At 55.6% G+C, this 139,319-nt stretch overlaps 4 protein-coding genes and 1 long non-coding RNA gene across 5 annotated transcripts in view; 3 read left to right on the top strand and 2 right to left on the bottom strand.

Annotated features, from left to right (window-relative positions):
* Positions 1-5,682, top strand: part of LEMD2 (LEM domain nuclear envelope protein 2) — a 16,964-nt gene extending 11,282 nt beyond the window's left edge. The window contains exons 6-9 of the mRNA XM_087817341.1: positions 479-624; positions 1,572-1,673; positions 1,750-1,852; positions 4,193-5,682. Of these exons, the coding sequence (XP_087673467.1) occupies positions 479-624; positions 1,572-1,673; positions 1,750-1,852; positions 4,193-4,343 (502 nt within the window). The 3' untranslated portion in view covers positions 4,344-5,682. The remainder of the gene's footprint in view (positions 1-478; positions 625-1,571; positions 1,674-1,749; positions 1,853-4,192) is intronic.
* A 26,535-nt stretch (positions 5,683-32,217) lies between these two features.
* Positions 32,218-44,723, top strand: IP6K3 (inositol hexakisphosphate kinase 3). The gene is made up of 5 exons (XM_016218709.2): positions 32,218-32,416; positions 38,434-38,647; positions 39,716-39,891; positions 40,911-41,086; positions 43,480-44,723. Exons 1-5 carry the CDS (start codon positions 32,218-32,220, stop codon positions 43,945-43,947), a joined length of 1,233 nt encoding a protein of 410 aa, XP_016074195.1. The 3' UTR covers positions 43,948-44,723.
* On the bottom strand, positions 43,353-52,718 carry LOC107541591 (uncharacterized). The gene is made up of 3 exons (XR_001603621.2): positions 52,632-52,718; positions 44,423-44,564; positions 43,353-43,865 (listed from the first exon to the last, which is right to left on the bottom strand). It is a non-coding gene; the product is annotated as an uncharacterized LOC107541591 (long non-coding RNA).
* UQCC2 (ubiquinol-cytochrome c reductase complex assembly factor 2) lies at positions 52,542-69,351 on the top strand. Its single transcript, XM_016218710.2, has 4 exons — positions 52,542-52,679; positions 65,447-65,521; positions 66,502-66,571; positions 69,177-69,351. Exons 1-4 carry the CDS (start codon positions 52,542-52,544, stop codon positions 69,254-69,256), a joined length of 363 nt encoding a protein of 120 aa, XP_016074196.2. The 3' UTR covers positions 69,257-69,351.
* An 850-nt stretch (positions 69,352-70,201) lies between these two features.
* Positions 70,202-133,506, bottom strand: ITPR3 (inositol 1,4,5-trisphosphate receptor type 3). Its single transcript, XM_016218707.2, has 58 exons — positions 133,392-133,506; positions 118,938-119,008; positions 108,125-108,246; positions 106,417-106,503; positions 105,739-105,897; positions 105,452-105,550; positions 105,087-105,170; positions 102,715-102,861; positions 102,352-102,447; positions 101,713-101,763; positions 101,406-101,557; positions 100,430-100,529; positions 100,176-100,336; positions 99,206-99,347; positions 97,924-98,085; positions 97,223-97,395; positions 96,657-96,776; positions 96,048-96,230; positions 94,912-95,163; positions 94,683-94,827; positions 93,848-93,989; positions 92,930-93,129; positions 91,663-91,792; positions 91,096-91,153; positions 89,653-89,818; positions 88,600-88,764; positions 88,448-88,522; positions 87,924-88,049; positions 87,160-87,282; positions 86,858-87,058; positions 85,645-85,896; positions 85,288-85,413; positions 85,044-85,169; positions 83,849-83,969; positions 83,193-83,383; positions 82,539-82,687; positions 82,270-82,378; positions 82,096-82,186; positions 81,810-81,979; positions 80,574-80,748; positions 80,205-80,389; positions 79,813-80,013; positions 79,560-79,670; positions 79,004-79,099; positions 78,781-78,882; positions 78,610-78,696; positions 78,021-78,131; positions 77,731-77,923; positions 77,396-77,521; positions 76,827-76,999; positions 76,060-76,224; positions 75,225-75,417; positions 74,670-74,774; positions 74,454-74,581; positions 73,504-73,669; positions 72,685-72,845; positions 71,552-71,713; positions 70,202-71,036 (listed from the first exon to the last, which is right to left on the bottom strand). The coding sequence occupies exons 1-58, from the start codon at positions 133,478-133,480 to the stop codon at positions 70,968-70,970; spliced, it is 8,025 nt and encodes a 2,674-aa protein (XP_016074193.2). The 5' UTR covers positions 133,481-133,506; the 3' UTR covers positions 70,202-70,967.
* Positions 133,507-139,319: the final 5,813 nt, after the last annotated feature.

Below are 139,319 nucleotides of genomic sequence, written 5' to 3'. Positions count from 1 at the left end.
CCCATTTTCATGCCCTGTGCCTCGAGGCACCTCCTGATCTCTTCCCTTAAACAGCTTGTGTGCCTCCTCATCACCGAGGGAGAGCACTCTCCCAGACTCTTTCAGTTCTTACCATGCAGTGCAAAGACAGCTATTCGGTAAACATTTCCATTTCTCTATGCTGGGAGGTAGGAATCCAATTTATAGTTTAATCTTCTGCACGCTGAGAGGGGCTGTCAAAGACCCAACAAGGGGGACATCCCTTTAGCTGTAGGCGCTCAAGCCTGCTGCTCTTTAGAGCTTTATTCTTTCTAAGTAGCCAACGTGGGAAATTTCTGGGAAGAGTGCAGCCAGGATATCAAGTCTATTTCATAAGTAAGGAAAGGCCTCGAAGCCCTCCTCCTCTTCTCCTCCTCCTCCTGCTTCTGCTTAAAGTGGGGCTTAGACTGCAGCTCCTCATAGCTTTTGGATGTGTTTACGACCCTGTGTCCTGTTTCAGTTTGAAAGGGGAAGACCCATCTGAACTGGTGACAGCTGTGGACAAGGTGGTCTGCTTGGAATCTGCCCGCCCCCGCATGGGTGTGGGCTGCCGCCTGAGCCGTGCCCTGCTCACCGCGGTTACCCACGTGCTCATCTTCTTCTGGTGTAAGTCCTCACGCACAGCACCTCCCGGGAGCCCAGCTCAGACCGTCCTGGGCGTGAGTGATGACTTAGAGAAAGCCGCCTTTGAGTGTTCGTTTGTGCCTAATCAAACAGAGAACATGAACAGGTCGGCCTCTGCCCTGGCTCACCAGGTGTATGTGGTTAACTAGAAAATGTCCTTGACTCAGGGAAGCGGACCGTCCATGTCCCTGAGGGGGAGGCTGCCTGGGCTGGAGGTGGGCATTATCCTTTCCAGGACCCCAGAGTGCAGGCCCCTGAGAGAGGGACACAGCAGGAGCTTGGCCTAATTTTATTCCCTGAACAATGTAAACACCTTCTGGGGAGCTACAGATACCTGATGAAAGCAGGAAGGACCCAGGGTGCTGAGCTGAGAAGCAGAGTTTAGGCTGTGTCTCCCAACAGCAAGGCTTCCTTTGAGCAGAGGCCTTGGGGAGTCTCTTAAGGAGAAAGACTGAGCCACAGCACCCGCTGGCTCTGCCTACGTAGCCCAGTTACAAATCCCAGGCATCCCGGCATGCACACAGCTCCCTCACCCCACTGTCAGCTACAGACATCGTTATCGGCGGCAGCGTCTCGGAATACAAAGGGCCTGGCATGTATATCTGTGTGAAACCCTGGTTTCCGGTTCCCAAGGGAGGAGATGAAAGCTCCGGAATGAGGTTGGGAGGAGCCGAGTTCTGGGCAGCTGGAGGTGCCTCTGTGGTGACAGCTGGCGGGGAGGAAGATGCTCACGTACTAGCCTGTCCTCCCTTTGCATTTCTGTGTCCTTTGTTTCCTGCATGCTAACCCTGGGCCCAACCCATAGTAGATACTCAGAGCACATTAGCCCACCCACAGCCTCCACACAGCGACCAGCCCATAGGGAGACCCAGGGAGCGTCTGAGCAGCCGGAAGCAATGTGTTTTTATCAGTGCTTTGTTTCTACACAGGCTTGGCCTTTTTGTGGGGACTCCTGATCTTCCTGAAGTATCGGTGGCGCAAGTTGGAAGAGGAGGAGCAGGCCATGTATGAGATGGTGAAGAAGATTATAGGTGTGTGGCCCTGGGGAAAGGGCTGCCAGCCTCTACCCTGAAGTCCTGGCCCTAAACTGTGCCCTCTGTCCTGCAGATGTAGTCCAGGACCACTATGTGGACTGGGAGCAGGACATGGAGCGTTACCCGTACGTGGGCATCCTGCACGTGCGCGACACGCTCATCCCTCCGCAGAGTCGGTGAGTCCTGGGTCTGACCCCACCCAGTGTGGCCTTTGTATCAGGCAGCCCTGATCACATCCCCGCCCCCACCAATGCTGGGCATTTTATGGCAGAATACACAGGACAGTATAGAAGCAGGTGCCACCCCTGTAGAGAGGGGAGCACCGTTAGTGTTGGTGGGTTGGGTGCTTTGGGCACCAAGTGCTAGGACCGCCCTCCTTCTCCTAGGGCTCAGGCAGGGAAGGACCTGATTGGTTTCCATGACTGGAAGTCCAGAGTCATGTGGGCTCGGGGCACAGAATAGTCAGATTCTTATGGTCCTGTCCTCTGTGGATGCTGTCAACTGGCTGGAGTTCCTCCTGGTCACAAGATAGCGGCCAGGGGCAGTGTCTGCCTTGCCACAGCCAGCAGGGGGAGGTGGGCTTCCTGTACTCACGAGCAAAAGAACACCTTTCTGGAAGCTGCCAGTGACTACTCCTTGAGGCTCCGCTGGCCAGAATTGGTTACTTATCTATTCTTGAGACAGTCACTAGCAAGGAGTAGGAGCCTGGTTTTCAAACAGTTTTAACTATGATCCGCAGTCAGAAACACTCATTGCCTAAAATGTGATGGTCCAGTTCCCGTACACATGCACACACAATGCATGCAGTTGAAAGCAAAGTTTCACAGCAGCAAATGGAGTGCCCCCCCCCCCCCGGCACACGCTGCATGGGAAGGGCCACCTTCCACATAAGACAGAGATAATACCACTACCTTGCAGGCCTGTGGTGAAGAGAGGCTGGCATTCATTCACTCAGCAAGTACTTATTGGCACCTGCTGCCTGCCGCACTGCCCTGGGTCGTGGGGAGCAGGAGAAGCCTGCTGGAGCCGTGGTTCTAAGGAGAGGACACAGGGAAAGATGTGTATGGAGAATGTGTGCTGTTGGATAGTGACAAGTCCCAGGAAAAGGGGAGCAGGGTGTCAGGAGGTAGCCTCATGCTCAGGAGGTCACTGACTAGCACTGGAGCACTCATCAGAGGGCAGCTGGTACTGCTTGGGCTTTAACTGTATACAAGACGCACGTTCATTTAAAGGAGAGCTGGAAGTGGCATTGCAGCTTGTCACAAGGCTAAGCCATCATGCCCCAGCTCCTGTGTATGAGCAGAGGCCGCAGGCAGCCACTACAGGGTCTGAGTGACCAGAGGCTCAGGCCCTGCCACTCTTAGCCTCTTGATTCCTCTCTGAGCTGCCCAGTCCGTGCCGCTGAGCTCTGGACTCATGGACACACAAGCTCCTGCCAGCCCTGTGTGGGCACAGGCGGGCATTGTGGGTGAGAGCCTGCTCCTGAAAGATTGGGGAGATATGAGGAGCGTGTAGTGAGGAAAGCAGGGAGCTGAGGAGAGGAGCTGCTGGGCTGCCTGTTTGTTACCTATTAATAGGCAGCCTGGGGAGGACGACTCCCACAGACCTGGCCCCCTCGGGGGCTCAGTCCCTGGGTGTGTGTGACCTCAACCAGACCAGCCAGATGGGGGCTGCCAAACAGCTGTGTGGTTTGGTTGGTGGCAGGCCCCACCCCTAGGAAACCAGCCTCCACAGCCCCTGCCTCCTCAGGAGCTTACCCCTTGTCCTCCCCCAGAGTGAGACTTCCCGTTCTCACTCGTACGCACACTCCCCACATGTGAGTTTGTGGGGAGGTAGTCTGCAGTACTGACAAAAGGCAGGGGCTCGTCATATGGTAGGTGTCCAAGCAACCCTCCCCAACCGCCCTGGAGCCTTCCCACCTGGCCTGGAGAGGGGACTCCCCGAGGGGATACAGGACCTCTGGCTACTGGCCTTGGCCAGCCGGCCTGGGAGGGGCCCTGCCTGGTAGCTCTGGTTCCAGAAGCGGCTCCAGCTTTCCACCTCCCCAGCTGGATGCCTAGCTCATCCCCATCCCCTGAAGTGCTGTGGAGTTTAGACTCGGCAGCCCAGCGGCCACACTTTAATTAGCCCACATGAGGCATTAGGATGTAGGCAGGACTGGTTGGGGCCGCCTGGCCAGGCTTGCTGCAGTAACAGGCCCAGTGAGCATAGCCCCTTCCCACGTGGACACCCAGGGCTGCTTCAGACACCACTGGCCCCTTTCAGCTCTTTAATTGAATGCTTTTGGAGCAGAAAAAGTCAAGGAGTCATTTGTACGGGGCCCAAGAAATGTCCCTCTGCAGGAGTCCTGTTGGAACGTGACAGCTTCTCCTCATGTAGATAAACTCTGCATGGGACATGGAGCTTTGCCCCCTTCATACAAAGGGCGTCATCCACAGACCAGCTGGCCTCCCTGGGCAGAGCAGCCCGAGCTGCCAAGCCCAGCGTGCCTTCTGAGCCTGGCCATCTCTTCACAGGAGGCGCATGAAGCGGGTGTGGGACCGGGCTGTGGAGTTCCTGGCCTCCAACGAATCCCGCATCCAGACGGAGTCCCACCGCGTGGCTGGAGAAGATATGCTGGTGTGGAGATGGACTAAGCCCTCTTTCTTCTCCGACTCTGAGCGATAAACCTCGGCCAGGCCTGTCCCCAGTCAGCCTGTCCCGGCCAGCCCCCTCAGGGGCTCTAGAGGGCCACCAGACCTGCTGGTGCTGAATTCACACTTGCCTTGACGTTCACCTCCTCCTGACCCTGGTTCCACAGTTCTCTCTGAAAGACTCTTCAGAGATTCACTTAGTAGGAAAGCTGAGCTTCCTTGGAGGGTGGAGGAGAGAGGCCAGAGGCAGGTGGGTGGCTTGTCCTCTGCATTGGCCCATCCTCTGCCAGCAGAAAGTGGAGAAAGGTCTTTTTCATGAATAGAAAAGAAGAGCAGCAGCTGTGAGGCCCTGCAGAGCAAGCATGAGGTTGTGTGTAGATGCTGGCAGGGACATGGGTGGGATGGTGGGCTGGGGCAGCAGGGGTCGGGGAACAGCTTGTCCATGTGCCTTCAGGGGGTGTTACCTGGGAGCTCTAGCTGGATGGGGCCTCTTATCCTGAAGGAGCAAGGTGCTAGAAATTAGAATCAGTACTGTAGGAGAATTACCTAAGAATGCCTGGCCCTGGCACACTGGCCTAATGTCAGGTGAGCTGCTGGTGTGGCCTTCTGGGAGGAACCTGGAGTAGTCACAGGGCCCGAGAGCAGAGAGGAGTGTCTGGGCTGCCACCAGCCACCATCTCCGTGGCCTGCCTGAAGCAGCCTCCCAGGGTGGACCTCTCAGTGGTGCCTCTCACAGGAGATGAGGTTTTATAGACCAGACCTGCAACCAGGACGCCGCATCCGGCTGAGTGTGTGATTCCACCACCCAGGACAGCGGGAACCTCGCTCTTCCAGTGTGGGAAGATCACCTTGTTTACAACGACCACAGCCTCCCCACCGGGCTCCTTAACCAGAACCGTCAGCATACAGTGGCTTCTGTGCTCAGGCAAGGCGTGGCTGCCGCACCACTGCCCCCTGCTGGCCACAAGAGAGCCTGCCTATGGCTCCTCGGACCCTCATGCCTGCCAGCTCAGCAGCCAGCCTGGTCAGGGGGTGGTCTCCAGAAACAGGCCTGCAGGAGCCTTATTAAGTGTAGGAGCCTCTCCAGTATGTTCACATCTGCAGCAGGCAGGCGAGGGGGCAAGCCGGGAGACACAGCAGCTGCCTCCAAAAGGCATTAACCACCCTTACTGGTCTTACTGGTATTTTTTGTTTTCTTACTAAAGCTCCAGTCTTCCCTCATTCGAGCAACACCCTCATTTTCTCTTATGTCTGGATGATCGGTGGGCCCCATGGCAAAGAAACTCTCTCATAATCAGGCTCCAGCCAGAGTAAGAAACACAACAGCCTCACTATCAGGGTTGAAACAGATAAATAAACAATTTATTAAAAATGGATGTGCTTCTCGCCTCGCCGCTTTCCCTTTCCCCTGGAGCAGTGTATGAGGAATGGTGGTGTGTGGAGTTATTAGCACTGGCTCCGGGAGAGGTCACCTGGAGGAGGCACCACCGTGTGCCTGGGCCTTTTACCGCTGGGCTCAGCCTCCCAGCACAGGGTCCTCCTGCAAACCGCAGGACTTCACAGAGCCCCAGTTTTCACATGTAAACTCAGAGTGACAACCCCTGCAGGGCAGACCTGCAAGATGCCTGCCTGAGCCTCTTCCCTGGGGCCTTACTTCCTCCTCCCCTCAAGGCCCCAGGTGCTCAGACCAGGCCTGGGAGACAGGAAAGAGCAGTGTGAGGTTGGATGGGGTCTTCAGCAGCTAACGGTGTCCCCTGAGGAGGTGGGCTGGTGCTGACAGCGATGGTGTCTCCTTGGGGGCCCACCACTGGGGAGAGCACCGCACCTGCAGGGGTGCCACTGCAGGACAGAGGTTTGCCTAGTGTGCTTGGGGCCTATGGCTCTCCACCGGCACCACCCCTACCCAGGGCGCAGCAGGTGCGGGGTGAAAGCTGCAGGCATTCGGGGTTGGCACCACAATCCAGAGGGGCCTTCTTCTCGGGCAGCGTGGGAAGAAGGCAGCCTCTGAGCTGTCCCCAGACCCATCTGTGGGTGGTGACTGGTGCTTGAGCATCGCCCTTCTGTCTTGTCAGCTGGAAACTTGGTGGGGAAATTGACAAAGGACCTAGAAACACACCCAGAAGAAAATGAGCCCATCTTCCCCTTTTCTGTTTTCCAGTGAAGGGTTTTCCCTCCACCCTGTTTGTCTTAAGCTGGGAAGAGAGCTAATGCTGGGCTCTATTTCTGTGAAGCTGTTTGGAGAGCAGGAATGAGACCAAAATAAATGAAATAAAGCCCCCACCAGCCTGTCCTTTATAGTCCACAGAGTGCTGGGCACAAAGGCCCCAGGTGCATCCTCAGATGGCAGATGGGCTCTGCAGCCAGCTGGGCTTTGAAGGGCCGCAGGACAGTGCAGGGTGCTGGGATCCGCCCGAGGCAGGGTCCTGGGGCCTTCGGGTGGGAGCCCTTGAGAGGTTTCCGTCCCTCCACCCAGTACCTTCCAAGCACTCTCCGGGCCACAGACCTGTCTTTCCTCAGTGTCAAACAGCCTCTCTGTGTGGTGGGCGCCAATGAGGCTTGGGGTGGGGGGGCTAGGTGGTACCCAGAAATCTTGGCCTGGACGTCCACACAGGAGCTCCAGGCTACCTTCCAGAGTCTCAGCTCAGGAAAAGGTAAACATGGCCATTTGTCACTGACTTATCATAGGAACTGCAGCAGCAGCTGTTCCCCTTAATTAAAGCACCATTGACTTTGAGCCTCAAAAAAAATCCCTTTGTTGAGGCAGGTGTGTGGACTCAAATCCATTATCCTGTCGGCCTCCCCCAGAGGGAAGGGGCAGGGAGTGGTGGTGCCCCGAGTCGACCCAGCTCTTTGGAAACAGCCAACCCAGCTCCACCCTGTCGCCAGACAAAGCTCTGGAGACAAGGCGAGGATCCGGCCAGAGGGTCCCACGATGCGCCAGGGAACAGGCAGAAGGGCTGGGTGGGGGCATTGCCGCCTGGCGCTGCCAGGTTTCCCAGGGTGGGGCTGCACTGGGGCAGCGTACGGTTGGGGACTCAGCATCCTCAGGACCAGCTCTGTCCTTTACTGGCTGGGACCTTGGGCTAATCACTTTATCCTGACAGCAGGGGAAGTTATTAGGAAATATTTTAAATTAGCCAACGCAGGATAGCATTAGGGCACACTCATAGTAAGCTATAGCACACTGAATCCTCACAACCACCCATGCGTAGGTGTGTTGTTATCCCCTTTATAGGGGGGAAACTGAGGCACGGGGAGGTCAGTAGGTGGTGAAGCCAGGGGTTGAATTCAGCCCAGCTCCAGCACCCATGTCCTTCCCCTGCTCTCTTCCTTTCTCCAAAGAACAGAAGGGGGAGCCACGCGCAGTTCTGCTGTGGCTTTGCCGGAACAGAATGAAACCGCCTTGGGCCAGAGGAAGAGGCTCGGGAGGCTCCTCTTGCCGGCGCTTCTGGTGTCCCCACTCTGCTCAGGCCCCGCCTTGCTTCCTCACACCACCGGCCCACCGCTGCTCTGAGCTCTGCGCCCGCCGCTCCACCCGCTCTCTGCGCCATCTCCCGCCTCTCCTTCAGGCCACACACCTGTGGCGCTGCAGCTGCCCCGACCCTCGCAGCCTCCGGGCCCAGCCCTCCTTTGCTTCTCCCCTAACACCGCGCGGGCTACACTTTTCATTCCTTACTTGTACTGCCCCCTGCAGGCTGCCAGCCTGCTACCTGTCTCCTGGGGTGGTCCACGCCCCCCTGCCCAGGGAAACGCTGGCCTCACAGGGAATCGGGCTGGACTGCCTGAGACGGGGCAGGGCTCACGGGCAGAGAGGCAGAGAGGGAACCAGCCTTCCCAGGCTGGGGAGGGGGGTCGCTGGGTTTCCTCACACGGGACACTGGACGGCCTGCCAGCCACCGTGGTGACAGCAGGCCCCCTCCTCTCGGCCAGGCACCAAACCAGGCAGGCCCCAGGCATCGTGCTGGCCGCTGGTTGGGAGCCCTCTGTCTGAAATGTGCCTTCTCTGTAGCCCGGGTCGGGGAGGGAGGGCTCAGAGCAGATGTCACACGAAAGGGACGGGGGTTTCTTCCTGCCAAAAGTGGGGACCAGTCAGGCCATGGCGGAGGTCTCCATGAATTCACGGCTGATCCCTTCAACCTCGCAGGGACGTGGTGAGACTCCAGCAAACCCCGGGAGCACTGCCCGCCTCGCGGCCAGCACTGGGGTCGCCGGCCAGGCGGATGAGTGAGAAGAGCCTGGAGCAGCCTCGGGAGCGGGGAAGAGCTGCACAGGCTCAGAGAAGGAAGGGGAGAGGTCTCACTGGGGATTACAGCCCGGTTTCTAAGCCGCTTCTGTTTAGTGAGGAGACAGGGTAAAGTACAGTAATTTTCTTCAATGAAAACAGAATTCCCTTTGCCTCGTTCCCCTTGCAATTAAGCCCTTCTCTGCAAATGAAGTAATGCGGATTTCCGAGGGACTAATTTAAGAACACTGGAAGGGCCGCTGAACTTTCTGATTGCAAACACCGGCGTGCAAAACACAACCCCACGCGGCAAAGCCGGGCTGGGAGCTGCGCCCTGCCTGGGGCGGCTCCCGTAGGTGAGCCGGAAGAGTCCCGGGTGCAAGTCCAGCTCTGCCCTGAAGTCCGTGTGTGGACTCTCCGTGTGGCCAACGCCCTTCCCCTGCGAGCTGCCGCCCTCACCTCCCGCGTGTGGAGGTGGGACGGGACCGGGGGCAGGTTCAGAAGCCTCTGACAATGTCTGCCCCTCCTGTCATCAAGAGCTGAAGTCTGAATCTGGGCCTGCCCTGTGACCGCTCCAACCAGTGGAATGTGGCCAGAGGTATACGGGCTAATCCTGAACCAAGGTCTGGGAGGTTGTCACTTCGGCCCCCACCCCTTGGGCCCGGAGCCACCCAGTAAAGAGGAGACAGTTGCCCTGCTGGAGAGACCTTGTGGAGAGACGGACGCCACCAGCCCCCAGCTGTGACAGGCGTGAGTAAAGCCACTGTGCCAGCCCTGTGTGGACAGGTAAGCTGTCCCCCCCAACCCTGCCCAAATGGCAAAATCATGAGTAACATAACACGTGGTTGTGGTAAGCCATTAAGTTCATATTGTCATTATAACTTTTATTTGAAATAGTTTACAACTCACAGAAGATGCAAAGACAATAGAGATTTCTCCTGCCTTCACCCAGCTCCCCGCAGTGACGACACCCCTCGTAGCGCAGCATAGTCTCAGCCGGGAAGTGGACCCTGATGCAACGTTGCTAACTCGGGCACAGACCTATTTAGGCCTTACTGAGTCTACATGCGCTTCACAGTGTGTGTGTGTGTGTGTGTGTGTGTGTGTGTGTGTAGCTCTATAAAATTTTATCACACAAAGCCACCAAGTATTGGGTGGTCTGATGACTGATACAAGTATGGATGAGGTCCCTAGAGTGTGTATTACTCAGCATTTCTCAGTTGAAAGTGACAGAAACACAGTCCAGACAAACTTCAGCACCAGGTGACCGCATTGGCTCACATAAGTCAATGAACTGAGAGGCAGGGGCGCAGGCCCGAGCAGCCCATCCAGGGGCAGGGGAGGTGCCAGGGCCTGGATGCCAGCCAGCTGTTCTCAGAGGGCTCCTGCATCTGGCTACCACCAGGCTGACATCCAAGGGAAGGGAGAGAAAGGAAAGGGGCCCACCTGCAGGCCAGTCACTGGGGATAGAGCAGGGTGGTCGGCACCGAACCTGGGCCTCCCCATCCTGAAGGTGGGAGGTGGGGGGAGCACCTCTCAAGGGAGAGGTTGAGCTCTGAGGCTGAGAAGAGAGGAAGGCCGAGCACTGCAGGCAAAATGGGTAAGAGGCCAGAGCCAAGCCCCAGGCACTGGCCCCAGGGGGGGAAGTGGAGGAACATTCCGCACCCAAGTGGTGAGCGTCTGAGTGGTGTGGTGGGAACTTGGTGGCCTGAGGGACAGGGACAGCTCATATGCAGAGTAGCCACTGAGACCATTTGCCAAAATTCCTGGCACTGGAAAAGGTTAGACGTCCCTGCTTCTTTGAAACTAGGCATGGCCTTGTGCCCGGCTTTAGCCAATGAAATGTGAATGGGAGCGACAAGTGGCACTTGGAGGCAGAAGGGAGGAGCTGGGCACCCCTGCCTCTTCCTCTGCCTGGTGTGACGCTGCAGCGGAGCGGCCCAGCCTGGGTCCTGGAGCAACGGCGGCTGGGACCAGCACCCCCAGCTGACCCACAGTGCTGCAGTGTGAGCAAGAAAGCCACGTGTGTTGGCACAAGCCACCAGGAACCTGGGTGTTTGTTACCGGCATCAGCTGACTGGCACAGGTCACCAGCTTTTGCTGCCTTCCTCGCGGAAGACCCAGCAGCTCGCACGGGGCGGTGCAGGAACATGCCTGAGTCCCAGCATCAGCCCTGGGGCCCGGGAATGCGCTAGGTGGCTCTGGAAGGCCTGCCCAGGCCCTGGGATCTTGGTGTTGTGCTAAGGCTGCGTCCCGTGGGCCCCAGCCGTAGTGAGCGTCTGGGTCTTCCCCAGCATGCAGTCACTGCAAATACAAGGCCTGGGGTCCCCTGACGAGAAGAATCAGAGCAACAGAGGCAGCAGGCCCCTGAGCAAGGAGCCCTCCCCGTGCGGCCTTGCTGGGCCCACCCCGGGAGCCGCGCCACACCCAGCAGGAGGCATCTGCTATGGCCACACAGCTGTCCAGGCCCCCCCAAGCCAGCTGGCTTGCCTGGACTCGGGCGTGGTGGAGGCCTGTCGGGCACAGCTAGGTCAGAGGCTGTGTCCCCGCAGTGTCCCATCCCTCACAGGGACACATGTGCACAACGAGTGGCTGCTGAGCCCCAGGTCCTCTTTGGGGCACAGGGTCCCAGGATCACCACCAGGATCTTGCAGGAGACTGAACAAGGTTGCTGAGCTGGCCAGAGAGAGGGAAGTGTGTGTGTGTGTGTGTGTGTGTGTGTGTGTGTGTGTGTGTGTGTGTGTGCGCGCGCGCGCGCGCGTGCGCGCGTGTGTGTGCGTGTGTATGTGAGTGCGTGTGTGTGTACACGCGACTGCGCACACCTGTGCTCCAGCCACCCAGGGCAGGAGGGGTCTTCCTCTGAGACAAACATGCTCCATGTACTTTATCAAATTTGCAGATGCCACACAGCTGGGGGACGGTGGCAAATATGCCAGATGACAAAGCTGAGATCTAAAGAGAAGTTGACAGTCTGGAGCGATGGGGTGGATCTAATGAGATGAAACTTAACAGGGACAAACGTGTGTATTTCGTTTTATTTATTTGTACCCTGCCTCGATGCCTGGAGAGATGGCGGAGGAACAGCGGCTCACGGGAGGAGGGAAGTGAAACGCTGCCCTCGGGGCCGGATCTGAGTGTGCAGACCTGGGAGCGGGGAGGGCATAGTGGGGCACAGCCCAGCGTGGGGGCTGAGGGATGGTGGCCGGCCTCTGAGCAGCATGGGAGGTGGGTCTGTGGATGCATGGGTAAGGTGCAGCTCCAGGGTGAGGAGGGGCCTGGGGCCTGGGGAGTCAGAGCACTGGAGCCTGAGGCCCTGTGCAGGCTCTCCAGTGGGGCAGGGGACCTTCAGGCACTCAAGCCCAGCCCCCTGCGTGGTCCACCCGGGAATGGCCAGGGTAAGACCGGGCGGCCTCTCATTTTAAACATATCCCAGCAAGAGTCAGGCCTGGGCTTCCAAGGCCCCCACAAAGTGGCGGGGGACACCTAGGTCGGTTCTGCCAAGAACTCTCCCTCCACTCTCCACCCAAGCTGACAGGGCTGGGCTCAGAGTTTCAGCAGCTCAGCTGGGGGTTGGGAGTGAGCCTCGCTCCCTCTGACAGGCACCTCCCCGTTTCTCTGAGGGTTACTCACTGGCCCCTCTCTTGGCCTTGGCTGGGGAGGAGATTCAGCAGGAAGATGGTCATCCTGCTGCGAACATAAGGAAAAGGACTGTGCTGGTTCTGAGGAGCCCTGAGGGGCACGGTTGGGTCTTGTGAACAAAGCCTGAGGGAGACAACCCTCAGCTCTGCAGGAGAAGGAAGGCCCTCACTATTTTGAGTCTTGGGCTGCCTCGAGAGCTAATGAGCCTCCCATCACTGGAAGTATGTAAGCAGGGACTGCTTGGGCACCCAGCACAGATGCCCACGGAATGGATGAATAGAGCCAGATGAGCCTAGAAGTCTTGCCTTACACCAGAATGGTGCAACACCAGGCAAGATTTTGGTTGAAGTTTGGCAGAGCTTTCCACACATGGGAACCCAGACTGTGGGGCCTCTCACTGGGGTCTCAATAGTTAGACTGGGAAATGGAAGGAGCTTGAGGGGGCAGCCAGGGCTGAGGGTGCCTGAGCGTGTCCAAGGGCACTGTGGCCGTGGAATGTGACCAGGGTCATCAAAGGACAGGGAAGTCCAGACGCCTGGTAACCAGAGTGTGCTGTGTCCCACCCCTCACACCCCCACACGGCTCCTCGCCCTGCGTGTGACCTGGTGCTCCAGGGGAAGCCTGGGACCCAGGAAGCCTCTCCATGCCTGTCGGGCTCCTTGCCCTTGAGAGACAATCAAGTCTGCATGCCCAGCCTTACCCTCTCAGCACTGCTGAGACACCAACGGAACCTGCAAGAGGATGTCACCTCCACCACCATCCTGCTGACAGCCAGTATGAGAGCAGGTCCAGACTGGCCTCTCAAATGCCGACTCCTGGGGCCCTGCCAGGCAAGTGGGGGCATCAGGTCCTTGGCAAAAAGCCTGGTCTGGAAGGGACAGGAGCAGCAGGAACCTCCCCACTATGTCCCCACAGACACCCACATCACAGACATGGCACCATCATCCCCTCCCCTCCTTTCCTCTCCCTGTTAGAAGGAAGGCCTCCTATCTACCCCTTGGCTGTCCCCGAGGGCTTCCTGGAGGAGACATTAATTTCCTGCAGGGTCAGGGGAAGAAGGTGTGTGTTTATGTGGGGTTGCAGGGCCTGGCAGAGAGGTAAAAACAAGATAGAGAAGAGCCAAGTGGGGGGGGAGGCACATCCCCAGCTGGCAAGGGTATGGGCTCTGGATTTGAATTCCAGGTTGTGCCTATGTGACACACTTAGGTGACACTCTTCCTCTGGACCTTCGGTTTCCCTTCTATATAATGGGGATGACACAGGTATCAACCTCACAGGTGTTGAAAGGATTGAACAACATAATATACTGTGCCTGGTACATAGACTGACGATGATGATGATGATGATGTGTGACTCCAGAGGGCATGACCATGAGTAAATAGGTGGATGTAACTAGCATTCAGACTTTGGCTAATTTCAAAGAACTTTTCTAAGAGGAAGAAGCATCTCTGCCGCAAGCAGGCCACCATGAGGTGGTGAGCCCCCTGTCCCCAGAAGCATTCAAGCACCAGGGCCCTGCGGAGAGATGCCTGTGCAGGGAGGGTAAGGCTAAGGGTGTGTGAGGATGGCCAGCAGGGGTCAGCTGCACAGCAGGAGAGAAGGGAGCCAGCTAACTCCCCACCAGCTCTGGAGACTAGTGACTCTGGGCCAGGCTGCCTTGCTTCAGGGCAGAGAGGATCCCCGGCCACAGGTTCTGGCCCAGGCTGAGGCATGTCGTGCAGGGTCAGACCAGAGTCCTGACACCCCAAGGTCTGGGCCGGGTGATAGGAAAAGGAGGGCTCGGAGGCTTTAAGTGAGGAACCCCAACACTGAGCACGCGGTTGGTCTGAGGAGGCTCTGCCTGGACAGGGAGGCCAGGGAGCAGAGCTGGCATCCCAGGAGACAAAGGTACAGGCCCTCGGGTGGCCAGAGATGGCTGAGGGCAAGGAGACTGGATCCAGAGAGGTCCAGGGCCTCAGCTGTGTCCCAGGCTCGCATCCCAGCTGGCAGAGGCAAACAGAGCTCTGAAGATGGAGCTCTTCTCTCTCCCCCCTCCAGGACGGAAGAGCCTGGGGCTGCTGGGGGCGGGGGTGCAGACGGGGTGTGGTGGGGCAGGGAGTGGAGCACACAGGGGAGAGCTTGATATGTCCCCTGATATGTCCACTGCAGCCTGACCTGGGACACAAAGCCCCACCCCACCATGGCTGGCTGTTGGGGGCACCCACCTGGGTGTGGGTGAGGGGTTCAATCCTCCACTCAGAGAGAGCAGCTGCGGCCCCAGACTAAGGTGGGGGAGCTGACATGTGACACTCCTGTCAAAGCAGACTCGGATGTGGCCCAGGTGTCCTCTGCCCAGCCCCAGCCTGCAGGAGGGGGTGCAGCTCACTCCTGGCCCCAGAGTGCCCCGCTTCCCTCTCAGAAGAGTGTGCCAGGACAGGCAGGGCAGCAGGGACAGAGAGTGGAGCCTCCCGGTCTAGGGCCCACTTTGGAGCCAAAGGGAGCTGATGACTCCATCCCTGCCCCAGGAAATACTCTGGAAACCGCTGGGGAGAGCGACCTGGCCAACAGTGTCCAGGAGGGAGCCTGGGCCAGGGGGGCTGCTGGGATATAGGGAAGCTTCCCTGAAAAAACCAAACCAGAGCCAAACAAATAAAACCACTGCTAGGAGAAAGAGGCCTGAAATTTCACCATTAAAGATTCGTTCCTTTAGCTTAACCCTTTACCCTTTCTAAAAATGCAAACCTATCAAAGCCACGCCCAGGAGTAGACTTGTCAGAAGAAGGACAAGAGAGAATGCATAGCACCCTTGTGAAGAAAACTGTGAGGAGGCCGAGTTGGGGGGTGGGGAGATCTCCCAGGACTTACTTTGCTGTGGGGTGGGGAGGGCTCCCAGGATTTACTTTGCTGGCTACACAGCTTTGGCCAAGGACCAGCTCTAAAGACAGCTGGCGGGAAGCCATTCCTGTGTGCAGGGAGCAAAACTGGCCAGGACAGACTCACCCCCCTCTACCCTAAGACAACATTCACATGTGTGCATGCCCCACATGTGTGTAAACATGTGCACACATGCATGTATGAGAAACTACACAAGCAACCATCACCCACCACCACCACTCTCATCCTCCAGGTGCTGCTCATGACATGGAACCCAGGAAACAAGACTCTGGGCCCAGGTGGCACCCTGAGGGGAAGGCGGGGAGCTGCCTCCACCGCCCCTCCCTGCACCATGCTAGTGGTAGCCCTGAGCTGCACCCCACCAGGACGTGCTTTCTGACTTAGGGCCAGTGCTTCCGCCGGCCAACATTTATGGCGAGTCTGTAGGAAGCTGTGGAAGCGCCCTGTAAGGTCTGAGAAGGGGAGAGATTAACCCATTATCCAGGATTAGTTTCTCTAACATCTGCCTCTGACCTCCAGCAGCGTCCTCAGCCCAGCCCACCTGCAGGGACGCACCTGCAGGTGCACCTGCACAGTTCTTTCTCTGTGGGCCGCAGCTGGGCCAGGCCTTCTCCTTGGTGCTTCTGCCCGCAAGCTTGGGGCCCCTCCCCTCCCCTCCCCTCCCCTCCCTTCCCCTCCCCTTCCTTTCCCTTCCCTTTGTAAATTGTGGTAAAATCTCCTCCCCTCCTTTTTAGGTAAGTTTCATTTTTATAAAAGTAACACATGGAGATAATTCTATGAGGAAAGAGCAGCTGGCCCCACCCCGGGCCTGCTCTCCCCGCCACGGCCATTTTCTGCTCGAGTCTGGTTCGTGCATCTGCTACAAATTCCTGATGTCCTGTTCTAGGTTTTACCTACTGACTTACTGTAGAAGCTTAGAATGTTACGTCCCATTAAGATTCAACTGCCCAGTGCCCACGTCCCCTCCCCCACCCTGCCTCTATGCTTACGACTTTTATTAAATCACATTTACATTAATGTAAATCCCATGTTTACATTACTGCTCCAACATGCAAATATTATTCCAGAGGATCATACAGTGTCCCAGCATTACATTTATTTCCCGTAAAACTTTCTTTTTGTTGAAGTTAATCAGTTTGCCTTTTGGTGCTTGTCTGTTTCCTGAGATTTCTATGTATGGCATCAACCGGCCCCAGACCCTGACCAGACTGTACACCTTCGCTGGAGCCCGTCACCCTGGTGACCCGGCCAGGCCTGAGAGCTCTCCGGGCCTGAAGGACCTTGAGGTCCTGGGCCATCCCCGACACGGGAGTCCCCGCTTGCCACCGGCCTGTCACTCTCTTCCTTGGTTTCTGTCCTCATTTTGGCGGAGGTTACCCTTTGGGAGCTTTCTGACTCAGGCTGCCTGGGAATTAGATCTTTTTTTTTTTTAGGTAAGTCTGTGCTTTTAGTAGCAACTTGAGAGGGATGAAGCGGAGGGGTGGCGGCTCCCATGGCAGGTCCCGGCCTTGCCCGGCTTGTGGGCGATGGAGAAGTCGCCCAGGTGGTGGCCAGTCATCTCAGGCTTGGTTTCCACGGGCTGAAGGTCTTGCCATTTCCACACCCACCAGGCTGCCCCCGTCGCCGGCAGGATGATCAGGTCCCGTCTCAGGGGCGCGGGCACCGCCTGGGCATCAGCAGCCACTGCGGCCCCCGGGCCCTGCTCGGCGCCATCGCTGGGCGCGGCACAGCTGCTGATACAACGCATCAAGCAGCTGGTGGAGGGCCACACCTCGGGGGCGAGCTTGAAGGAGGTCTGCTTCTTCGGCTCCACCTTGCCATGTGTCGGTTCTTCGGAAAGGGCCCAATTAGATCTTTTGACACCTTTGTGATGGACAGCTGGCGGCCACCAAAATCCACCCCTTCCCCGTGCTGGAGTGGCTGCCTAGCTCGGCTGTAACTCCCACCTTCGGCAACAGTTAACAGTGGCCTGGAACAAGAGCCTGTCACACAAGTGAAAGCGATGACTGCCCCTTCCGGACTTGGCCTCTGCCCCCCCCTTCCGTGTGCGGGAATCTGGACTTCTGAGCCAGCCTTGACCCTGCGGCAGCGGCCTATCTATCTACTGCCCAGATGCAGAAACAGCCTGGTGCCAGCCCGGAGCCAGGCTGGGGAGGGATGTGGGCTCCCCCCTCCTCAGAGATGAGCTGCTCGGTGGGGGACACCGGCCCCCTCTCCTGGAATCCCTGGCTGCAGGCCCTCCCCAAAGCGGAGGAAGCTGGGTGTCAGTCGGTTACCGCTGTGCATCTCCCCGTCTCCCAAAGCTGAGTGTCTTGCCCGCAGTCCCCTCCTCGCTCGTCCCCTCTGTCCTGTGGACACACACCTTTGACCCAAGGCAAAGTGCCCACTCCACCATGTGCATTAAATGGAAGCACATCTCTGATTTGTTTTTATAAATCACATAAGATCCAGCCCAGTGCCTGGTACATGGCAGGAGCCGCATGGATAAATGGGTGAAGGAAAGACAAGGAGACAGGATCCTCTCCCCTCAGGAGGGCTGCACAGACTATCCGGGCGGTGCAGGGGGGAGCTGCACCCTGCCTGTGGGGTTCCAGGTGGGGGCGTAAGGAGGGCTGTGCCTTAGGAAGGCCAGGTGCACAGAGGCGGTGGGGTGCCCTCCATGTGAGAGGGGGGCTGTGGAGGGGCAGCCCAGCACGGGATGAGGTAGTGCTCAGAGGGGCCTGGCAGCTGGTGGGAGCAGTGCAGTTAAAACCAGAACAGAGAAGTTAGGAGGGGAGGCCTGCAGTGGGGTTCAGATCTGACAGCTCCGGACACCAGTGTCCCCCATGCTGGGGCAGTGCAGCCAGCAAGAGTCCACAGCACCCTGCGGTGGGCTGTGGGGCTGGAGGCCAAGACTGTGCCAAGCAGAGCAGAGGACCTGCCTTTTACCGGGCTCTCATCCTGAGTTGGCCACTTACTGGCTGTATAGTCTTGGGCTAGTTACTTATAGTTTCTAAGGCTTAGTTTCCCAACCTATAAAATGGGAATAACTTGGCCACATCTCTCCACCTCTATTATCTGCACCCCTGTCACCTCCAGCCTGACAACTACAAAGCCTCCTTGCTAGCCCCCTGCTCCCACCTTTGACCCCAGAGCCGACTCATGGCTGCACAGCCTGAGCAGCCGGTGGCACAGGGTCCCACGCCCAGAAGGACCCTGCACCTGGTTTAATGCTCTGCTGTCACCATCTTGAAATTCTTCATAATTTTAGAACAAGGGTCCCACTGTTTCATTTTGCACTGAGCTCTGCAAATTACATAACCAGTTCTGTCCCCAGCAGTCAGTTACCCTCTCAGTAACAAGAGCAATCTTGTTAAAATTGAGGTCAGACCACATCCCTCCTGGGATTAGGATTGGCTTCTGTCCACCCAAAGTAGAAGCCAGAGTCTCTCAATCTCCCCCTCTCTCTTTCCTCTCCCTCTCCGTCTAGGTCTCTCTCTCTCTCTCTCTCTCTCTCTCTCACACACACACACACACACACACACACTTAGACCCCGTTTCCTAGCACTCTCCCCTCCCCCTCTGCCCGGCCTCCTCCCCCCTGCCCCCGGGCCTTTGCACTTGCCCTGCCCCTCCAGGACATCGTCTTCCCTGGTTTCCATGGGCTACAATCTTACCTCAAGTCTCTGCTCAAAAGACAAGTCCTCTGTGAGGCCTTCCCTAACCTCCTTGTTTAAAATGGGAATTCCCAAAGCCCCCAGCCCCTCCCCGCTGTTTTTTCTCTACCCTCTCACGACCATCTACCCTCTACTTGATTTACTTATTTTAACTCTGTCACCCAGGTCACATGAGGGATTCTTGCTGGTTGTGTTCCCTGCTGAGCCCCAGCGCCCAGATCTGTGCAGGGCACAAGGGAGCTCAGTGAACTTACGTGGCCTGAACAGCTGATTGAGCAAGCACCCCATCTGCTCCCTGTGAGCCTCTGATGGGGTGAGCGCACAGTAGGTGCTCAGGAAGGAGGAGCCCCTCTTGGCTCTGCAGCTCCTCACTGGGGGACGGGGGGTGGGGGGGCTCCCAGTGAGTGTGGCAGGGAGCATTCACATCCTGTGTGACAGGCACAAAAGAGAGGCCCAGGGCCGCAGGCAGGACGTCCAGGGAAGTGCCTGAGCTCACCTGCAGTTTGGGTCTGGATCCAGCCCCACCACTGCTGCTCGGCCCCTCCTGCCAGCTGGGCTGCCCTTCCTGGCATTGCCCTGGGGCCACCATGGCTGCTCAGCCTGGGAGAGTGAACTGACTCCTCAGGTTCCAGGCCTAATTTAACTGCCTCCTCAGAGGGCTGGAAAGGGCACCAGAGGAGCCAAGGCCAGGAGGCCCGAGCTCTGGAAACTGAGGTGGCCAGGCCTGGAGGGCCTCCCCTTGCCTCTGAACTTAGGCCCCAGGCTCCTGCCTGGTCTTGCCTGGAGGGGCAGGTGGTGGTGGCCAACGAGGCTGAAATAGAACAAGAGGACTCAGCGCGAGCTAGCAGGCCCTGCAGGGGCCTCATGGCCAGGTCCTAACTGTGTCTCACTGCTGCAGCTCCCACGGAGCCCCCAGAACCTTGGCCTCCCCAGGGCTTCTCAGTCCAGTGTGAGGAGTCAGGAGCCATGCCTCAGTTTCTCTGTCTGTGAGTCTGGGGATAATAATAGCACTTCCTCCCAGGGTGCCTGGAGGACTCGCTGAGCTGACACAGTCCACAGCTGGGACAGTGCCTGGCTTTGCATGTCTTTCCTGCTCCAGAAGTTAGGCCCGGGCACCCCTGCCCTTCAGGCTCCTCCTAGTGCCCTCACTGTGTGCTGCAGGCCCTGGCCTCCCTAGGGCAGAGAAGGGGGCTTAGGGAGTGAGCTCTAGGGAACAAACTCCCTGACCACCAACCTCCCCAGGCCCTGCCGGCATGGGAAGGCTCTCTGGGGACAGGGTGGGGCGGGCCAAGGATGGATGGCCACTCCAGTCCCGCTGACCCAGCTCAGCAGAAACCAGCCGGCGGTAATGGGCTGGCAGCCCCCAGCTGCAACCAACTTCATTTTCTGCCACAATTAAATGATCGCCTGCATTTGCTCACACTCACTTATTCAATTACCTTCTTGGCCCTGAAGGACTCGCCGAGAAACAGGCATAAATAAGAGGCATCAGCAGCCCGCAGGCTGTCAGCCCTGCCCATCACTCTCTCAGGCACAGTCTAGACCTTCCTGCACGCGCAGGACGGCCGCCTGTGTATCCCAGTTCCCCGAGTAAACCCTCCCTGGCTCCCACACCCACCTCTAACAGTCAGGTCTGGGTCCCCAGCTGGCTCTACCTCTTGGGCCAGGGGTCTCTGGGGAGCTGCCCCTCTGCAGGTTTCAGGTTCGGCATCTGTGAAAGGACAGGAAAGGTCTGTGTGAGCCGGCAAGAGCTGGGGTCCTAGCTCTAGGCCACAACGTGAGCTTTCCTGCGAGGGAGGAGAGATGAGGGTCCCCTCTCCACCTGCCCCATCCACCCCCCTGCGGCCACCTGAGCGGTTCCAGAAATGCCGTGTTCTCCTACATCTCCCTGCCATCCGGATGCTGTTCCCTCCGTTCGCTTCTCTGCCTGGGGACTCCTATGCACCTTCAAGGCCCACCCTGGAAGCCCAGCCTCCACCAGGCAGATTAACTTCCGTCCCATGCCCCCACCACACCTTCTATGTGCCTCTGTGGTACCTGAGGGTCCTGCATTGAGGTGGGGGGAGACAGTCCCCGGCTCAAATATTGTGGGCCACTCACTGTCCCTATAACACGTGAGGGCCTGAGTCTGAATTCAGGGTTGGAAATCGTAGCCACTGTGGCCCCTCGCTGACTGAGGCCATCACCGAAGGCCTTGCTATCCATTTGTAATATAACAACAAAGGCCAGTATTTTGAAGGCCTGTGTCAGACACTGTGCATGTTTCTTACTTACATGTTTCTTACTTGCCTTATGTCATTGAAATGCATTAGGTCACAGTAGCCCTAAGAAAATGATCCCTGCTTTATAGATGAGGAAACTGAGGCTCAGTGAGGTTAACATGCTTGTCCAAAGTCACATCACCAGGAAGTGGCAGGGCTGGGACTCGAACCCAGGTGTGTCTGCATCCACAGTCTGGTCGATGCTCTGCAGCAGCCCTCCCTTCTGTGCAGCAAAGACTGGCAGTCGCAGGACTTGGGTTCAAGTGTGGCTCTTCCACAGGCAGCCACGCAACTCTGAGTAGGTCCTTTCCTCTCTTTGCAGCCTCACTGGGTCTCTCCTCTCCTGTCAAATGAAAAGATTGTAGCAGGTGGCCTCTGAGGGACGTCCTGCTCAGACGTGCCAGGATTTCATTTTACTGTAGAGTACAGCTCCAACCCCTAGAACTGACAAAGCTAAAGACTAAAGACAGGAGTGGTGGGTTCAGGGTCAGGGCCCTCTCCCAGTGCCCAACCCGCCTGCCAAGTGGCAGTCTTTTGTCTCAAGGAGTGTGGGGTGGCCACGTTCTCTGGGCACTTGCAGGCAGGCAGGCCCCACCTCTGATGGCCTTTAACATCAGCCACAGGGGAAGCTACATACACGTTACACACCGATTATTGCACACAGAGACCCTCTCTGCACTACTGATGTGGAACTGGGGTCTCGGTGCCACACGCGGCTCTTCCTCCGATTAACAGCCACAAGAGCCCGCCCTCCTGGGAGCTGCCTTGGGGTGGCGTCCTATGTGAACATCAGCCAGATGTGAGCTGGGGGGGTGGTCAGAACCTAGCATTGCTGGGAAAACCAGCCCCTGCCCAGTCCCCTGCCTGTGTCCATGTGTGGGGACCTGCCAACACCTCCCTCCTGCCCTCTGCCCCCCGGCCCTGGCACTCCCTCAGTGCCGCCCCCATCCCTGGCCCTGAGCCAGCATCCCTTATTCCCACCTGGCCAGCGTGCCAGGTGCTTCTGACAGTGCTCCCAGGTCTGGTTGATGACATCCCGCAGCTTCCCAGTCAAGGAAGCCCCCTGACTTTCAGAGGACTTAACACCTGCCCCTGGCACAGTTTCCTCAGATTCTGGGGCAGATGGGAGCTGAGGAGTAGGAAATGGTTTCCGTGGACTGGAACCCCTTCTTCCCCAGGGGGAGCCCAGTCAGACCCTGGACAGGATCCAGGCTAGAAGTTCCCAGGTGGGGTCAGGAACTGGGGCCTGGGCCAGGCTGGCACAGCCACAAAGCTGGGGAGCTGCCAGCCTCCTCTGACTGTGAGGGGCTGGACAGTGACCTCCCTCAGCTTACACTCCATCCTGGCTTTCTAGGGAAGGGGTGGCAGCTGATGGAGGAGGCGGCCGACCTCCGGACGGCCTAGGGCACTGCCATCCGGGGAGGCTCTGGGCCACTCAGGGAGAGCTGGGGAGGCAGGTGAGTGAGGTCAATTCATCACGCATTTCTGGAAACTTGCTGTGGGAGTCACTTTGGGGCACCCAGGGCTTGTGTGAGGTCCCTCAGTGCCCAAGCTCTAGGCCAGAGGTGGGGAACGTCTGGCCTGCGGGCCTTCTACTGCCAGTAAAATCATCTCATCTGGCCCTGCCAAGGCAACTGCGGCAGGATTTGAAACTCAATAAATCTAGGAGCTTTTTTCATAGCTAATTTTTAAATTGATAATTTTGTATGGCCCACGAATGATGTTTTAAGTATCATTCGCCCTTGGCAGAAAAAAGGTTCCGCACCCCTGCTCTAGGCAGAGCCCCATACCCTGCCCTCCCCAGAACCCCAGATCCTGAAGAGCCACTAATTAGGACACACCTGTTCAGCCCAATGTGCTCCCCTGGGTCGAAGCACTCACACCCACACTTGAGTGCACACTCACGCTTGTGCACACATGCACACTCACGCTCGTGCACACATGCACACTCACCCTGCGCTCACACATGGCTGGACACAGCAGAATGAGAACAGGAAGCATCAGCAAAAACAGAAACAGTAACAAGAGAACATGAGAGAGAAAAGAAAACCCAGAGACAGAAAAAGCCAAGACAGCAGGGGAAATAAGGAGCAGGCAGGAAAAGGAGGGCGACGGGGAAACGTGGGTATCACAGGACTGGGTGCGCTTCTCCTCGGCCTGCCCACCCAGGGGCGGGGTGGTGGGGAGGCCACCTTCAGGCTGGCCTTGGAGGCCCTTTCAGAGCCTGGGGTGCTGGGAGAGGGGCCCAGATGAGGGAGGAGGGCTTTTGCTGGGAGCTGGGCAGGTTGGCAGCATCGTGGCAGCCACGCTGTTTGCACCAAGGGAAGGGAGTGACATGTCCTGGAACGTGGAAGGTTGCTGTTGTCTCTAGAGTGGAAAACTAGGTTATGACGGCAGCTGCAGGAGGGGGCGCTGCTAAGAAGGGTTTCAAAGGGCCATGGCAGCTAGGCCAAGCATTTCCTGGTGGAGGGACTGGGGCCAGGTGCAGGGTGGGCCAGGAGTTGTCACGGGGCAGAGGTGAGCCCAAGATATGGCTGTGGAAAGAGGCTTAGCAGCAAGCCTCTTGCAGACGAAGCTGAGCTTCGGGAAATGACCATGGAGGGAACTTGGCTCCAGCCGGGAAACAGAAATAAAGTGGCCTGTTTGATTGCATAACAGGAAACACTAGATCACAGGCTGGCTTCGTGGCAGCGGGGCCTATGTGTTTTACTTACTGCATATGTCTTGGATCACATATTAGGGGCCCAAAACTGATGTCAAATAAGTGGATGAATAAGAAGTCAGTGTGGAATCTTGCTCTTTACAACAGCAGAACAAAAACAGAAACCAGGTCCTGGCATGTGGACTGACCTTCCGAGGCCCTGGTCCCCCAGGCTCAGCCAGAGCCCCCTCCCCTCTGTGCCCCTGAAGGCCTCCCTGCTCAGCACAGTGGTGGTTCTAGGGCTCCCAGGACACTCCCAGCCAGGTGGGTGAGGGGAGGTGGGTAAGGGCTGGGGGAAAGGAGGTCACTCCTTCTTTTCCAGGGCCAGGTAACCGGAGCTTAGCACAGGGCGAGGCAGTGCGAGGGACCAAGCAGGCAGGAGGCGCCCAGGGCAGCCTGGCATCTGCCTTCCCTGGAGAAATGTGATCCTCTGCCCTGGGCTGGGGAGTGAGGGGTGGGGGGTGCATGGGAGCTTCCACCCAATTTAAACCAGGCGTCAGGACACCCAGGAACCCCTCACATGCCTGCAGGCTCTTCCCTGTCAGGGTGTGGGGAGGACTCGAGGCAGGGAGACACAGGATGCCTGCCACAGGAAGGGCAGCTGGGCTAGCAGGCGGGCAGCCCCCAGACTTGCTATGGCCATCCCAGGACACCTTGTACTTTGCTGCTAAGATATCTGTTGAGCAGCTTTGCTATGCCAGGCCCGGAGAGGGCACAGGGCACGCTAAGTGTACAGTGTCTGAGAGGACCTCTAGGACAAGGGCCAAGGGACCTGGGTGCTCATCCTGCACTTGAAACCCGGGCTCCTCTGCTCCGTGGTGAGCAGTGAGGGGTCGGCTGCCTGTGGAATGAGTTCTCTGTGGACTTGTGGAAAGCCCAGAGGGGTAGGTGGAAATGTCAGCATGTTTGGTGATGGAGCAACGTGTCTGGTGACCCTGCAAGAACCAGCAGATGGAGAAAGCAAGGGCACGGGTGTGACTCAGAGTCAGGGGCTGCATCAGACCAGGGGTCAAAAGGAGGTTGAGCCCCAAGGTTGCTGCTGAGCCTCTGAGGGCCGAGTGCCCACACAGAAGCAGGAGGGGACAACTGGGCCCCAAGCAAGTGGGGCACTCGGTGCCCATGGGACCTGCAGCCACAAGTCCAGGGTAGCTTGAGTTTCCTGAAGGGCAGACTTCAGACCTTCTAGTACTTGGTCCAGGCTCACGCCGACCTGAAGCTGTCCCTTGACAAATCCCCATCCTTTGCCTCTGCTCCCTCTGTCCCTGTCCACATGGCACCAGACCTAATCAAGGCTGACTCCTCAACATGCCCCTTCCACCCACTGCCCTCTTCCCCCTCAGACTACAGCCAGCTGGAGGTCAGCATCTGGGTCTCAGGGCCTGCCTGCCCACTTTGACCCGCGCCTCCAGGGTCTGCTCTCCTCAAAGCAGAGAGAGCTCTGGACAGGAGCCTGGGGCTCTGGACAGGAGCCTGAGCCTGGCCCTTCCTGCCCAGAAGCCCTTAGTTCCTCCCAGGCAGCTGACGAGGGTTCCAGGAGGCCCCCCTCCCTGTCTGCTGGCATGCTCTGAGTGCCTCTGCCCCATCACTTACCTAGACCACTCTTCTCCCCTCCCGCACACCCTGCTGCTCCCCGCTAAGTAGGTGAGGGGCCTCCCCCAGCCCAGGGTGGAATGGGGCTTTGACTTCCTGAACACCCTCCCCCAACCCCACCCAGCACTGCAGTCCCCCAAGTAGGCACTGGCCTGGCAGGTTCCCGACCAGCTGTCTTCACGCTGATTGACTGCCGACTGGCTGACTGTCCTGCTGCACAACTGGCCACTTCTTGGGGGAACTGACAGTGAAGCGGTGGGGAATGGGTGGGGGCATGGAGACTGGGGGAAGGGGGAATATGACCCCCGACCCTAGCCTTACCCCATGAACTAGGGATCAAAAAATAAGCAGGGGCCTTGGGCATCTGGCCCTTGGCTGCCTGGACCTGACATCTATCCAGGAGCAGAACTCTTCCCTCTCGGCCCACCCCTCCTCTTCCTCCTCTCCCTTCCCCTCCCAGCCCGGGGCAGCAAATATGAGCTGATAGGTGGGCATGCCAACGCCTACCAGCCCAGGGTCAGGTGACCTCCCTCCCCAGGCCACTATAGCCTGGCCCTCTGGGCAGACCTCTCCGCCAGTGCTATAGGGGACGGTGACTCCTCCACACTGGGAGCCTGGGGAGGCCTTAGCCCCGCGCCTGCTGTCAGTCAGTCACGGAGAGATTATTCACTGGACCCTCCCCACCACACTCTCCCCAGAAGGAGGCCCTGGTGAGTGCTGCCCCGGGGGACAGGCATGGGGACGGGTCTGAGGGAGTGGACTTCGCCTCCATCCAGGGCTGATTAAGGATCTGCTCCATGGAGCGGGCCAGTGTGTCTGTGTGTCTGTCTGTGTACGTACGGGGGCAAGTTCCAGCAGTTCAGCAACATAGAAATTCTGTCATTTGCTTCTCTCCCATCTCTCTCCCCTCCCCTAGAGTCATTCCAACCCTCTCCTTCCTGTGGCCTTTGCAGGAAGGCCAGGTGCAGGGGGTGCTGAGCTGAGCTGGGATGACAGGCGACAGGCAAAGCTGTAGGGGCAGGGGCAGGGGCTGGAGCCAATGATTCACACTCCACCCTGGGTTTAACCCTTAACAGGGGCAGCTGTCCCAGGAGAAGTGGGCACCACTCCCTGGGCCCAGGAATGTCCTGTCCCAGCATGTCCTGTCCCAGCAGCCTCACCCTTCTACTGGGTGAGACCACAGGGCTGGGATGACGTCAGTGCCTGTGGGCGGTGGCCTAGGGACTGGGTTCAGGGCGCCTCCATGGAGCAGGGCCATGGGCATCAGAGATGTGTCACCGCCTGAACCTGAGTCTGCCATGGTCCTCAGGATCTCTGGGGACCTAAAAACACCCACACCAAGTCCCTTCCCCAGAGATTGGACCCCAGGGGCAAGAGCCAGGCTTCTACAGCTTTTAAAAGCTACCAGCTTATTTTTAACGGTTTTACTACGACAAACTTTAAGCCTACAGGAAAAAGTAGTGGGAATGCTGTAACGAGCACTTGCATATCCCGCATCTGGATTTAAATAGTAGTTTGAGTATTACTGTATTTGCTCCATCAGCTACGCTAAGGCTAAAGTGTTTTGAAGTAATTTATAGACAGCCCAGCATCCCCCACCCCAGGTAGGTTCTTACATAACCCTAATGCCATTATTCCGCTAGCAAATTAACAACTCCGGAGAAGGGCTACGTCCAGTCCACATTCCAATTTCCCTGATCGCCCTCTAAGCGTTTCTAACGCTTTGTTTAGACCAGGATCCAATCAAGGCACATCTGGTGAGTTTGCCTTCTAAGCCTCTTGATCTGGAAAGATGCCTGCCAACACCCCCACCCGATTTCCCCACCACACTGACTTGCTGAATTGAGGGGCCAATTGTCCCACAGGAGGGTAAGAACATGGCTAAGTCAGACAGCTCTCAGCATAGATAGGGAAACTGAGGCCCAGAGAGGAAATAACAGTGAGTTTGGGGCAGAACCAGGCCTCCTGGTTCCCCCCGCCCCCACCGTGCTCCCCCGGAGCCCACTCCTCAGGGATCTGGGAAACTCCTGCAATGGGCCTTCGGCCCCTGGGGCCCTCCCTGTCTTCCTCCCAGAGCCTTGTGGGGGTGGCAGTCCAGGCCGAGCCCACTTGGCAGCCAGCAGCTACCCCCTGCTTTCCCCTGCTCTGAGCAGGTCACATGAATAAGTCCTTCCCAGGCAGAATCGGGATGGTTGCTGCCTTGTTGACCAGCAGCCACAGGGACGGCAGTCAGCTTCACAGCATTGAGCGCCGACCACAGGGCTGTCCCGGGCAGTGGCTGGAGGGGGCGGGCAGGAGGGGGAGGGAGGGGCCCGCACACAGTGGCAGCCCCTTACTTTATGAGAGTTACTCTTCCTCTTCCAGTCAGGGGCCCGCCTGCCCCAGGAGGGACCTGCTGGGTGGAGGTGCTGCCCACCATGGTCCACTCTGCTCAGATGTGTCTCCAGCACCCTCACCCGACCTCCTCCTTCCCCTGTCCCTGGTTTTGGGGTCCCTCCCCCATGAATCGAGCGAGGCACCCCACTTCTCAGGATGTGCCTCACCCAAGGCAGGAAGTTCTCGCTGTCATTTTTAGAAAAATCAGAGGGTGCCCTGGCCAGGTGGCTCAGCTGGTTGGAGCATCATCCCATGCACCAAAAGGGGGCGACTTTGATTTCGGGTCAGGGCACATACCCAGGTTGCAGGTTCAAGCCCTGGTTGGGGCATTTACAGGAGGCTGATAGATGTTTCTCTCTCACATCGATGTTTCTCTCCTCTCTCCCTTCCTCTCTCTAAAATCAAAAAAACATATTCTCTGGTGAGGATTGAAAACGAACAAAAATAAAGAACACTTTAAAAAAAAGAAAAAGCAAGGGGATTGCAAGAAGAGAACATGGGGTGATCAATCTTGATGATAATCTCTGAGCTAAAAACAGTTGTCTGGGCTGAGGACAGGCCTGGCAAGCCCTGGAGGTTCAGGAATGTATCCCCTGGCGGCCAGGCCAGGAGGTGCTTGCTGGCTGCAGGTTTGGCCAACTCCCTCTCTGGGCGGCTGTGCCCGGCTGTTGCTGCCCTCTGCTGGCAAAGGGCTTGCTTGCGCACTCCCCTTCCCCCAAATAGGCTAGCTCTTCAGTTGGCCAGTTCAGCTCTGTGGCCTGGAGGACCACGACCACACAGTCACACACAAGCACTCACACACACCACACTTGCTCCGTCCCATGGTTGTGTTTTGACTTTAAAAAGCTGTTTCTTCTTGCAGCCATAAAGTTGCCATACTAACCATGGGCCAGACCTTCTACCTCTGGTTCATAAGTCTCTTCTGCGAGGCAGGTGGCTGGTCAGGTTCCTCAGATCCTTAGAGAAGTGGGAGGTGTGGGGCAGGGTGTCCGAGGTTGGGAAATGTGCAGGTCTAGGTTCAGCAATATCCAAGATCCTGGGTGCAGCTTCAAGGGGGTGTGCCTCGGAGGGGCTGGTGGACGGGTTCCTGGCCTTGCCCAGCGTGCCCGAGGACCCAGGGGGCTGTCTAAGGCCCTGGGGTGGGGGGAGAAGCCTCCCAGCCTCTGCCTCCCCCAGAGCGGCCCTTCTGCGGCTTGGCTTCTCGAGTCATCCTTGCCCCATGCGTCTCCCGCCCTGACAGCAGGCTCAGAACATTGCTGAGGACATTTGTCAGCCGCTGAAGGGCTTCTAAACTAATAATTGCTGTATTAAAATCACATTTGGTCCTCAAGCTGGAGGAACATTGGGAGATTTTAAATGTTAAGAGAAAAGGAGAGAAAAAAATCTTCTCTCAAAGGATAAAATCAGCCTCGAAATAAGTTGCTGCAACTGAGGACTATGATGTATTGCTCTGCGACTCCAGAGCCCGAGCCTCCCCGGGAAACGGACACTCCACGCCTCGTCTCGGCCATGCTGGGGCTGGTGTGTGAAGTCCCCCGGCCTTCAGTATTGATTCCACCAGCCAGGGGCCGTGCAGGCGGAGGACACATGGGTCTAGAGCCCTTGAGTCATTTTTAGAATGGATTTTACATGTGATTTTTTTCTCCAGAAAATAACCTTGTGCTTTCCTGCCTGGATGGCCTCAGATGGCCACAACCCACCACCTCAGGAGAAACATCAAAATTCTGCCCATTACCACCCAAGTGGCTTTAAATGGTTTTCAGGTCCTCTCGTCTCTAGATTAAAAAGTGCTCTCTTGGGCATCGCAAAGACATTGATGGTACTTGTATCACCTCCTGGCTCCGAGGGGCTTGCAAGTGGATGGCAGAGCTTCAGAGGAGAAGGCAGGCCAGCAGCCACCCTGCTTTTGAACCTGCAGCCTGCAGTCTTCTGTCCTACAAGCTGTTTCTTAACTGTCTCCCCCCCAGACTGCCTCCTCCTCTGGACTTATTGGGAGGTGGTCCCCAAGGCTTCTACACTGGCAGTCTCAGGCAACTCCCTCCTCCCTGCAGGTGCCTCTGATGGGCATGGCCGGGTGCCCTCTCTGTCCCCTCCATGATGCCCCAGCACAGTGTGGGGGGCATGAAACTGGACCAGCCTTCGCAGCACCCTGCCTCTCCCCAAGCAGTCCTCCCTCTTCCCTGTGGCTCCCTGCACACACATTCCCCAAAAGGCCTTCCTCACCCGGCCCAAGCCAACACCCCTCCCCCTCAGGCCCCACCACCACCACCTCCACCACCGCCATCTCAGCGACAGCAGTCTCTCTCCTAACCTTTCAAACTAGGACCCATTCTCAACATAACTTCCCCCTACGAGTCCCCCTGTGACACTCATTATACTTTTAGAATCTGATGATTGAGAAAATAGGTGATGATAAAACCTACTGAGAAAGCAACAATGCCTTTAAATGAATTTCTGTGTCAGTAATCACCAAAGCGTTTGCATACACTTGAGAACTGATCGTGCTCTGTGGGCGCTGGAGTCTGCAGAGAATGCTGGTGGTGGTGTGGCTCTGGATAAGGTCACCCGGGGCACTGATAGCCCACCTGCCCAGTGCCTGGCTGAGCCATCGATGCTGCCCCTGGCTGTGGCATCCTCTCAGCCCAGCCGGTCAAGTTCCTGGAAGGTTCCCATTTCTGACTTAGCCACCGAGGTACACCGTGTGGAGAGGGCCTCAGGCAGGACTCCGGCCTGAGAGCCTGACTTGGGTCTCAGGACCCAGAGGAAGACTGTACCATGAGGCAGACCAGGCAGGAGCCTGAGGAAGTCCCAGCCCCAGTGCTCAGGAGCTCCGGACCCTGGGGAAGCCCTGCCCTCTCTTAGGAAGCAGACAGGTGATTGTAAAGCCAGTGGTCCACAGGAGAGGCTCAGACGGATCGGCTATTATTAGGTAGATTTCTTTCTGCCATGAAATGTCTGAGTGTCTGACTCAAGTGAGGTGGCCTTCAACTTAAGGAGCCGGTGCTGGGCATCTCGTGGTGAGCTGGTGGCAGACCAGGCTGTGCTGCAGAGCAGCCAGCCCCATCTCAGAGCCTGACATGAACAGTGTATTTCTCTGTCCTGCTGCATGTGCAACATCGGCAGCCGCTCAAGAAGCTGCGCTTCCCCGTGGCTATGGCCAGGGAAGCAGTCATGGGAACTGCCTGCTGCGAGCGCTCCTGCCCGAAGTGACCTGCCACTGCCACCCACGCTGGCTCAGGTGGAGCGAGGCATGTGGCCACACTTACCTTCAAAGAGTGAGGGTGTGCAATCCACCATGTTCCCGCGGGGTCGCCAGGACATCCGTGAGCAGCCCTCCGGTGACAGCAGCCAGCCGCCTGGTTCTGGAGCTGACGCTTTGATAAGATGCAGTCCATGACTAAGTTAGCCCAGGTGTAAACCCTGACGAGTTTGATTTGTGGTTTCGCCTGCCACCGTCCCTAAAGCGGGGGTGGCGAGTTTGAGGCAGACACAAAACCTTCAGCGATGTCTAATGAGCTCGGGTTTGGCATGTGGGTGGGGGTTATGCACACACAGGCTCTCAGGAAGTGCAGCGCGCCGGCCGGTAGTGACAAACGCGACACACTTACCCCCTCAGCATGAGGGTGGCGTCGGTCCTTGTGTCATCCCTGCCATTGTCATCCGTGCCCACTCTGGCAGCAAACACAACCACAGGCCCTGCAGCCCAGGACCCTCCGTTCAGACAAGGGAGGGCCTTGCAGCCCAGTGCAGGCCGGCGGCCACTCAGGCCTGCGCTCTGCTGGCAGACAGCCCAGGGCCTCAGCGGCTGGGCCCCACCAAAGAAATTAGCCCTTGAATGTCCTGGAGTCAGGCCCCAACAGCAGGGACTCTGCTCTCCTCTTGAGCCTGGGGTCAGTGTTCCCCAAGACAGGCAGGCAACATGAGGCGAGAAATTAAGACCACCTCTGCACTCTGGATGCCCACAGTTGTGTGTATTGTTTGATTTTTTTTTTAATGTTTGAATATTTAGCCTGGCCGGTGTTGCTCAGTGGTTGAGCGTTGAACCATGAACCAGGAGGTCACGGGTCGATTCCCAGTCAGGGCACATGCCTGAGTTTTAGGCTCGATCCCCAGCAGGGAACGTGCAGGAGGCAGCCGATCGATGGTTCTCATCGTTGATGTTTCTATCTCTCTCTCGCTCTCCCTTCCTCTCTCTGAAATCAATAAAAACATTTTTTTAAAGTGTTTGAATATTTAAATGCAAAAGGTACAAAAGTGTATTTAGAGAAGCCTCCCTCTCAGCCCTGCTCCCCAGAGGCAACCACTATTAGTAGTTTCTTATAACAGATTATTCCAGAAGTAATCGATGACTGTTTACGGCCTTGTTTCACTCCCGGTAGGTGGCAGCCGGGGACAGGGGGCCTTCCAAGCGTTGCCCCCAGCACTGTCTCGCTCGCATCAGTTCCACCCTCCTCTGCTTTCCAGGAGCCCCACCGAATCCATAGCTGGGAAGAAAACTATGTTATGACAACGGCAAAGGCCCAGGAGAAAGTTCGGGACCTCTGACAGTCCTGCCTTCTGTCCTGGAGCTGCTACTCCTACCTCAGGACATGGTTGTGCAGGACAGTGCGGACGCCGAGGATGCCAGGGTGGGCGTGCTCCTGGAGCCCTTCCTGCACCAGGTTGGGGGACACCTGAGTGTGATGAAGTATGACGAGGACACCGTGTGCAAGCCCCTCGTCTCCCAGGAGCAGAGGTTCTACGAATCCCTGCCACTGGCGATGAAGCGGTTCACCCCCCAGTACAAAGGTGAGTGTCGGGATGGCAGATGCGGCTCCGGCCACCACCCTGGGCCAGGCCAGCCTGCTCGCACCCACTGCTTCCCCGAGCACTTGGCGTGTGTGACGGTTGCCATGGAGACGTGCCCCTCTCCTACAGCCTGGTTCACTGTCCTAGTTTCTCTGAACTCTTCACGTCTCCAGGTCTGGAGTATAATAGCACTTGGAGTCCTTCCAAATTAGCTCAAGCCACCGGCTTCGAGGAATTAAGAATGGAATAAAGTGGGGCATGCTGGCCTGTGCTTTGGGAACACGTGGCTGGGTCCTGTGACCATGGCTGGTAAACACAGGACAGGGGGGCGCCTCCTTCACCTCCCTCTGGAGACCCAGGTGGGTAGCAGGAGCCTGGGGCCTAGGACAGGACATGGAGGAGCTGGGACACCTCAGGTTTAGGAAACTATAATTCCTGCCCTCATCCAGGGGCAAAGCCAGGGGCATGGCTTCCTCCCAGGTGGACCTGGGAAATCCAGCACAGAGCGCTTGTTTGGATCTGAGCACAAGGTGGGTTCTGGTGGGGAAGGCTGACTACTTCGGGCTTCCAGGCGGGACCTCCGGGCAGAGCCTCTGGGCAGGGCCTCCAGGCAGGACCTCCTCTATTTGGTCCACACCCAGCCTTCTGTAAATGTGGTTCCCTGGGCTCAGGGCACAACTCTGACAGCCTCAAGCCCACAATGGCATGAGTGCCCAGATAAAAGACCTCTTTTAAAGGATTCAGATGTTGTGACAGCAAGCTTCTGCCCTCTTTGTCCGAGTGTCCCTCGTGAAGGCAACAACAACATCCAAAGAAGTCAGCAGTCAACACTCATTTGCATGGCAATGACTCAGAGACTGGGCCTATCTGCGTAGGCATTTCCCAGTGCAATCTGAGATCAACTAACTGTACCAGAGTCACTGGGGGTGGAGAGAGAGAGAGAGAGAGAGAGAGAGAGACATATATACAGTCTTATAATCTTTTTTTTTTTTTTTTAAATATATCTTTATTGATTTCAGAGAGAGGAAAGGAGAAGGAGAGAGATAGAAACATCAATGATGAGAGAGTCATTGATCGGCTGCCTCCTGCACACCCCCGACTGTGGATCAAGCCCACACCCCGGGAATGTGCCCTGACCAGGAATCAAACCCTGATCGCCTGGATCCTAGGTCGATGCTCAACCATTGAGCCACGCCCGGCCGGGAGACATATATATATATGCAGGTCCCTGGGCCTGGGAATCAGAATCCCTGGGGTTAGCACCCAGGGATCTATATTCAGCATGCTCCAAATTGAGACCCACTAGTAGGAGGCCAAGGCCCGAGCCCTAGGCATAGCTTCAGTCCCGGCTGCCAGGCCCTCCTGAGAGTCTGAGACAGGACAGGTGGGTATCAGACACTGAGGGATGGAGCATGGCTTGCGTGCAGCCTGGCAGGCCTCCCCTGGAGCCTTCTGGGGCTCCAAGGGTCACTACCCATCTTGTCAGAGCACCCACTGGAATGTATGTCTGTCCTTTCGAACTGAACTCAGCCCAGCAAAGGAGTGACAGGTCCTCGCGTGGGATGGCCTCTGCTAATGGCATTTCACGCTTCTTCGACACAGTTCTGGAGCTGAGACAGACTGCCAGGGCAGGCACGGGGAAGCGGGAGAGTAAGAGAGGTTGCTGCCCTGGCACCTCGTCAGCACAGGCCCATTCCTTCGGGGGTGGAACTGCGCCACCCTTGGGCACCCTCGGGCACTAGTCTACTGTCCAGCCCCCTCCTCTGCCCTGCTTCCCCCTTGCAGTTGGGCCCATCCCCAGATCCAGATGCCTCGGGGCTCTGCTAAGGTGACAGGTTCATTTGAGCCAAGGCTCATAGCTACACACATCACCGGCCACGGGGGATGCTTCAGTCTCTGCTTTGGGCTTCACTCAAGGGATGGTATTTCCAAACATCTACATCAGGGAACCGCAGATGGCCCCTAGGTGAGACCACACAGCCCTGCTGAGGGTGAGGGTGAGGCAGAGCCCCTGGGCTGGGGCAACACCCACATGAGGTTCCAATGACACAGAAACCCTGACCCACTCACTAGCCACAATCCAGGCCCCACGTAAGGAAACACATGTCTGCAGGCACTAGAATAGGCCCAGAAGGGGACCCCCACTCTCAGACGCCTGGGGCAGGGAGCTGGGGCCAGGTTTTAGTGGGAAAGGGATCTTCAAAGGGCTCTTGGGCTGTGCAGGTGTCTTGTTTCACATGGTAAGCAAAGTCCCATCAGCTAACCCTTACTGTTCCCTCAGAGCCCCAGCCAACCACCTGTAAGTAGTTTGCAGGTCCGAATTCAATCCTCTCAGCAACCCTCTGAGGGGGAACTATTAGAATCCCCATTTCATGGGTGAGGAAACTGAGGCACAGAGAGGTAATCTGACTTGCCTCAGGGCACACAGCCAGTGAGAGGCAGAGCCAGGATTCAAAGCCTTGAGGTCTGACTCCCAAGTGTGGCTTTGGCTCCACCAGCTACTTTTACTGAAGAGATGGACTCCCCAGATGCCAGTGCTCAGGGGGTCATCTAGCCCACTGAGGAAGGGGACATGACCTGCCCAGGGACACTGAGCTAGTGACCTAGGGTCAGGGGCACATGAGTGCCCACAAGGCTACCACAGGGGTCTCTCTTCTTCTAAAGAGCACCAGAGTGAGGGGCTGTTTCCGCAGTGGCCACTGCACACCGCGGTGCACCCTCGCGGTCACTGCCGCACTGCAATGGCCTCAGGGGCGCTGGGCAGGAACGTCATTCCCAAGCGCAGCCTCCAGGAGCCAGGAGCTCACCCTGGACTTTTTGCTGGGCTCCTCGGGTACGACAGATCGGGGGCTGCGTCCCTCTGCCTCCCAGCCTGCCTGCCAGCTTTGGGTGAGCGAGGACATGCTCCCAGGTCCAGCTGGTTAACGGGTGAGCCAGATTCATATCACAGACAGTGGCGAATAAGTGTTCTCGTGAGCTGAAAAATAAATACGTGACAGAATATTCAGAAGCTAAGGAAGCTGCTCGGCCAAACTGAAACTGCTGAGCTGCTCTGGCAGCCGGGGGTGGCAGTGAGCACTGGTCTGCCCAGTTGGCATGGCCGCGGCAGGTCCAGGTCGAGGTGCGTGGGGAGGGCTCCCGAGCAGGCAGCCGGGGCTCTCGCTGGGTCCCCCACTCTCCAGGCTGGGGCAGCATTCTGGGGCCCGTGGGCCTTTGAGGCCTAGTCCCCATGGACACACAGGGCAAGCTGGAGGCCAGGCCAGGGCAACACGGCTCTTGACGGAAAAAGCGATCCAAGTCCCTAGCAGTCAGGATTCCACCGACACGCTGCTCCTGTGGAGGAGGCAACTCGAGACTGTTTGCAAGGCCCTGTCTGCCCTGGGTCCCATGCTTCAGAGGGAAGGGTTGGGCTGAGCCGGAGAGGGAGGGAGAGGGAGGGAGAGAGAGGAAGGGGGAGGGGGGAGAGAGAGGGGAAAGCAGGGCATCAGAGGAGCATGGAAGATGGAGCGGGGAGGCAGGGACACCGAGCCTGGCTGCACAGCCCTGACAACGTGAGAAATAGAAATGACTTGGATTTCATTGGTTTGGGGTTATTTGCGCCTCTGCTCGCCTCCATTTACTTAGACACTCAGAACAGATAAGATCAGGCAAGAGCTGGAGCCTGGAGAAGTAGGTGAGGGTCACATGTCTTGTCCCTGGGGCCCAGGCTCCCCAAGACCGTGGTTTCTGGCAAGGTCATCACCACAGCCTCATGAGTGTGAAAGACCTGGGGGCTGCCGGATGGTAACTTGAACTTTACAAGATCCGGAAGGGTCTTGCCCTTGGCCACACACCTTCCTGGGCTCCCCAGGCAGCCAGGAGGCTCTGAGCATCCCAAGGACCATCACGGAGGCCAGCAAGCTCTCCCCCTTCTCACACAAGGAGGGTGGGCTCTGGGGTCTGGCGATAGTTTCCAGGTCAGTGCCCCTCCTTAGAACAAGCACGGTGACCCCCCACCCAAGGACACAGGGCTGGCAATATAAACCCCTGTCCATGGGCTTACTGGTGCTCCCAGCTGCACCAATGACCCTCTCACAGGACAGTGGGGTCACAGCTTCTCTGTTTACTCCATGGAACAGAATGACCAGAACAAACAAGACCACAGACACAGCAGGGTGTCCTCAGACACACATGAGTGAGCAGTTGACAACACACGTCTCCCCTTAAAGCCCTCAGCTCCATGAGACAGCTGTTCCCTCTTCCACATCCAGGTCTGGTGTGGCTTCTCAGAGCACCACACCTGTACAACCTTGGGCAAGTTATTCAGTCTTTCTGAGCCCCCGTGAGCACGGTCAGCTTGCTATAGCACAGCAATAACGGATGAAAAGAGACAATGCCAGCGCACAGTAGGTGTGAAAGTCATGGCGGTGATGTCACTGTCGCAGTCACTTCCCGGCCTGCAGTCAGCCCTGCTCTCGTGAGCAGGCTGGCTCTGGGGGGCTTGGTCTAAGGCTGCATGCCGTCTCCAGGTGAGCACAGCTGTCAGGTCCAGGCACGGTGTCACCATTAGTGTCATCACTGCCTTACAGGACACAGGCCTGGGGTGAGCTGAGGAAAAGCAGAGTTTTTTTAGGAGCTGGAGGAAACTGAATGTCACTGTCAGGCTGTAAAACAAGGGCACCGGGAACCTGAGATGACAGGACTGACCCGCAGAGAGCGCTGAGCTAGGCGCAGATGGCTCTGGAGAGCCTGCTGCGTTAGAAGCAGCCCCCAAAGAAGCGTGAGCACCTACGGACCAGGCCCAGAGGGGGAGGGCCGGCAGACGTGGGCAGGAACTCCGCCGCCCCCAGAGCTTGTTCAGCAGAAATTACCACTTATGCTGACAAGGTGACCAAGTGGCCCAGCAGGAAATAGATATCTTAGAGGACAGGTCACATGCAGCCCACCCTGTCAGTCAGGGTCCTGGCAGAGAATGAGAGGTCCATGCAAACGGGTTCAAAGGAAGAGCACTTTTTAAAGGAATCTTTAGCAAAGGGCTAAGGGAACTGGGGGTGGCGAGGCCCAGGGGCCAGCAGCACTGGAACACTGTCACTCCCAGGCCTGGCAAAGTGAGGGTGGCAGAACTGACCTGGCAGGAGAGAGGCCACAGCACTGAGACCTGGTTCTCACAAAACTACATGTGTGGCGGTCTCCTGCGCCATTACCAGGAGCACCGTTCCCTCTTCACCGGCACCCGCTGGCTGCCCAGCCCCAGGGACGGAGGCCTGGGCTCTGTCACCTGAGTGAGGGGCCCAAAGGGGGTGCAGAGCCGTGAACGTGTGACCAGGAGGAAGGGGTCCTGCCTTGACCACAAACACCAACGGTCAGGAGTCCTGGAAGCTGGGGGATCTCACAAGTCCAAAGAACCACATTCCACCAATAACCTTCATGTGCTGTGCATCTGACCTCAGGACAGTGGGCATCCCTGTCAAAGCCAGAGACGGAGGGCAGGGGAGGGCGTGAGCCCCGCAGGCTGCTGAGGAGGCTCAGAAGCTGGTCGGATACAAATGGAGGGGAGAGAAAGGGCTGCAGAGGAGGCAAAGACAAGGGGAGGAATGAGTGGGCCCCACCTCCTTCACTGCCACTCTGGGCGGGGCCCCTTTTTGCAGAGGACCAGCTCTGACTCCCCAAGGTTGGGCCCAGTGGGGTCAGCTGTGGTCTGACTGGGAAGGTGACTGTGCGCAGAACTGGAATGCGAGGACAAAGCGCACAGGCTGGCCTTGTGCAACGCAAGAAGGGGCAGACCAGCGCGCAGAGCGGAGGCTGTGCCAAGACCAGCCCCAGGCTGTCTTCCGGGGACCCCGCGGCCCTGGGCTCATTCTGGAGCAGGCTGGGTTCAGGCTAAACCAGGCCTGTCCCCATTGCTCTCTCTTGAGAAAGGAGTTGGGGAAAGGGACGGTTGACCATTGCCATTAAACTGTACTTCAGCAGAATGCCACCCTTCAGCGCATCCGCTCAGGTAAATTCCATCTGGTCCGCCCCCCCCATGTGCTCCGCAGGCACCATCACGGTTCACCTACAGAAAGACAGCCTCGGACACCTCGGCCTGGTTGCCAACCCCCTGGAGGAGAAGGGGGAGTCCTTCCAGGTCTCCACAGGGCCTGCAGCGGTGGCGATGTGGCAGGAGCTTCAGCAGACCGCCAGTGGCAGTGGTGGCGCAGGGCCCCTCTCCCAGTGGCAGCAGGCCCAGCTGGTACGCTCTCTCGAGGAAAGGTGAGGACCACTTGGCAGATGACAGAAGCAGGGAGCTCATCCCTAGCAGGGACCAGCACTGCTCCCACCTGTGCAAGGCCAAGGGCTCCCCGTGAAGGCCAGAGCGGAGAAAATGAGAGCTCCAGATAAAGGCTCTGCCCAGAATGACTAATGCGACAGGGAAAGGAATGCCTCTTCCTGCCTCTTCTAGAGGGAGGACTGTGAGGCATTCATCCCAGGCGCTGATGAACAGGCAGAGCCCCATACAGAGCAGGCCTTCGGCACATATTTAATTAAATACCTGTTTCACTGAGACCATAACGTGTCTCTGGGGGGAGATGTGCAGAGCAGAAACCCCAGAATAGTTGACATGAAGGAAAAGTGTGGCCAATGTATCTCAGAAACCATCTTTCCTTAGCAGCCGAGACTGGATGGGGAGAGGCCAACCCAACACTCAGGGGCCCCAAGGTCCCTGGGGAGGTCTCCAAAACCTCCAATAATGATAATGTCAGCTGACCTTTCTCAGATGAGAAGGAACCCTGGGGGTTTTAAGCATTTATGGGAAAACAAAGGAGCTAATACAGTGAAAGTGCCTCCCTTCCCTAAGGAGCGGGTCTAATTAAGCCTCTTGGCTCAGCGTCAGGAAGCTGGGGCCCATTATCTCCATTTCACAGATGGGGAAGCCGAGATGCTGAGGGTAGGAGAGAGGGGGTACCAAGGGTAACGGCCGAAAGCCCCAGCCCTCTGATTCCCTGCGGGGTTGCTGCCCCCACAGTGTGTTGCCTCAATGGTGAGATAATCCAGATCACAGACAAGGGACTTCACACCACCTTAGTCCTCTGAGGGATGACCTGCTCTAATGAGTTAACCTGAGTGTGGTGAGCCCCTGGGAGGGTGCCATGCGGCCAGACCTGGTGCTGGGGATTGATGGGCAGGAAGGGCACTCCGAGGCCCACTGTGCCCTGGAGAGTGGCCAGGGGCAGTCTGTGTCCAAGTCCAGCCCAGGAGAACACAGTCGGCCACAGGGAAGGCCCTTTCTCCAGACCTCTGCCCCCCACCCTAACTGTCCTGTGCTCCCCTTACCTGCAGCCCTGCCACGGCGCTCCTGAGGTCCGAGTTACACTTCAGCACCCAAGTCTCCTGGCTCGTGAAAGATGCTAATGGGAACCAGGCCAAGAGGGGGAGCTTTAACCCATGGGGTCTGCACTGCCACCAGGCCCACCTGACCCGCCTCTGCACCGAGTACCCGGAGAACAAGGGGCACCATATCCTTGCCAATGTCCCTGCTGCACAGTCCGGAAGCAGGAAGGTGCGCCTATAAAGGGGGAAGGGGAGGGCGATGGCCAAGTGAGGGAGGAGAGAGGGAGAGTGGGAGGCAGGAGCCCTCAAACCTAGGACCTAGAAAAAAATCAGTTCTTTCCAAAAGAAAAATCAGAGATTATGTGCGAGCCAGACCTGGAATTAAGAGGAACACAGTGCCCCTGGCAGGCCATGCTGTGTCTCTGCCACCTGCAACAGGGGCAGGGGGCCTCTGCGGACAGATAGGAATGATGACTGCCACACTGGGTGAGGGTGGTAGAGCCTCAGAGGGCTGGGTGGGTCCCCTGCACCTCAGCCTCCTTTCTATAACTCCAAGTTCTCCTCCACAGGGGTCTTCCCACAGAGCTGATGGGGAGAAGAGGGTGTGGCTCCCCCTGAGAGAAGTGCCCACCTTGTGGGCCTTAGGGGAGGCACTCCCCACCCCCACCCCAGGCCACCATGTTCTCAATGAGCAAATTTAGGCTTGAAATGCCCCTTTGTCGCCACCGGGCCCCTTCCTGCAAGCGGGCAGCTGGTTTCACAGTACTTACTAAGACACATCTGCGGCCCTAATACCTAAGAAGCTTCTGCAGGATAATTACTCCACTGAAATTAATACTCCTGCAACTTGTCTCCGAAGCTAACATCAACCCACTTCCCCCAGAAGGGACTGGCCCATTCGATGGCAGAGGTTTTAGCCTTATGATTCTCTGCCATAAAACGTAAAGTGGGCAAGCCTGCCAGGGATCTCAGACCTCAGGGCAAAAAGGAAGAAAGCACGCATGCTCATAAATGCCCCTAATAAGTGGACTTCCTAAGCAGCCTGCAGAGCGACCACCTGGATTTCTCACTAGTGGCCTGGCTAGTCCGGAGTGAAGGAGCAGCACCCGGCAGGCCCTGCGCCTGCTTCCCAGGTGTGCTGCCTGCCGGCGGGGGGGCAGCGGCCTCAGCCACCTCGGGAGCTTCCTTAACCTAGCATGACCAGGGTTCCTGCTGCTGGAAAACGTGGTGTCACAGTACAAGCACCCCTGTGTCCTGGACCTGAAGATGGGGACCCGGCAGCATGGGGACGACGCATCCGAGGAGAAGAAGGTCCGCCACATGACCAAGTGTGCGCAGAGCACCTCGGCCTGCCTGGGCGTGCGCATCTGCGGCATGCAGGTGGGTGGCAGAGGGCCCGCCACAGGGCTGGGCACCCGCACATCCACTGTGGGGCAGGATGCCTCCCACCCTGACACCACTGCCCTTGCCGAGCTCCTCGCTTTGGGGGAGCCTCAGAGGAAGGAGCCAGGTGCCCCACTTCCCCCAGGGAAATGCACATCCTGGCCTATGACAAGTTGGGTCTTTTCTTTTTTTAAAATATATCTTTATTGATTTCAGAGAGGGGAAGGGAGAGGGAAAGAGAGAGAGAGAGAAATAGCAATGATGAGAGAGTCATCACTGATCAGCTGCCTCCTGCACACCTCCAACCGGGGATGGAGCCCACAACCCAGGCATGTGCCCTGACCAGGAATCGAACCATGATCTCCTGGATCCTAGGCTGATGCTCAACTGCTCAGCCACGCCCAGCCGGGCAACATGCTGGGTCTTTTAGAGAGCACCTTTCAGGATAGTGTCAAAGCCCCACCATTTTTAACTTGGACTCAGGGTCTTTGGCAATTGATACTTTCCACAGTGGCCATGTGGCCCTGCTCCCCCCCCCCACCATGGAGAGAAAAGCTTTGAAGACAGTGTGTGAGCAGCGACTGGGGAAGAACCAAGAGCAGGAGCTTCTCTGTGCCCCGACCGTTCCTCACTCTCTGAGCGATAAAGCTGACCTCCTCCGATGCTGAAAGGCAGTCTGTCTCCCAGGTTTTACTAGACGGTCTCTCTTCTTATGCCACCTTTTCTGCTTCTTGCTACCTGTTCTGGTTAACAAAATGGTAAAGTTACAGCCTGCTAAGCCCAGGCCAAGGAATGGTTAATGTTTTATTGCCCAGATTCCACACTTTATTTTTGCTGCTCTGATGCAGCTTATGGCAGAGGCTGCAGAACAGGAGGAAATAAACTTTCTCTATTGGTTCACTCTTAGAGTCTATCTACTCAAAGCAAAACCAGACACCGATTTGACGTTAAACGTTATAGCTTTCCTTAATTGAAACTGCCACCCCTTGAAGCTGAAAGTTGAGTCTATAAATTTGTTGCACAGATGTCCCCTGAAAGGCTTGGAATGCAGTCCTCAAGAGAATGGAGGTAATGATTTGTGGTGTAAATGGAATCTCTCTGGACCTCGAACCTTCTGAAAGTGATGTGATTTATTTAGAAAGTGACGCCTGTTGTGTATTTACGATGGCTAATTTAGCAGCTGATCTCAAACCCTCCAAAGGCAATACCAAGTCTATCATGTCTTTCTGATTTTTTTTGACACTGGTTTTCCATAAACATATCATGTAATCTGAAGGCGGAAAAGGCCTGAGAAACTGTCTTGGCCAGATACTTGCAGCCCTCCCCAGGTGTGCCAGGCACAGGCACGCCAGTCACTCTCTGGCCATGCCAGCTGCTGGCCTCAGTCCAGCCCCTGCCGCTGCTGTGCCATCTGAATGAAGTGAGGGCCGCTGCCACTGTCCCCCATCAGCATCTTTCATCCATCTGCTCCCCTCTGGTGGCCAAGATATGACAGGGGAGGGGAGAGGAACTGTGCCATGGAGAAGAGCCACCAGCCCCACAGAGCTGCTGTGAACCTCCCTCTGCTACCCAGGCTCCTCTTAGCTGCATGGGCTGTCCCCAAAACTCCACTGACACCTGATCTAGCCAGTCTTTTCTCTTCAAAATATTCACCTCACTCTACCCTGAGCCAGTGTTGTTTCCTTAGAATCTGCAGAGAAAGGACTTTATAAACTTTGTTGGGAAAATTTAATCTAGTTGGCCTTCCAAGGCCATTGGCTGTGATTTCAGATTCCTGCTAAAGCTTTCTAGCTTGGGTTTGCTAATATTTGAGGAGGGCCGGAAGCCAGGGTTTAAATCATGGTTTGGAGGTTGACATTAGAAATTCACAAGAAAGGAGATCCAGCCCTTTTCCTCATGGGTGGAGGGTCACCTCTGTAGCAGTAAGGATCTTTAGAGACCTTGGATTCCTAGTTGAGGCTTGCACAGAGCATTTTATTTTATTTTATTTTTTAATGTTTTTATTGATATCAGAGAGAGGAAGGGAGAGAAAGAGAGATAGAAACATCAATGATGAGAGAATCATTGATCGGCTGCCTCCTGCACGCCCCCTGCTGGGGATTGAGCCCACAACCTGGGCATGTGCCCTGACTGGGAATCAAACCCTGACCTCCTGGTTCATAGGTCAACGCTCAACCACTGAGCCATGCCAGCCGGGCTGCACGGAGCATTTTAGATGTAAACTAAGGGTGCATGGAGGAAGCTCAGCGTTTTGCTCGTTCCAGCCATGCCTGCCCAGCATCCCCTGGAACTGTTTGTATGTCTGGTTAGCCTGTGATGCCACAGCTGTGGCAGGTGCAATTTTTCGTTTGTGATTCTTCGCATTTTCTCTTTCTTCTCCTTAACATAAGGTTTATCAAAGTGATAAGAAGCACTTTCTCTGCAAAGACAAGTACTATGGAAGAAAACTCTCCGTCGAGGGGTTCAGACAAGCCCTCTATCAGTTTCTGCACGACGGAACCCGCCTCCGGACAGAGTTGCTGGGCCCCATCCAGCGCCAGCTCCAGGCCCTTCTCTCGGTCATCAAGAGCCAGAGTTCATACCGCTTCTACTCCAGCTCTCTCCTTGTCATCTACGATGGGCAGGAGCCGCTGGAAAGAGCCCCGGGCAGCCTGCACCCTCAGGAGGCTCCGCAGACGGCACCCCGCAGCTGTCCCGGAGGTCTCCCCAAAGTTGACATCCGGATGATCGACTTCGCTCACACGACATACAAGGGCTCCTGGAATGAGCACAGCACCTACAACGGACCAGACCCAGGCTACATTTTCGGCCTGGAAAACCTTATCCACGTCCTGCAGGACATCCAGGAGGGACAGTGAGACTTGTCATGAGACATGTCGGCTACTCAGAGTTTTCTGGAGTATAGATCTCAGAAGGAACCTATTGGTAGCGAGGGTAATTTAGATACCCCTTAGATGTCTTTGTAATAGTCATATCTATGTTCAAAAGCCATCACTATCAATGGCAGGCTATGCCAAGAGCTGCTAGAGAAATCAGCTCTGCAGATAACTCATGGCTGGCGTCTCGTGCTAATCTGGCACCGCAGCCTGGCCATTGGGGTGAAATGGCGGCACCTTGGGGTAGACTGTGGGGTGCATGAGTTAGAGGCAGCATTACAGGGAGACCCTGCAGTGTTTGCATTAAAAATGCTTTCTTGTCACTCTGCAATCCTTGCAAGCTATGAGGCAAAAACTTATTTAAAGAACTCTTGAAGAGCAAGTCCACGAGTTCACGGGTTCTGCCTGCATGTGCAGCTGCTCAGGGCAGGGCAGACAAAAGTAGCAACGCCCTTACCTTCCTAAGAGGCACTGTAGGTGGCACAGGATGAAGTGGGACAGATGTGCCATCTCACCAGCTTTGTACCCAGGTTCTGCATAGACAAGGATAACCCCAGACATGTCGCTGGCAAACCAACACCCAGGTGCTCCATTTTTGCCTGTGGAGAGAAAGATGTCTTTTCAGACTTCAAGTATTTACTGGAAGCAATGGTTCTGCCAGAATCTGACCACGAAATGCAGCTTCCAGTGGAGGTGGAATGCATATGAGGAGGAGCCACTGATGTTAAACTACATTCTCAGCTTTCTATTTATTTATTGGGAGGAGGGGGGTCAGAAATGAGGAGCCTGGAGGACCGAGGAAACCAGGCACAATGTTTACAAGACCGGTGGACAAGTATAAATCCGGAACAAAGAGCAAACGGTCCTAATTAATTCCTTCTTCTGCAGTGTGGAAACCTATTACAATGCCCTGGAGTCAAGCACTGAGATTCGTTACCCAATTAGGGAAATATATTTGTTAATAAAATTGCTGAGGTCACCAGTGATTATTTGGTGTGCCTTATTACCCTTTCTGTTTATTTATTCTGATCATCACACTCCACGCAAGCTCCAATTTATGGGTGACTAGAGTATACCGCAAAGAACAGTTCACCGATTTCCCGCAACCCTTTGGGGAACCCAGTGGGAAATGGTGGCTAATGAAGTATTGGCGTGTACAGTGTCTACCAGGCAGGCACCAGGCCTAAGAAGCAAGTCCTTTCATGTGAACCTTATACAAGCACAATTAAATAATTTCTGGATTCTCACGGCTAATTAGCTCAACTTTCCAAAACCCACACTATGAGAAGGAAAGAGCAGCCTGGATAACAAAAAACTTTTAATTTTGTGATACATTGTGTGGATTTCAAAGCAAGTTAACTTCCCTAATTATGTTTGGCTGAGGTAATGACACAATTTGCATGCTCGGCCCATGGTGGGAGAGCTAAGGCAAAGCTGTTGGGTGGCAAAAGGAAGTCAGCCAACAACTAAATATTTGCTGATGACAAAATGGAGCCCTAAATATTGCTTTTTCTGAGCCACTTTCCTGCTTGAGCACCTGGTCCCACATTAACCAAGACCAAAGCCTCCTGGCACAGCTCCTGATTCCTCTGCCACCAGCAGCCCTGGGTGTTGTGGGACTTGCCTGAGGACAAGGTGGGAAGGATCAGCTAGAACCTAAGTCTTTTCAGTCTGGCTCCCCACATCACTAACTGTGGATAACATCACATGTCCACTCTCAGAGCTGGCTCCTGATTCCTGCCCACATGATGCCCCCTCCTGGCTACTCCTTTACCCCACAGTGCCCTTCCTGTGTGGCCTTCCTCCTCTGTAACTCACTCAAGGCCCAGCCCAAATTCCCATCTCCTCCTGAAAAGGTCCCCAACAAAAGTGCAGTTTGTTGCAAGCAACAAAGCTGGATCCTGGTTTTAGACCATTTTTACTGGAATGCAGGACTCAGAGGGGTCACCATGGTCTGGAAACTTGGATAAGTTTTGCAGATGCAGTAATTCAGCCGAATGAGTCCACCCAATTACTACAAATCTGGCCTGAGGGAAAAGAACAGAAAGGTATGGGGAAAAAAGATGGTGGGTGTATATGTATTTGACCTCCAGTCTCAGTTTACTTAAAAATGACAAAGAGATGCGAGAGCCCAGATATCCAGTCATCAGCAAGTGTCCTTGTACTGAACAGCTATTCCCTGCTGATCTCTGCTCAGCACTGTGGGACACGCAGCTCTTGGGAGACTGAGTTCTCGTTGAGGAGGCAAGAATCACACATGTGAACTGATAACAAACCACACAAGACAGTACTCAGCAGAAAGGATGGATCTGTGTGGTGCAGACGAACAATCCTAGAATTTTAAGTTGAAGATGTACATTGAGAGCAGAGTTGTCACAGAAACTGTTGGAGGAGGCAAGACTTCATCTGGACCCTGAAGGGTGACGGGTGGGGAAGGGGCTGGGGGATTGGTGGGAGGTGGGGAGTGGAGGGAAGGAAAAGCCTAGCATGTTCATGGGTCTGTGGACAGATCAGCCCAATCGGAACAGAGTTTTTGTGGTTGGGAGTAGCAGAAATGAAGAGATAGAAAATGGAGTGAACCCAATAATGGAGACACTTAAAAATCTGGCCAAGTAGCTCATTTGTTTGTGATTTCAGTAATCTGTCCCTCCCTCCCTTCCTTCCTTCCTTCCTTCCTTCCTTCCTTCCTTCCTTCCTTCCTTCCTTCCTTCCTTCCATCCATCCATCCATCCAACAAACATCTTCTGAGTGCCTGGTACACAAACACAGTGCTAGGGCCTGTGTAGGAAACAAGAAAGTGTGAGGATCAAGATGTTACCCTTAAGCACCTTAAGACTTAATGAGAGTGCCAAGACCCTCATGTAAAAATATCATGGGTGCTTGCTTCCACAGGGTGTGGGAGCTGTCTGCTTAGCTGTGCAGAGTGCTACTAGGAGAGCAGAGGCAGAGGGAGCTCACTGCCATATGGGGTGATCATAGAGGTGATGTCTGAGCTGTACCACAAAAGGGAGACAAGTCTGAAAGGTAAAAAAGAAAAGCAGGTGTTCTAGGAGACGGATTTACAAGCACGGGAATGGGGACTCCAACATTCTGTTCAGGGATGTGGTCTGTATTGGCCATAGGAGGTTGATGTACAGGGGCACCAAGAGAGAGTAAGATTGAAATGGAGAAACCCAGAACATGAGAGTAGGGAGGACCTCAGAACCTTCCACCTCTATAGCTCCCGCTTGCCTGGAACACCTAAGTCTCCTGGATGGCCTCCCTTACCCAAACTGGGGAGCTCTCTTCTTTTTTGAACTGAAAAACACACAGGTATTAGGGTAGGCTGTTATAACAAATAATCCCTAAATATCAGTAGCTTAATATTACAATCCAATGTAGTTGGCAGAGTGTTTCTGCTCCACACAGTCATGCAGGACCCAGGCTCCTTCCTTCCTATGGCACCACCATCTACACCCACAAGGCCTAAAAGTTACACAGCATGGAGAAGGCACACCTACATTCCATGGGCAAGAACCAGTCATGTGGCCTTACCTGGATGCCAAGGGGCTGCAATGTAGTTTAACTGTGTGCCTAGGAAGAGAAAGTGGGTTTGATGAGAACCCAGCCTCTACCATAACCTCTTTCTCCATATCCCTCATGTTAAAGTGATACCTGACTTAAGAAGGGAAAAACAGAGACATAAAGGGCAAGTGGGGGGCAGGAGGGAGCAGCAGGGGCCTGGCAGTACCAGAGCAGCAGATTCTGATCCAGACCCTTTCCCTGGCCATGTCCTCATACACTGAGTGTGCGCAGGGTGCTGGTAGATTTACTTAGCATCTCCCCTAACTCAGTTTCCTTATCTGTCCCACAGGAACTCTAATTTGATCCTCAAGACAGGTGATGTGGGGTACAGGGCAGCCTGGGAGACGGTCGCCCAGCCCCACCTCTGTCCCTCTGGTGTCCCCTGTGCGATTGAAGAGGAAGCTAAAGAGCAGAATGTTGTTGTAGTTTCTCCATAATGCAATGTCATCAGGAAGCCCTGGGCCTCTGGGCAGCACCCTGGCAGCCCCATCACTCTTCCCAGCTGCATGGAGCCTTTTAGACCATGCTGGAAAGGGCAGGAAGCAGTCTAATAAAACAAACAGCAAGGCAAGACCACTCATCAGCAGCTCTTCAACATCATCTAAACTTCTGACTTTTGATTTAAATCTGCATCCTCTGCGGCCAAAAACATAAAACACAAGATGAGGGAAAGATCTAAAATGAAAGCATGGGTGCCAAGAATTAGAAGGAAAGGAGGGAGGGAGGGAGGGAGGGAGGGAGGGAGGGAGGGAGGGAGGGAGGGAGGGAGGGAGGGAGGGAGGGAGGGAGGGAGGGAGGGAGGGAGGGGAAGCAGCTCTGGGACAATACCAGTGCGAGAGCCAGCCAGCCAGGCTGACTTGCAGCCAGGCTGGGGCCTTGTCATTATGCCTTGCTCAGAACTCCCTTTGTCGCTCAGCTGCCCTGAAATGGGACAGGAAGCTTGACAGCTAATCCAAGAACAAAAGCCAGAAGCCTACCTGCTCCTGTTTGCCCTTCACCTTTCTCCCCCATCCCTCTAAAAAGCGAGTATCTTTTAGGAACAGGGGTGGAGGTGGGGACAAGTGGGCGAGGAGACCTGGCTCTATATTCTAATAGTCTCTTCTGATTCTTTTAGGGAGAGACTACCCCAGCATCAGGGCCTGTTGGTCAGAATGACTACTGCTGTAAGGCAGGAGTGGGGGGCTGCAACTTGAGCTGCAGGCCAGGAGCCATGGAGGCCTCTCTGAGGAGGCATGGACCAGAGAGCAGAGTGAAGGGAGGGAGGCAGATCCCTGGGGCAAATGACAGATATGTCACCAGGGCTGAGGGGCTCTGGAGAGAATAGGGTGCACTTCAGGAGCCCCGGAGGCTGTCCCAGCACACCTCAAACACCTGTGTGTCTTGAAAAAGAGCTAACCTCCAGATAAGGCAGCAGCCACCTTTACAGGGACAGCTCGGGAGCAGGTCCAGACCCACTTTTTATGGTAACATATCTGGGTGTTGCAGCCAATCATCTCCTCTGGGTGAATAAGTTGAAAGAAGAAAAATCAGGCAATCGTGCCTTACAATACAGCTAAGTACTTAATTCCTTTTTAATGTTTGCATTATTAACACCAGCATCACAAAACGATATTTTTACTTTCAAGTGATTTAAATGTGCGATTCGGCATCTCAATTACTGGGATCATTATAACTGAAAAACTGAAGCCATGCTCCCTCCCTCCCCAATTCTCTCCCTGAGCCTCATTTCTATAAAGATTCTATAAAGAGCAATCACAGCTCCAGAAAGCCCAAATACCCATTCCAAATAGCTCAGGAGGTGAGGCCCTGGCGGGGGATTTTAAGGAGCCAGAAAGGTGCTGCATTCTGCATTGAGTGTGGAATGAGTGACAGCTGGCACATGGGTGTTAAAAGGGTCATCAGAATGGCACTGGGTGACCCACAAGCCAGTGACCCCAGATTTGGCTCCAGCCACCCGCAGAGACATGGGGCATGGGGTTAGGGGCTACGTAAAACAAGCCAGAAAGGAGCCTTGAGTCCCTCAGGAAACTCTAACGTCCACAGAAACATTATGCACAAGTTCACAACCATAACACTTCAAGGAGGCTGAAGCGACATCGAGTGGGCAACGGCATGGGCTCTGAATCCTGTCAGCTGGGGTTCAACTTCAGCTGGCAACCGTGGCAAGTCCTTATCCTCTCTGTCCCTCAGTTTCCGTCTCTGTAAAATGGGATAGTAGTGGTACTTATCTCAGAGAGCCATTGTGAGGACTAAATGAGTCAATGTGTATACAGCATTTAGAAGAATGCCTGGCACGTAGCAAATACTCAGTAAGTTATAATTTATCACTATAAGTCCCATTTTAAGATGTAGAACTGGAACTCAGAGCAACTAAATAACCCACCCAAAATTGGCTGCCCCTTTGCCTGGAAGCCGCTCTTGCCCCTCGGGTGAGTCAAGTCTCTCTCACATACAAGCCCCTCCAGACCACCCAGACCCCACTCCCAGATCAGCCGTGGTGGACCCAGCACCCTGACTTGATCTCTCCCAGGCACTTATCACGTCTGAAATTACCTTGGTCAGTTAGTAAATGACTTCATACATATAAAGCACTACTATCATGGTGAGTGGGTGAGTGTGTGTTTGCTTGGTTATCTGTCTCCCCACTTAAAGGTAAAACCCCCAGAATCAGGGTCTTCGCCAGTCTTGTCCACCACAGCTCAGGGTGGTTTCATGGGTGTGTGATCTGTGCATCCACACAGGGCCCTGTTCTGAACGGCCCCAAATTTGGCTTAATGCTCTGCTATTACTGTCCCGAAATTCTCAATAATTTTTTAACAAGTTGCTTCATATTGTCATTCTGTACTGGGCTCCCACAATTTATATAGATTAGTCCTAGATGAATGAATGGATGGATGGATGAATGAATGAATGAATGAATGAGCAAGCTCACATTCCAACCCAGGTCTGTCAGACTCCAAAGCCTCACTTCTGAACCACCAAGACAAAAATACGCCTCTGGTAGGGGGAAGAGAGTAGGGTAGGGAAGTCTGAACCAGGGACATCCCCAACCTGACCCAGAAGATGCTGGGCTGGGTAGGGAGAGCCTTCAAAGGAGCCATTGGTTTGAGTTTCCCTGGCGTCCAGTTCTTCTTCTCAACCTGTCATTGCACTTGTGCCTCAGGGGGTGAAAACCATTCACTGCCCCCTAATGTTACTCTTCCTCTTGCCAAAGACAGAGGGACCACAGTTCCTGCCTCCCAAGACAGCTGTCCTTGGCTAGCCAGGTGCTCTTCAAAGCCACAGCTGTGGTAGGACCTCAGGCAGAAGGACAAGGCCTTGGGGTACCCAGCACAGCCCTAGGTGCCTAGAGTTGATAGTAAATAGATACAACCCTGGCACTTTGGGCCATGGGGCAGCCATCAAAACTATGAGTCTGTAAATACTGTTGAGGTTGGAGCAGGGAGGTACTGTTGAGCTGGTACATGGTGGGGGTGCCCTTGAGTGCATTTTCCACTCTCCCTGAACTCTCTTTACCTCAGGTGGGCACCCCCATCCCCAACTCACTTACTTCAAGTGGGTGTTACACACCCTGGGTCCCCAGAGGTTCTCATTCAATAGATCTTCACTCTTAACACCTCCAGAAATGCTCCAAGCTGTTCCTTGTTCAAACCACCCATGGATCTTTCCTCAAATTAGCCTCCTCTCTCTGCGCCAGTTCTGGCTCTTGAGGCTCAGTGTCCTTGCATTCGCACTTACTCAAATCCTAACCATCCTTCAAGGCCCAGCCAAATGCCATCTCCCTCAGATGCCACCCCTGATCTTTCTCCCCTGCTCCCCTGAACAGCGAGAAGTACTCTTTCTTTCTCCAAACTCTCCACCATTCTCTGACACTTCAATGTAAGCCTTTGTCGCTCTGAATTTTGTGTTTCGGTTGTGTATACACTCCCCTACTCAAGGCAGGAGTCTCCTGGACAACCCTTGTCTAAGTAGGTGAGGGGAGAGGAAGGAGATTTGGGGAAGCCAAGTGTTGTATGCATGAGACAGTCCTAGCTAAATGCAGGACAGTGAAGGCGCAGGGGAGGCTGAGGCTTTCTTAAGGAAAATCTGGAAGGTGGGGGTATCTTTTGAAAAGAAAAATCAGGACATTCCACAAGATGGTGCATCTGGACATATGTAAGTGAAGGCTTGGCCAGGCTGGGCATGGCTCAGCCGTTGAGCCTCAACCTAGGATCCAGGCGATCGGGGTTCGATTCCTGGTCAGGGCACATGCCCGAGCGGTGGGCTCAATCAATGACTCTCTCATCATTGATGTTTCTCTCTCTCTCCCTCTCCCTGAAAATCAATAAAGATATATTTATAAAAAAGAAAAAAAAAAAAAAGAAAATAAGTGAAGGCTTGGTTTAAAATAAATTTTTTTTTCCAAGTTTTTTTGCTCCAGCTAGGAAATTGGTGCCTCCCAGGGAAAAGTGCCCGGCTTGGGGAAGGGGCACTCAGAAGGGATATAATAGGGGCTGGGGAGAGAGCTGAGGAGCACTAAAGAAGGAATTGTGGCAATTCCTTAGTACCAAGTAGTAGTGACAGACAACAGGGGCTGCGGACGAGAATGGGGCAGGAGGTGGGATGAGAACCACGTGTGCATAATACGTGATTAAGTTCAAACACATCTTCGTCTAATAACAACCTGTATTTACATGCAAATATATTCATTTATGCAAATTAGCACAGTTCTCCAAGGAGGGCTTTTTAGTCTGGAGCTTGTGCAAGCATTGAACAAAAAAAAGCAAAGCTGTCCCTGGGGTTCTCCACGTTGGACTTGCCCCGGGTTGCTGGGCGGCTTCCAGGAGAACGACGGCTGAACGAGCTCCGCTCGCAAACACAGGCCAGTAGCGCCCCTAGCGGAGGGCAGCGGGGCGCCCCCGAAGTCGCGCATGCTCGCTCCTCTCCCTGCCCCTCCTCTTCGAGCCCGCGAGCCTTAGTGCGCAGGTGCCTGGCTGACTCCTCCCTCGGGGGCGGGGACAAGCGGGCCCGAAATGGCGGCCAGCCGTTACCGGCGTTTTCTTAAGCTCTGTGAGGAATGGCCAGTGGACGAGACCAAACGGGGCCGGGACTTGGGCGCTTACCTGCGGCAGCGGGTAGCACAGGCGTTTCGGGAGGGAGAGAACACCCAGGTGACCGGACTGTGGGGTCCGCTTTCGGCGGGGAGGCGGCTGGGGCGAGGGGAGGCGAGAACGAGGTAGAGGCGGGGCTACTGTCGGCTGGCGGGGAGACGGGCGCACGCGCGCGCCTTCCCTCCCTGGGCGCACGTGCGCGCGGACCCGCCACCCGGGACTCGGAGCGCGACCACCCGCCCCCTCTCGGGGCTCTCATCCCGCCGCACCTTGGAATTACCGGAGAAACTTCAAAACCTGGATGTCCGGCCCACTCAGCCTTACTAAAAGGCAGTTTCTGGGAGTGGTTGGCCCCAGTGTTTTCCAAAGCTCTCCGGATGATTCCAGGTGCAGCCAGGGCCGAGACCGCACCACCGGTCGTGGACGGTGACAGACGTAGGCTCATTTCTTCCCGACCCGATCCCGGTACCGCGCGCGGTTGTGCGCGTCCTGAGCTGACCCCCAAGGACCTGTGCGAGGCCCCCACTAAGCTTTTGCCTGCTTCCTGGGCCCCAGTCAGTTCGTGCAGCAGGTGTGAGTCCTCAGCCAGGCCCCTGTGTGTGGGTCCTAGACTTTTGTTATGTTCTCCAGGTTGGCTGCAGCGCTGGGATTCATTCATTTGCACTTTACGTATTTATTGAGCACCCACCATGTGCCGGGAACTGTGCTAGGTGCTGGGGAGACAGCAGTGAAATAGACAGGTGAGGTCTTACCACATGAAAATTAAGTTTCCATTTTAGTTCAGGACACAGTAAGCAGGTAGGCATACATAAGACAGTCTAGGTAAGTGTGATTGACCCTTGAACAACTTGGGGGTCAGGGACACCAACGCCCACCCCCAGCAGTCGAAAATCCACATATAACTTTTGATACCCCACCCCACCTGGAAAAAATAACCTGTTGATTGGGAGCCTTACTGATAACATAGTCAATTAACATTTATTTTGTATAGTATATGTAACACACACTGTATTCTTACAATAAAGTAAGCTAGAAAATAAAATATTAAGAAAATCATAAGGAAGAGAAAATACATTTACAGTACTGTACATATTTATTGAAAAAAATCTGTGTATAAGTGTACCCACACAGTTCAGACCTGTGTTGTTCAAGGGTCCACTGTACTGTGATGGATATAAAATATAGTAGCATGATAAAGGGGTAATATTAGTTATGATAGATAAGGCCATACTGAGGAGGTGACACATAGATGATACCTAATGCACATTTGGTGGGAAGAACATTTCTGACAGTGCAAAGATCCTGAGGCAGGAAGCAGATTGACATGTTAGAGGACATAGAGAAAGCCATAGTGGCTGGAGGGTAGTGAATGAAATGGAGTTTGCTAAGAACTGAGGTCAGAGGAGCCGGGCATGGTAGGGTCTTATAGGCTCTGGTTGAGTTGGATTTTATCATAAGGCCAGTGAAAAGCCATTTGGGGGGGGGGGAGGGATTAGTCAAGAAATTGATGTGACCTAATTTACTTAAAAAAAAAAAATACTACTCTGGTTGTATGTGGTGAATGGGTTACAGGGCACAAGAATAAAATGAGACAAGCAAAGGCCACCATGGTAGCCCAGGCAAGAAAAGGTGGTGGCTTGGATGAGGGTGGCAGCACAGGGGATGGGAGGGGATGGGTTCCGGTTGCAATGTAAAGGGTGCATCAGCAGGACTTGCTGATGTACTGGACATGGGATAAAGGGAAAGAAGAACCAAGGATAACACCTAGATTTTTTTGGCCTGAGCACTGGGTGGAAGGTGGTAGGTACCATCTACTGAGATGGGAAGGGTGGGGTGTGAAAAAAAATCTTGAGTTTGGTATTGGACATGTTAAACTTGAGCTGCTGAGTGGACTTACTTCCAAGTGGAAATGTCAAGTAGGCAGTGGGACATTTGAGCCTGGGGCTGAGGCAGAGGTCAGAGATATGAAATGTGATATATGTACACACAACCTGAAGAAATGACTTTTGCAAAATTTAGCCATGACCTATCAAAGCAGGAATTTGTTTTTTTGCAACTTAGCCCAATACAGAGCCAAGCTAGCCCACCTACTGGAGCAAGAACATGCCCAGTGGCATCACTGAAACTTGTCATTGAGTGGATGGTGGCCATGGGCGGAGTGGAGTGTCTGGCTCAGAGCTTGTTTGGGGAGGGGGGCACACTACACTGAGGGCCCTCACACCTCTTGGTCTTCACTGGACCTAAGCATCAAGATCTTGAAGGGAAGGATCACATGTAGTCCCTACTCTGTAAACCCCATAGACTTCCTAGGACTCTGCTCCCTACATAGTTGTAGTGTGAACTTCCTGAGAATAAAGATATTGCCATTTTTATCCCCCCCTTCAAAAGACATTGGATAAATGTCTGAATAAATAAATGGTTGGTTACTGCTCATGAGACATCATTGGAGTCTAGTTGCAGATGTAGCAGAACTAGATGGAGAGCAGTAGTGAGGAGTGAAGGGAATATGTGTGTGTTCTGTGAATTTGAGTAATGAGAATTGATTTGAGAACTTACTGTATGGGGAACTGCAGACAAGGGACAGAATCTGGCTCTTACCACCAAGAAGCTAACAGTTGGGCAGATACATGACTTACTCGAATGAAATCAAATAGTGAACGCAGCCAGCAGAGAGGCTGGCATAGGCTAAATTCTTGGGGAGGTGAGAGAGTGTCACATGCACCTACTTGACTGTAAGTCTAAGACAAGCCAGAAAAGGAGGGTAGAGCTTTCTCTTTTGGAGTTGTCATCCTTTGTCTCAGCTAGGGAGATAGTTCTGGTCAGTAGAAAGCCACACAGATATGAGTCATGGTCCGGTGCAATTCATGGCTCTGTCGATGGCTCCAGAGCAGCTGGTGCCTGCATCCCTGATGGAGTGAACCAGTGCATCATGGTGGCAGCAGGCGCATTACTCAGGACCACCGTCATGGTACCTCATCCTGATGTCACTTGAGAACATGCGTGGGCTTAGTAAATCTTTGTGGCCATTTTTGGAAGGAATTGAGAACAGCACCGCGAGTCACTCCCAGGGACACCCTCGGATCAATTATAAAGACCTTGAGAAAAAAGATGATCTGGTAGAATCTTCATGAAATGGCAGTCTGCAGCGGGCATTAGACCAAGTTGGCTGTAGAGCTCCCCCTTGGTTATGCCAGTTGCCAGGAAGACATGACTGGAGGGGAGGCAGCTCTGCTCCACAGCCTTTTTGTTCCTCAAGAGGAGAAAGGCAGGCAGCCTCATGGCTGCCTATATCTTGACAATAACACTGAACACATGCTTGGCATACTTTTGCTTGCGTGATCTCATTTAATTTAGTCCTTCGTGCAGCTGAGTGAGGTAGCCATCACTATTTCCATTTTATAGGCAAGGAAACAAAATCAAAATAAAACCACTTGCTCAGGGTCCTCTGGGAGTTAAGTGGCAAAGACAAGTAGAGACAGACCCTGCTGCCCTGGCCGGATTTGCTGTGGCCTCCCTGGTGCCTGGTCTTTCCTCAGCTACTGGTCCACCTGAGTTATTTCTTTGTCTTAGAAAGGCCTCTTGTTCTGTGAACTTCAAGCCACTCTCTTCCCCTCATTCCCTGCTCAAACCTTTTCAGACCACAGACAGATTGGGCAAAGAATTAAACATCTCCCTATGTTTACCCACCTACTTTTCTTTGGCCCAGCCAGTCTTCCCTGGTGAGGATGGGAAGAAAGATGGGCCTTGGGTGGGACAAAGCACAGAAAAGCCAGACTCACTGGAAAACAAGTTCATCATTCAGACTCGAAACCAGAGTCCAAAAACCACTGCGCCATTTATTCCACCTCAGATTGCCCTTTGGGTAGTCTCAGGTCCACCCCAAACCCACCAGAGGGAGGGATGGTGGGAAGCAAGGACACACTTAACACCTCTTACACCCTCTACACTCTTGTGCAGCACTATTTATGGGGTTTGCCCCTTGAATACAGTTTCCTGAAGAAAACGTGTTCCCTGCGGCACCTGGAGCTTAATAAAAGAATCACGACATGGGGGAACATGTGGCAAAACAACTGCCATTGTTGACCTAAGTACAGGGAAAGGAGCAAATTCTTCTAATGAGCTCATTAGGTGCACAAGCAGCTTCCTAAAAGCTCCTGCCTGCGCACCCACTCACCTGGTGTGGGCACAGCTCTGAGGACCTGCCTGGAAGTGAGCCACCCAGGCAGGTGCTCCCCTGCCAGTGAGTTCTCATGTGCTATCCAGGTTTCATAATGTCGGCCCATCTAAAAGAAGTTGACTCGGTCATTTCCACTTCTCCAAGAAGAATTCAAAGCTTTATGTAGTCCTGTTTTCTCTGTCATCCAGGTGAGGCCTGGTTTTTGGTATTCCGCAGTGTGGCGGTACCTGGCAATGGGGGTGCCATCTCAACATTGCTCACCCCTACACGTGGGCCCCCTGAAGTCAAGCATTTGAGGAATGGCCCAAGGACAAGTTATGCTGTTTTTAGTTATAATATTGAACCCACTGCAAAACAGGAGCTGTGAGAAAATAAGTGTCTCTCTCTTTGTCTCCCAGTTCCCATGGAGCTAGGTTGGGGAATGTGGTGGTTAGAGCAGGGCCAGCACCCCATGCACATGCGAAAGTGCACGTGTTCCTCCTAGAGGGTAAGCTCACTTTCAGTGAGTCTCCACTTTACTCAGAAATCTTGCGCTCTGCCTGTTGGCTCCTGGGCAAGTGGCAGGCAGCTTTGTGAGGCCTTCCTTGCCCTCTGGCCCACGGTTCCAGCCTGTGTTTCACCTCTCAGCACACCCCAGCACGTGCCCTAGCCTCAGTGAGGGTGTCTCCTTGTTGCCTCCCAAATTGGCCATAAAATAAGTGGTCCTTAACCTTTGAGAATCTAGTGGGCTGTGAGCACCACCATCCTCCCCCCAAATACACAGCTTGCCGAGAATTTGGTGACTTCCCAGGCCCTTGAAACACTGCTTGGCTCAAGACCCTGCCTGTGGGAAACAGCCTTGTCCCCCTGCTTTTCATGCCTCCTCCTCCTCCCAGTCACTCCTCTGAACCCCGTTCCACCCATGCCCAGGTCCAGCTCTGAAGTCTACACCCCTCAAAGTGAGGGACTCGCTGCCCCTCACTCTGAGCCATCACTGCAGTGGAACTCAAGATCTTCCCTGCCACACCTGTCCTGTTGGCCAGACCTGGCGACGCTGTGCTCTGATCTGTAACTGGTGCTCAGTTATTTGGAGCCCCGGGTCCATGTTTGATTTTTTACTTCAATCCTGTCTTGTCTCCTCAGTGATTGACAGTTTCTCCAGGGCCAAGGCTGGGTCTTTCTGTCCTCCCACAGCCTCCTAGCAGAGCACTGTATGTAGTAGGTGCTCAGAAAATACATTTTCAGTTGAAGGGAATAGGCTCCCATAATAGAATGAACTCTTCAGAAGTTCATTACCAAGTCATGAAAACCTTTTTTCATAGATCCTCCTGGACTGAATCCAGCTCTATCTTAACTAGCAAAGCAATTTACGACTCCCTTTCCCAAAAGTGCTTATGAGTCCCTTTGTGTGACTAGAATAGGGGCCGCTGTACCAATTGCTGTCACCACCCAAAATTCAATTTTGAAAGTTAGAGTCCGTGCCTGGGGCACCGATGTATTTGTGTATGTACAAAATATGGGAAAGAGAAATTTGCTGATAGCTGAGCAGGCGAAATGCAAAGGAGCCAAAATAGAGCCATAGAGGACACTTTGTCAGTTGAACATTTTTTTATTCACATTTCAGAAGCAGAACTGAATTTTTCTTAATGTGCCACTGCCGCATTTTTCAGACCCAGCACTGCTATTAGTCCTAAAATGTCTGTGATCTCGTTAGGTATGAATGCAAAGTCAGGTCATTTAAAGCTTATATATAAGAACATTTCTAAAAGTGTGCGGTACATTTCATCAGGCAAACTATTTCAAAACTCAGGACTGTTTGTGTGGAGTCTGAATAAAGTGTAGGGTATAGGTGTGTGGTGAGGCTTTTGTAACTAAAGTCTTTCTGCTGATGTCCTTTTAAGTAGTAAACAGACTTTTTTAATTGCTGAGCTTGGCTTGGGTGTGACGGAACCAGAGTGGCTATGGCCCTGTCTCCTCATGCAGTAATAACTCAGCCTGACGTTAGCAAATGCAAACTCTCGTCACCACCATGGACCCACTTCCACAGCCTCAGAGGGACACCTTCTGACCTCAGATGGGAAGTTGGGTGACAAGTTCATTTTTTGGTGATTGGTTATTTATAGGTGTTTAAGTGTTTGGTTCCCTCTCTGATTGTTAATGAGCTCCAGGCAATATGTGAAATATCTAACAGATGGTCTCTTTATTGCTGAAGGAATTTTAAGGTGTCAAGGGAGCCCAGAGGGTCACTCTTTTTTTCACTCAGACCCTCTGCTCTTTGTCCTCATGGGAGCTGTGCTCTGTAAGGATGACCCTGCCCTCTCTGCCCCTTGCTGCCCTGCTCACCCCCTGAGGGTCGGGTAGGAGGTGGCTGAGCAGTCCTGTGGCACATTCTCACCATTAGAGAAGTTAGAGGAGAAGCAGGAGAGGAACTTGCATTGGCAAGATTTCTGAGGGCGAGGATCTGGTGGGGATGTGGGTTTGACGAGGATGTGCTGTCTCAGTGGCCTAACAGCAGTGGCAGGAGCCCCAGAGAGAGGCAGTGGGAGGAAGTCGAGTCAGCGGTGTGTCACCTTTCCTAAGAGCATGGTCAGTGACAGGAGGAGGGAGGGTCCAGAAGAGCGCCATCAGTGAAGAGCAGGTGCAGCAGATGGTGCACACGCAGCAGAGACATGGAGCTCTCGGGGTCAGGGTCGCAGGTGTGGTCAGGTACGTAGGCAGTGGGCGCCTCTCACTTCCCATCCTTCATCACTTCCATTTCTAGCCACACCCCCAGCAGTCACAGGGCAACACTGATTCTTTGATCGAGTCCTCGATGCCACGCCCTGGACATGTGCTCGTCCGGGCCCTGTGCCTGGAAAGCCCACTTCTGTCTGGTAACTCCCACTCACTCTCCACCGGGACCCTCTGGCAGATCTTCCCTGGCTCCCTGGGCAGCGTCGGCACCTCCACACACCTACAGTCCCCTTATTCCACCATCACCAGGATCCTCCTGAACTGTTCTTTCTTCCTCCTTGCAGTGTGTGGGGTAGATGCCTGTGTTTACGCAGCTGTTGACTACTAATAGCAGCACAACTAATCCCTCACATCCATCAGCACTCCAGGTCCCTAGTCAGCCACCATTGCCTTCTACTGTCACTCCGCCCTCAGAAGTAGGGGCTATTGTTTTTCTTCTGTTAAAAGAAAGGTTAAGTTGGCCAGTAGCTTCAGAAATGTCAGTACTTGAAAAACAGAGGCCGAGGAACTGTCCCAGCTGAAAGGAGAAATACATGTGACAGATAAACTCAGTAGGCAATCCTGGGCCAAAAGGGTTTTTTTCCTATAAAGATTATTACTGAGAGAACTGGAATATGGACGATGCACTAGGTAACATGCCGTGTCAATGTGAAATGTCCTGAATTTGATCACTGAACTGTGGTTATGTAAGATAATATCCTTGTTCTTAAGAAACACACTGAAATCTTACAGAGTGAAGGGGCATTATGTTTCACTCTGCTCTCAAATAGATCAGAAGAAAAATATGTATATGTAGATACACAGAATGATAAGGCAAATGGGAGAAGATTTTTTAAGAGTCAAGGGCAGGAGGACGTTGAGGGATTTGCCCAACATCCCAGAGCTGGTTGGTGAAGATGCCAAGATTCAGGCCCAGGTGGTTTGACTCCAATGCTCTCCACAGCCATGGAGACCGGCTCCTACTCAGGCAAGTGAGCACACGGTAGATGTTCAAGGCACTTTTTTGAAACTGATAAACACATCTCTGCAGGTATGAAGAGAGCAAGCAGAAGTTGAAATGCACAGTTATCTTTTGATAATCTACGTAATTTTTTTTTTTAATAAGAGAAAGTTTATTTAGAAAGAGTAGAAGTAAGCTGTAAGCAAAAGAAGGACCCTGGGAACTTAGGGGAAAGAAGTGGGGGGAGGGGAGGCACAGACCTGCTCCAAAGAGAGAGCCACTACCTAATACTCTTTTTTTTTTTAATTTGTGTTTGTTGTCGAAAGTATTACAGATAGCCTCCTTTTCCCCCATCGATCCCCTCTACCCTGCATCCGCCCCCCTCAGGTCTTCACCATACTATTACCTGTATCCATGGGTTATGCATATAAGTTCTTTGATTAATTTCTCCCCACCCACTTCCCCACCCCTGCCTTCCTACTGAGATTCATCAGTCTATTCCATGCTTCTATGTCTCTGGATCTATTTTGTTCCTCAGTCTACTTTGTTTATTAGATTCCACATATGAGTGAGATCATGTGAAACTGAATCAGGAAGAATCAGGAAACCTGAATAGGCAAATAACAATTGATGAAATCGAAGCAGTAATAAACTCCCAGCAAACAAAAGCCCTGGTCCAGATGGCTTCACAAGGGAGCTTTCTAATTCTTTAAGTTGTAGGGTTAGATTGTTTACTAAATATTTTTCTTGCTTTTTGAGGTAGGCCTGAGTGCTATGAAATTCCTTCTTAGGACTCCTTTTGCTGTGTCCCACAGATTTTGGATTATGTGTTAATTTTCATTTGTTTCCAGGAAGTTTTTGATTTCTTTCTTGATCTTACTGGTAACCCATTCATTGTTTAATAACATGCTATTTAGCCTCTATGTGTTTGAATGTTTTTGAGTGTTTTTACTGTAGTTGATTTCTAATTTCATGCCATTGTGATCTGAGATGCTTAATAAGATTTCACTTTTCTTGAACTTGTAGAGACTTGTCTTGTATCCTAACATGTCTATCTTTGAGCACAACCCATGTGCGCTTGAAAGGAATGTATATTCTGCAGCTTTGGGGTGAAATGTTCTGTAAATATTAATTAAATCCATCTGATCTACTGTGCCATTTAGAGTCACTGTTTCTGTGTTGACTTTTTGTCCAGAAGATCTATCTAATGAAGTCGGCGGGGTGTTAAAGTCCATAATTATGACTGTATTGCTGTTGATCTCTCCCTTAAAGTCCTTAAGGTTATTAATGATAGATCCTTATTTATTGCCATTTTAATTCTTTATGCCTATGTATCTCTCTGTTTCTTATTATTACAGCAGTCCCTTTAACATTTCCTGTAGTGCTGGTTTGGTGGTGATAAACTCCTTTAGCCTTTTTTGGTCTGGGAAGCTCTTTATTTCACCATCTACTTTGAATGATAGCCTGGCTAGATCGAGTAGTCTTGGTTTCAGATCCTTGCTTCTCATTATCTTGAATATTTCATGCCATTCCCTTCTGGACTGTAGAGTTTCTGATGAGAAGTCAGCTGACAGCCTTATGGGAGCTCCTTTGTAGGTAACAACTTGCTTTTCTCTTGCTGCCTTTAAGATTCTCTCTGTGTCTTGAATTTTTGGCAGTTTAATTATGATGTCTCTGGGTGTGAGCCTCTTTGGGTTCTTCTTGCTTGCGACTCTCTGTGTCTCCTGAACTTGTGTGGCTTTTTTCTTGACCAGGTTGGGGAAGTTTTCTCCCGTTATTTCTTCAAACAGGTTCTCTATCCCTTGCTTATTCTCCTCCCCTTCTGGTACTCCTATAATGCGAATATTGTTATATTTCATGCTGTCCCACAGCTTCCTTAAATTGTCCTCTTGTTTTTTGTTTTTTCTTTTTGGATCTCTTGATTAAGTGATTTTTTTTCTACCCTGTCTTCTAATTCACTGATCTGATCCTGAGCTTCCTCTAATCTGTTGTTTATTCTTTCCAATGTATTCTTTATTTCTGCTGTGTCATTCTTCATTTCTGACTGGTCATTTTTCATAGTTTCTATATCTTTTTTCAAGCTGTTGAGCATCCTTACTTTCAGTATTCTGAACTCTATATCTGATATATTGCTTATCTCCATTTCATTTAGCTCTTTTTCTGGAGACTTCTCTTGTTCTTTCATTTGGGGCTTTTTTGTCTCCCCATTTTGGCTGCCTATTTGGGTTGTTTCTATGTATTAGGTGTATCTTCTAGGACTCTCAGTCTTTTGGGAGGGTCTCTGGTGCAGGCTAGTCTCAGATGCTCTTTGTGACTGGCCTTGAGTACCCTCTTTGGAGCTATCAACAACCCATGGCTTGTGGTTTCCTCTGCTGGGGCTGCGTGCGCTTGGACAGGACCAAGATGCACACCAAAGTCTGCTTTTCTCAGGCCCAGGTACAGAAGAAGACCAGGGAAAGACTCAAAGCTCCCAGAAGTCCGCCTCTGCCTGCAGGCTGATTGATCTTAGTCTTTTAATGAGCCTCAGGCTATAGAACAGCCAGAGGAAACTCTACAGCATGGGAGGAGAGGTTTTCCAATGGGTGGTGCAATTGCTTTCCCCCCAGGCAAAAGCTGCCTGGCTGGCAAAGGTCTGCCTGAGAAAGATGTCTTCTGCAGTATAAGCAAATTACTCAGCACAGGAATCCGGACAGCTGCCCTCTGAGGTTCTTCTCCAGAGCCCGAAACCCCAGATTCTTCTCACACAGCTCTAGTCCACTCTGCACTCCCTCCTCCAGAGCCCAAGGTGAGTGGCTTCACACAAAACTTTGTGCTTTGGCCATTTAAGAGGGTGCCTGCAGTTCCAGCTGTCTCTCCCTGGCAGACAGAAACCCAGCTGCTTTTCACAGCCAGATGTTATGTGGGCACCTCTCTCAGTTCTGGTGCTCTGGGGGATTTAGGCCCCAGAGTCCTCAGTGGGAACCCCCCACAGCTGAAATATCCCAGTGGACCTTCAGCTACTGCCTGTGGGAGCCCAGCCAGCCCTTTCTCGCCTCCACATTTCCTACCAGTCTCTATGTGGTCTTTTCCTCCGTAGTTATGAGGGTGCTCTCCAGCTAGTCATCCGTTGATTGTTCAGAGTGGTTTTTCTCTATTGTAGTTGTAATTCCAGTTTGGTCCTGGGAGAGTGTCAGTGTAGCTTCCACTCAGTCCATTGCCGTCTTGGAATCTCTCCCTGATACTCTTTAGAACTTGGTGCTGGTGCCGGTCTCCTCCCCCTTGTGTGCCTGTACCGCCTGTTCCTCTGTCTTCTGTGTTAGCTCTTGGTTGTGCACGCCATGCTGAAGACACAGGGCTCACACTGCCCTCCCGAGTGGGTGCTGCAGAATTCCGCCCCTGGGCTTCCCCTGGAAGCGCTGCCCGCCCGGCCGCCCGGCGGGGACCCAGACTCAGCCACAGTCTCAGTTTCCATCAGGTCCTTCTTTTCAGCCCTTGGCCCCAGTCCACTCAGACGATGCCTCTGGTTATTATTCAGCAAACACTGGCTATCTCCTCAGCCCGTAATCCTTTCTCTTCTGATGTGCTACCTCATTCTCAAGATGAGTGGCTGAACCGGCGCAGATCACACGGAACCAAATGAATGGCCATCTTTTTGTTTGCGGTAAAGTGGAGCCCTTGTTTGACACGCACATAGAGGCAGAAGCTAATGGCCTTATTAAAACGCTTAACTACTGATTTATTTGTGCTCTGCCTTCTTCAAGAAAGGATTTAAGTTAGAAAAGTCCATCATTTGAATTCTGGCAAAAAACATAAAAGAGAAAGTTGTGTTCTGGGGAGTTTTCAGAATTCTTGGCTGAAGAATGTAAGGAACTATAGATAATAATAGCAAGGGCCGAGGGAAGGGAAACCAACAAGAGGCATGAAAGGTAAATAACCACCTCTCATCTGTCTTCCCTGGAGTTTCCAGCGAGGGCATCGCTGTCTTAGGCACCCAGAATCTCTCTATTTTCCCCTTTCTACTCACAAGGCTGCAGTGTTCGGGGCCTTCCTTCCTAGCAGGACCTGGCTGAACTCTCCCTCTTTTCCTCAGCTCACGTTTCTCAGCTCAGCGTACCTGTTTCTTCATGTTCTTTTCTTGCAAATTTCAACCGCTCCCCACTTACCACAGTTGAAGGCCCAGATGACTTTTTTTTGCCTTTCAAAAAAGAATCTCTATTTAATACATTTCATATTAAAGGTTTAACTCAAAAAGCTCTTTTTCTCCAGCCCAGGCACTTTTGCCTACATATTCAGACCCTCTGCGTAGAAAGCATTCCTGCCTCCTCTGCCTTGCCCAACCCTTCCCCCACCAGAAGGCTAACTCTTATGTATCCTTCAGAGCCCCGCTTCCTCTCGCCTCCACCATACACTGACCACTCCCACGTGGGGACGCCCCCTCCTCTGACTTCTCCGAGCCCACACTGCCCTAGTGGTCCCTTTATGAGAGTCACCCTTCCTGCATTGTATTTTTATTGTGGCATCTCCCTCTGCAGCTGGCATGGTTGCACAAGGCACAGATGCTCAACGACTTTTTTTTTTTAAATAGATCTTTATTGATTTCAGAGAGAGGAAAGGAGAGGGAGAGAGAGATAGAAACATCAATGATGAGTCATTGATCAAGCCCGAAACCAGGCATGTGCCCTGACCAGGAATCGAACCCCGATCGCCTGGATACTAGGTCGACGCTCAACCTCTGAGCCATGCCCGGCCAGAACAACTACTTCTTTACCAGTTGATTGATAGAGTTTTTCTGCATGTTGGGGAGTTGATGAGGTGGAGCCATTACTCCAAAAAGGTGATTTCTCATAGCAGGGAGTTCGGGGAGTTAGCCCAGGTTTGCTTCCATGGAGCAGAGAAGCGAGTGCTGAGTGCGTCCTGCTTCATGTGAATGCCTTGTTCAAGGTGTCCTTCCTGGAGGAACAGGAGGGTGTGGGAGGCAGGGCTTATTTGCTCACTACTTCGGGGTTCTTTGTTTTTCAGGTTGCAGAGCCTGAGGCCTGCGATCAGATGTACGAGAGCTTAGCACGACTCCATTCAAACTATTACAAGCACAAGGTGAGTGGGCACAGTCTCTTATATCCCCAGCCTCTGACCAGAGAGGACCTATAAGAACAAGTGAAATTCTGATTCTACAGTGTTTTGTAAAGAATTGCAGTTTTGCTACTTTCACATGTAACCAGTAATTTCAAGCAAGCCAACAAAGGCACCTGGTAGAGGCTTTTAGGTCACTTAAATAAAAGCTACTTATACTCCTGAATAAAAGCCATGTATTTTATATGCCAGTGTGTGCTTCTGGGTGTGTTTGATAACTGTTGGATCTTAGATTTTCCCATCCACTCTGGTGGAAGTGGCATTGCCCTACTCTGGTGACAAGGGTGAGGTGATGGGGCAAGTCCTGTCAGACAAAACAGCTTCTCCTGGGGCCTTTCATGACAGCTGCCAAATTCCACTGAGTGTGGTTTTCTCAGGCTTGAAAAATGTGTTCAGTATTCCCCAAGTCTGCAGGGTGGGGCCAAAGTAGGTTTACAGTTGTGAGTACGAGAAACAGAGTTTATCCTTGTGTTATTATTTATTATTTATTGTATTATCTTCCATACGAACAACTGTAAACCAACTTTGGCCCCACCCTGGACATGGCCAAATGCCTAGCCTACTTGGAAAAGGATTTCTTCTAAATCCTTGCAACTCAGAGTGTGGTCCAAGAGCAGCAGCAGGGAATCGCCTGGGTTAGAAATAAGAATCGTGGGCCCAGCCCCAGTCCTGAAACAGCCTGCTTTCCCCAGAAGATTCCTGTGCCTGTTCAAGCTGGAGCCACCAGCCACAGATGATGCCGGTTCTTGCGAGGCCACATCTTTGACCTCCAGGTGGCGCTGCTCTTCTCCTTGCTGGGCCTCTAGTCTCTGGACAACCGTTGTGGCCCAGGGAATGCCTTTAGAGAGCCAGGCTTCTTTCAGGATTGGCAGGTCTCAGGTTGTGCTGCAGAACTAATCTTCTCTCCCCTCCCTTCTCTCTTCCTCTCTGCCCCTTGTGACCAGTACCCTCGCCCCAGAGACACGAGCTTCAGTGGCCTGTCCCTGGAAGAATACAAGATGATCCTTTCCACAGGTATTGAAAGCACAGCTGCCCTTTCAGGTTGTTTTGCAAATGATTCTTTGAGTTTGAGAGGCCAAAGGGAATTGTCTAATAATACAGCTCATAGCCTGATGGAAAATGTTTGGAATAGCCCACAGGAAATTCTCAAGCTACAGCGCTTATACTCGGGCCATAGAATATGGAGAAGGTCAATGGCATTATTTTAAAAAAGAAAAGCCATCTTTAGAGCTTTTAAATTCAAGGCGGAGCAGCAGGGAACAGGGGGATACATGTTTGCCAAATGGAAGTAGTTGAAATCAGGATGGAAGGAAAATAATTTTATTTTTATGGTCCTAAGAGGGCTTTATAAATGAGTGTTTTAATTAAAACAAAAAGCCATTCAATAAACGTGTATGGAGATATCCACTAAGACTTATCTGACCCAGGGGACATGGTCTGTGGGTTAGATGTGGGTTTGACTAGGTATGTTTTCAAGTCGTTGATAGACTGTGATTAACAAGAAAGGAAATACCCTGCCCAGCCCAGCCCCTCTGTACTTCCGCATCTCCATTGTCACTGATGGGGGAACCCTGGGTTGAAGTAGGCAGGTTCTGGAAAATTACTATTTTTATTGCCAAGGATATCTTATTGCCAAGGATATATATATCTGATATCAAAAATAGGCTAACCTTTTCTGAGAGGCATGGCCCTGAAACATTCACCTTCTGGTGGTACTCTAGAAATTTCCCTTTCCCATTCCCCTGGCAGTCTTCAGCAGCTACATTTTAGGGATTTGGCATTCCAGAAAACTCTTACCTTCTAAGCAGATTAACACCTGGTGGTGTCACCTGCTGTTATATCAACTCTGATCCTGTTTTTAAAGCAGTACCCTGGAAAACTGGGGTAAAGGTATTTTTGCTAGGCAGAATCGTGAAATCCAGCATTGATGCACGAGGTCATTATGAGGACCCGGAGAGTTTGAGCAAAGTTTGAACTTGAAACTAGAAAGGAAATGAGTTCTGGAGGCACAGCCTCTGCCCCTTGTTAACTTCAGGAATGTCTCTGAGTGGGCGGGGGACAGGCCGTAGACTGTTCTGCCTGGGGGATCAGCTCCAAGAAACCTGCTGCTAACTTCTTTCCTCAGCGATCCTATCCTTGTTGTGACTGCAGAACAAGCTTACCAAGTGTCTCCTCTGACAGGCCAGGAAAACACCTTGCAGTGTTTGTAGTGAGAGGCTTTGAGGCCTGGCAAGTGGCTGCAGTCTGGTTCCCAAATGTGTCCACCCTGGGCTTGGGGTCACGGGAGACTAAAGAGGCCTCATGGCTTGTAAGTAGACAGGGATCCAGCCCTCGGTATCCCACTTTGTCCCCATAGCGCACCTGGACTCCTGGAAAGCCCCAGGGTGGGATGCTGCGCTCCTGGCTAAGGGGCAGTGTGACCTAATTTAGTCAGGAGACCACTGACAGTCAGTGTTGATAAGTAACGTAAGTTACCTTTCGTTCAAAAAAGCTGTTACTTTTCTCTACAAGTTTTGTTAACAGATAAAAATCCAGGCTATGAAATTTAGACAGGACTGTGGGGAAATCTAAATTTAATATACAGGTAAGATCAGGTATAGAATTTTAGCCCTGGAGACTTTAGACCAGTGGTTCTTGACTTGGGCAATTTTGCCACCCAGGGGAGATACATGGTAATGTCTGGAGACATTTTTAGTTGTCACAGCTAGGAGTGGGTATGGTAGGGAGGTTCTGCTACTGGTATCTAATGGGTAGAGGCCAAGATGCTGCTAAACATCCTACAATGCACAGGTCAGCCCCTCAATGAAGTTATCCTGCCCCAAATGTCAATAGTGCCAAGACTGAGAACCCAGCTTTGGTTCCTTTGGGGCTGTGTGTGTGTGTGTGTGTGTGTGTGTGTGTGTGTGTATACACACGTACGTGTAAAGGGCCCCATGGCCTCCACTAGCTCCCTGCTGCCTTCATAGCTATGAAGATGGCCACCTTTTCTTGGGTGCAGGTCGGGTGCCAGGCAAGTTACCTCCGCGATTTCCTTTAATCCTCACAACTTTTGAGGCAGGTATTTTTCTACTTTTCAGATGAGGAACCTGAGGCTCAAAGGGTAACGTAACTTGTTTGAGGAGACCCAGTGAGGAAATGATGGGCAGGGATTCTGGTGCAGGTCCGTCTCCCTCCCCAGTGTGTGCTCACCTCCACAGCACGTGGTGAACCCACACTGCCTGGGTTCAAATCCCAGCTCTACCACTTCCTAGCTGTGTGACCTGAGCAACTGTCTTGACCTCCCTCTGCCTTAGTTTCTACATCTGAAAAATGGAGACAGTAAGGTGTGTGTGGCATGGGCTAAGTTGTGAGAGAGCACCTGGGCCTGAGTTTCTTTGCCCAGGCATGCAGAGCAGGGTATCGAGAGCGCGGCTTAGACGATGAATATGAGACGAGTGCCCAGTCCACGCTAGCAGTTAGTTTCTATGGCCTGTCTGATCTGCTTTTCGGAAGTTGGGTCTACGCTTCCCTTTCTCAGGGACAGACTGGGAAAGCAAGGCCTGCTCACGAGAAGGCCTGGGGCCAATATACGTCAGCAAGTTTTAGATTTCAGCCTCCTTTTTGTCTTGCCCTTTTGCAGACACCCTGGGAGAGTTCAAGGATATGAATAAAGGCATGTGGAAGAAACTGCAGGAGAAGTTCACTGCCAAGGAGTCCTGAGAAGCAGCGCCTGTGCTCAGTCCTTCAGTCCTTATCTTGCCCACGAACCTAAGGGTGGATGTTGCCATCATAAATAAAGCCGCCCTGATTCCCTGCTCCTTGGGATCGCATCTAGTCTCTACAGAGGACACCCTGTTGCTCCAGAGAAAGCTGCAGCCCGAGCGGGGATGCCCCAGCATCCGCCCCGCTCGCGGTCAGGGTAGGAAGTCTCTAGGAGAGAGGAAGCTTGGGGCTCTGTCCAGCCTGGGAAGGGAAGGTGCCCGGCCTCTGGGCGAGGTGCTTCCTGTGCAGCCTAGGAGCCTGTTGGGGGGTCTGACTGGTTCCCTTGTGTGGTGGGAAATAGCCAAAAATAGTAAACATTGAAGAAGGCAGCCTGTGGCAAACAGCAGGAGGTGGTCGGCAGAGATGAGAAGTCTGTTCAGCCTCCGTTTCCATGACACAGAAGGACAGAGCTGGTCCTCTGCCCTGACCTTGCAGGAAACCTGTGTTCCAGGTGGTTTAAGGGGCTAAGTGGAGCCACAGAGAGGCCTTGGCTCCAGTACTCTGGGTGGCTTCTGTGGGAGGCAAGGGGCACACAGGGGCCACCTCATCACTCCATGGGGGCCTTTGCATTTCATTCCTGAGCTTGCTTCTGTCAGAAACCAAGCTGAGGAGGGGCGGGGCAGGACAGGGACGGACAGTGCCTTGTGGGGAAGTGGAAGCGGGTTCTTCAGCATGTTCATTCCTGGCCTCCAGCATGCTTTGAATGCCCACAATAAAATGAATAGGATCACGACCGAACCAGTTACACTGCAGTACAGTTCTGGTTCTGTCCAGGGGCCCTGTTAGCAATCCCCGTGAGGCAGTGTTGCTCAGCATATCCCAAGAGCCCAAGCCCGTGGTGAGGCCAGGCCAGCGGGCCACATTGGCCCCCACAGCCCCAGGGAATATAGGAAACAGCATCCCTTTCTAATAGACTGTGTCTCTATTAATTTATTTAAGGAAATTAACATATTAGTTCTCAGGCCAGAGGATTTGTAAAACATTACACCAAAAGGAGAAAAACAAGCAGTCAGAAACCAGCCCCTGTACCGCACCCAGCCCTGCCCCTCGGGCCTGCACCATCCCCGGAGGCCCAGGAAGGGGCAGGTCCCAGGAGCAAGGCCCTCCATCCTCAGGTGAGCAGTCCACCTGGGGCTGCACTGAGGGCTGGCCTGGACACACAGCGAGGTCTACACTGTCTATGGCAGAGCTGAGGCACGGGATGTGCAGGGCTGAGCACAGTGGGAATAAGTTAGGTAACAAAGCCCTAGACTTGCTAACAACAGCACGACTGCACCTCCCGGAGGTGGGCAGCAACCAAATGTAGTGCTGGGAATGGAGGGGGGAGCCCACTCCTAATTGCCACCGGGCAGAACCAAAGGACTGTCTGAGAGCAACAGCCCTTTAAAAGGACTTTTTTCTTTAAGGCATTAAGGTAAACTGAGTCCCAGTGAGTTTCTGAGTCCTAAGGGCTCTAGGCAGGGCTGTCAGCTCTGTGGCTCTCCCCCACTCCATGCTGGTTGGCTTGGGGGGTGTATGGCAGAGTAGGAGCTGGAGGGTGGGTGGGCACCTAGCCTTGAGAGCTGGTAGGCTGGCTGGGCCCCCCAGCCCGAGGGAAGGGGCGGTGTTCCCAATCACAGCTGTCAGTACAGGCGTCCCCGGTCCAGGCCTTCGCTGGGTCTTGAGTGGCTCAGCGGCTCATGCAGTTCTGGACGTCCACAAAGCCCAGGCGTTGCCTGCGCTTCCGCTGCTCCGTCATCTATGGTTAAATGATGCGAACAGGTCAGGCCACCTGGCACCCTCTACATGGCCTTGCCGTGGGACTGGCGCCCACCCTCCAACTGAGGACCCAGCTGCCGTTCAGCACTGGCGACAGGCCAAGGCCTTCAGGGTCAACGAGCACGTCAGCCCCAAACCCTCTTCTCAAGTAGCATGTTACAACCCCGATTAGATGCAGAATCCACCCCACCTAAAAGGGGCTGCCCAGCCTCAGTGTCACTGCCTGATGGAGAGGAGGCACCAAGCTTCCACTTGGCATGTCCTTCAGGGATGGGACTGCCAACCCCAGGCTAGCTTTCCACAGAGGGGACAGTCTGTTTGGGGCCCGTCTTCTGCTTCAGACTAAGAATGGGGGCCAGGAAGAAGGGGGCATACGTGCCACAGCACCTGTCCCATCCTCCCCATGGCAGGCTGGGCTGTGACCTCTCAGGACGGCCCGAGGCTGCCCGATGTAGGACCCCAGGGGTGGTGCGAGGCTGGGGCTGGGGTGCACACCTGCTCCTTGAGCTCGTTGAGCTGGGCAGTAAGGTGGGACACCAGCTTCATGGTGGAGTTCAGCTTGTCCTGGAGAATCCGGATCTCGTTCTGCTCCCCCTCCCCTTCGTTGCTGACGAGGGACATGGCCCGCATCCGGGGGAACCAGTCCAGGTTCTTGTTCTGAAAAAGATCACCATTGGGCTGAATGAGCTTGGGCCGGGCCCAGGAAAGCCTCATGGAGAAAGGCAATGCTGCCAATACTTGGCAAAAGCGCTGCCAGGGGCGAGTCTCAGGAAAGTCCGAGTTGAGAGTTGGCCAGGTCCCCTGGGGCTGAAGTGAGCTGGCAGTGAACCCTCTGTGGTCAAGGCCCAGCCCTGTGACCGGCTGACTTCCGTTAGGCCGCCTTTGGTCTTTCACTGCTATCAGCACCATCTGTTCATTCTCACGACACCCCTCAGAGGTGGGGGGAAGCCTCTGCACCAGACCCCGAATCTTCCTTCCTTCTCCCCTCCCCTCCCCCGGCATCCAGGCCCCACGCCCCAGCTGAGGGAGCAGGAGGCCTGCAGAGGCAAAGTCACTCTTCCCAGGACAGGAGTTGGGGGGAGGGGGAGTGCACCAAGCAGCTTTCTGGTTCCTTGTGGCAAGCTGTGAATTCTCAGACCAACTGATAAACCAGTATTCAAAGGTCAGTTCAAATTATAGTCTTAAAAAACAACTTTTTTCCCCACTAACTAGGTCTCTCCCTTCAGCCTGCAATTTATCTGCTGTGCGGCAGTTTGAAGATGCACATCAGATGGAGCTGGTTTCCTCCTTTACCCAAAACATGACGTATATTCCCTCCAAATGGTCCCGAGCAGCAGCCACGCAGGGACTGCCCCGCTCCCACGCGCCACAGCACCACGCACCCATGGCCCGGGGACATCACACCCGTCCTTTGGGGCTGATGGGTTTCCAGTGGCTTTTTCTTGACAACAGAGCCCAAGCAGGGCCGTCTGCGGCACAGGCAGCTGGCTGGGCTCCGCGTCCCCACAGGCTGCTCCAGCTGCTCCTCTGCTCCCTGGCTGGCCTTTCCCCAAGGGGCCACGGCAGCCCCGCCCCCAGGCCTCCCCAGTCAGTGCAGACGGCCATGGCCACCCTCCCAGGGCCCGCACCTTGATCATCTGGGCCACATAGCTCTCGGGCCCCGTGTAGTCCGTCTTGTTTTTCACTCGGACCAGCACGATGAAGTACAGGTAGTTCCACATGTTGTGCTCGAACTTGATGTGCTCCTCAAATGACACTGTCTTGTTATCAAACTTGTCCCTCTCCAGACCTGAGGATGCAGAGGACGGGGAGGAAGCCACTGCCTCCGAGAACCACGGGGCCACCTGGTCCAGCGCACGCCACCCCTGCCGTAGGGACGCCTGCTCTCAGGCCAAGTCTGATGCACGCAGGCAACAACCCACTCTGGGCCATGTAGGTCACTTCTACTGAAAGCACTAGCCACTTGGTGTGGAAATCCGCCCGCCTCAGCTGCAGCCCTCCGCAAAGGCAGCTAAGGACCATGGGGGCAAATGCGAGAATTCCTTGAATCCAGAGAAGCAGGATTTGTCCTATAGGTGACACCTGCTCCTTAGCCCGCGGTGACTGGAGAGGGGACTAGCACTTCATACCACGGATGGGAAGAGCCCTGGCTAAGACCAGAGGCTTGAGGCTACTGGCTGGGCTTCAGTATCTCTGTACATTAGGGTTTAAAGGGATGGTCTGAGGCCCTTTCCTGCTCCATTACTCCAAGTTCAGGCAGGGTCCTGTTGTCCCCAATTCTGAGACGAGCAAACAGCCATCAAGCCATCAGCCCCAGAGAAGGGTTCCCCAGTGGCCACAGGAACCCAGGGAAGGGCCAAATTGAGGCTGCCACCGGCCCAGATAATGTCCCAACCCAAGGGCCGCTCAGTCCCACCGTGGCCTGCGAGACAGGAACCAGGCCTCACCACAGATGAAACACGTGGTCTTGAGAATCTCCTCTTTCTTCTGCTTCTCGCTGCGCAGGTCAGCAAAGGTGTCAATGATCACCCCGAAGATGACGTTCAGCACAATGATGATGACAATGAAGAAGAACAGGAGGTCGTAGACCACGCGGGCCGGGAACAGAGACTCCTGCAGGGCAAGGCAGGGAGGTTGGGCCCTGCAGTCCCCATCACCAGGCAGGCAGGGCTCTGGCCGGTCAGGGCTGTGACAGAGAGGCCCAGCCCACAGCAGAAGGAAGATGGCAGAGTGGGCCAGCCGCACACCACGGAGAAAGAATCGCACCCCCAAGTGTGGACTGGGAAACAGCGACTCAGGAGGAGGCCAGTGGGACAAAGCCCTGGAGAAGGAGCTGGGCTAGGGGGCTAGGTTGGCCTACCCCTAACTTCTGGTTAGGGGAGGAGCCAGCATTGCTGGCTCTGCCCCGCCCTCAGCACGCCAGGCTCACAGGTTCCAGAAACCCTGTCTGGCTAGGGAGAGGGCTTCTCAGCCCCAAGGGACTAGGGACAGACTGCTGTCTGGGAATGCGAGGCTGCCTGAGCCAAATCCGGAGGCCTCTTTATGAAACCAACTCAGCTCCCCTGCTGTGGGCTAGGGCTCTGCCTCACGGATCCACCCACCGGCTGACTCACGGCTTCCCCAGCCTGGGCAAAGCTGGGTTACCAAGGTCTTTCCTCAGAGCATCCACAGTGAGCGGTAGGGTGTCTGAGGTGAGGCTGGGGTGAGGCTGGCTCAGCAGCAACGTAACTGCACAGAGCGGGAAATCAGGGAAAGGGGTACACTGGGGGCTAATAACACTGAGGACTGAGGGGCCAAGCTGCTCTGCCTGGGGACGACCTGAGGGCAGGATCCTCACAGCTGCTGGCCTGGCCAGGGCTGGGGCCACATGGATCTGGAGTGGGGCGGGGGTGCTCACATCTTTAGAGGGCTTGCGGAGAATGTCGCCCACGCCACCACCATTGCGCAGCCCATGGTTCATAACGGTGACAATGCACATCAGCAGGGTGTCACAGGCTCGCTCCGTGCTGTCCAGCTCCTCGTCCTCTATAAGTGCAGTGTGTGCTCACAGCCAGGCCCGGCCACCTGCCTCCACTTCCCATCCTACCCGGATCCCAAGACACATCACCCTCACCTTCCAGGATCTCAGTCACCGAGACCCCTGAGACACAGTTCATCCTGTCCCCGCTGCACGTGCCCATGAATGTGGCAGCTCCATGTGGCATCCCCAGGGGGCTGGCTAGAGGGGACATGAACGAGGTCACAAGGAGGTCCAAATGCCTAGCCTTATCTTCCCCCTGGCTCTGTCCCCAGCATCACATCCTCCAGGAAGCCTTCCCTGATCCTGCCAGGTCCCCACTCTGTCTGGCTACAAGAGAATGGTCTGCATGCCCCCCCCGCCGGGTTGTGCACCCCAGGCCTGGCACACGGGCAGCCCCTGCAAATACTGAGTCTAACAGGAATGACAAGGTCTGCAAGCAAGTGGCTCCTTAGGGAGCCAGAGACCCAAGGCTCTCCCACCCCTCAGCCTGTCCCAGGGAAGAGGGAGGTGTGAGCTACATGCCCCAGAACCCAGTATGGGAAACTGAGGCAGGGGCGGGGGATAAGCAGCCCCAGGCCCCGGCCCTGGCCCTGGCATCAGTGGTGCACGCAGCCCTCTCACCCACGCTGCCCCGGCCCGGGCCCGGACCTCTGGAGTGGTTGGCGGGCAGCCGGTCAACCTCGAGGATGAAGTCGTCCTTGAGGAAGAGGAAGCCGACGATGGAGAAGAGGTAGACCAGGATGAGGGCCAGCAGGGCGGTCAGCAGGATGGAGCGGCCATTGCGGGTCACGCTCTTGATGACATTGAACAGAGTCTCCTCACGGTAAATGAGGTCAAAGAGCTGCAGGACAGGGATGGGGCCTTGAGGGGCTGGGACGCCGCCGGGCCCGAGGGCTGCAGGCTGCCGGCGGTTTCCCACGGCCTCCTCAGGTAGGGTCTGCGCTTAGGCAGGCACAACCCTGCCAGTGGGCCTGAGGGAGAGGCTTCTCGAAGGAACCTGGAGTTCTAAGTCCAAGGAAAGGGAGGGGCGAAGGGCAGGTGATGCCGCACACAGAGGGAGAGGCACAGCCAACTCTGAGGGTGCGCTCGCCACGTGCAATTTATGCGCACTAGCTCGTTTCAACCCCGCAATTCTCTTAGAAGGTAGGTGCTGTTAATTATCTGTTTCACAGATGGGGAAACTGAAGCGCAGGCTAGTGAAGAAACTTGTCCAAAGTCACACAGCTAGGATGGTCCAGTACCAGAGCCCAGGCTTAAACCAGCACCATACAGGGGTGATGGGTCAGACGGGGGTCAGGAGTGGCCATCAGGGCCTTGAAAGCCATGTTGGAGTCAAGCCAAGGAGGACTGGAAATCCACTCCTCCCAGCCCGGCAGCAGGAGGACTGGACAGGGATTGGTGCTGCAGAACCGCACACAATTCACCCTGCACTGCCCCAAATGCCCCTGCACCCCACCCAGCCCGGCCCCTCAGCAGGTCTCACCAGGATGCTGTAGAACAGCTCATGGGCAAAGAGGCCCAGGATACTAGTCAGGATGTAGCCCACATGGTAGAGGAACTCCATGTCCATGACCATGGCCTTATAGCCCCGGATGAAGGTGCCACGGTTGCCCACGAAGCTCACCACGAACACAATCTTGTTGGTCAGCTGGGGGCGAGCACAGGGCATGGGGGTCAGGGTCCCACTGCCCACCCTGAATCTCTACCCCAGCCACCCTGCCCACCGTGTACCCAGCTCAGAAGCCACGCCTTCCATGGAGTGGATCTGAGCTATTCCTGCTCAGCCTGGCAGGCACAACATTAATGAAAATGCTTCCAGAAATGCACCTGTGTTCCTGGGACTAGAACAGAGAAGCCTCTGGGTCCCCCAGTGCCAAGAAGAAAGTGAGAGGTAAGTAAAGCAAGATGGGTCAGAGAAGACCACCCTTAACCTTTACAGTGACTAAGTTAGGAAAAAACAGCCCCTTGCTCCAGGCCCTTTATTTCCATCTGTCAGGAAATTGCCATGATATACAAATCCTTGCAGTGCACAGCTAACACCATGTGCACAGCAGCCCTGACGCTGGGGCTCCAAAGTGACTCCTGGCCAGCTTCCCAGTTGTCCAGGGAGACAGAGGAGGCACTGAGGGGGTCCCCACCACAGGTCCATAATGAGCTTAGGATCCCAACCCAGGGATAAGGGGGTGGGTCAGAGCAGTGGCTGCAGGTGGGTAGCAGGGTGTTTGGGTGGGGGCTCCCTCTGGCACTCACATTGAGGGCACCCAGGATGTTGAGCGTGGGCCCAATGCCCAGGTAGTAGATGGAGCGCAGGATGAGCGCCACGATGAGCGGGCGGACACTGTAGCGCTTGGTGAACAGGGCGGCGATGGAGAAGCAGATGAGGATCCAGAAGAGCAGCGAGATGAGTGGGGAGTCCAGCACTCCTGGGGCAGGGAGCAGGGCTAAGCACGGTGTGCTCAAGCCCCACACCCTAACAAACCCCAAGGAACACCCCTTCCTGGAAGCCTTCCCTATTAAGTTCCTGGCCACCTGGTTTAGGGCCCCCCTCGCACCTGCATCCCTAGGCCTAAGGCAGGAGACCCTCTCTAGCTGCTGCCACTATATCTGGTCTCTGGCTCACGTGTGTACATGTGTGAGCTGTCTCCAGAGGTCGAGGACCCTGTCTGTCCCACTGGACCACACCTGTCTCCCCATGATGGGGTGTGCAGCCCGGAGGGCAGCGCAGGGGTGCTTCTCCCCACGCTGCACCTGGTTCCCTCAGAGCCTGGCTCCCTCTGGGCTCCGAGGCGCCTGCCTGCCAGCGAGCGCCCTGTCCTGACCTGTGGATGCGCCCTCTACGTAGGGGTAGAAGAAGGCGATGATGATGTTGATAAACACGGCCAGGTTGAAGGAGATGCTGCCCCACAGGGTCATGCGGCGGGAGAACCAGTAGATCAGCGGCATGCCTGCGGGGAGAGGCTGGTGTCAGGGACACTGATCAGTGCCATCTGCTCACCCCATGTGGCCCACTGCCCGCACAAGCTCCAGGCCCCACTTAAGGGAAAAACACTGGAGCCCTCCTAGGGGTGGGAGTGGGGCAGCCGCCTGCAGGCGAGGGGGGCATCGGGCCCAGCGCCAGGCCCAGCCCTGCCCGGCAGCCCCAGCGGGCACTCACTGCGGAGCTTGCGCTGCCACTCCATCTCGTTGTGCAGGAAGGAGGACTGGTCGAAGAAGTCGCTCACTTTGCTGCCCTGCTCGTCCTGCTCTGTGGTGGTGAAGAGCCGGTGCTTGGTCTCCTCCGTCAGGAACTGGCAGATGCCAGGCACGGGGAATACAATCTGCTCCATGCTGCGGTCCTGCCGCACGATCTGGGCGCACAGAGGCCCATGGTCACGCCTGGACTGAAGCCACCAAGGGCCGAGCCCAGGACCTCACTCCCTGCACCCCACCACCTTCAGGCCCCACCTCGATCTGGGACGTATGGTTCTCATAGTAGGCCAGGGGGTCCTCCTCCTCCTCCTGCGCAGGCGGTGAGGACTTGAGCATTTGTGACAGCTGCTTGTTGTTGAGGCTCAGCTGGGGGTGGCGAGGGCGCTGAGGTCAGGCCAGGCAGCCCCCCACCACAAGTCCGGAGCCCAGCTCTGAACTACAGCCCAGGGAGTGACACCCCCAGCCAGACCAGCCTCAGCCCCACAGGGGTGGGAGGGGTGGGAGAGCCATGTCCATACAATCCTGACAGTCAGTGCCCTCCGCAGTCCTCCCCAGGCGCGCCCTAGGCCCTCTCCGGGCCTGCAGACCCACGAGGACCCCCTCCAGCCTTGCTCCCCCTTGAATCCGGGTTTCACCCCTGGGGCCCCCCCAATTTAGCTCACAGACCCTCGCTTTTTACTCAGACGCGGGCCACAGCTCCGCCCCATCCCCAAGCCCGCACTCGGGTCCCAGACCAGCCCCCACCAGGACCCCCGGGGTCAGAGCCCCGCCATCCAATCCCAGCCTCACCCGGCAAATGCCCCCCACTCGCCCCGCCCCAGGCCTAGGCCCCGCCCATGCCCACCATGGAGGAGATGCCCTCCGCCTCCTCCTCTTGGATGCGCTTCACAGGCTTCAGCAGGTGCTGCAGCTGTTTGTTGTGCCTGGAGAGCTGCGCGAGAGGGCAGTGCCCAGTCACCGCGGCGCGGCCGCCGGGCACAGGGTCGCCAGGGCGGGCGGCGGGGCGGGCTGGTACCTGCAGCGCCAGGATGTAGATGTTGTGGCCCACTTCGCGCGGGCTCACCTCGGAGTTCTCACGCTCCTCCTCCTGCAGGTAGGCCTTCTTGATGACGTCCACCTGGGGGGGCAATGCCTGCTCGAACGCGCTCTTCCTGGGGTGCCGGGGCACTGGGCCCTAATCCTCATGCCCGCCCACCCCAGCAGGGGCCCTTCCCACCTGCCCACCGGCCCAGCCTCACCAGCTCCTGGGGCCGCAGGCTGACGAGGATGCGCTCGGCGTTCTCGCTGTCGTGTCGGCTCTCCATCAGGCCCAGGAGCAGCTTGGAGGCATTGTCCTGGGCAAAGGGGGGCAGGCCACAGTCTGAGGGCCCCACCCTCTTCGCTGAGTGCCCCATAACAGCCCCTCCCAACCTCCCCATCCCCGCTGCCTCTGGGGGCTTGCTGAGAAGTGTCCTACATATCCAGGCCACCCAAAGGCCTTCACCCCCATGCTGTGCCAGGCACACTCAGCCCCCAGACAGCAGGCGCAGGCGCACGCACAGGAGGCCCTCGGATAAACCCAGAATATGTTTCCTTCTATCCTTCTAGGTAAGTGTACATCTGGCATGTTTGCTCACACATTCACTCACGTGTACAAATAAACATACACACATCACATACATGCAACCTGCACACCACCACATGCTTGCACATGTACCCACACACATACGCATATGCACATGACACGTCATATGCATGTGTGCACGCACATCACATGCACACCCATGCACACTCAGCGGGCTGCACAGGCCCCACCTTGAGTAGCAGCACCAGGTCCATCCGGTACTTGCACAGGGGACTGATGTCGTTGAGAATCAGCGCAGTGATGATGTCTATGCCATTGGACTCGTGCGTCACGATGCAGGTCTGGCGGGGGCAGTGCGGGGACACGGCCCAGGCCCCTCAGAATGGTGGTGGCTCAAGGGGCCGCAGCCTCTCCCCGCCCAGCCGCTCCTTCCTCCCACGTCCACGCTGCCACGGGCCGCCGCCCTCGCGCCATGCTGCCCACCTGGTTCTCGTGGCAGGGGCCCTGGCAGTACTCGGTGAGGGTCTCCAGGGTCTGGATCACGAGGCCCACGTTGTCCTCGTTGATGTAGAGCCCCAGCAGCCCCAGGCCCCCCGTGGTGCTGCCGCACATGATGTCCAGGAACTGCAGCGTCTCGCACACCAGGTTGTAGTTGGTCTTGTTGTTCTGACAGCGCAGGAAGTTCTGTAGAGCGCAGATGAGGTGGGTGTGGCGTGGCTGGGGGACGGGGGAGGCCCCCTGGGGACTGATCCTGCCTGCTGCAGGCCTGGGGGGACCACCAGCCAGAGCAGAGGTGCCCAGGCCAGATGGCAGGGGTAGGGGTCCACAGGCTGGCGGAGGGCAGGGCAGGGGCGGGCGTGTGGCGAGGCCCTCACCTGCAGGTCCCGGTTGTGGTTCTCGCACAGCAGCTGCAGAAAGCGCAGGATGGGCTGCATGATGAGCACAGACATGCCCATCTCGTTGCTCTGCACACGCTCGCCCACCTCATGCCCCCGGCGCAGGCTGGAGCCCAGCGAATAGCGGGACGAGGAGCCAGGCATGGAGAAGGAGGCCACGCGGCCTGCGGGGCAAAGCCTGGTGAGGCGGGGCTGCCGGAGGGCCGGACCCTCGCCCTGTGCTCCCACGCTGAGCCCCCTCCCCACATCCTAAGCCCTTATCGGCCCTGGGACGCCCTCCCTCTGCACCTCTGACCCCGCCACCCAGCACCCCCACCCTGTCCCCATGTCCCTGCCCCCAACTCTGACCTTTGGTGGTGGGGTCTGCCGGCTCCCGGTCCTCGCGGGGCTGGCTGCCCAGGTCACTCATGTTGACGGCCACCGTGGACTTGGTCTCCTGCTGGGCCCGCTTCATGCGGTCGTGCAGCACCTTGAAGAAGCGCTCTGACTTCTTGTCACTCGTCATCAGGTTGTAGAAGGACTTCTGGGGGCGGATGGTTAAGTGAGGAGGCAGCCTCGGCACTGGGCCTGGCTCTAAGCAGCCCTTGGTGAGCCCCCAGAGACCTGTCCTGTGCTGCAGGGACAGGGATGGAGCACAGATGGGCCCCAAGACATGCCCAAACCAGACTGAGGCTGGGGAGCCAGAGACACCCCTGCATCCTGCAGGCTGGGTGGGGGGCGGTAGAAGGTAGAGGGCCTATAACTGCTGTAACTGATGCTAGAGGCTGGCACTGGCCTCCGAATCACCTTCTGCATCTGCCCCTGGCCTCTATCTGTGCCCACACAGCAACCAGGGGTCCCTCTGACATCTAAGTCAAGTCCCTCCTCTGCCTGAAACCTTGTAGTGGCCCCATCTTACCCAGAGGAAGTCATACCTCACAGCACCCACAAGGCCATGTGACGGCCTGCCTCACCCTGCCCACTGGCCTCATGCTCACCTCTGGGGCCGTCCCAAACGCTCCATCTAAGCTACCCCTCCGGAATGATCACCGTGCAACATGCCCTCCCTGGCACGTAGGCATTACAATTATTGACTGTTGTCCCCGCTGGAATATAAGTACCAAGAGCACATGGGTTTTGTCTCTTTTGCTCACTGCTGCATATTTAGTGCCTAGAACACTGCCAGGCACACAGTCCCTGCAGACTTACTAAAAGAATGAAAGAATGAAATGGGGATAAAGCAACCAGAGAGAGCTTTTTGGAGGAGGCAGGCCTCTGGCTGGGCACCAAAGGCTGAGGAGGATGCTGAAGAGGAGGGAAGAAGGCCTGAGCAGAGGCTGAGAGGTAAGAATGGTGGACAGAGCAGAGGGCAGGGCCGTGGGGAGGTCAGCTCAGACCTGGCTGGAGCAGAAGATGGAGTGTGTGGATAGAAAAGTGGCCACATGACACAGGGAGTAGGTGTGGCAGGTGGAGCTGCCCACAGGCACCCAGCCCAGCAGCGAAGCCCCCATGGCCTCAGCGACTTGGCACACTGTCCCCCTCCTGAGTGGGAGGCACCCCCACAAAGGAGGGGACCCCTGACACTCACACCCACCCACTCCACACCTGGATCTCTGTGTTGCCACCATCCAGCAGGCGGATGGCCAGACCGATGCTCTCCTGGAAGATCTTCTCGTTCTTGGTGCTAGTGATGAGGTCACACACCAGCTTGGTGGCCCCCTCCTTGTCCAGCCGGCACTGGGTGGCTGCAATTGCTGACCAGTCTTGGTCCAGGCCTGGAGTGGGGGGACTCTCTTGAGGGGGAGATAATGGGGTGGAGCAGCAGGAAGGAGGGCCCAGGACCTGGGCAGACGGGCCACCCAGAGGCACAGAGTGGGGAGGCAGTACTGACCAATGCCCATGGGGTCCGGAAGGTCCCCCCGCGAGCTGGACTTCCGGTTCTGGAGGTAGTTTTGCAGCAGCATCTTGCGTAGCTGGTTGCCCTGGGGGGAAGGAGCAAGGCCCCTTTAACCACTAGCCCGACAGTCCGGCCTGATCCCCTGATGTCGCCAGCCTGCGCACTCACCCGGTCCCCGTACTTGGCCTTCTTGAGCAGCATCTGCTGCAGAGTCCGCAGCACCTTGACGCACAGCTTCTCCTCTGACTGCATGAGGTCCTTGGTGTGCTGGATCAGCCTGGCCACAGAGAAGGAGGGCACACTTGGGGCAGCCTCTCCTGTCTCCCTCCAGACACTGCCCCCGCCTCATCCCTGGCAGGAACACCCCCCCAGCCTCCGACCTGTCTCAGACTGTTGCCCCCTGTCTGCTTGCCACCCCACCCCAGCATTCCACTCACTTGGACAGGAAGCCCCCGCTCTCGCAGCGCTGGTAGGCCTCGCTGCCCTCAAGGAAGAGCAGCTCGGGCCAGTGCAGCACGTCCACCAGCACGGACAGCTCGGCCTGCACCAGGGGCTTCAGGCGCTCCTCCAGGGCTGTGATGATGTCCTGGGTGGGCAGACAGGATCACCACCATGGGCGATGCGGGAGGCCAGGGCCCAGCAACAAACAGCCCCATAGAGTGCCCGGCAGCAGGCTGGGGGCCCTGGGCCCATAGAGCCACCCTGCACAACGTACGCCACCTATCTGCTCAGAGCCCCTGGCTGGGAGCTGCGGGCCCTCCTCCAGCTCTGTGACCTTGGGCAAACCCCTTGCCCTCTCTCAGCCTCTGTCCCTGCCATGTGGGGACAATGAGCCACCACACACCCTCTACAGGCCCACAAGACAGTGGACATAGGTGCATGGCCTAAACAGAAAGGTGCTGCCAGGACTGCCGGGTGTCCTGACCCTCTGTGAGCGCTAACCCCACTGGCGGGCCCTGGCTTCTCCTGGCTGCCCTTAGTGCCCTGCCAAGGCCTGCACTTCGCAGCCCAAGGAGGGGTGGGCAGCACAGGAAGGGATGCTCCTCAAAAATGCCCCTCCAAAGCCTCTCCCGTAGGGTGCCCCACCCTACCTGCAGTTTCTCGATGATGTTCTTGTAGTCCCACTGGTTGGCAGTGGGGGTGACTCGAGGGAAGGCCCGTGTGGCTGCCTTGTAGTTGGAAGCATTCCGCTGGGCAGCAGCCACACAGCTGGCACCACTGCTAAGCAGCAAGCTGATGTGGGCATCCAGGTCCATGGGCAGTGCGATGCCCCTGCCCTTGGCTGGGGGGAGAGGGTGGGGAGGCTAAGCCAGCCAGAGGGCCAGGCCCAGGGCTGCCGTACCCAGCAACAAGGTGAGCCGCACCGAGCTCTAGGTGGGGGACTCCCAGCCTGGCCCCAGTTGGATGAGGTGCCCTCTTCCCCTCTTTAAAGGGTATAAAAAAAGGGAGTTTCTGCCTCCTTAATTTCGCCCTGGATCTACCCCTCCCCCTCCCCCCACTCTCCCTAACAACCTCCAGGCCTCCCTCCTGCCTGAGACTACGCGCAAGCACAAGGAACAGGGGTGAGCACTGTCACTAGCATTCTCCCCCGGGGACTGACTCGGGGAGAAAGCAGCTTCTCCCAGTGCCAGTGACTTACTGGGAAGAGGGCGGATGAGCTTAGGGGTAAGGTGTTTCCTGTGGGGCAGGCGTCCCTGTGGCGCAGCGGGGGAGGGTGGGTGGCGCTAGCCAGCGCGGGCACACTCACCCACCATGGCGAGGGTCCTGATGCAGGCCTCCACCGCGCCCTTGTGCTGCTGCTGCAGCCACGGGCACTCGAGCAGCCGCGTGGTGGACTGCAGCAGCTGCACCACGATCGTCTGGTGTGTCTGCGGGGAAACAATACCTCCTGCAGCCCGGGCCACCCTCCCCTGGGCAGCCCCGGCCCAGGGCCCAGGGCCCGCTGAGAACCGGTATGGGTGGAGAGCCTCCACCAGCTACCATGTGCTCTTTACGAGCAGGGAAAAGGCACCCCCCTCCTCAGCAGTCACAACCTGCACAACTGCCCCCAGCCGCCCTGGGAGAGCTCCCCACGGCCCAGGTCTGGGGCTGGCCCTTTTCTTCCTCCAGAAATATTTTTAAATAAATTAATGTTGTGAAAAGTTGACTATTTACATGGTTCAAAAACCTGAAGGTAACAAAAAGGCACGCTTCGAGAAGCCTCACCCCTACCTTTGACCCCACACCCTCACTTTCCCCCTCCTGCCCAGGGGCTGATGAGAGGTAGGTGAAGCTCATACAAATGACCAGAGTCCCCCAGTCCCAGAGAGGTCCCAGGGCCCAAATACAAGTGTACAAATACACCCACCCTTGCTGTGAGGGGGACCCAGCATTTTCCTGACCACTCTCAGCATCACTGCCCACTGCACCCCCGGCCCTCCACCTGTGGGGAGCCCCTTCCACTGGTTCCTGCGTATTCTTCCAGGGTTACTCTGTGATTCAGGGTGTGTGGTGGACTCCTTCCTCGAGGGAACCTGGCTCTCTCCCTCCAGAGGCTCTGGGGCTGTGAAGTCTGGGCATCTGCTGAGGGCTTATGACTCTTTCAGTGAGTGGAGCCCAAGCTCTGCTCACTAGCCTACCTATTTCAGTTCTAGGGCCACCACAACCAACACTGAGGCTCTCTGCATGAGTCCCTGGCACCCCAGGATCTGTCATTCCAAGTGCACTTAGGAATCCTGTTCCACGGTGGGGTTCCCACTTCAGTCCTGATCACAGAAACTGTGAGATCATAAGTGTTTGTCGTTTTAAACTGTTACCTTTGGGGAAATTTGTTACCAGCATAGATAACTAATACCCTTGGATATCCTTCTGCAGTATCTTTATGCGCAACAAGCAAATATAAACATGTATTCTGATTTTCCCCTTTCCCTACCCAAAAGCTGCCAGGGGCAGGTGAAGCTCACCTGCAGGGAGGTGCTGTTCTCGGAGAACGGGGAGCTGAAGAAGGCATTGATGGTGTCCAGCACGACAGTCAGCACATACTTCTCCAGGGTGGAGTCTGCCAGGCGTTTCTCCCGCTTGCTGCAGACCTGGGGTAGGAGAGCGAGATTACCGGGGACGCCCAATACATGGGCCCCCCCACCGCCACCCTTTGAAGGCCACTCGGGCCCGCAACCACCACAAGCCCATGCCCCCACGGAGACGGACCCGAGCCATGTCCAGGGTGAAGTTCTCAAAGAGTGTCCAGATGTGGTTGCTGGTGTAGATCTCCTTCATTTCCACCTCCGTGTCCACGTAGCAGTGGTTCACGAAGTTCACGTAGGCCATTTTCACCTGGGCAGCCGGGCGGAAGGTCGGGGCGTGCGCAGGGCCCACCCAGGGGCTCGTCTCTGCGCTCCACCAAACCCGACCACCCCGTTTTCTGCCCTCCACCCTCCCCACGCCTCCCAGTTCCTGTCCACTGCCACACCTCCCTTTACCTCCCGGGCCAAGGGCTGCTCGGCCTGCTCCAGCATCCCATCCCCGCTGCCTCCCAGTCCTGTGCCCGCGTGGACACCGGCCCACCTCGGTGATGCAGTCCTCATGTGTCACCACTGATACCACGTCCTCCAGGGGCAGCAGGGAGGTGCACTTGATTTCCGTGTAGACGTTCTTGCCCTCGGCACAGGCGGCCAGCAGGTCCACCAAGGAGATGTGGTACATGAGGGGGCTGTGGTCCTCCACGCCGTCCCGGGCAGCCTTCATCATGTCCAGCAGGTGGGTCAGTGAGGCTTTGTCATTGTAGAACATGACAACGTCATCACCCGCGTTGGTCAGCTGCAGGGAAGAGGGGTACGCGTCAGAGCCCTCAGTCCAGCAGGCCCTGACCCCACACCTCTCCTGCACTTACCAGAGAGAGGAGATTCTGAGCCCTGCCCTCACTCAACACTCAGGAACCCCTCCCCTGCCTGAGTTTTTGGGGTTCCCTGACCCTCAGGGCCCTCTGCCATCAGGGACACTGAACCCTGGGCCCACAAAGTACCCCCTCTTCTGCTAGGTAAAGAAGTCCACTTGGGCTTGTCTCAGAGGCACCTCCTCCAGGAAGCCCTTTCTAATCTCACCCCCGCCCAGCTCACGGCCTCCCTCCCGTTCCCACAGGGTGTAATTTAAACCACTGAGGAGCACATTCTGCACCTCCTCATGTTAGCAATGACGTTATCTACAGTAATATAGTAACAGCGATGAACGATGAACGCGGCACAGCTCTTCCAGTACCTACGTGCGGAGTGTGAGTTCCCTCAGCCTGTGCCGGTGCTGGCTCCGTTCTCCCCTGCCCGCCCCGCGCTGTAAGCCACTCAGGCAGAGAGCATGTCTGCTCCGGATTGAGACACAGCCCCACACTTCGTGCCTCCAGCCCTTAGGTATTTACTGAGTACCTACTATGTGCCACACGTTGGGCCCTGGCATGAGCACAAAGAACATGGTCCGTGTCCCCCACCCCCAAGCTTATACTTGACTGACTTCCCCAGGTAGGGTCCCTCAGCACACAGCAACCATGCAGGATTTTTAAGTCAATGACAATAAATGACAAATGAGGGAATGTGTGTTTGAGTTCTTTCAGGCCCATTGTTGCCTGAGCTCTGCTGGACCTGCCTCTGCAGGCTCTCCAGCCCCAGCCCGCCAGCATTCCCTCCATGCCCACTGACTCTGGGCCTGGCTGCCAGGTTCAGTGTCCCACCATCCGAGTCCCTCCCTGTGGCCACCCCCCAAGTACCACGAGCCCCTCAGATCCCCTCACCTCAGTCATGATCATGTCCTGGCACTTCTTGACGTACTTGCCCTCGGCCTTGATGACAGTGTGCAAGAAGTCCAGGTACTGCACATGGCGCCCGTGGGTGGCCAGCAGGTGCACGAAGTGCTGCAGCACAGGCTCGCTGACCTCCGAGCAGAGCTGGTAGTTGTTCAGGAAGATGTGCTGCATGGTCTCTGCCTCCAGGAGCTGGGTGGCAGGCATTGGTCAGAGAGGGCATCCGGGCCGCACGCCTGTGCCCGCCCCACCCACCTGCCTGCCCATCCGCCCACGCCCAGCCCACCCCTCACCCCCGGCGTGAGGAAGAGGTGCAGGTGCTTGTGCAGCAGGGCCTGGTTGCCGGGATTCCCCGCACAGAACTTCTGCAGGAACTGGTGTGTGTAGCGCAGGATCTCCATCATCTTGGCGTCGCCCTGGACACAGAGGGGAGAGGGTGCTAGGCGTCCCACAGGAGGACAGGCTGGGGTGGGTCAGGGCTTGGGTTCAAGGTGAAAGCTGGGCCTCTAAGTCAGGATATGGAAATGTGAGGGGCTGAGGGTCAGAGGTTGACATGAGGCTGGAGTGGGGGAGCAAGGCTAAGGTGTCAGGGTCAGGTGAACACTGGGGTGATATCAGGGTCAAGAGTCAGGGTGAGGCTTGAGACACATCAAGACCAAGATCAGCCAAGGTGACGGGTGGAAAGGGCAAAGATTGAGACGAGGCTAAGTTTGGAATCAGGGGCCAGGGTGAGGCTCAGGTGAGGAACCAAAGTCAGGGCTCAGGATGAGGCCAGAGTTGACCAGGGTCATAAGTTAAGGTGACGCTGAAATTATCAGGATTAGAGCAGAGAAGAAGACAGAAGCTGGGGTGAGGGTCGAGAATCAGAGTGAGGCTGGGGTCAAATCGGATCAGGATGCAGGGCAGAGGGTCAAAGGTTAAGATGACATTGAGGGGTCGGGTGTGCCTGGGTAAAAAGTCAGGGTGAATGTGGGCTAGGTCAGCATTGGGAAGTAGTGGTATGGGCTGGGTCATGGTTCAGGGTGAAGCTGCCTGGGCAGCCGGAGGTCAGGGTCACCTTGTCGTAGGGGATCTGCAACAGGTCCAGCATGACCTTGTGGGCATCCATGTTCTTGAGCAGCCGCTGCTGCTTCTTCCTCATCTGCTCCCCAACGCCGCACATCTTGTTCAGCCGCTCCAGGATCTGGGGGAGGCAGGGTGAGCCCAGAGCCCCCTCCCTCCTCCCCAGGCTGCCCCTCCCCACAGCCCACCACAGCTGGTCCCAGCTCATGTCAGGGACAGGAAGAGGAAGGCGCCATGGCCATGGAATCGGATCACAGTAACAAGGCAGGGGAGCTAAAAACCCAATCCCACCCACGAAAGGAAACAGAACAATGTGGCTGTGAAATGGAATTTCATTAAATTCCTTCAGCTTTAAAATAATTCCATCTGGGCCTTGGCAGGGTTGTTTTTAACATGCAAGAAAAGCTGGAAGATGTCTACTTTGAGGGCCAGTGGCCGGCAGAGCTGGGAGGAGGAAGAGGCCAGGCCCCCAAAGGCTCCCGGGCAGGCAGACCCATCCCTGAGTGCCCCGCCACTCACGCCCTTGACGATCTGGTAGTTCTCGCTGCTCTTCTCCCCAGGCGGGGGCAGAAAGCCTTCCTCGTCCGTGGGCCGCTGGGGGCACAGGGGGTTGGGGTCAGCCAGGCCCAGCCCTCCCAGGACCCTGCCCAGTCCTCCGCAACCCCACACACCTCCTTCTTGTCTTTGGCGGGGCCTGCCTCCACCTCCTCGCCCTTGCCGCTGCCCTTCTTGTCCACCCACAGCTCCGACTTCTCGACCATGGTGCGGAGCCGGTCCAGTTCCGACTTGATCACCTTGTAGTTCTCCACGTCCTGAGCTGAGATCAGCAGCTGCACCTGGAGGTGGAGGACGGGTCTGCCTGGTGAGGTCCACTGCCTCATAGGCTCCTGGGGCCTGTCCTGTTCAGGCTTCTGCTCCTAGCATCTCTGCTCCACCACCACTCCTCTCCACTGAGCCAAATCCCACTCAATGTTTACAAGTCCACCGCCTCCAAGAAGCCTCCCCTGATGGCTGCAGCCCTCCCTGCCAAGAGCTGCCCCGTCACCTGGCTTCAGCTACTCACTGCCTCATGTTGCTATGGCCTGTAATTTGTTCACTTGTACCCTAACCAGTGCGGGGCAGAGCATACTGCATCACTGAATGCTGGCTGAAAGAGGAGCCTGAGCCCTGACTCCCTCCCACCTCACCCACTCCGGGTCAGTGGGTAAGGGAGGAAGGCTCCCTGGGCTTCAATCTCCCCCCTCTGTAAAACAAGAGCAAACAGTAACCACGCTGCCAGGGCTGAAGCGAGAACTCCATAATGCAAGTCCAACACCAGTGCCTGGTACACAGCAAGCACCTGTTAAATGCCAGTCCCATTCCACAGGGAACTGCACAGACCACACGATGTCACAATAACAAAACGCTAGTGAGGGCTGACTGCGCGCCAGGCATGACTGAAGCACTTAGCAAAGGTGCGTGTGACAGAGTCTGCCAACTGTCAAGTGCCATCCACATCCTAAGAAATGACAGAACTGGAGCCAGGCTGAGAAGAGATCAAAGTACCCAAGACTTGGCCCTCACCTTTAAGGAGCTCAGCAAGGCCAAGAACCCCAACTGTGCTGGGAGCTCCTCCTCCATCACTGCCAACCCCAGTGCCCAGCGCAGGCCAGTGCGCGGCCAGGTGGTCCTCTGGCCTCCCTCCCTGCTCCCCGAGGGCCCAGGTGCCGAGGTGGGGACGGCACCTGCTTGAAGGTGTGCATGGCCTCCTGGCGCTGGCTGAAGTGCTTGAAGAGCAGCTGCAGGGCGCCCGAGACCAGCGGCGCGTAGTCGTGCATGGTGAGATGGATGAGCACGCGCAGGAACATGCGGCCGCCCTCGTCGTCCACCTCCAGCATGCTGCTTGTCTTCCTGCGGCAGCGGGGGCAGGGTTGGCACGCTCCTCGCCACCCATGCAGCAGGCGCAGCGCCCAGGGCAATATTTGCTAAAACTACAGATGTTTCCTCACCAGTTTATAAACAGCCGCAGCCCTGAGCTGCCCCTGCGACCTCCACGCCCACCCAGGTCGCACAGGGCTCCCCTTGATTAAGCAGGGACTCGCGGCAATTCAGGGACAGAGGCCAGGGCCATGAACATGGACAGGGAAGGCCACCTCTTTATGTTTATCAACCTCTAACCAAAATGTAGCACTTTCTTCAATGAGAAAAAATTAGCGGCACAAGTGACTTTGTCACCAATAAAAATCGCAGATGTGCCCGGCCGGGCGTGGCTCAGCGGTTGAGCATCGACCTAGGATCCAGGCGATCAGGGTTCGATTCCCGGTCAGGGCACATGCCCGGGTTGTGGGCTCGATCGATGACTCTCTCATCATTGATGTTTCTATCTCTCTCTCTCCCTCTCCTTTCCTCTCTCTGAAATCAATAAAAGATATATTTAAAAAAAAAAAAAAATCGCAGATGCTTTCACATCACCTTAGAGTCATTACAGAAATCGGGAAGTAGCGTTTGCATCCACCACTGCTCGGAGGAATGGTACCGACTGCACCGCACCGCTTGTTATATAATGTGTTAATAAACTGTCACTTCAAATTTGTTTTCTTCAATATTCTGATCACTGTTTCTCAATGCCACTGGTTTCCTTCGTCATTTTATATGCTTTATGTTATGAATTTTAAAACGCCACCTCAGAAGGGTCCAAAGGCTTCAAGAGACACAAGGGCGTGGCACAGAAATGGTTGAGCCCCCAACTCCTGGGCGAGCTGTGAGCTCCTCCAGCACCGAGCAGGCAGGCTGCCCTGGCCATGCACTGGCCTGCGCTGGGCACTGGGGGCTGGCGATGATGGAGGAGGAGCTCACAGCTCCTGGAGGAACCCTCTGTGTCACAGGCCACACATCCCCCGGGCAGGGGTTGGGGGAGCAACGTCCCTCCAGCTACCTGGCCAAGTCCTGATGCGCAGAGGCACAAATGCTCTGCGGGGAGGCAGGGCAATGACCACTATGGCCCTGGGCCCAAGTGTCCCCTATATCACTGGGGTTGGGTAGACAAGGGTCAGAGCACAAAACCAGAGGAATGACAGGACAGGACAGCCCAGCCTTGGGAATGCAGACCATCCTGAGGATTCTCAACCCTGTGTTGGTATCACCTACCCAACCCCACACACAGCCCCCCACCTCAACCCTGGCCTTACCCCACTCCAAACATGGCCTCTGCCTGCTCCCCGATGCGATCCAGGTTCATGTTGGCAGCTGTGGGGAGCAAGAGGGACAGATGGAAACAGATGGGGACCATGTGCAGAAAAGATGGGGAGCACAGGGATGAGGGATCAGGGAGACACCCAAACCACCTCCTTCTATATCTGGCTGGGTGGCAACCCCTCTGCCTGCCCCTTCCTGGGGTGGAGGGAGAACCAACCAGGGAAGAGACCAGCACAGATCCTCTGTCCCACAGGGTCAAGCAGAGTCCTGGGCTGGGGGTCTTGGTCTGGGTCAGCTCCTGACTGGCTATGAGCCTTGGGCAAATTCCTGCCCCTCTGTGGGCCTCAGTTTCCCCATTTAAAAATGAACGGAATGATTTCTGACCTTCCCCGTCACTGTGGCAAATAAGTGAGACTACGGAAACAAAAGGCCTTTGCAAGTTAGGAAACAGGGCAAGGCTGGGGAGCTCGAGTGTCCCCCAGGCTCCACCCCCAGCTGTGTACCCCTGGGGGAGTCAGCCTCAGCCTGTGGCCGGACAAAGAGGCAGGGGTGGGGCTCACTGGTGGAGTCGAAGGCAGGGGCCGTGCCATCGGCCCCACTGTCCTGCATGGGAAACACCTCCACAAACTCCTTCTTGAAGACGGACAGCAGATAGGAGATGCGGTAATCCAGGCGGACGTTGAGGATGAACTGGAGAAGAGGGGAGAGGATGGGGTGAGAACTAGTCTGAAGACAAGAAGCCAATCCAGCTCCTGCGGGTGGTGACAGGCACCCCAAAGAAGCTCCAGTATTCAGGGTCTCAGCAAAGCTCTTTGAGGGTACCACAGGACATCACAACCAAAACAATCAAGGCTCTTCTCCCCAGGGAGGTCCAGGGCGCCCTCTCCCCAGCTCCTGTACCTCCTCTCAGAATGAGGTAAGACACCCCCCCCCAAATCACTTAGCCTCTTTCCCAAGCCAGACGCTAACAGGAAAGGGAATGAAGCTCCCCAGGTCTGAAGGCCAACTCTTGTCCTCCCATCCTGCCCTGCCAGATGGACCCTAAGTCTCCCAGGGTGGGTGAGGGGAAACGGAGGACTGTGAGGAGGCCATAGAGGCCGCTGTGGGGTAGGGGGTGAGGACATAGTTTGCATACACCCTTGACTTGCCTGCATCCTCATGGGTCACAGAGCCTCTGGCCACACCCCAGGACTCAGATTTGGAAGCCCCAGGTCTGACTTCAGAAACCCCAATTCTGACTCCCCTGACCAGGCCCAGCCCATACTGGGTCCCCATGGAGGTCACTGCCTTACCCTTCCTGTCCTCTAGAGGCAGCAAGGCAAAGGCAAGGGTCCTTATCCCTCCTCAAGACCCTACCAGCCCCCTCCCCAAGTATTCCTGGGGAGTCTCAGAGGAGATGCAAAAGAGGGAAGACTGTCTACCCCGCCAGAAAACTGCCTCTCAAATCTCTAGCTCTGCTTCAAAATCTGTGTGACCACGAAAAAGTCCCCTCTCCCTATTCTTTTCCTCACCTGCACAGTGGGGGGATGGAGCCAGAATCACCAGGAGGGCTTGTCACAGCACCGACTATGGCCCACCTCCAGTGTTTCTGGTCCATAAGTCTGGAACAGGGCCCAAGAACCTGCATTTCTAAGTCCCCAGGTGAGGCTGATGCTGCTGGTCCAAGGACCACACTTTGAGAACCACTGGGATACGGAGCCAACCATCATGGAGCCTCTCAGTACCAGACACTGTGATCTAAGGAGAATCACCTACCCAATCTCCCCATACCCGCCCCACTCTCCTGCCCATTCCCGACACCTCCCACCAAGCTCCTGGCCCAGTCACCTGCAGGATCTCCAGGATCTTCAGCTTGGTCTCCATGACCACGATGTCTTCATTCTCCTCGAACTTGCTTCTGTCCAGCGGCTCAGCAGCCCCGGCCTCCGCAGGCAGGCTGGGGGCACCAAAGACAGACTGCTTGCGGTTCAGCACCATGGTGGACATCATGTGGCCCACGCCCTGGATGGACCGCCGCACGTTCTTGCCTGAGAAGTGGAGAACAGAGCAGGGTCACTGAGGATGCACAGCAGCCACCACACCCACACCCACACACCCACACACCTCCCACCCCTGTCTCACTGTCTCCATTAGCTGCCGGGCAAAACCCCGCTAAGGAAGGGTTAAGGCTAACCCAGGAAGGTTTCCTGGGGGAGGTGAGCTTGAAGCCAAACGTGAGAAAAGGCAGGGCCAGGGCAAAGGTGAAGTGTGGGGAGATCAAAGGATTCTCGTGTGGGGCATCATGAGAGCTGCTACAGAGCATGGGGGACTGAGGAGACACCCTGGAGAGCACTAAAAGCCAAGTGTCAGTCTCTATGCACTTTTCATTTAGACTAGTCTATGCCACCTGGGGGTGTCTCTAGGGGTAGGGCTGTGGCTCATCCTTCAGGCTGCCCCCTTTCCTCGGCACACTCCCCAATGGTAGGACTGCCCCCCATTGGAAGGGGAGCTCCCCAGGCAGGGCCAGTGTCTCCCCTCCTCCCTCGGCACTCCCTCAAGACAGAGCTGCATTGGAAGGTATCTGGTCGGGACCCTGGGGTCTCCACGGCGCCTAGGCAGGGGCCCCACTGGTCCGGCCAAGGTGAAGGGCCTTGTCACAGCCGAGCCAGGAGGCAGGCTGCACAGGAGGGCGATCAGAGGGGGCTTCTGGTGCTAGGCGGAGACTGAGGAACTGGGCGGGGGGGGCCCGGGCGGGCGAAGCCTCACCGCCTGTGTCCTCGTAGGCCTGCAGCAAGGCCGGAGGGCCCTGCACGCAGTCGATGATGCTGAGCAGCGTGCGGGTGAGTCGCAGCAGCTCGCTGAAGCTGTAGAAGCCGAAGTAGATGAGATTGTGCGCGAGGCTGACCACCTGCGGGGAGGGGCGGGGCCAGGGTGAGGGCGGGGCCGGAGCGTGGCGGGCGGGGTCAGGGTGAGGGCGGGGCCGGAGCGTGGTGGGCGGGGCCCCGCGGCGGGCGGGGCCAGGGTGAGGGCGGGGCCGGAGCGTGGTGGGCGGGGCCTCGCGGCGGGCGGGGCCAGGGTGAGGGCGGGGCCGGAGCGTGGTGGGCGGGGCCTCGTGGCGGGCGGGGCCAGGGTGAGGGCGGGGCCGGAGCGTGGTGGGCGGGGCCTCGTGGCGGGCGGGGCCGCTGCGGAAAGCCGGGCCAGTGCTGCCTAAAGTGGGTAAGGCAGGTGGGCTCCCCTACGACTGCGGGGCTGCGTGGACATGGATTTAGGGTCCCAGACAAGGGCCGCCGGGCCCCAGTAGGTTACTGAGGAAGAGAGGCCTGCAAAAGAGGCTCCTGTGGGGGGAACAGGGCAGAAATCCGGGGGGGGGGGGTCCTGGCAGTGGCCTGTGACCCAGCCCCAGGCTGGTAAGTGAGGGGGCAGGGACGCAGCGCTCTCCCAGGCGAGGAGCGAAGCCTCCCTGTTGGGGAGTCTCTGCAGTCGATGCCCCAGCACTGGCTGGGCGACTTCGGGAAGTGAGGTCACAGGTTCCACAACCCACCCGAGGAGCATCTGAGACCCAGGGAGGGAGCGAGCAGGGGTCCGGCGGCGCCCCGCCCACCTCGAAGGTGAGCTTGTTCTTGTCCTCGTTGGCAAAGGGCACGGCCTCGCTGACCACGTTGTTGAGGTAGTCCTCCACGAACTCCATGGTGCTGGCAAACTTGTTCTTCTTGTCATCTCGGGCGGCATTGAGGTTGGAATCGTAGCTGGGGGTGAGGCAGTGAGGTTGAGGGCCCCTGAGGTCCTCCCACCCCAGCCTTGCCCGACCCAGCCTTCCCCACCGCTCTCACTCCTTGATGGTGATAGCCGTAGGGATCTCAGTCCAGAGGCGGGCAAACTTGACAGGCGTGACCAGCTCCTGCGGGTCGCGGTCCACGTGCACGTGCAGCATCAGGTGGCAGAAGGAGGCGCGCAGGTCAAAGGGCAGCATCTCGTCGGCCATGCACAGGAAGATGAGCTCCACGCCCAGCTGCTGGGAGATCTCGTGGATGGCCAGGTACTGCCGGTCCAGGCACATGCGGGCGAAGAGCTTCAGCTGGTACCTGCGGGGCAGGAGGACGGTGAGGACCTGGCAGGTGGGCTAGCGAGGGCTGCTAGCAGGGCCTGGGCTTGCTGAACACCTGAGAAAGTGGCAAAGGGACTTAGGCTAAACCACGCACCGACCACTGTCACAGAAAGGACACAACTCTGAGTAAGAGCGATAAAAGGAAAAAGTCTAGATTTATGAGTATTTGCAAATCTCTCCCGACTTACTACGGATGAAAGCGCTTTCTGGCTCAGCCAGGAAAGGTCTTCATAGGAAAGGGATGGCTGAGAGAAAGGCTGGGTGTGAAAAGGAGAGAGTGGCGAGGAAGCAGCCTCGGATGGGGTGAGGGTAGGACTGGGAGGTGGCGGAGGGGGGCGGAGCGGCTGGACTGTAGGCAGCTGCTTTGCAGAGGGTGATGTCATGCCTTCTGCTTCCTCCACAGCCCTGCATGACCTTCCATGGGCTCCTGAGCCGAACCACGCTCACCAAGCACAGCTCTGTAACCGTGGGCAAGTTCCTATACCTCTCTGTGCCCGTCTCAACTTCACACTGAGGGCGAGGACAGTCCCTGCCCCCCGGGGTGTTGAAGCTTAGGTGAACGATGGGCATAGGGCTTCGAACAGTGCCTGGCATGTAGCGAACATCTGATAAGTGTTGTGTAGTATTCTCGTTTTTAAAATGTGTGTGTGGAGACAGGTTTGGGTTTCTTTCAGGCCTGTCGCTGAGCTGCGTGCGCCTGGCCTCAAGGCCACCAGGTGCTCCTAGGGCTCTACAGTCGCCCTCAGGGTAGCCTCCCTGGTGAAGGTTGTGCTGCGGCAGGTGGCGGCAGAGGCCCCATTAGGGCTGCGGGAGCTCGGCTCTGAGCAGGGGCACAGAAGCACCGCGGGGAAAGCAGGGCACCTGTAGTAGCTGAGCACGTTCTCGTCGTGGGCATTGCCCGCCCGCGCCTCCTGGGCCAGCTGCCTCACACTCTTCTCGTGGTGCTCGTTATTCTTGTCGCTCCAAGTGAGCCACACTTCCTCCTCTGAGTACTCGATGGTCAGGTACTCGTGGGCCTGGGCCATCTCCTTCACCGGCCGGAGCCTGTGGACCGAGGCCAGCCATCACAGGGAGCAGGGCCAGGGCGGGGCCAGGGCAGGATCCACACCCAGAGCCCCCCCCAGCAGGCCCGGCCACACTCTCCTCTCTCCCGGAGCCTGGCCAAGAGCCAGTCAGGCCCCCATGCTGCCTGCCATGGGGACCCACCTCCAGCTTGGGACCCCAAACAAACCGTAAGCTTCTTGAGGGCAGAGGCCTTGGCTCCTTCTGTGCCCCCTTACCCTCCCCCCCGGTGCCAGCATAGAGCTGGGCACACAGCAGGTACTGGGTACGTATCTGTGGAGAGCGCTGGGTGCCAATTCTAGCCCAAACCCAGACAGGCCCCAAGCTCCAAGGCAGCTGGGGAGCCAGGCAGGTGCAGGCCTGGGTGTAGGACACTGGGCATGGGTGGGAGATATCACGCCTGCTCACTCAGTCTGGATGAGAATGTCACTGTTCTTGGGGTCCAGCACACACTTGCAGATGAGCTCCTGGGTGACGGGGATGGCAATGTGGTTGGACACACACAGGTCGGAAAGGTAGTCCAGGAACCTAGGGTGGTAACAGCAGGGGTGGGGAAAGGGACTCAGAGTCCACCCTCCCCTTCCCCAGCTCCCTCCCCAAAGCTTGGAGATGGGTTGCTATAGACAACCCTGGGTTGGGGGGCTAAGTGGGGCCCAGGGGGTCAGGATAAAGGAGGCACAAGAACAGGAGTGATATTTAAAATATTTAACAACTGATTCAATACAGGCACTGACTTTGCAACTGGAGGAGGGTCTGAGGGCCTTGGGCTGCCCCAGGTGGCAACCCTTTTGTATCTAGATTGGGCCCAATTTGGGAGGGGGCCTGGGAGGGGCTGGGGATGTCAGGGCCTCACAGAGGTGGCAATTTACCAACAGGCAAAAGTATGTCAATATTTTAACAATCAGCAGAGGTCAACTTTCCACTGGGCAGGGGTGGAGAAAGGAGGGGTGGGGCAGTGGAGAGGGCGGGCCCACCTGGGCTCCCGGTTCTTGCGCACCAGGCTGACGAAGGTCTCCACCTCTGTCTTGGTGATGTGCTTCTCCAGGAGCTTGCGGTTGTTGTGCAGCAGGGCAGTGATGGTGTCTTCGGCCAGGATGTCATAGCCAATCTGGGACTGCATCATCCCAAACTGCTTGGCGATGTGCTCCTGCAGGGTGGACAGGCTGGGGGTCACGGGGTGCAGCTTTCCTCCAGAACACTGCCCAGACCCCGAGATGGGCCCACCACTGGCAGGCAACCCCAACCCCAGAAAGGTGGGGGTCCAGGAGAGGAAACCCACACTGGGCAGAAGAGGGGGTTATACAATATAGTTATTCAGTGCATGGTCTGTCTCCCTACCAGAGTGAAACCTCCACGAGGGAGGGGCCTTGTCCGTCTGGCAGGACCAGCTACATAATTTGTAGGGCCCAGTGCAAAATGAAACAGCAGGACCCTTGTTCAAAAATTAGGAATTTCAAGACAGCAACAGAGCATTAAACCCAGCACAGAGCCAGGTTACACAGCCATGAAGCCAGCCCTACAGGTTGGCCCCGTCATGCCCCCAGGCCTAAAACAGTGCCGGGCACTGGTATTTGCCTCGGTAAACATTCGCTGAATGAATGAAAGCTCCAGTGAAGGAGTGGGCAAGCCAGCCATGGGGGGGGCACTGGAGGTCTGGGGCCGGGGCGGGCTGCACCTGGTTCTTGCGGTAGTCCTCCTGGGAATGTCGCAGCACCCGGTAGCAGAGGCGGAACATGTGCTGGTAGGGGGCGTTCTTCTGGTCTGACAGCTCCTCCAGCCGCACCAGGGGGCCCTCGCCCCCCTTGTCGCGGAAGGGAGCCTTCAGAATGCCAAAGATCTGGAGAAGCAGGGAGAGTAAGAAAGGATCTCCCACACCTGCCTGCACCACTAATTATCCCAGGAACCCTAAGCCCCAAACTAACCCTGCCCCAAAGCCACCCCACATTCACCCACAGCTGATTCTAAGCTGGACTACCACCCCAGCTCACCCACCCTCAGCCCCAGTTCCAGCCCTCACTCCCTTCTCCCAGCCTCAGCCCACCCCTCGCTCACGAGCATTCTAAACCCAATTCACACCCTGGGCCTGGCTTAGAGTCTGGGGAAGAGCAAAGGGGCCTGAGGCCAAAATGTCCAGAGCTTGAAATACGAGACACAGGCCTATCTCTTGTTTTAAAAAAATGTAATTATAAAAATTTTAAAAGGTGGGGGTTGAGTGGCGGTGAAAAGCTGTTCTAGAACAAAGACCAAAGAGATAGAATCAAATGGAGTGAGAAAACCTTAGATCCTGGTTCCAAAAAAAACACAAGCTTTAAGAAGACTTTTGGGGAAAGGTAGAGAAATTTGATACGGACTGGATATTATTGCTAATTTTCTCAGGTGTGATAACAGCACCCTGTCCTTATTCTTAGGAGGGGCATGCTGAAAACTACGGGTGAGGTGCACCGATTTCGAAATGCGAGCCTGGAGGGCAGGTGCTGAGACCCTGAGGCACCTGCAGCCACGCTGGTGAGGGCAGCAGGTGTGGGCAGGCAGTGGGCCTATGGTGTTCACTTCACTATTCATGCAATACTGTCTCAACATTTGAAAACTTTCATAATAAAAATTTAGAAAAAAATTTTTAAGCACAAGTTTTGGACCCAACATCCTGAGTTCACATCCTGGCCCTGCTCCTTCCTAGCTGTGCACTCCAAGCTCTGTGTGCCTCAGTTTCTTCATGGGTAAAATGGGGCAATAACAGGGCCTCTCTCATGTTGAGAGGATCACATGAGCCAATGCACATAGGGCACTTTGGGCAGTGCCTGACACATGGTAAGGGCTCGATAAATATTAAAGGGAGTGACGAGGAATTGCAGGGAGATTGCAGCTCAACTGGAGACGGGAAAAGGCCCCTGGGTCCCTATCACCCGGCCCATTCCCCGAGGTCTGCCGCTGCAGGTTCCATGCATGGTCACAGCCACCTGCTTGAGGATGTTCTGCTCCCTCATCAGCTTCTGCCGTTCCCGGTTGGGCTTGGTGACCATGATGTCCAGGACGTTCTGCCCATTGTTGGGGACATCGCTAACAAAGAACACCAGATCCTCCAGCAGCTGGATGACAAACCTTCACAAAAGGACATGAGAGATGACAAGTGTGAGATGCAGACCCTGGGAAAGCTCCCAGGACCCACCCACTCGTGCTCCCTGCCCCACCTCCATGGGGAACCAGCCCTTCCCCAAACACGGCTCTCCAAAGCACAAAGCCTATCGCTGGCCTTCAACTTCTCTCCCCAGCTTCACCCTGACCTGCTCTCAAAACACACCCCTCACTCCACCCACTCGGAAGTGCCGCCAAGACTAAGAATCTCAGGCACACCAATCTGAAAAGGAGAGGGGCTCTGCATTTCAATCCTGCCACGTACTAGCTGTGTGACCTTGGACACGTCTCTCAACCTGAACCTCAGTCCCATCATCAATAAAACAAGGGTATGCCCAGCCGGTGGGGCTTAGTGGTTGAGCGTTGACCCATGAACCAAGAGGTGTCACTGGTTCGACTCCCTGTCAGGGCACATGCTCAGGTTTCAGGCTCGATCCCCAGTGAGGGGTGTGCAGGAGGCAGCCGTTCAATGTTTCTCTCTCTCTCATAGATGTTTCTCTCTATCCCTCTCCCTTCCTCTCTCTCTAAAAATCAATACATATTTTTTAAAAATAAAAATAAAACAAGGGTGATGGTAGCTCAGTCCCAGGGTTAGCTCCGGGAGTACATGAGCAGTGAGGCAGGGGCAGGGGCTAGGGCCAGCCAGGGGCCCGCAGGGACCAGTCCTCACCCCTGTCTCCTCCTCCCCAGCCCTGCCTGCCTGGGTCCTGCTCTGTGGCCCCTTTGTTCATGAAATGCAGACCCTGGGAGGACAGGCCTCTCAGAAAACCTCAGTAGCCCTTCCCCGCAGCCCACCTGCGGTCATTCTGGCTGATGAAGCCCTCGTTCAGTTTCTCCACAGCGCTGGCCAGCATGGAGCTGGCATCATTGGCAAAGTCCAGGTCTCGGATCTCAGACACAGGAACCGACACAATGGCAAAGGCCTCCTTGTCCTCCTTGGTGGGGCAGGTGCCCAGCTGCAGGGACAGAAGTCAGCAAGGGCACTCAGGGACAAGCTTGGGCCCCAGCCCCAGCCCCAGCCCCCAGCCCCCAGCCCAGGCAGCCCGCACCATGAGCCGGATGGGCCGCTCCTCCTCGACATCAATGGGCACATTGGTGCTCTGGATCCACGTGTTGGTACAGAGATGCCGCAGCCGAACATAGGAGTTCCTGCAGACAGGACACGGAGTATACCATGGAGCGTGTCCCGGCCGTCTGCCCTCCAACCCCCAACGGCTTCACATCTCCCATCTGACTCCACACCCAGCAGCCAGGGGATAAGGGCACGTCCCCTCCAGGTGAGCAGCCAGAGAGGAGTGACCAGCAAACACCCCAGGCCCTGCTCTAACTGTTGCACTTACCCAGGCCCCTGTGCCTCATCCACACTCCCCAAACCCAAAGCACTCCCAAAGCTAAGGCTTATCTGCAAACCTGGGACCAAAATTCATTGGACAAAGGCTGCCTGGACCATTTATCCCATTTAGTGTCAACATGCATTCGTTTCACAATGGAAATACCCATGTCTCTGACTATGAAATATAATTACCTTTCTGAAATAAAAAGCAATCTGAATTTCCAAATGCACCAGCCCCAGGAGTTTCAAATAAGGGGTCATAGGCCTATAGTGACTCAATTTAGTCTCCCATCAGAGCTGGTGATGGGGGGACTTGGCATTCCCACTTGACAGAATGGGGATTGAGCAACTTGCTGCAGTCATTGGCTAAGGCCCGATTGACACCAGAGAGTTCCTCAATGTTACTTACATCCTAGAATCTCAGGGTTGGGGGCTTACAGGGCAGGGAGCCCGACCCGCCGCACAGTGTACCCTGGACAAACTATCGAGTGCCCGTGCCAGAACACCCAGACCCACTGGGGCAAGCAGCCGACAGAGAACACTGGAGAGAAGGCATTTGATAAAGCAGCACCCAGGGCCAGGCACAACGCAAGCATTCAGTGCTGGTTAGCTGCCTGCATGGCTCAGAGCTCAGTCCCCAGAGGAACAGGTCGTGCAGGTCCTGAGGCCAAAGGCACACGGCACCTACCCACCTGGGCACAAGGGAGTCCGTTTTCTGCAGCGTGGTGGGGTCCAGCTCAAAAAGCGAGGCGATGTCGTTGCCGTGGGGGACAGCCACAAGGCGGTACTTGATCTTCTCCCCAGCGTTCCGGCGACTTGCGCGACCCTGCACACCCTGCGCACCCTGAGGTGAAGACCCCAACTCAGGCAGGAGCCCCTCCCTTCTCTTAGAGGCTTGAAACCACCGCATCCCACCTGAGAGGCCTCCCCCCTGGGACCCACCCCCAGAGCACTGCACGGTCACTCTTCCCCGGCCCGGAGCCCTGCTTTTGTTCTCACCACAGCTGCTGCCTTGGGATCAGAGGCATCACCCTTGTAGCCGGGGTTCTCCTAAAAAGAGAAGATAGGGGAGTTGTAAGACCAAGCTATACCCACATGACCCCCACCCCAAGACAGGGTTCATATAAGTCCCTGGGTCAGGGCAGGAAGCCCCCACCCTCCCAGGGATGCCACCTCAGCCCCAAAACCTATGTGACTCCTGGAGGAGTCACCAATGAGAGCCCCCAGGCCCTGCCCTTCATGGCCCTTCTCCATAGACCCACAGATATACACACACACACACACACACACACACACACACACGACCCACAGATACACACACACACACACACACACACACACACACACTCACACACACTCTCACACATACAAATACTCAGTACACACAAGCCTGTGCATATGGACAGATATAGATGTCGAAGTTCCACAAGGGTTGGGAATTTTGCTCACTGCTGTATCCCAGTGCCTAGAACAGCTCCTGGCACATAGTAGGGACACAGTAATATTTATTTGGCTTATTTGCAGTCATGCACTTATCTGATAATATCTGTTAAATAAATGCATGAGTGCAGACTAGCCAGGTCCACAGACATGTTTCTGTGTGTCTGAGCTCCAGGTGCCACCTGCCTCCCCACTCACCTCAGCAGCCAGGTAGTTGCCTGTGGCCAGGTGCTTGAAGCGGTACAGGCCGTTCCAGTGGCCAGCTCCTCCACGGCAGGGGTCATGGTGGACTACCTGGGGGGTGCAAGGGTGAGGCAGGGGTGAGGCTATCCAGGGAGGGGGTGCTCAAAGGGGAAAGCATGCACAGGCAGGGCACTGGAGACCTGGTGAGCTCTGGGTAGGTGGCTCCTGGACCTTTCCTGGCCCCTTGGCTCTGGAGGGCCTCAGAGGAGAGGCAGGGGTGACCTCCCACCCCACCCCCCAGTGATGGATGAAGAGGGAGGAGTGGAGCCCAGAGCTGGAGAGGGGAATGGGTCCGGGCGCCAAAAGCAGGGCTCTGACCTCCACCTCCCAGAGGGCGTTGGAGCTGGTGGCCGAGGTGGCGGACTGGCGCAGTGTGGTGCGCAGGAACACCTGCAGCTTGCCCTTGTACTCGTCGCACGTCAGGAACTTCTCCTGCTCCGCGTGGAACAACCGCACCACGTCTCCCTGCAGGCGGCAGGGTGCGTGCTTAGGAGGAACAAGAGCCTTCCCAGGGCAGCAGTGCCTGCCCTAGATGCGGAGCAGCTGGGCCTCTTTGCTCCTTCCAGAGCCAGCAAGCAGACGGCGGCTGCGATCCTCAGCCAGACCCCAAATTCAGAAGCCCCACGCAGCTGGGACGGACACACTCTTGCCCAGAGCCCTCCACCTTCCATGTTCAAACCTGCCCTTGATCACCTCCCTCCCCAGTCAGTACCTCAGAAACGCCCCAACCTCTAAAGGTCAATCTCGTCTCCCCTAAGGCAGGAGGGATCTCCCCAGCCTGGCAGCACCTCTCCTGGGACCTTCCCTCCTAGCTATTGGCATGTCATACCCATTTCTTTCACTTCCCACTGACTGAAGTAGCTGGAATGCAGGGACCATGCCTGTCCGTCTCTATAGTTTTGGACACTGAGACCAAGTTTGGATCTTGGCTCTGCTCTTACAAGCTGTGTGACCTTGGATAACTCCCTTAACATCTCTGAGCCTCAGTTTCCCCTTCTATAAAATGGGAATACTATAGCCTCCTTGAAGAAATTGTGAGGATTCTAGTTTGTATAAAAAAGCAATACTACACTCTTACCACGTGCCAGCCGCTGTGTGAGCACTTTACACGAACCTCCTCACCTACGCCACGTGCTAACCCTCTGACTCACACATCGCTATCCCATTCTACAGGTGTAGAAACTCAGGCACAGAGAAGGCAAGTGTCCTGTCGATGGTCACATAGCTAGTGACAAATGGGACATGAATCTGTGCCCTCATGCCTCCCTACAGCATGCCTGCCACCCAGCAGGCCCTCAGGCATGGCTGCCACTTCTGCTATTGTCACTAAAGGCATATCTGTCTTCCCTGCCCCGCACTGGACACAAAGTTCCCAGCCAACATCTGTGGAGTGAACGCATGAGTGGGTGAACGCAGGAATGAATGGATATACACAGACTGGGTCAGTTACTATGGCAGAACCTAGTGACTTCTGTACCCAGGCAGTGCAGGGTGACAGCAAACAAGGGGTGGACTTTGTTAGCTCAAATCTCACTTCCAAGTTGCCTGGAATCTAACATCAGAGCCATAAGCCATGATGGGTTCACCAAAACCACTGTGGGTAGCAACTAAGGGTTCAGCCCAGGGACGTTTCCTCTTCTAAGTACTGCACAGAATTGGAGCTGGAATATGTAACCAGAGGCGGCTTCTAGGAGGAGGCGGCAAGTGGGCTGAGCCTTGGTTGGTGTGTATTATGTGCAGGCTTAAGGGAGGGAAAGGCACAGAGCATGGGTAGATGGGGAACAGCCTGGGAGATGGAAGGGAGGAGGAAGGTGAGGCAGCCTGAGGGGAACAGGAAAGTCCGACAGGGCAGCCTGGGCGGGAGAGGAGGGCAAAGGGGCAACAAAGGCTCCTGAGCAGGGTCGCCTGCAGTGAACACAGGGCGGCCTCCTGAGGTAGCCGCTCAATGGCCTGTCACTTGTTTCTTTAACAGGTTCCATGGCCAGGTGTGCTTGCTGATTCCCCTAGCTGAGGAGCTCCACCCTCCCTGCTACCCCTAACTCTGCCCCTCCACATACTGCCTGCACCCCAATAGGCTGGTTCAGTCCCCTCTAATCCCTGAGGAGCCCCTGAACCCTCCTCTCTCCTCCCCATGCCTGGGTTTTAGGGTTCTCTAACGGTCTCTCCAGCCCTCCTTCTGTCTTCTGCTCTGGTGCCTCCCAAAGTCTTTACTGGGTATTTCCCAGTACAGCCGCCCCCAGGCTCATCCCCTCCTGGCCTGTCAACCCCTGATGTTCTAGCACCCACACCAGTAGGTCTAGAATCAAGGCAAAGGGTAGGGGGCCTGGCCCAGATCCACAGAGCAGGTGTGGGGGAAGGGACAGAGTGCTCAAAGGATCTGGCTCGCCTCAATGTGGGGAATGGGGACCCCAGCCCACTGATATCCCCTTAGCAAGAGAGCAAATTGAGGCAAGCCAGGACTTGGAGAGTTGTGAGGCCAGAGACAAGAAAAGGGGTGGTCTAGATGGGGCCGGTAGGCAGGCCTCTGTGGGGGTGGAGGGAGGCTGGAGGGGCTGCAGAGCCAGAGCAAGGGCACATGGAGGGGAGGGTCAGATGGGGGGCAGCTGGGTACAGGGCAGGAGAGGGACCTGTGGGGCAGGGGCTCGGCAGTCAGCAGGCCGGGCGGCAGTGGTGGGGCTCCCTGTCCTTACCCCCTTCAGCACCTCATCCAGGTGGTCTCGGAACTGCATAAACAGGTTGATCTTCCAGCTGGTGTTGCAGTTCACAGAGTTGACCTGGGGAAGGGTGGAAAGACCGTGATGCCAGGCAGACCCCAGCCTTTGGGGAGTGGGCCAGCACTGAAGGCCCAGAGGGATGAGGGGAGGGCCAACACAGCACAGGAGGGGGTGCTCCTCCCACACAGGGCCCTCAGACCCCAGCCCAGCTACCCTGGGGCTGCCAGCCCATGGGGTGAACAGGGGCAATGCTGGGAGACAGGTGGGAAGGGGGGGTCTGTACCCTCAGAGATGTGGGGTCACCTCTGCCCCCGCAGGGCTGGCCCCACCACCCCTCTCACCTCCTTGCAGCCGGCGTTGTCACTGAGCTCGTAATTGCTGGCATGCAGAGGCTGCCCAGCGTTGACAGGATTCAGGATGACCTTGTCCCCCACCACCACCTATGGGGAAGGGGAGCACGGTGAGGGCAGGAAGGGCCAGGCCTCCAGGCTTCTCTCTGGTCTCAGTCCGCCCCTCTAAGAATAGGCACGACCTCATCCAGTGCCCATGTTGAAGACCCTATAGGAGCCTCTCAGGAGCTGCAGTTTGCGCCTCCCACCAGGGCTCCCGAGCACAGCCGTGTCCTCACATTGTCCCCGTTGCTCCGCAGCTTCCAGAAGGGCTGGATGAAGAGCCAGGAGCCCTCATTGCCCGTGGCGTCCAGCGTCACCCGCATGGCGTTCTTCTCCAGCAGGGCCGGCAGCCGCTTGTTCACCGTCAGGTACTTGTTGCTCTTCATGTGCAGGAGCTGCAGGAGGCAGGTGGGGTGAGGGGCCCAAGAGGCCAACCATCAGAGGGGCCCACTGGACCCCTGGTCACAGAGGGATGCACACAGTGTCAGGCGTGTGCAGGCACACGCACACGCATGCCAGCTGGGCGCCCAGGTAACCACAGAAATAGAAGCTGCCACTGTTCTAGGTCCCTCGCGTGTATTACCGCACGCAGGCTTACAACAGCCAAGGGGAAGTACCATCACCGGCCTGACTGTACCGATGGGGAAACCGAGGCACCGGGAAGTTAAAGAACTTGCCCGAGTCACAGGGCCACGATCTGAACCCAGACCACGTGGCTGCAGCATCAGTGCTGGTGGCCACCGTGCTGCAGACACACCCGTGGACCCGGCTGCTCCGGCCACGCACAGAAGCAGAGATACAGTGAAAGGGACCGTCCTGGAGCCACCCACTGGGGACGAAGCCCCGAGGACATGTCCGCTGCCCCCCCCCCCCCCCGCCCCTCGGCAGCACCGGCGCCGGGGCACGCGGCTCACCTGGATCACACTGCCGTACTTGACGACGTCCCCGTGCACCTTCTTATTCTCCGTGTCATTCTGCTTCTGCTCCATCTGGGCTGCATGCTGCAGACACGTACGAGGTGACACACGTGCACTCACAGCTCCTGCTGCACAGGGTGACCCCCAGAGGCCACCTAGGCCGCTCCCTCCCACTACTGAGAGGGACTGAGGCTCCGAATGTGAAGGGGCCGCCCGAGGTCACCTCTCTCTTAGGGCCATGCCAGCCAGCCCTTGAGCCCCCTGTGCCCCACACCCCCCTGGCAGGCACCTAAGCTGAGCCTCACTATCCCCATCTCACCAGGCTCCTGATGCCCCAACACGGGGCACTTGCCCCAGCCCAAACTCTGCCAGGCATGCTTGGTGCCCCTGCCTCCCCCTCCTCTGCCCCACTCCTCTGTGGCCCTCCCTCCCAAAACTGTATGTGCTCCCGGGCCATTGCTTCCAGGGAGCCTTCCCTGACTGGCCACATCCAACTCTGATGGACCCAACTCTGGCAGCCTTGAGGATTTGGTTTGCATCCCATTAAGGACAGCTTTTTAGGCACCTTTGTCACATTAGACTGGAAGCTGCCTGAGGATAGGCTCTGTCTCCTCCATCAGACTGGCACTCCCTGAGAGCAGTGGTCCCTCTGCCCCTCTCTTCTCCTTAATCCCATTACCCAGGTCTCATGACTGAGGCTGGGGTGAGGGTGGCTGCTGGGGAGCCTTGCTGTGTACACGTGACTTTCCACAGACCTATAGTGTGTGCCTCTGTGGCCAGTCAGTGCACATGTGAGTACCCCCATGCCCAGGCCAGATCCCAGTTCAGCCTCACTTGTGTTGGCAGGGAGGAAGCCCGTGACAGCCCCCAGCTCAGGAGGAGTGATGGGGGTATTTATAACAGAGCTCAGGCACCCACCCCAGCCCCTCTCCAACCCAGTTCACAGCTGTGGGGTGGGGCCACCCTTCCTCCATCTCACAACCACTCCTCAGGGCAAGGGACACAGGGAAGCAAGGTCTGCCTAGGGGTGGGGGCACCAGGGCCAAGTTGCTGGCCCAGTCGAGCCTCTTGCTCACTTCTCCGTGGGGTCTGGCTCTGGGCCCTGAGCTCTGTCCAGAGAGAATGGCCCAGGATGGAAACTGGGCCACTGTTCCTGAGAGGACCATGAGCCACGACCAGGCCCTCCCACTGTGCACCGTCCAAGTCCAGGAACCCCTCTCTCTGAGAGGGGCAATGCTCTCAGGGAGCCCCGGTGCATCAGAGACCCAGGCACTGTCTAGGCCCTACTGCAAACCCATAGAATGACCATGACAGCCCAGTCCTCTCTCAGGGCCCCAGGCTCCATCTCTATAAAGCAAGAAAGGAGTTAAGACTAGTTCTCAAATCCGGTTCCCTGGAGCCAGTGGGAACTCCGTGGGCAGCTGTACAGGTTGCTCACTGCCCCAGGGTGCCAGGCTGAAGGGTTGGGTGGGAGCTGAACTCCAGTCCACCCTCCACTCACTGAACCATGTGCCCTGACATAGGGCTGTGCCAGCCTGGAGGAAGGGGCGACTTCTTCCAAGTGGCACAAAGGGGTCATGCAGACGAGCAGGTCACTGGGAGGACACTACTCCCCCACCTCACCTCATTCACAGCAGCTAACGCCAACCTCTTGCATACTGGGGTTTTAAAAACCACTGGACTCCACACACTCGCACACACACACCTGCAACTTCTGCAGCAGCACCACGTCGGAGATCTTCTCCTTGTCTTGCTTGGTCTGCTTGGCCTTCCAGTACTGCTTCTGGGCCGAGTAGCGGTTCATGGGACACACCTTGAAGAGGCAGTCTGCGGTAGGGCGTTGAAGGAGATGGGTTCATGTGGGGCTCAGGGGCCTCCCTGCGGAAAACCCCAGCCTGCGGCCCTGCCCTCAAATCCCACCTTGCCCCCCCCACCTGCCCTGAGGACAGGCAGAGGAGACAGGACTCCGTGGAACTTGGATCATCCTGGACTAAGTAGAGTGGAGAGTCCCAGGTGCAGGTTTGAGAGCAGAATCTCAGCTGGGAGGGGACACGTGCCCTCTGCCCCATGGGAGACATCAAAGGCTCTTGGGCCCCCACCTTTGCCCAGCTTCTGTGGACACTGGTGGCTGACAGCTCACATCTGCATCCTTCTCTGGCCAACTGCCATCCTGCCCACAGATGGCTGAGAAGTAGCATCCTCTGGCCCTTCCCAAGGGGCAGCCCATCCAATGGCTGATGCAGGCAGGTAACAGCTAGCCTCTGGGAGACAGTGTGTGCTGGTCACTCCCAGCTCCCGGTGGGATCAGACCGAGGCTTCTCTTCCCCTGAAACCACCTCCTTGCCCTGCTCTGCCCTGCCTGGTGTGCGAGAGGCTCCCTCACTCTCCTGAGACCTCTCCTCAGTAATTCTCCCATCTTAGGGAACTTGACTTAAGATAGGACCAATCAAAATTCCAGGAACAAATTCATTATTACAATTTTTGGAAAGCACACAAAACACTAGGGATTTTCATAAGCTCAAACTCCAGAAAGGGTGTCCGATTCTTCTATTTATCAAAAGGAGGCATGAGTTGAAAAATCCTATTCTAAAGTGTGGTGGGAGGGGATGGGGGATTCAGGTCATGGTGAAATGCTACACAGGAGATTGGGCCTATCTTACAAGAGCATGGGCTGTGCTGTGAGGCAGTGAGCTCCCTGTCACAGGAGGGAATCACACCCTGGGCAAGGGGATGGGCTCACCTCCCAAGACCCTTCTCATGCCACAGGGCTGCGCCTCCAGGATTGCACCGTGCTCCAGGAGTGTGGAACACAGAAGGTCGGTGTGCCGGGACCTAGAAGGGGCCACTGGGGGAGATGATCTCCTGGGAAGGAGATGGGGAGCCCTCTCCTTCGAGTCTTGTCATCTGCCCTCTAAAAGGAAGTCTACATCCCTGCTCTGGTCATCCAGCCCCTGGGAACTCAAAGTGAAACTGGATTTTCCATCTAGCCTGGGAGCAGGCAGAGGCCCCCGGTGCCATCAGGAGAAAGCGAGTGAGTCAAAGTTCAGAGAAGACAGAACTTCCTTGAAGGGAGGGGGAAATGGCAATTCCATAAGCAGATGGAGCCGCCTAGGGCTGCCCTGCCCAGCCCACGTTGGCACCACCAGCACACGTGGGCATCACTTCCAGGACCATGCACTCAGTCTGCTAAAGAGAGTGTATCTTTATGGAGTTCTGCTCATCCCTCAAGAAGAAGCTGGGGTGCCCGGCCTGTGTGGCTCAGCGGTTGAGCATCGACCCAGGAACCAGGAGGTCACTGGTTCGATTCCTGGTCAGGGCACATGCCGGGGTTGAAGGCTTGGTCCCCAGTAGGGGGCGTGCAGGAGGCAGCTGATCAATGACTCTCATCACTGATGTTTCTCTCTCCCTCCCTCTTCCTTCCTCTCAGAAATCAATAAAAACATATTTTTAAAAAGAAGAAGCTGGGATGCCACCCGCTCTAGGAATTCCTGCTTCTCAGGCTGCGTTGGGGCTCCCAGAGCTCCAGCAGGTCCCCGGGCCACTACATCGATCTCACTGCCTATTAGGAGCCACTGGCTCCCAGCAGGAGTTGGGAAAGTGGGGTCACACCAGAGGGAGTTTTGGAAATGGGGGGCGATTTTGACTGTCCCAGTGATTGAAGTCACAGCTGGCATTTAGAGAGCAGGACAGAGATGCTGGACACCGGCAGCATTAGCACTGTCCGGCGTGACACCTGCCTCGAATGTCCTGCCTCACACTTGGAGGACAGCTTTGGACAGTGCTCTGGGCCCAGAGTGGCACACAGAAACACAAAGTCATTTCTGCATGATTTTAGGAAACACTGAATTTTCCAGGGATGCAACTCCAATATACACTGAGGGGACGCTGTACTTTGTATTGTTCAAGCTTTCCCAGGAGATTTTTGCTATTTCAGAAAATGTGCCCAGCCGGGCGTGGCTCAGCAGTTGAGCACTGACCTAAGATCCAGGCGATCGGGGTTCGATTCCCGGTCAGGGCACATGCCCGGGTTGCGGGCTAGGCAGCCGATCAATGACTCTGTCATCATCAATGTTCCTCTCTCTCTCTCTCTCTTCCCCTCCTTTCCTCTCTCTGAAATCAATAAAGATATGTTTTTAAAAAAAAAAAAGAAAAAGAAAGAAAATGCATCACTCATGGCCACGCCAAGGGCTACGTGCCTGCATTTGTGGCTGCAAGCTCCTGACTGGGAGGCGAGCTCTGACTGCTTCCTTGGGTCTTCTAGTTGGACCCAACATTTACTTCTAAAATGCATATTGTACTTTTATTTATTATTTATACACACATACACACAGACTGTGTTATATATTACTTTCCTTTTATTTCTCTTTTTTGTCACACTTAGAGCATGATACTGGCCTCACCTCCCCCCAGCTCCAGGCTCACTCAGACGCTGGTCCCCTCCCTACTTTGTTATGTAAATACGGATGCAGATCGACTGCATTATTTTTGGATTCCACTTCATAATATGAAAGGGGCTCTGGGCCTGCCAGGCTGCTCTGCCTGTTTCTGCTGCCCTCACCAGGCTCTGAGGGGCAGGGTTGAGTGGAGCTCAAGACTGTGTCCTCAGCCCCTAGACCGAGACTCAGGGACTAGACCGTCTGCCGCATGAACACATGAATCTAGAAAGACGCCCTCGTGTACGGTGAGGGGCTTGAATTTTGCCTAGACGGGAGGAAACGGATGAGGCAAGTGCAGGGGGAAGCAAGAGCAAGTGGGGGGCAGTGAGACCACAGCCACTCAGCAGCCTGCAGCTGAGACAGGAGGCCGATCCAGCCCTGAGGCCGGGGGCCAGACCAGCAGCCCACCGGCCTTGGCAATATGAGCTCCTTGGTCTCCCACTGCCCACCTCCCTCCACTCCCAGTCCGGACAAGCCACCCGACTCACCTAGGAAATACATAACCAGATCACTGCTTCATGAGACAACTGGGGACTCCTTCCCTGGTGAGGGGCAAGCTCTGCGCCAGACAGGGCTGAGAGCTGTGGTTATACTCCATTATGGAACAACCCAAGCAGAAAACAACTGAATTTTTAAATGGATGTTATTTTAAGATTTCTTAAAGAACTGAGACAATGAGGAATCATCTGGCCAGAACAGAAGATCGAAAGGAAAACCAAGGAGATACAGAAACACTCAAGCAACTTTCACCCAGAAGGTATTTGCTGATTTCAAAAGACAAGAATTTTTATTAGGACAGCTTCACCAGGCCACAGGGACAGAAATCCAAGACCGGGCCCAAAGACGGTGGGAGATCCTCCCCTCAGCACAGCTCCTTCTAGCAGCCAGAGCCCTGCTGCAATCCTCTGGGAGGTGCAAAACCCCAGACTTGAGCGTGGCCTCAGCGGTCCTGGACAGGCGGTGCCCAAGCGTCGGCCACACACCCTCTCTGGAGGAGGGTATTTCCTCTAATTTTTCAAATGCAATAGCCAGCATGTACTCAAAGATAACCAGAAACTCTTGGAAACCAGATGCCACAAGAGAGAACAAACCCACAAAACAGACACCAGAACCAAGCAAAGGTGACGAGACTTTCAGACAGACATCCTCTGTAAACCAGAAACGCCTACTCTGCTTAAATCAATAAAAGAAACACTTGAGGACCCTGCAGAGACCACTATGAAGAGTGACACAGCAGCCCTGGCCAGTGTGGCTCTGTTGGAGCACCATCCCATACACCAAAAGGTGGCAGGTTCGATTCCAGGTCAGGGCAGGTACCCAGGTTTCGGGTTCCGGGTGTGGCTGGGGCGCGGCTGGGCGCCTGTGGGAAGCAACCTATCAACGTTTCTCTCTCATATCGATGTTTTTTTTCCTCTCTCTCTAAATATCTATTTTAAAAACTTTGTTTCAAGTGACACAGCAGACTGAAAAAGAACCAAATGGAATTTCTAGAACTAAAAAAGCTTCAATAACCAAATGTAAACCTCATTGAACATACTTAACAGGAGGATGGACAGACCTTAAGAAAATTAAGGAAATACTAACAACCTTCCTGTGGTTGACGAATCCAATTCTATTCTGTATATTCTCTAAAGGACAACTGAGCCCCATGCAAGGGCTTTACAGCCCGCAAGTGGGTCAGAAGCTGTCTGAAGAAAACACATTGCACGGGGACACCACAAGAGGGATGAACCCAGAAGTAGTCCCTCCCTGCTCCCGACTCCTCTCTAGCTTTCTTGGAAACTTACTAGCTTGTCAAAGTTGCCTTTTTCTCTCACACAGACCCTCCCTTAGAGCCCCGTCCACACGTCAGAAGATGCCTGTTGAGAGAAGTGAGTAGAGCCCCTGAAGTGTCTGTGGCCCAGCCCAGGCACATCCCCCTGCATCCACTGTGCCATGCTCTCTGCACAAAGGCGGCCCTGTCAGAGCCCCAGAGGGCCAGCACCTTCCTTCTCACCAAACCACAGGGCAGAGGGCAGAGAGAAGGAAGGGGGGGGCAGCCAGAAGGTAAGCACACAGGAGCAGCAGCATCGAAGGCCAGGAGAAAAGTCTGGGTCCAGGGGGTTCCCACAGTAAGGTCTGTGTGTGCTGGGGGCATGCACCTGTGGGTGAGGGGGCGCCGGGCTTGTGAGGCTGCAGACAAGAGGATCTTCATTTATTAAATCTTCATTTATTAAAGAAAATCAACTGTCATTCCCTGAAACTGACTAAAGTGTATGTGAAACACTCCAAGAGCTACTGATGCTGCATAAATCATTGGGGGCACTCTCAGGTCCCCCACAGATCTTGGCAGATCTGGGTGAGGCCTGGGAGTATGCATTTTAAAGGCAACACACACACACACACACACACACACACACCAAATGGCCCAGTTTGGAAAGCGTCAGTGGGGGCCTTGAAGACAAGAACAGTGCACAGGGAATAAAGTTCTCCAGTCACAATAATGTACAAGTTCTGTACAAATCATGCGAAGAGCGGCTTTTAACTTTTTTTCACCATTTAGAGTCAACCTACAGAAAACACCCAAGACTCCAGGGAGGTTACAGAAGAGAAAGCAAAGCTTATTCCATCTCGATGCTGTAAAACTGAGCGCGCACGCGGCGGTGACGGGAGGGAGCCGCAGGAGAATCAGGTGCAATGTGACACTGGGGTCTACAGAGGTGACAATGGAGAAGCGGGAGAGGAAGAGGAAGAGCGGGCCAAGGCAGCTAAATTCTCCTGGGATGAGCCAAGCATGTGGAGACCTGGGAGGAGCTGGCAAAAGACAGAGGAGAGAGTTCAGCGGGAGCGCTTTCTCCCACCGCCCTGCCCAAGCAGCGGGCCAAACCGTGCGACCCGAGGGGGCAACTGGCAGTCCTGCTCAGCACCCCAGTGCTCCCACCCCTGGACTGGGCAGTCTCACCGCCTGTCACTCCTTCTAAGAGCACACCTGCATTTGTACCAATGACAAGGGACAGGGTCCTCGCTGCAGCACTGGCAGGAACGATGAAGATTAGCAACAGGCGCTGGCTGGGTGGCTCCGCCGGTTGAAGCACTGTCCATACACCAGAAGGTTTGCTGTTCGATCCCCCGCCAGGACGCGTATGGGAGGCAACCGATCAATGTTTCTCGCTCACATCGATGTTTCTCTCTCTCTCCCCCTTCCTCTCTCTCTAAAATCAATAAAAACATCCTCGGGTGAGAATTAAAAAAAGAAAAAAGATTAGCAACAGCCCGAGTGTCCATGAGAGGGACCGGGTGAAGCGCAACAGAGCCACACCTGGCATGCGCTGTGGCCGTGAGAGGTGAGACACGCAGGCGGGCCGCAGCATGTGTGCGCCTTGAAGCCATGAAGCCAAGGGGAAGAAGCCAGTCACAGGCCCAACACTGCAGGAGTCCACTCCCGTGAGGCAGCTAGAATAGTCGGGGTCGTGGAGGTGAGAAGCAGACCGGTGGGCGGGAGCAGTGGATGGGGAGTGATTATTTGATGGGTATAAAGGGAGAGAGTTCAAGATTTCTCTGTGCAAATATGGGACGATCTCCAGCAGCATCTCCACAGTAAGATGTATGAAATAAAAACAGCAAAGCGTAGAACAGCGTGCACAGAATGCTACCTCTGCGGAAGAAAATAGGGCATCTGAATATACGTTTGTATTTACATAAAGGACCGCTGGGGGCACAGGAGAAGCTAAGGGAAGTGTTACCTGAAGGGACAGGAGGGGGGGCAGGCTCTCAATGTCTATTTGCACGAGGTTTTGAGGTTTTAACTGCATGAATAAATTACCTCGCCAGATTTCCTAACATGGTTGTCCCTGGAGAGGGTACAGGAGGCAAGTGAGGGCGGGGTGGGGGCACCATTGCTTCCATCTTTATCACAGAGCACATCTCTGTATTACTTTTATAAAAAGAAAAACAAGAACAAATTTTTAAGTGGCCAATCAACATATGAAAAGATGCTCCATCTCACTAGTCAGAGGAACACAAATTAAAACCACAGTGAGATGCCATTTCACACCCAGAGGGCTGGAAGAAATGTAAGTGGGGCAAAATCAGCCAGCCTGGGGGGGGGGGGGGCAGTGAGCAGGGCAAGGGGGGTGAGCAGCCAGCCAGCAGGGCCCTTCCTCCCACCCAGGACCCCCCACCCCTTGGTACACACCCAGAGACCCTGGCGCATGAGCCCGAGGAGATGTGCATACGAGCACAGACACTTGCTCACTGGCATCATTGGCAGTTACCAGGACTGGAAATGAGCTAAGTGGCCATCATCAGAACTGACAAACGGGTCGCAGTCTGTTCTCCAGTGGAACATTATTACCTAGCAATTAAATAGATGAACGAGAGCCACAGGCATCAACACGGATCCCGAAAACTGCAGAATGAAAGAGAGCAGGAAGGTCTGTACGGAAGGCTACCTTCAACAGACAGTGGAAAGTGAAAAGCAGTCCCCGTACTGTTCTTGGATATAGGCCTAGGTGTTAAAGCAAAATCAGAAAAGGAGGCCCCTGAATGATGCACGCATTTTGGGAGCATGTGCCGGGGGGGGGGGGGGGGGGGGGGAAGGATGGGGGACTAAGCTTCCGCCACAGGCACAGGGCGATCTCTTTAAGGATGCGAAGATTTGAAATAACACGGTGAAAAGGATCTGACAGAGCACAGCAGTGGGTGCATAGGTGTGTGCAATTTTTCTCTTTTGTGTAGAGCTGATGTCTTCATAATAACAAAAATTACAATGACCAGAGGCAGAAGGATGGGGGGAGGGGAGCCCAGCCGTGCCAGCACAGAGGGCCACTCACCAGCGGCCTCCCAGCACCTGACCCAGCAGCCCAGGAGGGCGTGACCCCTGCAGTTTCCTGGGCTCGCTGTAGCTGGGCTGTGAGCTCTGAGCTTCCCTGAGGTAGAGGGGGAGGTGAGGGTCACCCGAGGCCCCAGCACGCGGGAGGAGAAAGAGAAAGGAATCCTGGGAGGGGACATGCCCAGGCCCTGGGCCAGCCAGCAGCAGCACACACTCAGAGCAGCCACAACCCCCAGACCTTACAGCAAAGCAGAGGTCATGAGGCGCCCACACACTGGGGCATCAGCAGCCTGGGCCTCCCAGGGCTCTGCAGACTCTGGAAAGAATGAATGCTCAGAATGTGCAGGGTTTGAGATGGCTCCAGAAGATGGCTGGAGCTGGAACCACAAACAAGGCGCCAATCAGGGGCCGATGGAAAGAGGGGTGGGGGCTTGACAGGGCTCCGCCAGCAAGCCTGGGGGTCTCCAGTCAGCAGGTGAAGGGGAGTGGGCTCTGGGGAGGAAGGGGAGCCTGCAGTCCCAGCAATGGCTAGCCCACTCCAGAGTGGCCTTGGGACACAACCATCCCTGACCACCTCTAGCCAACTTCTTAAATGCCTGCCAAAGCCCCACGCCCTTGCTGGGACCTCCCAAGGGCCAGGGTGTTTGCAGGAGTCAGGGGACAAAGAGAGTCTAGACTCCCAGGTTGGAGGCCAAGCTCCACGTTTCTCTTCTCTGGGCTACAGTCTCAAACTGAAGAGGCTGGAGTCCATCTCTTGTCCTCAGTTCTAACGCTCCAACTTGGACGCGCCAGCTACAAGGGACCTCTGCCCGGCACCCGCGACAGCATAGGCCAGGACCTAGACCCCAGGGTGGTAGGACGCAGGAGGCCGAGTCCCCTATTCCATCTCTGGAGCTGGCTGAGTCTAGTGAGGCAGGGCAGCTGGGACCCTGGGGAGGGCCCTGTTCACAGGCTTGGGAAAAGGGGGAGGAAGAGAAAGGGAGGAGGGGGAAGGAGTGATGGGAGGAAGGCAGGGAGTCAAAGGAGTATTTGTTCCTCTAAGTGGCATTTTTGTTATCAAAAATTGGCCCCAAACTCTGTCCACTGAAACTCTAGGGCAAATCTCCCTCAGCCACACCTACTTCTGTCACCACCTGTCACAGCACAAGCTGAATGCATACACTTTCTCCTTTCAGCTCCAGTCCCTTTCTGACCTGTCACAGCCCACCTGGGGACCCTCACCACCCTCTCTCTTACTAAGTTCTTCCTCAGATTTACCTGAACCCCTCAGCTAGAGAGAAAGTCTGCCCTCCAGCAGCAGCTTCAAAGCTCTCCTGATTCTGGCTGCACGAGAGCCCCACGTCCCTTTTTCTCCCCACTCATAACCTTTAGGACCCAGGGGCAGGCGTGCTCAGAGCTGTGCCTCAAGCAGGAGGCCTGCACCAGCACCCCAAAGCCTCCAGAACCCCGGCCCAGGATGGTGGGTCACGTCAACAAGACCCAGAGCAGCCAGGCGTGAAAGAGGCGGCAGAGGCAGGAAGCAGCCCAAGGAGGGGCTGGCACACGAATTTATTCCTTACACGCGTACTGGGCACCCACTATGTGGCAAACTCTGCAGATAAAACAGCAAATAAAACAGACTGAAATCCCTGCCCTGGTGGAGCTGACATTCCAGCAGCGGGACAGATGATAAACAAACAAATAATTAAAACACACACAGAGTATGTCAGATTCATGCTATGGAAAGAAGAAAGCAGGGAAGGGAGATTGGTGGGCAGGGACAAGTTTATACTGGGTCAGAGACTGCCCCACTGAGGATATGAGACCTGAAGCCAAGGAGAGCAGGAGCCACGGGGATATCTGGGTAAGAACGTCGCATGCAGAGGGAACAGCAGGTAGCAGGTGCAGAGGTGGGGGCGTGGCTGGCACCTGCGAGGAACAGCAGGAAGGCCGGTGTGGCTGGAAGCAGTAAGAGCCCAAGTGGAGGGAATGAGGTGAGAAGATGCAGGGCAAAGGGGTCTGTGGTGAGGAAAGTCCAGTGCCACAGGCAGTTCCCACACATCCAGGCATGTCCCCTAAGACTCCCAAGCAAAGCCCCCACTCAGGCCCATGATGGAAGCAGGAGATCAACAGTGAACATGGGGACCCTCTGCGGGCTGGGAGGAACCACCCCCCATCTTCTCTGCACTCCAATGGATGGGCAAGGCCCAAGGCACACAGCCAAGGATGCCACAGGATTATCTTTTTTTTAAGTCTTTTTTTTTTAATGTCTTTATTGATTTCAGAGAGAGGAAGAGAGAGGGAGAGAGATAGAAACATCAATGATGAAAGAGTCATTGATCGGCTGTCTCCTGCAGGCCCCCTGCCGGCGATCAGGCCCGCAACCCAGGCATGTGCCCTGACTGGGTGGGAATCGGACCTCCATCTCCTGGACCACAGGTCGATGCTCAACCGCTGAGCCACACTGGCCAGGGGCCACAGGGTTCTCTTAAATCTGCTCCCCTTCAGCACCTCTCCCCACAACAATTGCAGCTCATCTCCCCTAGAGGAGCAGCCACGTGGGCAGCAGAGCGGCAGTGGCCGGGCGTGTTCCTGCCTGCTCCCACCCTGCCCTCCACGCCCAGGAGCCCAGGAGCCGTCTGGCTGGCTCAGCCTCACAGGTAATCACAGTGACACCTTTCCCTGGCTGGGCAGTGACAGACGGTATCTTTTCATCCTCACCTGGGCCCTCCAGCCAGGGTGGGGCTGAAGACCCCACGGGCCATGGAGGACACAGAGCCCAAGAGGGAGGGCACTTGCCCAGGGTTACTCAGCAAAGCCAGATCTGGGCCCCACAAGATCCCTCGGGCAGGAGTCATCCAAGCCCGTGGGCTGAGGACACAGCCAGGGGCAGAAGGGGCCTGGAGACCATCCGGTCCAATGTGATGAGGAGACTCGACCCAGAGAAGTGCTCTCGCCCTGGGCCTCCTAACGCCTGGGGAAATTCTCTTTTCCTCCCCAGTTCCCTGAGAAAACGCCCAGTCACACAGACAAAGAAAGTCCTGTGGCTGGTGAGGAGCTGGTGGGCGGAGGGACCAGGAGTGGGTGTGCCCCTGAGACGTGGGTGTGGCCCTGGAAAACCTAGGAGAAGCGGGGTGCAAGCCAAGGGGGCTCTGCACACAGCAGTGGGAGGGTTCCAGGCAGCCTGGTCTGACTGGCAGGCCTCTGGGGCTGAATGGGGCTGAATGACTCAGTCCCAGGTCCGGGACTCAGCAGCCCAGGGGAGGAGTTTGCAGTGGGAGTGGAAGTCTTACCTCGGAACTTCTTTGGGGGGTTGTCCAGGTCCCCAGCAGCAGGCTCCACCACACAGCGGTCATCCACCAGCCTGGGGGACAAGGCAGCTGGGTCAGCGAGAGAAAAGAGACCCATCTCCCCACAGCATACCTCCCTCAGGGCAGGGGATTCCAGGGCACCAGGGAGGCCTCCAAAGAAGCCTCTGTCTCACTGACAACCCTCACCTTCAAGTCATTCCCTTCCTGGTGAAAAGGCAGGATCTCTTGGAGTGGAGATGGGGGAGCCCCCAGGAAAAGCGCAAAGACACACCCAACGCCCTACCCCCGCTACAGCCAGAGCTGTCCTGTGGGGGTTTGCCGCCAGCCTGGGCTGTCACACACTGTGGGTGTAACTTCTGCCATAACCCCGACCTCCTGCTGCACAGATCTGAAAGGGCACTGGATGATGGAAGAGGGAGAGAGAAAAGACCAAGAAAGACAAAGTCAGAAAGGGAAAGAGCAAGGGAGAGAGAGTCAGAGCAAGGGAAGGAGAAAGACAGAAGGAGATGGGAAAGACAGAGTCAAAAAGGACACAGGAGAAGAAACAGAGGCAGAGAGACTGGAGACAGCCAGACAGATGAGAAGTTCATGAGACACCAAACTAGAGGGGCAAGCCTTTGGGTCTCAAAGACAGGACAATACACCTGCACCTTCCCCACCTCAGTCAGACCACATTTCCTACCCTCTTTGGCCACCCTGGGGCCTAAAATTCCCCCCTTATAGCCATGGCTGGGGTTAATCCTAAATCCCTGGAGGACATCAACCCACCACCCATCCATCCACCCACCCACCCACTCATCCACCACCACCCACCCACCCATCCACCATCTACCCACTCATCCATCCATCCACCCACCCATCCACCATATACCCACTCATCCACTCATCCACCACCCACCCACCCATCCACCACCCACCCACCCATCCATCCATCCACCCACCCATCCACCATCCACCCACCCACCCACTCATCCACCACCACCCACCCACCCACTCATCCACCACCACCCACCCACCCACCCATCTACCATCCACCCACCCATCCACCATCCACCCACCCACCCACTCATCCACCACCACCCACCCACCCACTCATCCACCACCACCCACCCACCCACCCATCCACCACCCACCCACCCATCCACCACCCACCCACCCATCCATCCATCCACCCACCCATCCACCATCCACCCACCCACCCACTCATCCACCACCACCCACCCACCCACCCATCTACCATCCACCCACCCATCTACCATCCACCCACCCATCCACCATCCACCCTCTCATCCACTCATCCACCATCCACTCCCCCCATCCATCCATTCATCCCTACATTTAAAAGTCTTCAATGCCACCCCAGCATCTAAAATAAAGTAATGATGACAACCCACCATTTCAGAGGCCAACTGCACATCCTTCTGAATTCTCACCCACTTCCCCACAAGGGCTAGTCATTAGCACCATTTTAAAGAGGAGAAAACTGTGTTTGAAAGTTAAATATGCAGAATAGGCATGATAGAACCTTTTGTGTATATTAGTACCAGAAATACATACTAAAAATCTTGTTAATTTTTCTGGATAATGTTTAAGAAATTTACCTTTAATCTTGTTAGTATAAATTGTTGCTTCTTCCAAAATAAAAGAGTGAATTTTTTTTGGTTTTGTTAATCCTCACCTGAGGATATTTTTTCCATAGATTTTTAGAGAGTGGAAGGGAGGGAGAGGGAGAGGGGAAGAAAGAGAGAACCACTGATGTGGGAAAGACACATTGATGGGTTGCCTCCCACACCCTCCCTATCCAGTTACGTCTCCTTGACCGGGAATCGAACCCACAACCCTCTGGTGTGAGGGCCGATGCTCTAACCACTGAGCACACTTGCCAGAGCAGAAGAGTGAATTTTTCATGTTAAAAATAAAAAAAAGTTAAATAATTTGCCTAAAGTCATAGAGCTGATTCTAAAGCCTCCATCTGCTCCTCCCCTCCTTGGGTTAGCTAATAAGGCCTTTTGTGATCTGACCTCCCTAGCTAGCCTCACAAATTTCTTGCCCCAGCAGTGCTAAATCTTCAGTTGACCCCCACAGTCCCTGGAGCTCTCATCTCTACAGAAATGGTCCTGGCAGCCTGCAATGCCCTTCATTCCCAGCCCATCCTGGCTCCCCTCCAAGCCTCAGGCATACCAGACCTCCATTCATCCACCCTCAGCCCCTCTTCTCCTACTCTGTGAAGACATACCTGCCTGGCCAGTGCCCTCCCTCCCTCAAGCCTCCCACCCCAGTGTTCCCACAGCACCTGGTCCTGGCCTCTCCTGCTGCCAGGGCTCTTCCTACAGCAACTACTTCCTGTATCTACACTGAGTTCCTTGAAGACGGGACCCTGTGTTTTACCCTTTGGCATCACCAGCACTTTGCACAATGTGGTCCACAGTAATGGCCAGCAGGATTTTGTTTCTGATGATTTCATATATTGTTTTTTAATTTTCTAAATCAACTTTATTATTTGCATTTTACAGGCAGAGAAACCAGAACACAGAGAAGTTAAACAATCTGGCCAGGGACACAAGGCCAGCAAGCAGCAGAGCCGGGCTCTGAAGCCAGGTTGTGCAGCATCTGAGCAGGAACTGGGTGGGGGTACTGTGTGGGACCTCACAGTGAGAGGGCAGCTTGCACCGAAGGCACTCTATCTTCTTCCCTCTCCCAGCCTCCAGTGTGGGCTCAATCCATGGCTCTCTCCCCTTCTCCATCAGCACTCATGCCCTTGGTCACTTCAGCAGCGCTCACTTACACTCACTGATGGCGCCCACATCGGCCCTTCCCCAAAGTCCGGACTCAGATCTCACTGCCTACTCCAAGTTCAAAACGGAGCTCCCTGTGGGCTCTACAAAACATGTGCAGAACCCGACCTCTTGTCACTGTCACCACCCCCCCATCCAGGCCCTATCAGCCCCACCTGGATTTCTGTAATGGCCTTTTCCTTGGTCTCCTGCTGACCCCCCTCTCTAACCTCCCCCCACAGCCTGTTGTCCACAGCGGCAGAGGGATCTCTCTTTTCTCTCTCTCTCTAACTTCATCGATTTGGCGGGGGGGGGGGGGGGACACACAGAAATATCAATTTGTTATTTCACTCATCCATGCACTCATTGGTTGATTCTTATGTGTGCCCTGACCAGGAATCAAACTGGCAACCTTGGTGTATCCAAGTGATGCTCTAACCAACTGGGCTACCTGGCCAGGGCTGAGGGATCTCTTTAAAAGGTAAGTCAAATCAGGGGAATCATCTGCTCAGAACTCTAGAACCACTCATCTCAGAGTACAAACCAAGAACTCACAAAGACCCCTCCCCTCTCTGACTTCATCTCCTCCCTCTACCCCTCGCCCACTCTGCCCCAGCCACAGCCCCCCTCCAGACCCCTCAAACCTTCCTGGACATCCGGCACTGCCTCTTCCCCCTGCACCCAGATACCTCCCTGGCTCCCTCCTTCACCTCCTTCAGATCTTGTTTCAAATAACCCATTCCCCCAGACACCCTCCCTAACCCTCCTTTTGGAAATTGGAAACTGCTCTTTCCCACACTCCTTAGCCACCTCCCTGCTCACTGTCCCCCACAGCACCTGCCACCACCGGCCTGCTATATGTTGCACTTATTTATTTCAGGAACTGTCACTCCAGCCTCGTGGGATGGAAGATGCATGACGACAGGATGTGTGTTTTGCTCCCTGCCGCATCCCCAGCACCTAGACCAGGCCTGGCACACAGCGGGCCCTCGTGAACTGCGTACTGAGTGAATGAATTCCTCTTACTAGCTGCTGGGGGAAGTACACAGAAGCAAAACATAAGGCCCCTGCCTCAGGGAGTTTAAATCTTATTGGGAAGACAAGTCACATACTCAGCAAAGTTAATGATATAAGCAATATGCACTGGTGCCAACTGGTGGTACCAGCTGTGGATTTCGTGGGAATTCAGGGAAGGGAGAGGTCAGAGCTTGGCCAATCAGCAGCAAAGGTGTGAAAGAACAGGCGGGAGCTATTCAGAGCCTTGAATAATTCATAGAATTTCCTGTAAGGCATTAGTGAATCAGATTAGCTGGTTATCTCAGAGCAAAGCCCTGAGGGGAGGAGACCTAGGAGGACGAGTTTTGGTGGGGGAAGGGAGAGATCGTTGGCCAGGTCCTGGGACCTGGCACAGCCAGGAGCGCTGGGCAGCCACAGGGCAGCATGGGGGGGGCTGCCCAGTGCACAAGGCCTTGTGGAAGCCCCTCCTCCGAGACTCCCTGTCAGAGGAGAACCCCATCCTCACCATGGACCCCTCCCGTCCCCTGGGAACTCCTTGTCTGGCTCACACGTGCAGAAAAGACATGCAAATGCAGGCGCTTGGCTGGCTTTTTGTAATCTCCCTGGCACAAATCCACCTGGTCACAGGTGGATGTCCCCTGTCCTCACTCACTCTGGCACAGTTTCAGAAGCCCCATCTCCAACTCAGCAGCTCCCCGGTGCCCAGGGATCTGGAAAGCATTTTGGGAGTGCAAGTTGAGGCCACTTATTGAAGGGGAGGGACTGGGCAGGAGGAGAATTTCGAACAAGGCTGGGAACATCCCACACCCACAACCCAGAGGGGACAGAAACGGTCCTGGTCCGTATGAGGAACCAGGTCAGAGAAGCCATGAGGTATCTAGGTATCAGGAGGACCAGGTGAGGAGATGGGGCTTTCTGAGGTTCCTCCTGGCTCTGACATTCCACACCCCGTCCTCCATGTGGGTCCCAGGCTAGCAGAATCAACATCGCCTGGGAACTCTGGGATACCTTCTGCACCCCTTCCCAGGAACCTCCAGGGGTGGCACCTTGCACTCCTCATCTTTTCAGTTCCCACTTGGTGCTTCGGGCAGCCCCTGACCTAGCACGTAGGCAAAGAAGGCAGCCACCCTCAACAGTGAGAGTCGGTTCACCAAGCCTCCGCCCCTCCATTAGGGCCGAGGCTTCCCACCTAGGTGCTATCAGCCCGGTGGGAGGGGTGGGGAGGGAGGGAGGGGTGGGGAGGGAGGGAGGGGTGTTGGAGAAGCCATTAACTGATAAGCAGGAAAGCCTTTATCAGATAGGTGGCTGGGATCCCAGTCCTGAGGGAGGCGCGAGCCGGGGACACCAGACCGGTAAGTTTTGACGAAGGGGAGCCTCGGAGGGTGAGGCCAGGACTTCCATTCCTGGTGGACCCAGGTTCATGGAGCAGCACTGTGGTTGTCACCGAGTTCAACGCCCCCAACACACACACTCACACACTCACACACACCACCCAACGGATGGGCCCCACCCCAGACATCAGCGAAACTCGCTGCCCCAGTGCAGCCCTGGCTGGCTTGCCTCGCCTGGGACTTTGCCTCGGACTGCAAGTGGCAGACAGCACCCTGGGCAGGACCTGGCCAGGCCACCTGGGAGCAGGCAGTGCCCTTGCTCTCCTCCCCTCCCTCTCGACTTTGGTGGAGGACCACCCAGGGGACCCTCCCCACCTGTCGGCACCCTTGTCCCAGCCAGGGCTGGAGCCATAGCAACCCCGTTCACGGGGCCATCTGTGTTTATTAAACTAGCTCGTCCCAGGTGTCCGGCTTCACGGGCACCTGGCGCACCTGACTTTGTAACCAGAGCCCAGCTCTCCATCCAGGGGGAGGTGGTCCTGTCGCTTCACCCCCAACTCCAGAGTGCCTCCACCTCCGCCCAAGGTCCAGGGAAGGGGCTACTCCCACACTCAGCCAGTCCACCGACTTCACCATCCCACCTCCCTGCTGAAGCCCCAAGCCCCGTCCCCCTCTGGCCATTTTTATGGCTTCGATTAAGTTCCTGCAGAGATCCCAGCCATTCCCACCACAGGCATCCCTCATCTAAAGGCAGGTGGCACCCAGCCTTGATCACATTACAAAAACTGTTCCTCCAGTGTGCGGAACCCGTTCTAATTTACAAATCACTTTTACATCCAATACTTCTGAGTAAAGAGCACCCAGCCCACATGTATAACCCAGGCCCCATCCATTCAACAAAACCTCACTGGGAGCAGATTATGTGCTGGCTGTGGTCCCTACCCTCTAGAATCTCTTACCCACCATGCCAAATGCCCTGAGGACCAGAGGGAGCATGTCCTAAACCCTGCACCCACCCCCTTGCAAGGCCCTCAGCGGAGCTGGTTGACAGCTCTGCTTTAGAAGGGCATGAAGGAGGGCGATGTCCCCAAAACTCCCATGGGGTCTGCACCTTGGTCCAGGGGCGAGAGAAAGGTAGATGTGTGAGCAGCCGGGGTGGCCCTATTCTGCCCAGGGTGGACTTTGAGATTCAGGAGGGAGCCCTGGAAATGGCGGTGGGGCGGGTCAGTGCTGTCTGGAAAGATTAGATAAGGAGGAGGGAAGAGGGAGGAGGAGCTAGGAGTGGGGTCGGTGACTATCAGAGGGGCCTGAATCAAAGCCTGCACCTGCCAGGCCCCCAGTTGAGCAGCCACTGGGGCAGGAATCACACACGGACTGTGCAAATGCCTGAGGGACCCTTGACAGCCCCTCCCCAATCCAGCTCAGAACCTGAGGCGTGGAGGGGGAACCTGACAGGGCAGGTCACACAAGTGAAAGGAGCAGCCAGCTCCAGACCCCAGGTCTCCTGACTCCCAGCCCAGGGCGCTGGCCACCACCCCACAGATCTAGGCCAGAGCCAAGGAAGGCCACTCCCTCTGCAGGCACAGTCAGAATACTGGGATTGGCCGGTGGTGGATGGGGCCCTTGGAGTCCTCTTCTCCAAATACCCAAAGCTGCACCCACTAGGTGGGAGTGGGGAGGAATGTTGGGACAGGAACCCAGGTTCACTGGTTGGGGTCCCTAGCTCATCAGAGAAAAGAAATTGATTTCAGCAATCCTACATAAACATCCATTTACTTAACCTCCACTAGCTTTCTTTACCAAGGGTCCGCCCCGTGCCACCCGAGGGGCCAGGCTGTATGTGCAAGTTCAACAAAGCATGCCTCATCCCCTCAGACAGCTTAAGCCTAGAAAGGACAGGAAGCCACCCACTCAGAGAACCCCAAGAGTCTTGCCAAGGAGGCATGGAGGGAGCAAAAATGACTAAACTTGGCCCAGTAGAAATAAAGGTCCCTGAGTAGTGTGCAAGCCTTCAGGGCGCTGCCTGAGCTCAGGATTGGGTGAGCCCTGGCAAGTCCTGGGGTCTCAACAGGGCTGCTGGGGGCACGGGAAGCTGTATCTGTTCGGCCGAGGGGAAGCGGGGCAGCGAGCAGGAGAGGCTAGAGGGAAAGCAGAGACAGAGAAGGGGTGCAGCCGGGGCCCCCGCAGCCAGGCCGCCTCTCCCCTGCCTCCACAACCAGGAACTGGACCCAGCCTGTCCGGCTGACTGAGGCGCCCCGCCCCGCTCCAGGCCTCCGCGGGGCTCGCTGGGAAAAGCAGCCAAGCGGCCCTGACACATCCAGAAGGGGAGACAGTCTGCGGCACAACCCACCTGTCTCAGGGGCTCAGTATCGTGGTGGGGGAAGAGGGCTGGGGGTCAGGACACCGTTTCAGATTAAAGGGCATTTAAGAGGCATAAGAATTAAATTAACACCTGTACCTTGACTGGATCTGGAATTAAAGAAACCGGTGGTCAAGGACAGAGGACAAAGGGGCACATCTGGCTATGGACTGGGCACTGGATGCTGTTAGGAAATTATGAGTTGGTGTGATCACAGTATTATGGAAACACAGGAACATATCCTTATTTCTTACAGACGTGTAATGAAGTATTTAGAAGTAAAAACATGCAATGTGTGTAATTTACCATGAAAATACTTCAGTCAAAAGGAGGTACAGCAAATATGCCAAATTGCAGACAATTATAAAGTCTAAGATGTGGGCATATGGGTGTTCTAATAGCTCTCTCTACTTTTCCTGAGTTATATTCATGCCTCAGGCTGGTGGTGAGGGGCCAAAGTGACAGTAAAGGCCAGAGCCACCAACTGTAAAAGTGCTGTGTGAAATCTACCCATCGCCGGCAGCAGCAGCTCCGAGACCCAGACCTGTTCTCCTTCCCATGATATACATCACCCATTTCTAGACCCACACCCTGGAGAGGAAGGCTCTCCTGCAGGCTGGAGGAAGGTGGCGATGGTTAGCTGGCTGACAGTGATTTGCGAACCAAATGTGCACAGGTGTCCCCTTGAGCACCTGCAGCTGCCCCCAGGCTGAGATTTACGATCCCTGCCTCTCCAGGCTCTGCCCACCTGCCAACCAAGAAAATACCTTACACACCCTCACACACCACTGTGATCATTCTACTCCCCCACAAAATCCCCTGCAAAGAGTCCCTCCAGCCTGTCTGCCCAAGTGGAAACAGCTCTGCTTGTGCCCCCACCCAGCCCCAGCCCACACCCTGGGCTCACTGCGCTGTCAAGGCCCAGGCTCATTTCTGTGCCCACAGTCCCTGGTGTGAAAGGCCCTGCAGCCCCCACTCTGAAGACCCATGCTGTGTGGCCCTGCTCATTTAGCCTCACTAAGCCAGGGGTCCTCACTGCAGGTACAAATACTAAGTATCACTGCCACTCCTGGCATGGCCAGCGTGACACCCTCAGGGGGGCTCAGGGCTCATATGTGATGAACTTACTGGAGACTTGGACTCTGCTCTCCTCCCCTTCCCTCAGGCCTCCTTCCCTCTTCTCTCACAGCCCCCACTTCCAAGGAGGAGCCCCCCAGCTCCACATGGGGTAAAGTAGGGAGCTCAGGCCTAGGGGTGGACCGCAGGGACATCAGACCTGTGCTCAGGGATAAGTGAAACCCAGAAACCTCCCCCTAAGCCGAGAGCAGAAAGCTGATGTGACCCCACCCTAAAATTCAGCACATCACTCCACCCCCAACCCCAGCCACTGCCCCACCCACCCCAGGAGGGGACGTGGGGTCAGGAATGTAGGGCAGGGCAGAGTGAACAAGTGGCTACAGCAGGATTCTTTAGGGGGAGGAGTCAGGAGTCCCTGGAGACCCACAGCCTGGGTCCCTGGGGCCCCACAGTGGAACCTTGGGACTGATTCTGTCCCCACAAGGCCCCTCTCTCCACTTCCCCTCCCTATCACAGCCACCACGCCCAACCTCCAGGGCACAGGCTGGCCTTACTCCCCACACCCCCTAGTACAAGACTCTCAAACTTGTGACATGAAGTGGGCATACACCCTGGGGCACAGGGTCCCCATTCCCACCGCCTCCAGCACCAGAGGAGCACAGAGGATTAGAGAGCCTGTGAGGTACAAGACGTGCCTTGCCTTTGGTCTCAGAATTCCACTTCTAGGAATTTATCCTGAGAGGACAACAGGGCGGGTGTTCGGGCATGTTCCGACTAGGATGTCCAGCACCGACTGTCTGTAATGGCAAAAACTGAGAAACAGCCTGAGTGCCCAGCACCGGAGTTGCTTAAATAAATCCAGGCACAATGCACCACAGATGCTCTGTAGCCCGGCAGCGGTAGGCTGGCAGGGAAACATGGCTTAGTGTGTCCCCAGAAGACAGGCTATGAAGACCTAGGCGCAGTTTCATATCATATATGAACGTCATATATGAACGTCATATCATATCACAAACGTCTCCTTGTGTAGGTAAAAAGGCTACCGGCTCCACATACGGGATGTGAATAGAAGTCACAGTGGTATTACAGATAACTTTTTACTTTTTCAGGTTTACTTCATCGAGTGTATATTGTATTTTAATCAGAAAAAAATTGATATTTTCAAAAAATTCGTTGCATGGATTGGCTCAGCTGAGGCCAAGCCCCTGCCTTGGGACATAGGCCAGGGTAAATCCAACGTCTCATTCCAGTGAAGTCACAATTAAATCAAAGCCAAGGGCAGGTCTGAAATCTGCCCTGGAGGAATGAGTCCGCCTGGGAGGGGCAGTATCCCCTCCCGGAACTATATAGCCTCAGAGACATAAGGCTCAAAGGCTCTTACAGACCAGCTCTCCCAGCTCCCCACTGTGCAGACTAGACCGGGCTGGAACTCTGTCTCAGTTACTACTGAGTGCCTGGCACATAGTAGGTGCTCAATAAATGTTTGTTGAATGACTTAATGAAGTCTGATGAAGGCTAACAGATGGCGCAGGCAGACCCAACAGGTAGAATTCCTCACAGCCTATCAGGCCAGGGGGACCTCAGATTAGGGATTTCAGCCCCTGGTACACATTAAAATCACCTGAGGAGCTTTTTTTTAAATATGTCTTTATGGATTTCAGAGAGAGAAAGGGAGAGGGAGAGGGAGAGAGACAGAAACCCCAATGATGAGAGTCATTGAAAGGCTGCCTCCTGCACGCCCCCTATTGGGGATCAAGCCTACAACCAGGGCATGTGCCCTAACCAGGAATCAAACCTCGATCTCCTAGATCATAGGTCGACGCTCAGCCTCCAAGCCATGCCGGCCGGGCACCTGAGGAGCTTTTAAACAATCCTACCCTCAGACCCCAGCCCTAGAAATGTTGACACAGTAAGTCCGACATGGGACTTGGGAGCTGGAATCTTTTTTAAATACCCCAGGGAATTCTCAGGCATGAAAAAAGCACTATAGAGGACATCAGGCTGAGTGAAGGAAACACTCTGAGAAAGCAGGGCCTTACCGAAATCACCCAGAGAGTTAGTAAAAAGGCAGGACCTGGGCTTCTTCCACATTTGTTGATGTTCCAGGACACTCAGTCAACCCGACCCCTGACAACCCTATGTGTGAGTGATGTTCACACGGTCCTGTCCTCAACAGTAAGCAGGAAGACTCACGAGCATGGCTTTCATGGAGTCAATCCATCTCATATGTGGTCTTCCTCATTTCCTGCTATCTTCTGTTTTTCCCAGTATTATTGTCCTTTCCAAAGAATCTGCCTCCTCCACATTTTCTGGGTCCTGACCTCCCGTGCCAGCCCTCTCGGGGAAGTGGATCAGGCTACAAGGTGGACAGGGAACCCCAAGCGGGGGGCCTTATGACCCTACTCCCTGTGCTCACCCTGCCCCAGGTGATACAGGTCCAGGGGCCCTGAGAACCCCTAAACGGTGTTCCAACGCCTAGGCATGGGTGGGCAGAGGCGCTGTAACAAGTGTTGGGAGCTCAGCTTCAAGAACAGCTCACCTGCACTCCCTGTAGTCCGGGGGCCACCCCTCTGAGCACTCAAAGTCTTCAGGGGACTGGAAGTGAGACTCAGAGGGGCCCACGCTGCACACGCAGGGCCAGTTACTCTCAGCCACTGGCGGGAAGCCACATTAAATCCTTCGCCTGCCCGGCCAGGCGTGGCTCAGCGGTTGAGAGCCGACCCAGGATCCAGGCGATCGGGGTTTGACTCCCGGTCAGGGCACAGGCCCGGGTTGTGGGCTCAATCCCCAGTCGGGAGCGTGCAGCAGGCAGCCGATCAATGACTCTCTCATCATTGATGTTTCTCTCTCTCTCTCCCTCTCCTTTCCTCTCTATGAAATCAATAAAGATGTTTAAAAAAAAAAAAATCCTTCGCCTTTCACTAGCCCAGGTCAGCTGCTCCAGCCCGGGCCTCTGCCGCTTCCTGCCCAGGGTGAGGGGTGAGGCAGTGGCCCTGGCCACGCTCTCTGGCCAAGAACAGGCGTGGGCTTGCTTTCCCTTCCAGGCCAAGGTCTCAACCTGCTCCAGCATCCACTCCCCAGACCCTCCCCATCCTCCCTCCTGAAAGTTAACATACAATCATCACTCAGAGCTCTAATTATCCAGGCGGATCTAGTTGGCCTCCTCCACTTGGCCCTGCAGAGCCTGGCTGAAATCCGAAGGCAGCCCCAGACTCCCTCCTCTGCCACTGCCCCCCTTCCCACCTGCCAGCCGAGCCAGCCCCTCTGCCCTCCAAGGCCACACCTGTCTCCAACAAACTCATTCCATCCAGCCCTTACACCAGGCATGGGGACTCAGGCAGGATAGCCTCCAGGGTTCGCAGACACAGGCACCAACAGCCAGGGTGGAGGCAAAAGGGGGCCAGAGTTGAGGACAGAGACAAAAAGGTCCTGGTGAGGACGGAGCCGGAGCCGAGAATCGCTTAGAGAGATGCTTCTCACACTTTAAGGCACCAAATCCCCTGGGACCGGCATGAGGGTCTGATTCGGCAAGACAGGCAGGGCTCTGAGATTCTGTTTGTCCAACAAGCTTCTAGGTGATGCTCATGGGGCTCGACCAAGGACTAGACTTTGAGTAACAATGACTTACAGTGCTTAGAAACATCCTTTCATCAACTCTAAGTTCCGAGAAGTTGAGACACACAGCTCCCTCATCCGACAGGGAGTCCCCAGTCCCGGCACAGTGCCTGTGGACATGCTGAGGGGACCAAGGGTGTCATTAATCAGAGTTAATCCTGGTGAAGTGCCCAGCATGAGGTGGCCATACAAACAAACCTCCAACTAACTGTAAAACAACACAACTAACACCAGACAGGAGTTTGTACAAAGCAGTGCAAAGCGCAGAGGAAAAGGGGATAATTCTGCTGGATTGGGGGTGGGGGTGGGTCTCTCAAAAAGAGGCCACTTTGCACTAGGTCTTAGAGGATGGGTCAGATTTACCCAGGTGGAGACTGGCTGAAGGACCGGCAACACAGGGGCAGAGATAAAGAGACCGACTGTGAGCAGTGAGAAGTGAAAAAAGCCAAAAAATTAAGTTGGGGTCAGCAAATGCCGGCGCTAGAAAACCGGGCTGGGAAGTAGGCTGCCTTCGGTGGAAAGCAGAAAGCAGTAGGAGGTGTTTGCACAGGGTCCCGCACCCTGGAGTACAGGGACTCTCAGAAGTCACCAGGTCCCGCCCAGGCTCAAATGGACTGAAGGAAGCAGCTTCCTGGGCAGGAAGGGCCAAGGTAGGAGGGAACAACAGAGAGAGAATTCCTCGCCAGGGGCTGAGACCTGCTAGATCTCCCTGGTGTTTAAAATCACCCCCTGTGTGCCCAGCCCTGAGCAGGCACAAAGCAACAGAGAAGATGGTCATTTCTCCAAAACCTCCAGTGCTGTTCAGACACAAGACAGGGGCTGCCACCATCTGCCCCAGGCCCCCCTTCCCTCAGCATATCAGAGGTGTTTACTGGGTGCCTGCTAATAGGCAGGCCTGGGCCTCCAGCAGCTGCCCTGACCTGAGGGGCAGTCAGGGCTCTGGTCATTGCTGGGGGGCTGGCAGGTGCAGGCCCAAATGTGCCTTTATCTCCATCCTCAGGCAACTGAGCAAGAGAAGTCAGATCTAGAGGGGGAGGAGAATGAGAGTGCTGGGGGGTGCTGGACTAGGAGAGCAGGGTCCGCTGGAACCCCTAGTGAGCCCCCTGCTGGCAGAACCAGCCCTCCAACCCCACCGTCCTGTTAGATTCTCTTTGCCACGGGACTAAAGCTAAACTCCCAACAACCCTGGTAGACACCAAGGGAGCCAGGTGACTCCTACCTCCCAGCTCAGGGTGAGCCAGGCCAGGTCCAGAGCCACTCTGGGCTGAGGTGCTGGGGCTGTCCCCCAAAACCCCAGAGAGGAGGCCCCTGGTGGCTGGCTCTGAGGAGCAGGGTCAGCGGAGGAGGGTGGGTTTCTCCTAAAGGGGAGGCGAGGGGGAGGGGGAGCATGAGACAACACAGGTCCCCATACTGAAAATGCGACAAAGGTAGCAGGCCCTGCCCTAGGGCCTGGCTGGAGAGGCGGAGAATGCACTCCACCCCCACCCCCAGCCCCAGCCCAGCCCGAGACTCACCCAACTGCCCCTCTGAGGAGAACCCATTCCCTCCACCTATTCCTCTCCCGCCCCGCGCTCGGGCAGGGCCCTCTCCAGGGACTGGAATTGATTCGCTGCTTATCCAGCCCAGACCCTGGGGGGTGGCGGCCAGAATTAATTAATATTTGTCAAGTGCTCCAGAGGTCCTGCGACCAGAGACCCAGGGGCGCCAGATGAGCTGTGCAGGAAATTGACAGCGAGAGAGGAGAGAAGGGGGACGGGGGCCAGGACCTGGGACGCCAGGGAGGGGGGCGGAGCGGGCAGGCCGGGGAGAGCTGCGAGGAGAGGGCGCAGCCTCTCCAAGGTGCGACAGGCCCCTAACTAGAGGATTCGGGGCTCCAGAGGAGCCTGCCCACCCCCCACAGCTTCGCCCACCTCCCGACCCCGTCGGGGCCAGCCCAGAGGCCTTTCCCCAACTCAGGCCCAGGCGCCCACCTGCCCCGCCCCGGGACCACCTGCAGAGGAAGCGTCTCCGCCCGTCGGAGCGCGGCGAGCGCGAGGGCGGAGGCTCCGCGGCGGAGGGCGCCTCCTGCCAGCTCCGGCGGGACCGACTCCTACCTGGGCAAACATTTAACTTCCTTTCCCTGGAAGGAGGCGAGCCGCTCCCCTGCCCCTAGAAGCAGGGGGGTCGTCCGCGTCCTCTGTCGGGGCCGGAGGCAGGACGCAAGCCACTGGCACCAAGGCCCACGGCGCCACCTCCCGACCCGCGCCCCCTCGAGCTCGCTCACCCCAAAGTGCTGATGAAGCCATTGACCGAGCCCTCGGCGTACAGAGAGACGATGTCTCCGATGTGAAGAAAGCTGGACATCTCGCTCATGGCTGCGGCCCTCGGGGGAGCCCGGGCGGTGGGGGCGCCCAGGGGCTCGAGGCGGGGCTCTGCGCCCGGGACGGGGGTGACCGGGAGGGCGGGGAGGGGCGCGTCCCCACCTCGGGGCCGGGCGGGCCAGCGGCCACCGGAGCGGAAGGCGGCGCGGCTGGCCGGGAGCGGGCGGCGGCGTCCGGAGAGGGGGTGCCCGCGTCTCGGCTCGCCCGCGGCCCGCCAGCCCGCCGACCCGGCCCGCGCCTACCTGCCGCGTAGAAGGAGCAGGAAGTCTGGGGCCGCCGCGCACACATGCAAATCCCGCCCGGGAGGCGGGGGAAACCACACCCGGCCCCCCCTCGGCCCGCGGGCCCGCCCCCGGCACCCACGTGCGCGGCCCGCCTCCCTCGCCCTGCGCCCCTCGAGCGTCGGGGCTCGGCCTCCGGGACGCGGAGCGAGGCGCCTGCCCAGCGACGCTCCGAGGACTCCTGGGTTCCCGCGGGGTCCCCGGGGCGGGGTTCCAGCTCCAGAAAGTCCCCAAGCTGACTCTCGGAAGCGCCACCCCGGAGGCCCAGCCTTTGTGGGGGCCGCCTGCCCTCTGGGTTCCCTGGGCCGTCTGCTTGTCCGTCCTCAGGTGGCCGAGAGCCGACGCGAGGGGGGCGCGCGGAGGACCCTGCGCCCCGGCCCGGCCCCGGCCGCCGCGCCGTCTTCGTCCCGCCGGGCGCCGTCTCGCGCCCAGGGGCGCGCTCGTTCCTTCGCGGCGCCAATCGGGACTCATTTTTCTCAACGTGCAAAGCCTTTTCATTGCACAATAGAAAGTGCCGAGGCTTGGAGGGGAAATGAAGCAATGGGGTGGGTTTTGTTTTTTCTCTCCGCGTTCCTGTGTACAAAGAGATCCAACTTCCGAATCAGTGCAGCCGCTCCCACTCCAGAAGTTGGCTCCAAAACCCTCGGCTCTTTCCGTCTTTCTTTTTAAAAAGAGAGGAGGGGGCAGGGGAGGAAACGACCTCGGCTGGTAATAGTGCCCCTGGCCGACAGGACGGGGGGCGCGCGCCTCGGGTCCGTCGCCGCGCTCCCGCCGGGACGCCGCCCGCAGCCCCGGCCCCGCGCCCGCGGCTGTCCGTCCCGGGCCTGGGCGTTTGCCTCCTAGCACTTTTACTTGAACTCCTGGCACGGAGTGCCCGGTGCCAGCGCGCTCGGCCGCATTTTCTTCCTTCGGAACCCCCACCCTGACTTCCCGGGAAGCGGAGGCTCGGCCCCGGGAGCAGGGGAGGAGGGGACTGGAGGACGGGAGCAGGAAGAGCCCGGGAGGGTGGGGCGGCGGGAGGGCGGCCGACTGGAGGGGCGGGGGAGAGGGGGGCCCGGGCCTGGGCCTTTCCCACGGAGACCCCCAAAATGTGGGAGGGAGAGACACCTCCAGGACTGCGCTGCATTGTTCTCCAGCTTTTCACCAGGACTCCCGGTAACAAACAAGTTTTACATCAGACGATTCCACACCTTCAACTATATATAAGCAAAACAATGGCTTCTCAAAACAATACTTACCCTTGTGACCTGTGATGCGCTCTGATATTTTCTGTTCTAGTTCAGTGTTTTGTTTTGTTTTTTAATACCGATTGTGACCCACTAAATTGCTTTTTCAAATGTACCAAATGGGTTGCAAACTGCAAGTTTGGAAAGCCTATTCCAGACCACTCTGCCAAAAAGAAATGGCCAAAGCCTACAGAAGGAGCACCAACCTCAAGGGCACACAGTGGGTTCATGGCAACTGGAGCCCGAAGCTCAGCCCCTGACTCCTAGCCCCAGATTCTCCTCTCCAGGACCCCACGCTGTACTGGACTGCGGCTGTCCACCCCTGGAGCTCTGCCGAGAGGGACCAGCCCTGGAAGAGACAAACTAGCTCCCAGGAGTCAGGCCTCCATTGACTTCCCCATAGATAGAAGCATATGCATTCATTCCATAAGCATATATTGAGGGCCCACTATGTGTCAGGCCCCTGCTGGGCACTGGGCTCTGATCAAGCCACCAGCCCCAGCCCAATGTCTTTCCCTTCCCAAAACAGCACTGATGAAGAGGGACATTCTGGAAACACTCTCTCCAGCCACATCCAGGATCCATGTCCTTCCTCTCCTGAGTCTCAAAAGATGGTTCCAAAAATCAGCCAAGGTCTCTCAGCCAGAAAGGGGAGCTCAGGCCTATCTCACCCACAGTACATAACACCGTTTCTCCCTCCACCTCCACTTCCAACCTGGGAGTGCTCTGAGCCTCCCTCAAACAGCAGGCGTCAGAGCAGGAGCACAACTCCCACTCGACCGAGAAGTCCCCATCAGGACCTCGCTGCCCGCCTCCCACAGTGCTTCCAGGCATCTTTATGGAACATGACGTCCACACTGCGTTCCCAGAGAAGCCAGCCCTGGGCTCTAGGCCCTGCTCACCTGCTTCTGCCAAATCAACCTCACTGTAAACGCATTTATATATCTGGCTTCTAAGTTAGATTTTGTTTAAAGGAAGGTTCAGTGGAGTAAAAAAATTTAAGCAACAGATGATACAGCTCCAACAAGTTCCCTCCCTGCTCCCCTGCTTAAAACCCTCCTGTATCTCCTCATCACCGCAGAATAAAGTCTGCATGCCTTGGCTCAGCACTCCAGGCCCCATCTGTCCCCACCCTCCCCACCCCTGCACCCTCAGCGGACATGAAGGTTGCCTCTCAAGAAGGAACCATGCTGTTGTTAACCTAAAACTAAAGGCCTTTCAAAGTGAGAGGCAGCAAGCATGTTAGCTGAGATCAGTAAGAACAGCTATTCGGGAAGCAGTGATTCAGGCAGAAGCCCAAGCAGTGTTCCGATTAGGAGACAAAGGGAATGGTATTTATGAGAAAGTCACGGGGAATGATTACATTCATAGAAGATTACATCCATAGAAGGAAGGCATTTCTATTGGTGCAATTAAGCTAACATAGTGACATTAATTCTAAACAATGTTTTTAAGTTTCAGTCCCACTCAGTCTGGTCATAATGTCTGCTTTCTTGTTATCTTTGCAAACATTTCTTTGGGAAACAAGGTTGCTTAGGTGCAGTGCAAAGGTTACTTTTCCCTGTTTTAACACCCAAGGTTTGAGAGATATAAGGCGTGCAAAGCAGTTCCTCTGACGTGGCAGCTCCAGCTCCATTTTCAAGTGGCTGTATTTATATTATTGTTTACAACAGTCAAGAGCGTAGGCTCTGACTCTCATAGATCTGGGTTCAAGTCCCAGACCTGCCACTTTCCAGCAACAGTCCTTGACCTGTCTTCTCATATGTTAAATGAGGAGAGTATGGTACCAATATGTGAGGGAGTGGACAAAGCCGTCGGCGCAGCCTCCCCCGGTAGGAAGGACTGGCTGTGTTCATTCTCATTTCTCCAGGACCTCAGCCACTACTGTGGCTGTCCCTGGGTTCATGTGGTTCCCTCCTCACTTCCCCTCTTATTTCCCATGGACAGATTAAAGCCTCCTTCCCTGATGTACTGGAGCAGCAACCTTGTAAATATCTTTATGAAATATTTTAACAAATAATAATATTAAATAGAAAATCGTGCATTTAAGATACAGTGAGTGCCCTGTACCTTTCCTCCAGCTTTGTCAAATCTTAACATTTTGCAAAACGTGTTTCAATATATTTTTAAGAAATGAAACCTTAAAATTCAGTTGAAGTTCCTTATGTACTCCTCCCAGAACTAGCCACTGACCTGACGGGGTGGGTGTCGTCTCCTACAGTGATGCTGCACACATCCGACGTATCACTAGACGGTGGGTGCTGTCACCTGCAGGGCTTCACGTCTTATATAAATGGCACCACCCTGTGTGTACCCTTCGATACATGGAGCTGCCCTGTGAAAGTCCGCTTCCTGGCCACCTCACAATCAGTTTACCCATTTTGCTGGTGACCATCAAAGCCCTATCTAAGTTTTTGCTGTCACAATGTTGCAGTAAACATCTTGCCTCTTTGTGCGTACTCGTGAGTATCTCTAGGGCAGCACTGTTCAAACTATGGGTTGAGATGCATTAATGTGTCGTGAAATTAATTTAGAGGGTGATGGTCAGCATTTTTAATACTCAGAATTGGTTAGAAAAGATCGGCGTGCGTCAGGCACCGTGAGGGTAACTACCTGAGAGCGTGCCCGAGGCAAGTGTGTGGTAGGCGTATTCTGGAACAGGGTACCTGTCAACAAGTTGGGAAAACTCTCTTCTGGAGTGAGAATTTAGAAAGTGGAATTGCTGGGTCATCTTCCTGGAATTGACAAATGTTCTTCAAAGCGACCCTCCTAACTCCCCCTCTCGCCAGCCACTAGGAGTGTGCCCCCTGAACCGCGCCCTTACCAACACTTGGTGTTGTCCGGGTTTTTAACGTGGGATGTCTTTTTCCCCACTAGCAGAGAATGCAACATGGGCCATCTTGAACTGTAGTGACCTCTCTCCCCTTGGCCCTCCCCTGTAGGCCTTGAGCTCCCTGATGGACTGGGAGGCTGCTTGCGCTTCACTGTGTCTCCAGGCCAGACTGGGCATGTTACAGATGCTTAATAAATCTGAGTGGGACTGAACTGTCAAAGGGAAAGAGGGTGAGGAAAGTACATAAATTATATCAGGAGATAGAGGGATACTGTGGGAGTCCCAGCTTGGGCGTCAGGCACCTGGGTCCCCTAAGTGGGAAGTGGGGAACTTCCAGAAGTTTCTCCTTTCTCAGTTGGAAAGAAGAAACTGACGGGCCCCACCCTTTCTGCATGGCTTGAGTGGTGTACTGTTAAGCTGGGGCCAAGTTTAGGCCCAGGAATGAGGCTACCACCATCCCCATGGCAACCTGGTCTGGTCCAGGCAGGCCCCAACTCATGGCTGGGTGTCTGCGAGAACCCAGCAGCCCCACCTCCACAAAGGGAGCCTCTCCTAGAGGGAAAACAGAGGGAATGGGAGCTCTGGTCAGACGTCCCAAACTCAGACTCCCAGGAAGCCAGCGCTTGCAGGGACCTCTAGAAAGGGCAACTGAGGGGCAGGGGCTGGATTGGCGGAAGATGCTTTTTACCATCTCTCTTATTTAAACATTTAAATATTGTACTATGTAGATATACAACCTATAACCGAAAAAAGTAAGAATAAAGATGTTTACAGCACCGCCCTCAAGCTCCAAGAGCCAGCAGGGAAACCTCCAGGTTTCCAGTCTCCATCCAGCCTGGGACTGAGCAGGTGAGGAAAGGGAGGGGCTGCTGCTCAGACCCTCTCCCTGAACCCAGAAGAAAACACTGTGTGTGTGGGGAGTGGGGTGTGTATAAGACTGAAGTGGAGTGTGAGGAGGGGCTTCCTGCACCAGCGTGCTCCCCGCACCACCACAACTGCCGTCCGGAGGCTTACTCTCAGCTCGCTGGGTGACTGCACAAGGTCAGTCTCTGGTCTCAGGTTCTTCCTCGTAAACAGAGTTCCCATCACCTTCCCAGATTTCAACCTTGGCTCTGACTATTCTTTAAGTTTCCTCTGGCCCTCCCCAACTGGGACTGCTGGGAGGGCAGAACTCACGCCCAACGTGCCATCTCTCAGTTTGGGGCAGGTAACAAGCTGGGAGTTCTCCAGGCCTTTTCTGCCCCTCACTCCTGACAGCCGCAGAGCCCGATCCGTGGGGCGGAGTCAGGCCAGGACTGACTCAGAGCAGCAGCCACCCAGCCGGGTCACCCGCTGTGGGTGGGGTGCCAGCCCGGGCCCGCTGGGGCTCCCAGAGAATTCCTTCCCCATGCCATAAGCAGCCCTGGGCAGGCACCACAGCCCACGGCAACCACTTAGCACAGCCGGGCCTGCTGCCCCAGGAGCCTTCGCTCACACTCACAAACCCCCTCC

This window comes from Miniopterus natalensis, chromosome 5, assembly GCF_054644295.1.
Source record: "Miniopterus natalensis isolate mMinNat1 chromosome 5, mMinNat1.hap1, whole genome shotgun sequence".
Taxonomy (NCBI): domain Eukaryota; kingdom Metazoa; phylum Chordata; class Mammalia; order Chiroptera; family Miniopteridae; genus Miniopterus; species Miniopterus natalensis.
This window is presented reverse-complemented; position numbering and strand designations above follow the sequence as displayed.

Excerpts from the sequence above, each read along its gene's own strand:
- ITPR3 (XM_016218707.2), bottom strand. The coding sequence starts at position 133,480 with ATGAGCGAGATGTCCAGCTTTCTTCACATCGGAGACATCGTCTCTCTG. Across the intron at positions 79,671-79,812 it reads GCCCCTGCCACGAGAACCAG|ACCTGCATCGTGACGCACGA; the intron begins GTGGGCAGCATG and ends TGCCCCCGCCAG. Across the intron at positions 77,000-77,395 it reads CGTAGAGGGCGCATCCACAG|GAGTGCTGGACTCCCCACTC; the intron begins GTCAGGACAGGG and ends TCCCTGCCCCAG.
- IP6K3 (XM_016218709.2), top strand. The coding sequence starts at position 32,218 with ATGGTTGTGCAGGACAGTGCGGACGCCGAGGATGCCAGGGTGGGCGTG. Across the intron at positions 38,648-39,715 it reads GTACGCTCTCTCGAGGAAAG|CCCTGCCACGGCGCTCCTGA; the intron begins GTGAGGACCACT and ends CCTTACCTGCAG. Across the intron at positions 39,892-40,910 it reads CCCGGAGAACAAGGGGCACC|GGTTCCTGCTGCTGGAAAAC; the intron begins ATATCCTTGCCA and ends TAGCATGACCAG.
- UQCC2 (XM_016218710.2), top strand. The coding sequence starts at position 52,542 with ATGGCGGCCAGCCGTTACCGGCGTTTTCTTAAGCTCTGTGAGGAATGG. Across the intron at positions 52,680-65,446 it reads GGGAGGGAGAGAACACCCAG|GTTGCAGAGCCTGAGGCCTG; the intron begins GTGACCGGACTG and ends TTTGTTTTTCAG. Across the intron at positions 66,572-69,176 it reads CAAGATGATCCTTTCCACAG|ACACCCTGGGAGAGTTCAAG; the intron begins GTATTGAAAGCA and ends GCCCTTTTGCAG.